General features: G+C 37.8%; 11 protein-coding genes and 1 long non-coding RNA gene across 13 annotated transcripts; 10 read left to right on the top strand and 2 right to left on the bottom strand.

The window, feature by feature from the left end:
• Positions 1-1,896: 1,896 nt before the first annotated feature.
• Positions 1,897-9,162, top strand: LOC121412136 (glycine-rich cell wall structural protein-like). Its single transcript, XM_041605042.1, has 6 exons — positions 1,897-1,983; positions 3,213-3,701; positions 4,399-4,629; positions 7,635-7,862; positions 8,276-8,415; positions 9,079-9,162. The coding sequence occupies exons 1-6, from the start codon at positions 1,902-1,904 to the stop codon at positions 9,160-9,162; spliced, it is 1,254 nt and encodes a 417-aa protein (XP_041460976.1). The 5' UTR covers positions 1,897-1,901.
• A 3,005-nt stretch (positions 9,163-12,167) lies between these two features.
• On the top strand, positions 12,168-16,210 carry LOC121412280 (translation initiation factor IF-2-like). Its single transcript, XM_041605177.1, has 5 exons — positions 12,168-12,234; positions 12,668-12,748; positions 13,278-14,387; positions 15,672-15,740; positions 16,185-16,210. The coding sequence occupies exons 2-4, from the start codon at positions 12,679-12,681 to the stop codon at positions 15,677-15,679; spliced, it is 1,188 nt and encodes a 395-aa protein (XP_041461111.1). The 5' UTR covers positions 12,168-12,234; positions 12,668-12,678; the 3' UTR covers positions 15,680-15,740; positions 16,185-16,210.
• Positions 16,211-20,621: 4,411 nt separating this feature from the next.
• On the top strand, positions 20,622-23,588 carry LOC121412279 (collagen alpha-1(I) chain-like). The gene is made up of 4 exons (XM_041605176.1): positions 20,622-20,763; positions 21,138-22,595; positions 22,897-22,924; positions 23,343-23,588. The coding sequence occupies exons 1-3, from the start codon at positions 20,688-20,690 to the stop codon at positions 22,902-22,904; spliced, it is 1,542 nt and encodes a 513-aa protein (XP_041461110.1). The 5' UTR covers positions 20,622-20,687; the 3' UTR covers positions 22,905-22,924; positions 23,343-23,588.
• A 4,641-nt stretch (positions 23,589-28,229) lies between these two features.
• Positions 28,230-30,675, top strand: LOC121412135 (collagen alpha-1(I) chain-like). Its single transcript, XM_041605041.1, has 2 exons — positions 28,230-28,377; positions 29,097-30,675. Exons 1-2 carry the CDS (start codon positions 28,230-28,232, stop codon positions 30,542-30,544), a joined length of 1,596 nt encoding a protein of 531 aa, XP_041460975.1. The 3' UTR covers positions 30,545-30,675.
• A 4,451-nt stretch (positions 30,676-35,126) lies between these two features.
• LOC121411749 (protein app1-like) lies at positions 35,127-40,255 on the top strand. The gene is made up of 3 exons (XM_041604593.1): positions 35,127-35,206; positions 35,927-37,681; positions 39,888-40,255. Exons 1-3 carry the CDS (start codon positions 35,140-35,142, stop codon positions 39,914-39,916), a joined length of 1,851 nt encoding a protein of 616 aa, XP_041460527.1. The 5' UTR covers positions 35,127-35,139; the 3' UTR covers positions 39,917-40,255.
• Positions 40,256-44,245: 3,990 nt separating this feature from the next.
• On the top strand, positions 44,246-54,859 carry LOC121411750. The gene is made up of 2 exons (XR_005969536.1): positions 44,246-44,659; positions 54,689-54,859. It is a non-coding gene; the product is annotated as an uncharacterized LOC121411750 (long non-coding RNA).
• Positions 54,860-60,638: 5,779 nt separating this feature from the next.
• Positions 60,639-63,048, bottom strand: LOC121412134. Its single transcript, XM_041605039.1, has 2 exons — positions 61,549-63,048; positions 60,639-60,656 (listed from the first exon to the last, which is right to left on the bottom strand). The coding sequence occupies exons 1-2, from the start codon at positions 63,046-63,048 to the stop codon at positions 60,639-60,641; spliced, it is 1,518 nt and encodes a 505-aa protein (XP_041460973.1).
• A 6,211-nt stretch (positions 63,049-69,259) lies between these two features.
• LOC121412133 (plasminogen-like) lies at positions 69,260-73,934 on the top strand. The gene is made up of 4 exons (XM_041605038.1): positions 69,260-69,272; positions 70,064-70,165; positions 70,857-70,955; positions 73,299-73,934. The coding sequence occupies exons 1-4, from the start codon at positions 69,260-69,262 to the stop codon at positions 73,586-73,588; spliced, it is 504 nt and encodes a 167-aa protein (XP_041460972.1). The 3' UTR covers positions 73,589-73,934.
• A 4,147-nt stretch (positions 73,935-78,081) lies between these two features.
• LOC121412277 (skin secretory protein xP2-like) lies at positions 78,082-82,492 on the top strand. 2 transcript variants are annotated; one of them, XM_041605175.1, is made up of 5 exons: positions 78,082-78,274; positions 79,264-79,345; positions 79,693-80,292; positions 80,704-81,600; positions 81,997-82,492. In XM_041605175.1, exons 2-5 carry the CDS (start codon positions 79,273-79,275, stop codon positions 82,026-82,028), a joined length of 1,602 nt encoding a protein of 533 aa, XP_041461109.1. In that variant the 5' UTR covers positions 78,082-78,274; positions 79,264-79,272; the 3' UTR covers positions 82,029-82,492. The 2 variants fall into 2 exon arrangements, with proteins under 2 accessions (XP_041461109.1, XP_041461108.1); XM_041605174.1 differs by having other exon boundaries at positions 81,991-82,492.
• Positions 82,493-91,259: 8,767 nt separating this feature from the next.
• Positions 91,260-104,356, top strand: LOC121412132 (basic proline-rich protein-like). The gene is made up of 9 exons (XM_041605037.1): positions 91,260-91,332; positions 91,704-92,309; positions 92,722-93,486; positions 94,023-94,051; positions 99,997-100,078; positions 100,391-101,125; positions 101,398-102,102; positions 102,578-102,754; positions 104,041-104,356. The coding sequence occupies exons 1-9, from the start codon at positions 91,260-91,262 to the stop codon at positions 104,079-104,081; spliced, it is 3,213 nt and encodes a 1,070-aa protein (XP_041460971.1). The 3' UTR covers positions 104,082-104,356.
• A 1,385-nt stretch (positions 104,357-105,741) lies between these two features.
• On the bottom strand, positions 105,742-108,523 carry LOC121412276 (follistatin-related protein 3-like). Its single transcript, XM_041605173.1, has 3 exons — positions 108,397-108,523; positions 107,203-107,370; positions 105,742-106,198 (listed from the first exon to the last, which is right to left on the bottom strand). The coding sequence occupies exons 1-3, from the start codon at positions 108,422-108,424 to the stop codon at positions 106,170-106,172; spliced, it is 225 nt and encodes a 74-aa protein (XP_041461107.1). The 5' UTR covers positions 108,425-108,523; the 3' UTR covers positions 105,742-106,169.
• A 133-nt stretch (positions 108,524-108,656) lies between these two features.
• On the top strand, positions 108,657-109,196 carry LOC121412130 (vegetative cell wall protein gp1-like; the record flags this gene model as incomplete). The annotated part of the gene is made up of 1 exon (XM_041605036.1): positions 108,657-109,196. A coding segment is annotated over one exon (540 nt), but the record flags the coding sequence as incomplete, so codon positions are not given.
• Between the last annotated feature and the right edge of the window lie 3,245 nt (positions 109,197-112,441).

Here is a 112,441-nt window from a genome sequence, read left to right as displayed (position 1 = left end):
AATGGCTCATCCTACTAAACCTTTGACACATAAACATTCCAACACCACTGAATGCTAATGAAAATTAAAAGCATTAATGTCATTGTTACAATGATATTCAGAAACCAACTAATTTATGCACAGGGAATATCGATGCAGTTCCAGACAGAAACAAAAAAAGATAAAAAAATGAAGGCCTAAAGTAGAAAGAAGCCTTGTAGATTATAACATCATGTTATTGATTGGGCTAAGTATAATTATCTTATTACAATGCAATAATCCATTTGGTTGCGATGAAAGTAATGCCTAACATTTAATGCCTCGGAGACTTACAAATGGTGGGAGGGGACAGAAAATTTCAACCACCAAGTTAAATAATATAAAAAGAAGGAGTGAAAAACGAAAGGAAAAGGTTGAAATATGATAAGATTTTCATGTAATATCAAAATCTATTCCAAAATAAGATTTGCAGGATGAAAAATAACACGTTTTTCTCGGCCGTTTTTTGATTTTATATAAAATGTTCCCACGCGCCACGTCTGGAGTCATTAAACCTTTGGCTCGTTTCGCAACTCACATTGAATTCAAGTTTCAGACTTTAGGTGTGGTAGCATATGGGTCCCACAATTCATTTATTAGACAAACAACTACGATGTTTCATATATCATGAACATGTTCTAGACGTGTCCTGTAGGTATATTGATATAATTATTTACTTTATACACAATTGAATCCATGCACTGCTAATCCGCTAATTACAACTCATTAAGGAGAAGGAACATTAACAGACAATCCTTTTGAATCGTCATACAAGTTTGAACTTTCTAATAAACTAACAATAATACATTTGAAAAAAAAATCACTAAAAATTTATTGTAAGAAACCATTTATCAATATGTGTCATTCATGAATTCTCGGAAACAATGATATTGAAAAAAGATAACATTTTAGCTCTGACGTAAATCTCCGTATTCGGCCTATTATCTTCCCACATGTTGCAGTTTAAAAACTGTCTAACAGATGTTTCAGTTAAGAGAGGGTGCGGTCTCGTACAAGAAGTGATATCACACGACGCCAATCCCTTTTCTTGACCGGCACTTACATGTTAAATCACGGCCATTGTCAAAGCAACGATTGATCATAACGATGATGTTTTAATATTTGTTATACCTATATGCAGTTAGACAAATATATATATCGTCAGGACCCATGGACGTCGTAATTATTCATTTCCTATTCTTACAGATTATCCCAAGATACTCGGAGCATCTCGTGCCCGCCCTATTTCGTGTGAAGATGGCCCACCCAATGGCTCCATCGGTCATGGAGTTTGATATAAAGTATAAATAGGAAGGAGAATTTTTCGAAATCACCATTCACTCTCCAAGCAGAGTAATCAAAGGAACATTTACAAATTTGCTTTCCTGGCTACAAGATTCTAAGATGTGAGTATTATACTTGCTTAAATTTGGTATTGAATTCCTACTACATAAAAATATTGTAATTTAAAGTGACTCATGTTGAAGAAAAGAGTTACTTGATTAAAAAAAAAAACTAACAAGATTTCCTGTTAATTTTCGCAGAAGAAAATATGAAAACCATGATTTACATAAATCATTTTTTTTATATTAAGAGTTACTGCAATTCATCGCATATCATAAAACGTCAGTTTTACAATTTTTAACCATTGATAACTATAATTTCTCCACACTAGTAATTTGTGAAAATTTTTAGTACAATGTCAGGTTTTTAGCATTGCCTTTATTTTCATGTTAGTCAAATTTTTGTTTACATTTTTCTTTTACTATTTATCACATATTATCAATTTCGAATTAGTTTGCGTTGTACGTCTGTTATATTTTGATGGAATTTAAAAATATAAGGTGAATGAAATGAATATTCTTTTTTCAGAAGCCATCATAATGAAGACTGTCACCGGATTGGGTCTGCTTGCCTGTTTCTTCCTCTTGTGTAGAGTAACTGAAGGAGCTCCAAGAGAAAAGCGTAAGATTTATATTTTGTGTAAATATATTCCAGCTACCACTCATCATCTTTGATGTCAAAATGCTGAATTATTTTCTTTGAAATGAAAACACAATCATTTTCTGTTTCTTTCCACCCTGTTCACTTTTGCCTTACTATGGAATATCTTGTAGATTCGGAAATTGTAAAATGCAAAGAATATTTGACAGATTATTTTGGATCTACATGTATAAAGAAGCCGATAGTCAATGTTTGTTTGTTTTTATTTTTTTCCGAGATCCTCTTTCTAACGGTTAAATATTTGAATGGGCATAATCCTCCAGACTTTCAAAATTAATGATTAGTGATAAAAGAAAAACAATATTTCGGGTTTTGTAAGTTTTTCATAATGTACCTCATGTTGAGAATATAGTTATGTGAGAAAGTTGTTAAGAAACTGTATGCTTATTGATATTAAATACATTTTGAACGACTATTAAATGCCCGACAGTTTGTTCCATCAGATGACACGAAAAATACAAATTAATATTCACGCAGGCGTGGATCCAGAGGGGGCACAGGAGGCACGTGCCCCCCCCCCCCAGAGAAGAGAAACTCAAATTTGTATTGTAAAAATAACATTGAAACCGAGATGTGCCCCTCCCCCCACCACTTTGAAATTGAAGACCTTTTTTTTCATCGTGGCTTAGCCGTGAACCAGAATAGCCTGGTGGTTGAGTCGCTGCCCGGAAAGCAGTAGATGGCAGGTTCGAATCCCACTGGTTCCAATTTTTTCTGACTTATGATTTATGATTTTCATACAGATATAGCATACTGATCTTATGATTTTCATTACAGATCGAGCATACTGATCTTAAACAAATAGGAGTAATCCCGGAAATTTGTTAAACAATATTTTTCTTGTCAACTTTTTTCTTGCACGAAATGTCCTTAATCATTGGTTGAAAACCCTTTTTTTTTGGCTTGTCAAAATTTCTCCGAAAAAATTGCCCCGCCCCCCTTTTGGAAAATACCGGATCCGCCCCTGTATTCACGCACAGCATTATGCTTACGAATGGCTCTTAATAGCTAATAAAGCAAAACAAAGAACCGCTACCATTTCACGTAAATTTGTGAAATTTCTAAATTCATAAAAATTATATAATCATTCAAACATTTGAAAAAGGACGCACGAATTGGAAATGACCATTTCGATATCAAGCCCCCCTCCCCGTTATTGTTATTTATTACGTTGGTTATTATTCCATCAGGAGGGGGAGGTGGAGGAGGAGATGGAGGCACTTGCGATGCAGGAGCCGATGGTTGCGGTGATGGAGGCGGTGACGGTGGCGGATGCGGAAAAGGCGGCTGCGGTGGAGGCGATGGTGGCGGAGACGGCGGCGGAGATGGAGGATGCGGAGCCGGCGGCTGCGGTGGCGGAGACGGCGGCGGTGACGGAGGCGGTGACGGAGGGTGTGAGGGTGGAGACGCCAGTGGTGGTGGTGGTTGTGATGCTGAAGAGGGTGCCAGTGGTGGTGCCGATGGTGGTGCCAGTGGTGGTGACGGTAGCAGCAGCAGCTCCAGCAGTGAAGAGAGCACAGAGGGCGAATCCGGTGGCGGGGAGGGATGCGAGGGAGGTGAAGGAGGTGAAGGAGAAGGAGGGAAGGATGCGGTGGTGAAGGGGGTGACGGTGGTTGTGGTGAAGGTGGTTGCGAAGGTGGTGATGGTGGCGGAGATGCTGGGGGTACGTCAGGTGCGCGGTAATCTACATTCCTTATGATCATCATTGCTAGCTAGATTTTTATTGCATTGATATTGGTGGCCCAAATGGTTCAGCGATGAGTATATTTCATTGATCTTTTGTCTGTTACTTTGATTGTATGTTTGAGTGGGCTAGGGATTTTTGTTTGTTCTCTTTCTCCTTCTTAGAAATTGAAACATAGCGGTAGTCCTATTATAGGTTTTCGACAAAACTATTGCTAAAAGCCATTCTCGGGTCCAGTTATTATGTCAATCAAGAACAAACATGATATTTTAAATGTTTTTCCCACTTTATACCGTATTAATATTGTTACTTTATGTTCCTCTTGAACCGTTACTCACATTCCTTCTAGCAATAGAATCCATTGACGTAGGTGATATAAATAGCTTGGAGATTGATATTTATTAAGTTCATTCCACTTGATCTGCATCTTGTACTTTCGTTTACTATCTACTTTGTTTTTGTATTTGTGTACTTATTTATTATTGATTTTTTTTATTGATTTTTGTTTTGTTTTGAAATTTATTTGTGAATAATGAAAAATATAACACCAATGACTTAAACTCGATTCCGTATCCTGCCTCGGTTGTCCAAACAAAATGTTTGTTGTTGTTGTTGTTTGTATGTGTTTTTGGATGGTGCTGCCTCCTGTGAATAAAACGCCCATATCACGAACTTGTACTCCCTGTATGCAGGTGAGAATGCGGGTGATTCAGGAGGCAGTATTCGAAAAGAAGGAGGCGATGAGAAAGTGACATCGGATTTCCATCAAGCCATTGTTGACCTCATCCCTAAGTTGATTACAGATGTCGTCTTCTCTTCCAAAACTCCTACTGGAAGTTCCATAGAACAAAGTGGTGGTGGTGATTGTGGTGGCGGGAAGGGTGTGGCTAGGGGTAATGGTGGTGGTGGTGGCGGCGGGAATGGTTATGGCTAGGGGTAATGGCGGTGGTGGTGAAGGTGATGGTGACGATGATGGTAGTTATGGTGGTGGTGACGGGAATGGTGGAAACCCCACTGATGGTGAACATGGTGAAGGAGTGTGTGAGGAAGGGCGCGATACGACGGATGCTGACATCTGTATTCAGTGTCCGGTTCAGGGGCCCGTTGCAGAAAGAGTTGCAATCGATTGCAACTCTAAAAATCACGCGCAACTTCATTTTCAACCAATCAACAGCGCGCATTTGGGACTTGCGATTGATTCTGGGGCTTGCGTTTAAACGCAACTCTTTCTGCAACGGGCCCCAGATCTCACGGGGTAGTGAAGTTTGTGGGTCAGATGGAAGAACTTGTATACATGTACATGTACCATTCTATGTGATCTCCAGTATACATGTACATCCTTTATCTGTTTATTGAAGGAGGCTACGATCTCAACGTTATGAAATCAGGAAAATGTTAAAGTACTCATTCAATTGCACTGATAAAGATATTTGACAAAAGAATGTCAACGCCTAATTATGCAAGCCTGGGAATATTATAAAACAGGTTAGTATCGTATCAAACCCAAAACACTAACGTTGTTGCAAGAGTCATCGACAATACTTGTGATAAAAACTTGTATAAAAACTATCAGAAAAAATTGTAAGGCCTATTATGGATTGACGTTATTTTGAGATATCATACTTCTATCTCTGTCTCTCTACATAATTTTCTATTTTCCATTTGCATGTAACCTTTATATTAAACCTTGAATTATAACGATGATTTTTAGTTGGTGCATTACATTTTGAAGTGTTTTTGCTCTCGTAAAGTTTAGCTTGAGGCTGATAGAAAATTCGATGATTTGAGATACAGTCGGGTAGAGAGAAGTGCGTACTTGTATTTTGATGAGAAAATGAGCAATAGGAAAGTAATTTGATCGAATCGTATAAAGGCAATTACGTCTGCAGAAAAAAAAGAAATACAGGTGAAGAAAAAGGTAAAACTAACAACAGAAAAGAGACAAAAAAGCGGGGGAAATCTAGTCATAAGTCACCCGTACTACAGTTGCATCAGAACGCGATGAAACCTAAAAAGTTGTCCCACAAATGATCGAAAATCCCAATCCTCCAAATTTACCAGCACAACTAAGTTACTTGAAGATATGGCAACTAGCGACTGTAATTGACATCATAAATTTCGGTTTTATATATATATATTGAAAAAAAATCCAAGGCCTCGAATTTATCAGCCTTTCTGTAGGCCTAATCTTTAGCGAATAATGAAATTGAGAACAAATGGTTAAAAGAAAGACATCGCAAGATTCTGCAAAATTTTAGCCCACCTGCCCAAATTATGTTGATGAATAAAGGCCTCATCATTGACATTTTTCATATCACCAATGCGTCATTTCTCAGCTAAGATTGACATCGAAAAAGATGCATTTATTCTTTTTCTTGACTTCCTGTATCAAAGCGATAACAAACCTGCATCTGTCATGATAGAAACGGGATAAAGGGCGTGACATTTAAAACGGTATATACTCATCCGTGCAATAAAGATATATGCATAGTTAAATCTATTTTCCAGATGCAACTTTGTGTATTTTTTAATATACCAGTTTATACAATAATCAAGCTAAGTCGATTTAGCCTTCAAGGGTTGAAATGTGATATTTAAAAGAACGCAGTAAGAAATGATTCTGATATGATGATAACAATAGAGACGAATAAAAATCAAATGGCCTCATTTAATGATGAATTAAATCATAAGTATGAAACAGAGTTAGTACCCAAAATGAAATAAAGCAAAATGATAAAATTGAACAAGAATATGCTTTCCGAGATTTGTATATAAAGGCACTTCATCTTCTATGAGTAGGATTCACCATTTGACTGGCAAAAGTCATGCTTTAATTCGGATATTTCATACAAAAGTAGAAGACAGGTTTGAACGTTAAGACAGGGAATAGTACCACTATTGTTTCCTTTTTTGATCGAAGAGGTAAGAGCGAGAAATCTGAACTGTATTTCGTAATGATAAATGGCCATATGGCAAAAGTTAAGAGATTTATATGGTATAGATGGACAGCTATTGTTATTATTGTTATTATTATTATTATTATTTTTTTTTTGGGGGGGGGTCATTTATATAATGTCAATTATTGATAAATGTAGTCCATGACTTATCATGCATCTTACAATGATCGTGGTTATTGCTATTGTTATTAACATCATCATTATTAGTTTCATAATTAACAATTTTCGTCAAAATTGTTATCTTATATGTTCATGATATAGGCAATATGAATTTCATCATATTCATTGCAATAATGATTCCTCACCATCCTGATGTTACCTTTTTTCTTTGTATTGCCAGCATTGACAGAAGATGGGTATCTATAACATGTGGACTATTCTTACTGTAATCATGCTCACATCGACGATATCGGCTGAAACAAAAGGTATTGTAACCAATTAATTACAGTCATCTTAGTGCTTAGTTTTCTTGCAGCGTTTAGTAGCTAGTAAAAAGGAATTCCACTGTAAGTTGCGCATTAACTGATGGAATGGGTTTTACATGCCTTTCACATAATCTGTGATTGTATTCTCCAATTTAACCAGTCTAAAATGCCAACTCTTATAAAAAAAATTTAACAAAAAAAGGAGGGGGGGGGTAACGATGTCCCTCTATGCACATGCAAATGTTGCTAGAAGAATAAAGTGTTAATTTTAACAGTAGAAAACGATGGACCATTACCAATAATATATAGATTTTGTTATGGAGCTAGAAGATGATTATAACGGAATTATACATTTGAATTTTCTTCCAGATTTATGATTGCTTCTTGGACCGAAATCGATTTACCATTGATTACAAAATTTGTGAATCGCTCACATCGCCCTGGTTTTATAGCAATTTTATTCTCTAGAGTTCAGAGAAGTCATGCTTTACTTGATATTACAAACGAAACGATCGACAGTGTCATTATTTTATTCTTTGTAAACAGCTAAACGAGACGACAATGGAGGATCGTGTGGTTCCAATGGGCAATGCGGAGGAGACCCTGCTCCCTGTTCTCCTGCAGCTCCTGCGCATGGTACTCCGCCTCGAGCTCCTCCTCCCCCGCCGATCCCAGCCCCACGAGCACCTGTGCCATACCCTAGAACGCCACTTGCACCAGCACCTCCTTCGCCGCGTGCTCCAAGACCCCGATCCCCGGCCAGGGCATCCAAAGGTTTGTCATTCCAAATTTTCGATATTCATGATAATCATCAGACATGTCAGAAGACATTTAGTAGCTGTGAATATTTTCTCGAGTCATGAGCATCATGATATATGAACTTTAATAGCGAAATACTTTGTTTCCAATAACCATCTCCACTTTAAAACCAAACTTGGCCCCCAAAATACTGTTAATTCTACACAATTGTCAATTTCTGCATCGTAATAAAAGTATTGACATAAATAAATTACCCCCACCATCCGAAACACGGATCGACGTCCCTTTTTGCACATGAACATGTGAATCCCTTGCAAAAAAATGCAGATTGATAAAAACCTGATATAATTTTCATATCTCCGCATTTCGATAATCACAAAAATGTTCTTCGTATTCATTTTGCCGAATCTACATTTTATTTACAAAAGCACCTGTCATGGGCGCTCCTGCCTGGGCTCCTCCAGTTAGAGACCAACCGGCCACCGTCCCATCAGCTGGAGCTCATGATGCTGTAGATGGGGTAGATGGCACTACTGACGCAACTGACGGAGGATTTGGCGGAGGAAGCGTAGGAGGAGCAGGTTAGTTGAAGTTGTACGACATGAGGGATGTTATTCTATTATTATCCCCTCGTGCGACAATAACTCCTTAACACAACATTATGACAAAAAATATAAAAATACAATTATATTCTGCCGTCTAAAGTTTGCACTAGTCGTATAGAATTATTGTGGTTTTCCAAACGTTACTCCAGTTCACTAATACTATTTGAAAAGGGTTGTTGTTGCTGTAAAGAACTAAATTTAGACAGGTATAAGTTCTTTTTATTTGCATAAATGTAAGAGGCTCTCGACAGACTTAATATAATTGGATAGACAGTTAAAGAATTAATATCAAGTGTGGTGGTTTCACTGTACATCATGTATTTTTTCGTGGGCATTTGCTGCTCCTAAAAAAGACCACCCAAACTGGTCAAGTCGGCAAGAGTGTTCCTGTCGTCTTCACAAGAATGAAATAGTATCATTATACAATAGATGTTAAGAATAAGTCGGATTATAGATGTTAAGAATAAGTCGGATTATGATTGTAATTATGATGACTATATGGTGCGTCATGCCCTGAAGATTGTAATTCTATAATTACCAACCTCTTAGTGGAATTTTAGGGGATTAAGAAATAATTTGTGGAATACCAGAAATTTCTAAACGATATAAATTTTACCATTTTGTAGGTTGTGGAAGCGACAGCAGCGAGGAGTGTGACTCTTCGCCAGGAGATGTCGAACCATCAGAGGGAGGACACGGCGGAGAGGTAACCGAAGGAGAGGTAGACATCCATCTATCCTCTGGGAGAAATACACCTGCTGCAGCTCCATTTAGACCCCCTGTCGCAGCTCCATCTCCTCGTCATCGAACCTCCAACGCTGTTCCTAAAGCTCCTCCCCCAGCTCCCCGCCCTCCCGCTCGCCGTCCAGCGGCTCCATCTGCTCCTCCACGAAGGCCGGCCCCTCCACCTGTCGTCCCCAAAGCGCCCAAACCGAAAACACCGATCCCACCTCCTCCTCCTCCACCACCACCTCCTGCTCCGAAGCCATCACCGAAAGTGCCAGCTCCAGAACCTGAGACACCCAGTGGAGACAAGGAATGCGGGGGGAAAATGGAGAAAATGGAGGAAGTAGTAACGGATGCGACGCTCCAACTAATGATAATGGTAAATCAGCTTAGGTAATTATGCATTATTCTTTTCGAAAACACCCCTACATGCCTAGTTTTCATTAGTCAAAATGGTGTTAATTTGACTCTCTCGTGTTGCCTCTTTCGCATCGCTCAATATCTGTAAAAAGGTGAATTCATTAGGGAATTGTGAATATGTTTATAAATTATTTAATCGTTGTCTAGAACAAAATATATAACTTATACGTTTCTTTTAACCACTCTGTATTTCTAAGAATCTAAGATCGTCAATCGCTGTATTCAGAAACACATATCTCATTACACAAAACCTTGAATTCTTAAACTATAAACAGGTAATTACGCACCGCGACGCGTGACGCTTTCACGAACATAGAAATATATTTTCTTATGTCTTTCATTACAATGAGCAACCGTGAAGTCTTTGTCGAAAGTTTGTGAATCCCAAAATGTTGCCCTTTACTCTGAACAAACGACGAACAATATCTTCGCAATTTTCGGTCAGCTCCAAAACTAAGGACGAGCTTCGGTTCCGGCTCAACAAAAAATGACCCTTCAACTGTTCATTGTCATTTGACGGGCATTTTCAATAGTTTTATTGTGTTATTGAATCAGACGTGCGTCGTGGAGCGAAAATCCATAATATGCTACCTAAATAGATGACTGATTTTCTTTTCATTTGCAGGATTTGCTGACGAGCCTTGTGAGATTTGTCCTCGTCTTTTTATTGCTCAACCGATGCAAGTGTGTGGGACTGACGGACAAACTTACAGAAGTTCATGTGATCTACGATATTCGGCGTGTGTAAGGAAAGATCATCGTCTTAAAGAGATTAGAGACGGACCCTGTTAGATAGATATACATGTATATAATATTATTTATTTTATTTATTCTTTTGATAGTTGTATAGCAAATTAAAATATTTGCAGTCCAATATTATCTCGCCCTTTCTAGTTAAGACGGGAAGATAAGATCCAGGTCATCACTCAGTATTTTAGTGTGAGGTTTTGTTGTATCCAATGCCTATATATATTAGACAGTTTTATCATGGTATGTATACGTTTATATATATGTTTAAACTTACGCGGTATTCGCATTCCAATTCTGTGAGATACATCTTGCTTTACTCGTTTTGTTTTTATTTTCTTGATTGTTGTTGATGTACATTTCTCAGGATAATTTTCTAAAGCTACCTCGTAGCTTGCAGAAAGTGTGATATCTTGTGCTCGTTGCTTTTCTATGATGAATTTCATCCGCTAACGTTTATGCCTCATGTATATTTTTTGATGATTAAAATGAATCGAATTGCAATCAAATGTCAGAAAGTGTGTAATTTTTCAGGGTAGACCAAGTGTATTAATAAAGCTCATCAAAGTTCAATATATAAGCAAAGTGAAAAATGACTAATAATTAAGAATACAGAAATATACATAGCGAATAAATATATGAACTTATCAATACTGAATGAACAAAAAATAGAAAATCTTTTTCGAGCAAATCTGATAAGGTCAATGACGTACAAAGAAAAGTGAGACAAAGAAAGAGAGAGGGGGGAGATGAGAGAGGGAGAGAGAATGAAATGAATAGAGAGAGAAGAGAAAGAGAGAAATGGAACGATAAACACATGAAAATTAAAGAAAAAAGATCAAAAAGGGAAACGGATAAGAGATGATAAAAATACTAAAAACTAAATGCCGAATAGAAATGTTTAAAATACATTTAAAACCCAGTTAATTGCCGACATTTATTATGATGAATTTGCATGTTGATACAAAATGAGGAGCAGGTGTGACTTTATTATTGTTGATGGACACAGGAGCAAGAGACTTGCCGAGTACTTCTGCATATATTGTTTATAAGGGAGATGTCTATAAACAGGAGAACTTGTTACGAATCAGAATGATTTTCAAGAAGAGTTTTACAAGCACAATAAACATTATCATTATGTAACTAAATAATTATTTGCCAATTTGGCTTTCCACCGGCTCGTAATGACATCAATCAAGTGCAAAGTGCGTGCGATTTTCTAACACACTGGTTCAAATAGTTCAAATCAACTATAGTAAACGTCATTTCAAAACGGACCAATTGAAACGATTGATTGTAGAGAAATAGGTCATGGGCCTTCCCTACTCCCATCAACGATTTAAATCATCTAGATTTATATCGTATGAGCCTTTCGAAAATTGTTTTTCTTTCCCTTCATCGTGCTAATCCCTGACTCATAGCCTGACTCCAGTTTTCCGTTCGCAGTTCTCACCCTTGTGTTTTATCGGCAAAGATAAAGATGCAATCAAAAGAGGGAAAATATAGAATTAGACCAGAGACATGATATATTTGTTATATGATTACATTCAAATCATATATATCTTTCTCTGTGACATTCAGCTAGTATCCTGGATGAGTGTTGTTATCGTTTAAGCTTTGATACGACCGTGGATTATGGCTTCTAAGCGGATATTGCTACTGTCCGATCTAGAAAAAAATAATCCCGTACACTTTCCGAAGCTTTTCTTTTTTTTCTTTTTTTTATCCTGCAAAAGTTTAATAGGTTTATTTCTCCGTGTCATAATTAACCGATATGAACAAAAAACTGTATAAATAGACACTGCGCAGAGCGATTAAACATTAATTTCATCTTCTGACTCCCCAGAAGACGCAGAAGTATTTTGGAAATTTCGAGTTCTGTTTATAAAGTGAGTATTCCAACATTTTTTTTCTTATAAGGTTTGAGGTTCACGTATAAGTGAGGCATCTTTGGTTATTTTTTGTGAACTAAAAAATAATGACAGTCGCTTGTTCATTGCTAGCTACTGGTTGTTACTGTTAACAACTCCTCTGGTAGATTTTTACGAGATTTGAATTGTATATCGCTGTGTACCAAGAGAAAGTAAAACAAAAATATGGTTTCATTGTACCATGGACCTACTACAATGTCCTGTAGTTAAATCATGGACCTACTATCAAAGTCCATGGAATAGATCGGCTTTTGTGGGGGGGGGGGGTTGTGAAATAAATAATGAACCAAAATAATAAGGATTCTGTCAATACATGTAAATATACTGGTAACAATTTTATGATGATTGTGATTGTTTAATATGTTTATTATTTGTTATCATTAATCTCTAGACGCAAAAACAATGATGGACGTGTTGAGGAGTGTGGCCATATTGATGTTGATGATATCTGCGTCATTGGCGGCACCAAGATGTAAGTATATATATCAATGTGTTTTTATACGTTTTGATGTCTTTGTTTGGGGGATAGGAATTGTAAGGCGATGAATTGCAGTCTCTCTATTGCTTCTACTCATCATCTCTACTCGTCGACTCAAGCCAGCATCTCCTCATCCATCCTACTACTCAAATAAAGCTGTTTTTAAACTCATCAATCTCTTCTGGTTTACAGTCCTTTTAAGGACTACATTCAAGAAAAGAATACTCTACTCTCAAATTTCCACTTTCTCGCCTGTCCATTTCTTTTCTTCTTCTATCCACTGTTTCTATAACACTCCACATGGTGTACCGTAGACCACATCAGCGAATTGCATTACTTTCACGAAAATGAAATTTTATTGTTGAATGGATGTGCATCTCCTTATAAGTTTTCTGACTGTTCTTTTGCATATTTTACTTCCTTTCGTCATGTTCGAGAAACGAATGATTTGTTTGGCAGTTATCTTAATTTTTGTTGTACTTTGTTATATTATATTTTTTTACGTTGTCTCTTTCCACCTCAGCACCGAGAGACTCATGTGACAGGGGTGTCTCGGGACCGGTCTGCGGCACAAACGGCAAGATTTATAACGACCTTTGTGACTTGGAGGAAGAAGATGCTATTACTCGGCAGAATATACAGGTAACCAACTACGAATACTGCCGCTCGTCTGGGCGAGCCGCTCCTCGTGCACCAAGTCGCCCGGGATACCAACCCGGAGCCAGAGCACCTGTGCCTCGTCCTCCAGCAAGAGCTCCAGCTCCACATGCTCCTAGAGCACCAGTTCCACCTCACAGGGCGCCAGCTCCTCATGCTCCCACATCATTCAACCCGGATCAAGGATACGCAGGAGGAACGTCGGGATATGAGCATGATACCCAAGGGTATGCACCCTCTCCAGGAGCACCTGGTTATGCTCCCTTACCACCAGCACCAAGGGCACCGGGATTCGCCCCCTTACCACCAAGACCTGCTGCTCCAGGATTTGTGCCACAATCTCCTCGACAATTCGCCCCCTCTCGACCAGGAGTCGGATACGCTCCAGTCGGACCAGGAGCTGGGTATGCTCCAAACGCACCAGGGGTTGGATACGCTCCAAGCGCTCCAGGAACTGGAGCATTCGGCAATTACGCAGATGGCGTAGACGGTGCTGGAGCTGAAGTTGGAGAAGCTAGTACTGATGGAGATGACAGCGACAGCAGTGAGGAGAGCTACGACTATGACGGTAATGATGGAACAGATGTAGAGGAGGGAACAGAAGCTCCCGCTGGTGCTGATGCAGGGACTGACACTGCAGGTGGAGTATCTGGTGCTGCAAGTGGACCTGGTTTTGCCGGTGCTCCTACCGGACCTGGGGTTTCCAATTTACCGCCTGTTCCTGGTAGACCTGGTATTCCTCCTCCAGGGCTTCCACCTCGACCAGGAACACCTCCACGAGCTCCTCGCCCCTTCATCCCCAATACTCCACGTCGACCGTATGCCCCTTCATTTGGGCGTGCAGCTCCGGCTCTACCACGAGCACCGGGAGTAGCTCAGGCAGCTCCAGGCGCTCCAGGTTTTAGATATGACACTGCTAGCTGTACTCAAAACGCACCTGGCAACAGTTGCACATCCAACAATGCTTATGACAATGGTAAGTTGTCTAGCCTTTACATCCCTTTTGATAACATTTTTTTTTCATTGATGACCAACTTCATTTGAAGGGGTTAATGATTCAATATACAGTGCGTATCAATAAAAAGTTTACACTTTGAAAAAGCCCTGGGAATTAAAAAATATACAACATGTGGGTAATTTTTTCACATGTAATCTTGGGTTTGGGTCTTATCTATCTACTGAAAGTAAAAGTTTTGACAGAATGTTACACTTGAGTGAGCACTGTCCATTTTTGTAAAGCTCGCAGAAATCTGTTTGCGCAGAAATGCTCGTTATCACGCTGTGTCAAGGGGAAAGGGCGAAATCAAACTTACCCTGCGAAACATTTCTCATACATTTCCCTTGCACTTTTAGTCGATTGAAATAAAACGGATACATTCCAGCATTTTGTAACAATTTTGCCACCCAAATTGAAATTTCAGCACTTAATAATAAGCACAACCTTTACCCTTTTGTGTGCCAGCTGGATCTGTGGACATAACTGAATCTGAACAAAAGTTTATATCAGACATCTCCAGCATTTTTCATTAAGTTTGTGTCATTAAAGTGGGTTTACATTTCATTTTTACTTTGATACTTGTTTCCTCCACACTTTTCGCAAGCTTGACAATGATCAATAAAATGAAAATGATGCATTAGGCATTTAATGTAAATCACAGCTCAGAGTAAAGCAAATATTGTCAAGATGGCCTCGGTGTGTGGGGACTGGGGTGGGACGCAATGCGCTCTTCGAAGTGATTTGGGCAAGGAAACAAGTTAAAAATGTAAAAGATATCATCAAATCAATTTACTAGCTAAATTCCACGTGTTCTTCATGATTAAGGTCTACTTTTATTCGCATAGCTATTTCCAAGTTCAGCGCAAATCATTTTTCACTAACTTTTCAAAAGTAAGTGGTGCTCACTCAAGCGGAAATATTTTTCGACAGTTATATCGTCATTTGCTTAAATGGATCTTTACCAATGTTAAAATGTGGAAATATCTTTAGGATATTTCAAATATATAATTTTACAGGATTTTTTCTAAGTGTAAACTTTTTGATACGCACTGTAGATTCGAATGATTTATGTTCCTATATTTATTTTCTTATTTACAGTAAATTGCATCGATATAAAACTATCATAAAATAATTATAATCATTAATCCCAAATAGTTTAATAACAATTTTGATTTCCTCTCTCTGCACGTGACTTTCTTGAAATAGTAAAATAATATTATCGTAAAAAGGATTTTTCTTTTGTATTCATTCAATATCATACAGATGACTAGCACTGTCAATTGCCTGTTACTGGAGCGACATATCTCGGCAACAACAAAACTTTATTTATTTGTAAGTACACGTAGCTCCATAACTTATGAAATCACTTTAAGTTTCTTCTTTTCATTATGCCACGTGAATATTGTGTCCGATACTGTAATAGCAACGCTGACAGAATCGGTCTTATTGCAAGTAGGAAAAAATGTATAATTAAATATAAATATACCAGTGAGGTAAAGTGGAAGTGATTTCTCTTTAAAAATACGTGAAATAAAACGTATTTGAAAAGAATTCATAAGAATAGTTTATAGCTAGCTCATCATAGAAGCCATACTTTAATGTAAACTCCAAAGTCTTACATCCCGTCGTCAGTAGTTAGAATACGTTTTTTAAAATATAATAATTTTAAAAATCATAACAAATGTATCAATACAAGTGTTGCTTTTTAATTAAAAACAATTTCGAAAGAGAACCTTTGACTTACAATTAAAAACCACTACTGTCTTTTCCCCCAAGATTGTGCTCCGAAAGAAGGGATTCTAATACACGGTGATTTTTTGTATGATTTAGGAATTATTTTTGTTTTCGTTTGTAGAATATATTGTTTATCTCAGGTAGTTTGAAAATACATGTAGTATATCGCCTTAACTGTCTGAGAAACCGACTTTCACTGCTTGTAATGGACAGGGAATGTGATTTAATATGGTTGTTATTGCCTAAAATAATTTGTCGAAATTATTATTATTCCAATTGATGAGCAAGGATGAAATACTTCTGTATAAGTCACTATAAAAATTCTTATACTGCAGTTAAGACTGATACCTCTATCACGTCAATGCATATTGCACTGGCCCCCACTTACCTAATATGATATCGAAATCATATACGCACCGGAAGTAAGAAGTGGCGCCTGTCTCATGAAAAAGTTACAAACTATGGTAAGTTTGGTATTGTGACAGCTTCCTTTGTAAAACGGGCTCAGCAGCCAATCGTTTCCATGGAACTTATATTAATGGCAAAAGCTAGGTCTTTATGAATCGGGCCTCATCTTGCAAAGGATCTGTGTTATAAAAAATTCATTTGCAAAGAGATCAATGTGGGAACATCGACAAGAGTCCATATTTCTCCTGTCTGCCATTAAACTTCGTTTTCCAATGACGCTCACAATCTTATTCTTTCACTGTGTTTGATATTATTCATTCTTTATTGGTACTTTTGTTCGTATTTATATATTTATTTTGATTGGAGTGTATGTTTCATCCCAATTAAATAGTTATTGATTTCTCTTGAATTTCTTTGTCTCTGTATTCATATTCAATTAGTCATTGTCTTTTCTGGTTGGGGTGGTGGAGGGGCGGGGTTTGGATTCCACATGTATATTATAATACTGATTAAAAGTATTAAGTAACGTATGGTGTTATATCATCCTTTGCGAGGATTCTCATTGACTTCGTTATCTAATAATAATAATAATATAGGGTATTTATATGCGCACATATCCACCTTGTTAGGTGCTCAAGCGCTCCTATATTACTCCTTTAAAATCTAAAGTCCCTAACACGATATAACAATAAGACACTATGTAACAATAAGACAATAAGGGAAATTTTGTGGAGAGGGGGAGAAAGAGAGAGAGTGAAAGAGAGGGGGCGACTTGGATGTGTTATGCTGAAAGAATAGTTGATGTTTCTTTCTACTTCCTTCTTGCTTGGTTTCCACCTACTAAAGACACAGTCTTCACTGCCCCCTCCCCATATTCACCCCTTCCCGGTTTTAATTCGCAATGAAGCGGTTGTTGAAGGAGGTAGAGATAAAATAATATTGAAAAAAAATGAAGGACGGAACGAGGGAGCAAAATAGGAAATGTGGATAGACATGAGAGTAAAAGATACAGTGTGAGTGTATGCATCTGTGCGAGAGTAAAGAGGTGAAGTTGTGAGTGGGGGTGTGTGTGTGGGAGAGAGGGAGAGGAGTGTGACCATGGTGAGTACGTCTGAGTGGTACCTGCGAGAGGTTCGAATCCTACTCCAAGCGAGTGTTAATTTCCTTCTGCAAGAATTATCCACATTATACTGCACTTGACCCAGGTGCGGTACAATGTAAATGGGTATCCGATAGATAATATGATATCAAGTATTAATCTTTATCTACTTTTTAATGTAATTACAGAAGGTTACATGTTACATCATGATTTTATAAGAAAATTCTATCAGCTTTAATCGATGTAATTTTAGTTCAGATAAGGGATAGAAAGAGAGAGGGGGAAATTGGGAAGAGGAGGGACTTGGGATGGGAAGGTAAAAGGAAAAGTGTGAACCAAAAACCTTGTTAAATGATATAGCAAGCAATTTCTACAAGAACCCGCATGTGCAGGTGTGTGTTTTTATTTCAAATAATGCGGCAAATTCGTGTATTCTCCATGTTCCACCCTGCGTCTACTCTTAAAAAGAGTATTCGGAATTTATTAATAATTCACACTCATTCTATATTATTTTAGGAAACTTAGCTTGTGAGACCACCTCGCTTGAGATGGAAACGAGCCAACGTCAAACAACCAAGGCAGGATTTTGCGAGTTAAATGCTCGTCTGGTGAACTGACTATGTTTGCTTTCTCTGTCCTGTGAAATTCTTCGAAGGGATTTGATAATTTTGGATTTAAAACGGCTTTCGCATCCGTGCTCTCAAGTTGTGAAATGGATCGATTGTGTAAAGACGAATCGCTGAATATTTACTTCGAAAGTTTCAGGATGGATTTTTCACATAGAATGCAGCTTATTAGTACGAAATGTAACACTATTTGCTTTGAAAATTCACTATTTCAGTGGCAAATCTAAATCAAGATTATTTTTGCAGTCTAAAACCCAGACCTACGTTTTTTGACGTTGGCCTGTATATATAACCTTCATTCTTAGCTACATGGATAAGTTATACACTAATCTGTGCGGAGGTTCGAGGTTCAATCCAAGTTCACGTCTTTCGGATGGTGACGTTAAACGCTAGTAGGTCCCAGCAGTAAATAATCCTTTTTTTTTTTTTTTTTTTTAAACAAGTGCACACCTAGTTACCAAAATGCATATAGCATTTCCATTTATTTGAAAGCAGGATAAAAGAGCATTGAAGATTAAATGCCTTGCTCACGGTCATAGGTGCCGCGGCCGGGATCGAACCCCGGACTTTCCACGTATAGCCAGGCGCCTTAGACCACTCGGCCACGGCATCTCCTATGTAATCAATAAACGTCTGTACACACACACACACACACACACAACCTCCTTAGAAGTATTGATACCTAAAGGAGTCAATTTGCATTTACTTGATATTTGATTCATGCTACCTTTTTCAAAGAATTGTACTGTCTTATTGAATAAAAAGTGTTTTTTGAAAAAAAATATGTATGTATCTATAAAGGAATGTTGCCTACATTCAAGAAAATGAATTTTGTTGTCTGCACTATAACCCAACCTATTACCCTTGCATTCATAACCAGTTATCCTATATATTTCTGACCCCCCAAAAAAAAAAATAATAATAATAATAATAATGATAGTAATAGTGACATAAATAAGTAATTGTATAAATAGATGAATAGATTAATAATTAGATAAATAAAATTGAAATAAAATAAAATGATACAAAATAAAATATATATTCATACTAAAACAAATGAGAAAAAAAAATCATTGTTCATCATAAATTCGCAAACACTTAAAATGATTTCACGAAGCCTTGTACAAATCCATCTCTAAATAGGCATTCCGATTATGATATTCATAATTTTCATAATTATTTGACATATTTTCTCTTCATGCCATTTTTTGACATTGATAATGCATTTAATCGTATGCAGATTATGACAGATTTGGAGACCTCGATTTAACATTGCTACTGTATTAAGAAGATCAAGTAGTGAACGAGGGTGACGAAGGAAGGAAGGGGAGGATAAGGGGTAACTTTTCCACTAAACTTATTCAACCTTTTTTTTAAGATAAACAATGTTAAAAAATAACTTTAGAGGAGAAATAATTTATTCAATTCCTACAAATTAAGGTCATATGGTGGACAATTGATATGAAAATGATCGCGATACATCAATATGAAAACACAACAAAACATTTTCCATGATCCTGCATTAGAGTAATTAACGAATAATCCAGATACCTTGACGGTTGTTGATAATAAAAAGATGCACTTTCCCCTCTCACAAGAAGATCATTATGAATAAATGGTAGGCATACGCACTCATTATTATAGTTGTCAATATAAAAAAGCAATGATATTGAAAAATTACATCAAATTTTGTTGTTTAGCAACTACACTATTTTGTCGAATGTTGAAAGCAAACTGTAATGAGTTAAGTTTACCCCGACCCTAAATCCAAATCCTAACGAGATATGCCGCTGTCTTATCCTGAGCTGGATGATTGATAATCGTAAGAGTTCTTGCAGAATTTTAAGATTCCACAGATATCGCGAGAGGAATCCCGTCTCTCAAAATATGACAAAGTATGAATCATGGTGGTGAGGCACTTTTACTTGCACAATACAGCTGCCGGCATTGAGCTTCCCGAACCCCCCCCCCCCCCGTCCACAAAAAGAAACATTTCTAAGAATGAAACTAAGTGTTAATCTCACTCTTTTCTTAATGCCGAAGAAACTATTTCCTTATCTATAATGTATAAGTCGAGGATAATCTGGGAAAATCGAAGAATGTGCTCAAAAATCTTTATATTAGTCATTGTCTATGTTTTAAGGTTGCTACTGTGTTGATATCAACCAAGACCGATTAACATTATGATTATCTCAAGTTCAGTCATTGTTGGTTTGATGTAGTTGAGGGTTTCATGTAAAAAATAATAATAATGTTGCATCATTAGTTAATGAATAATGGCAGAGATGCTGATTCTATAAATATTAGGGGAGATAGTTCTTCTTCACCATTTCGCTTTCAGCAAACTCCACAAGTAGTGAAAGCTTGAGCATCGAATTCTAACATTTTGTAAAGCTGCATAACCGTGCCAACATGGAAATTATAAAACATCAAGCTATCCTGGCCCTCCTATTCTCTCTTATTGCCGTCTCAATTGGTGCACCCAGAAGTGAGTATATATCATACATCGCCTTTGATTTAAATTTACATTTATGATAAAGATATAAATGCATTTTAGTGAATAGCCAGGCCGACAAAATTATTGCAAACGTCCCATGAAATCTTATTTTTTTCATAAGCTGCTATTTTCTGTAATCAGTGTTACTATACTGTTTTAAAATCATAAATGTTGGATTACAGCATTATGTGCGATTCGCTTGTCAAGTGCGGCATAAATGTAAAGTGGGTTCCAAAAGAGATGTTTTAAGGAAGGCGTTATTTTGAAAGTTCATCATATACTTCTTGTGTATGACTTAGGAAAATGGCTGTTACTTTATATAATTTCTAAGATGCCGTATTTTTTATGTCTTGTGTTTTTTACAGTTCCAAGGGATTCTTGTGATGAGAGTGACACAAGAAACGTCTGTGGCTCTAATGGAAAATCATACAATAACGAATGTGAGCTGGAAGAAGAAGCATCTAGGACTGGACAAGACGTTTCGGTTTCTCACTACGGATCTTGCCGATCTTCATCAGGGGGGACACAATCAGCCCCCTATGCTCCAGGTGGATCTGGGGGAGCAGGCGGAGTTGGAGGTCATGGTCAAGCTGCAGCTCCAAATGCGCCTGTTTATCCACATCCAAGGGCTCCAGCTCCTGCTCCACGTCCAGCTGCCCCTGTTCCACGCCCTGCTGCTCCAGTCCCACGCCCTGCAGCCCCAGCCCCTGCCCCACCTGCAAATGCCCCTGTGGCACCCGGATATCAACCTGGATATGCAGCCCCATCTGGTCCGCAATATGAACAAGGTGGAGGAACTTCGGGATCACGTGATTCAACATCTCAGTATGCACCTGCACCTGCAGCTCCTTCAGCTCCCGGATATGCTCCATCGCCTGCTGCCCCACCGGCGCGTGCACCTCCAGCCCGTGCTCCCCCTGCCCGTGCTCCTACACCTTCGGCACCAAGACCCGCTGCACCAAGACCCGCTGCACCGAGACCCGCTGCACCGAGGCCCGCCGCACCAGGACCTGCTGCTGCACCCGCTCCTTCTGGCCCTGCATTTGCACCTAATGCTCCAATCCCAGGAGTTGGTTATGCTCCGGGAGTAATGGGTAGTGGTGGCTTCGCCGCAGATGCTGGTGGTGATTTTGATGGAGATTTTGGAGCAGGAGGAGCCGGCGCAGGTGACGGTGCAGGTGCTGGTGCAGGAAGCGGAAGTGGCGGCGGAGATGGCAGTGGCAGTAGTGAAGAGGCTTACGATTACGAAGGATTTGATGGTGCAGAGGGTGCTGATGGTATAGAAGGAGTTGACGGCGCCGATGGTTTTGATGGCGCTGACGGCGCAGGTGGGAATGCTGGGGCCGGAACTGCGACAGTTGCTGGTGTTCCTGGTACGGCATCTGGTGTTCCATCTTCACGTGGAAGTGTAGGAGTTGCACGTGCTCCAGGCAGACCACGTGCACCTCCCCGTGCCCCATCCCTACCTCGTGCTTCAAACCCTGCAGCTGCTCCTTCCTCTGGATCATTCGCCCCTAGTCCTGGATATTCTGCCCCTGGTGGTCGCCGCCGTGCCAATGCTCCAAGTCGACCATATGCCCCTAGTGTGGGTAGTGCTTTGCCAAGAGCACCTGGCGGAGCACCTGGTGGAGCACCTGGAGGAACATCTGGAGTAGTTCCTGGATTTGCACCTGCTGGAACTCCCGGTTTCGTCCCCGCTGGAGCCGCTGGTGGTGCCGCAAATGCCCCAGGTGGAGATGCTGGCACTGGCACTTGTAGTGATGGTGTTTCTGATTCCATTTGCACCGAAGGTGGTACGAACGATCCTAACAACTCAAGTGAAGGTGATTTTTCTTAGCCTATTAAAAACACTATTGTAAACAAACACAACACTTTGAATCCATACAATCATGATAATATATGGGCATCTATCAAACATAATCTACAAATCTCACCTTGGCCTCCCAATGTCAGACAATGGAGTGTCCTGTAAAGATATAGATATGAAGAACGAAATAACGAAAACAATATTAACACTGTAGGACGAAAATCTTTCTCATCAATTCTTATTTCATCTGTTATGCTTGATGTACACTCGTTCTTGATTTCTGATTTATTTTCTTTTCTTTCCCCCTTTATTTTCAGATGACTAGACATGCAGAAAATAATCGAGGTGAGTTATCAACAGTAGCAAGATGCGGTGTGCTATTTTCTTTTTACATTAAGCTAAAATTAAAAATTAGTGACTGATGCGTTTACAGTTTACCCTACTCCTACTAATGGGAATTGTCCTTCCTGCAAAATTAAATTTTCAAATATAAACCCTTGAAATTCGAAAGGTTCAGATGCAATAAAATGTATGTTTCATCAATCATGTCATTCAAATAATCATGATTTTTTGCAAGTACGTAATGGAGTATCTTCATTGTCATTTTATAGATTGAAGCAAATAATTATTTTCTTTCCCTAAATATACTGCAGTTGCCCTGTATTTTAAGATGAAAGAAAAAGCCTGAATGCATGTCTTCGTCTTTACGAACGTTGAATTTTCTCTAATACTTTTAATCAAATTTGTTATTCTTTTGTATCAGGTTCGAAGTGCAATCACCAACAAACTTTTGACTCCTTGGAGAATATGGCTTTGTCTTAATATTGATCTGCAGGATATAACGTACAACAGTTTTGTATAAGTCATAATTTTTTTGTGATGACCCCTTTTTATTTTTCCATTTGTAGGAACACGGTAAAATGCATAAATTATTCAATTAGAATTGAATGTTTTTCTCATTTCCCAAAAAGTTGATTTCAGCTAATGGGTTTTATTAAATTTACATTGCTGAAAGATACACGCACTACGATACGGCTGTCTATCATTATTAGAAGTATACATATGTCTATCTTTTAGGTCACTTAAGTTCTTGGAATTAAGTGACCTAAGTAATATTTTTTTTCGAACCCGCATTGATCGGATCATGTTAATACACTGTTTATATGTATTCTAAAGATCGTTCAAGTTCTGTCATGCTCTGAACTGTATATAATTGAGGCGTATAATCTATATATACATGCATTAAAATAGGCATTTGTGATTCATTGATAATAACTTATTTTTTCTGTTTTTATCTTTATTTATTGCAAATTTTCATCATGATTTTCTTGTTTTGTTTATCGAGTGACTCCCATTTTGTTTTGTTAATATTTATTTTCCGCATTGATCGTGTATAAAAACGTATTGTGTTTCTGTTTAAGTACTTTTATTTATTTCAATTGCTTTCTTTAAAATATTTTTGTTGATTGTGTGGAAATATATATTTAATTTATATTCGAACTAATCTGTTACGATGACTTTAATTTCTTTGAATGTAAAGATTTCTTGAATGAGAGAGGCAAGTAAAAGAGAACCAAGAGAACAAATGAGTCAAAAATATTGTACCAAAGTGCATCAGAGAGATTACAAAACGGGAAAAGATAGCCCAAGATATTCCTTGTAAACCAAAAACAGACAAACATCAAAAGCGAATAGATGTGAGAATGGAGACAGAAAAAGTGGTGACATCAACTGAGATTGAAAAACAGAGATAAATTAACTGAAATGAAAGGGAGGAGAGAGAGAGAGAGGTGGGGAGGGGATAAAGGGACTGATACCCAGATATCAATTTTTTAAAAAAAGTTAGTGCTTGTTTTGGTGAGTGTGAGGGCGTTTCTGTGCTTGACATTGGAGAAGTAGACAGAAGCGCTTAAGTGCAATCGACTTGTAGAGATGGCGAGTTAAAAAAATCTCGCGAAGTCGTCATACAATTTTTTTGTATATTAACTTGGCAACAATGTTATATCGTGAAGTCAAGTGAACATAAAAGGTGTCGATGGCACTTAAACGCATCCGTAGAAAATAGAGGGGATCACAGGAAGGAAAATAATCAATAAACGAGTGTGACGAGATGGTTATGGCAAAACTTTGAGGGGTGGGGGAGTAGGTAGAGCCCGACATTATTCAAGGCGGGTTGTTTCGAAGATCTACGAGTGCGGACCTATGAACTGTGTTCATGGTGTTAGTGGACTGGTGTTTGTCTTTGAGTTCGCGGTGCGCGTGTGGATATTGATGCACGTAACTAGAACTGTAGAATGGCCACAGAATGGCAAAAAGGTCGCGAAAGATTGAATATGTGACGATTGACAACATAACCATTTTAAAACTAAATCAATGTCAGAGTTACTTCAGAAGAAAATCGCACTCGCTAACTTATCAGTCATGCTCTAGGCAAGTGTGGTTCACGGTTCTCCGACATGTCTAAATCGAAAGTACATGTAGTTACCAGGTGTGCGTTTCATAAAACTGTAATTATAAAGTAACTCTCGACTACACTTACGATTGGAACATCTTCTTAGTCAGCTACATAGGGGTTAATCAATTAGCACAACACGGTGTCACGCAAGAACTTTTTTTAAGTCATTCATACATCAAACAGTTCATATTACGAACATCTTTATGAAATGGTCCAGAACAATTTGGTGATTCACCATGACACTTTGTCACTGAAACTAATTTACAAGAAATGCATGCTGACGATAGACGATCGAACTATTTTAAGGCAAATCAAAACAGATATATGATCGTGTGTGTATTATTTTTTAATTTTTTTTCAGACGTGTTTCAATCACATATGATTATTTACGTCTGTGACCGACCTTTAACGTCACCATCCGAAAGACGTGACCAGGGCTCGAACCTCTGCATCAATTTGTAACTTCCCCACAACTTGGATTACAGGCGCACGCCACAACGCCCAGTTAATGTTCGATCTCAATTTTTAGCCACAGCATCCAGTGCATGCGTGTATTCCATATTACACGAAGCAACATTGCACTTGTAATTGATACGGAATTGATATCCATTAAGTTAAACGCCAACGAGAGTAAAACGAATATTTAGCTATGGCGCACGGAGTGAAATGGAGGGCGGGAAGGAACGATATTAACGCGAAACACAATGGTCCGAATAATCACGTGACTTTCAGTCAGCCAATCAGAATGCACTTAAGTCGCTTCCATGTAATTATAATTGCTACTCTATGATGTCTGAAGGGTTTGCACACAATGAACTTACTTTTCGTTCCTGTATTTGTCAATTTGTCAAGTGCGGAGAAGTTCTATCCTTCACAAAAGCTCAAAATAACGATAATAACCACTCTTCTCAAATTTCAACAACGAGAATTTAGTGATCAGCTGTTGAAGAATTTCTAAAAGTTCTTTCTGCAGGAGGATTTTGAAATTGAAGGAAACTTGTGTTTGCTCTTATCTTTGTTGTTGTCCAAGTTCTCCAAATGAGTACTGTTTTTAATTTACATAAGGAGAGATAATATCAAATAATCAGTAAAAGGTTTTGAGATAAATAAGAAGTTGTCTTTGACATCAAAAGTAAATAGTGATCGACCCAGATATGCGTGTCATCATTTATTTATAAATTTAATGAAAATGTGTATTGGTTATGAAATTCAATATACGCCATTTGCATTATTATGAATTTGTAACATGTAAAATCAAACTCTTTCATAAAATTAAAAAAAAATAATGAAACCTACTATTGCAATAAAGAAAATCAAGAAGAAAAATAATGATCGGAAAGTAAACCGTTACTTTGGGCCCAATTCATGTACCCACGTGTTGATGCGATTTTTTTAAATTAGTGAAAAAGGGGTGATAAAAGAGGAAAAAGAGGCAACGCGACGGGAGACAAATAAAGAGTGACATAAAATAGTAATCTAAGCTGTGCAACTTTTGTATTTACCCCTATTTTTACGTCATTTTTATATAGTTCATCTTGCATCCCTCCTTTCAAATACCATTGTGCCTCAATCTTTTTGCTTCACAGTGGTCTTGACTGTGCTTTGCTCTTTATAAGACTAAACAAGTGAGTGGGACTCCACAGTTTTTAACGTAGTTGTTGAATTCTCGTTGCAACTGAGAGAAAAGACACCTCAATCATGTCAATGATTTTATATAGTGGCAAAGTATAAATTGTCATCAAACTGCAAAGAAACAAAGAAGATGACGATAAACAAAATAAACGTTTAGACAAACAAAACAGCTCAAGAAGTGAATAATGGGCATCTTTCAACACATTGTTATTCAATGTTTGTAATGTATAAAATATATTTTCATAGATCTATAAAGATAATGATTTTTCTCAATAAAGATTGGCAATGAAGGATAAATAAATGTTTTGAAAGTATGATTTTCAACATACATTGTCATTCACATCAAGTTGAATCTCGAGTTGAAGAGTTTGATTGGTCAAATGATGAATTAATATTAATTCTCTCAGGCGCATATGGTTTTGAAGAAGAATGTTAGCAACAGGCCGATTCTGACATTGCTCCTCATCGCGTAGCATCTGTCTTAGTTTCGATGATGATCTATGAGGGAACAATTTAGATATCATTAACTCCTTACATTGTCCTATAAGGCTGGGATATATCAAGCTACTTTCCTGATTTTTTCACGCCATTGAAGAGATAAAGACATTACAAATAAACCAACTGGATGTTAAAAATAATAAGTTGTAAGAAGCAGTTGCGGTATTGACCATGAAGCTGCCATCGAGGTTGCTACTGTTCACAGTGCAAAGTAGATTGTCATAACAATAACCGTGAACAACAGGCAGCTTCCGCTGCAAACACGTGGGTCCCCTTCCTTGGCATTTCTTTGTTTCTCTCTCGCTCTCAAACTTATTACAATTTATCTATTATTCCTTGTGGATGAGCAATTGATAATTACTTAAATACACATCTCAGAGGGTATATATACATTCTGGGCTCAGATAGAGAAGACAACATTTTCAATTTCGGGAGGAAGAAGCGTCGGCGAAATATACCAGAGAAGAACTGTATTCTGAACACTGTACAACACGTGTAAGTCTATTGGATTTATGTTCCTTGCACTCGTGTTACATTATAGTTTTTCGGGTTTTTTTTTACACATCTTGCATTAAAATATTATTTATTGAATTTTTATAATAAAATAATTCATTTTGTTTGAAGACCGTCTTTCTTAAAGGGTTTCAAATTTCGCCATGAATTTATCTTTTTAGTTGTGCAGCATACTGGCTGCCATAAATTGATACTGCAATACATACTTCAAAATATATTGATTGACTTGACAGTAATTTCACATTTGTTCGTATTTCTTATACAGGCATTGGTTCATCATGAGGACGCAGAGGGCGACTGTCACTATATTGTCATGTATTTTATCGCTGAGTGTTTCCTCTTTGGCGTCTCCCAGATGTGAGTTTCATTGCTTTATTCATATGATTTACGCTTTTATGATAGTTCTTTGACATTTTTATTTAAGTTAGTAATTCATTTTAGTTATTTGCTACAAAGTGCTTCCATAACGAATTGATATAATCATTGTTCTATTATTAATATATTAAGCAATATCAATAATTGATATAGACCAAATACTTCAACCTATTGGAAATGGTTCAACGTCGTGCAGCCAGGTTTGTCTGCAACGATTATGGCCAACACTCAAGCGTTTCTGACATGGTGAGAGATCTTGACTGGGACCTGCTTGAACACAGGCGCGAGGCTGCGAGACTCGTCCTCATGAAGCAGATACAGTGTGGTCAATCGGCCATCCCAAAGTCCCTAGCACCCCCTGCTATAACCAATGAGCAATAGCCAACAGCTCAAACAGAACTATTGCAGGACTGACTTCTTCAAATTCTCCTATTTCCCTCGTACGTGCAAAGACTGGAATAAACTGCCTGATGATATCATCAAGTTGGGATCAATAGACACTTTCAGATCCCATACTTTGAAACACCTAAAACAACGTACGCTCTAGACCATGACCACGTATTTTAGTTCCGTGTCTTTATATGGACTAGCAAGTCTGTCGGCACGTATCGAAGAAGAAGAAGATTTTCTTTAAATTGTGGTATACGGTATATATCAACTATTCATTTTTCAATATGGTGGTGTGAGAGCGAAATGGTCTAGTGGTTTTGACTCTCACACTTCACTCACAGGGTTATTGATTCTTATCCAAAACATGAAATTAATCCCTTTAACAAAAAAATATCCACATAGTCATGATAGTCATGATAGTGCTGCACCTAAACTAGTTCCAGTCCCTGCTGTGTACAAGCTATGTATTTTTATCTGCTAGTGAACTTATTTGTGTTAGTCGATGTGAATATAATTTTACATGTTCGAATGAATGCAAATAAAGAGCATAAAACAAATTGATTTCTCGTTGTGCCATAAAAAAGCTTACGTGTCTGGAATGTAGCCTAACGCATCTATTTTACTATCTTCATTTGATTGCCCGTTTTCTTCCAGTTCCAAGAGATTCGTGCGACCTAGGGAAACCCGGAGCCGCTTGTGGTGCTGACAGACAATCATGGGGAGGAGGGGCTCCTGCTAGGGCTCCAGCTCCGGGACACGCACCAGGCTATCCTCCAGCTAGAGCTCCTGCACCAGGCTATCCAGGAAATCAACCACCTAGAGCTCCCACTCCAGGACACCCAGGTTATCAACCGCCGAGAGCTCCTGCTCCAGGCCCTTATCCGTCAGCTCCTAACGCTCCACCACCCCAACAACCTCATGCACCATCTGCCCCAGCACATGCACCAGGTGTGCCATATGCTCCAGGATACCAGCCAAATTCCCCGCAATACTATCCAAATGCTCCATCTCCTCCAAACCATGGCCCACATGCTCCAGGTATGCCTGGATTCGCACCGGGAGCCCCTGGAGGTAGTGGCCCATTTACTCAAGACGGAAACGGTGCTGGTGGAAGTTCAGATCAGCAGTCAGATGCACAAGCTCCTCGGGCTCCTGCTCCACCGATGCCCCGTGCTCCAACATACGTACCCGCTGCACCAAGACCACAGCCTCCGAGAGCTCCTGCATATGCCCCAGTTGCACCAAGACCGGCTGCACCTGTCCCCGCTGCACCAGCCGCACCAGTAGTTCCCGAAACCAGATTTGCACCCGTTTCCCCAAGTGACGGTGGGGATGGTGGAGATGGAGGAGACGTTGGTGATTATGATGGTGAAGTTGATGCTGACTACGGAGATTACGAAGGTGAAGGTTCAAGCGGCAGTGACGAAAGTAGTGGTAGTGGTGAAGATTACTACAACTACGGTTCTGGTGATATTGATGGCGCAGATGGTGTTGATGGTGCTGATGCTGGAGACGGTACTGGTGGAGCTGATGGGGCTGGTGGAGATGGCGGGACTGATGGGGCTGTCGGAGCTGATGGGATTGGTGGTAGCCGTGGAGGTGCACGTGCTCCTCGCCCTGGCTCGCCTCGTGCTCCAGGTAATCCACGTGCCCCAGGAAGTCCACGTGCTCCAGGCAGTCCAAGAGCTCCGGGCAGGCCCCGTGCACCAACCGGACCGCATGTATCCGGCCGTCCATATGCCCCGGGCCCGCGACCATCCGCTCCACGGGCACCTGTAGGACCATTTGCACCTGCACCTGGACCCCATGCTCCTGTACCCAGGTCCGGTGTACCCGTTGGAGGACCGCGTGCTCCATCAACTCGGCCCCGAGCACCTGCAGGAGGGCCACGCGCTCCCCTACCTGGACCAAGAGCACATAGACCTAATGCACCTGGGCAAAGGATTCCAGTACCACACGCTCCAACTCGCCCTTATGCCCCAGGAGGACCAGCAGGACCAGGAGCACCAGGAGGAGGTCCTGGATATGCCCCCAGTGGAGGAAGTTGCAACCATGATCCATCTGGTCAAGCATGTTCCGGAGGAGTGTCTGGAAAACGATAGAACTTTTATAAATACTGGCCTCAAAAAGTCCTTGGTGTTGCAGTTGTTTATTTTAAGTTTATCTTAAGTTATGTGTGGATTACTTCCTACTAATTAGTTTAATATCATCATGCATAAGGTAATGGGATTGAGAAATAGTTACAAAAGTTTATTTGGAGGCTTTTTGGTCAATTCACCAAACACACACAAAAAAAGGGAAAACACAATGTCTAAAATCAAATGTTTGATTCTAAAGGGCTTTAATAAACTAAAATTATCTTCATTAATTTTGAATTCAAGCTGGGCAGTATATCTTTATTCGCCATACACATACAGTATTTGTTTTGTGTGTCAGATAGCTCTGTTGCATTATGAATAATATTGACACTGACTAAGAAATGTGTTCAAATATGAAATAACATTAGTTCAACCTAGCATTTCCTTCTATCCTTCGAAAATTCCTGTCCATTTTTTTCATGTTTTGTTTGTTTGTATGATTTTAGTTAACGTTAATTTCTGTTTTTACCTCATCTTTTATTTATTTTCTTTGATTTGAAATAAATGTGTTCAAACTTGATTTTCATCGACCTGTATATCATTTCTTCTTGAATGCAATCGTCCTTATCACTTTCAATTGAACCATGGTGCTATGAGTCATGCTTATCTTGCACAGTAAAATAGAAAATTGACAATGTTTAAGCTTGTCACTGTAAAACAAGTTGTTTCCATTTTCAATCAATTATTTTTTTTTATATTGTTTAAACAACCTGTTCAAATGTTTAAATAGCTTGTTTAAAACTTTAAATAACGATTGTTTGAGTGACGGGCTCAAAAAAGCGCTTAAACGTTTAAACAACGTTTTTTACAACGTGTTTTAAGGCTAGACCTCTTTTTCATATAAGGGATAAATCAATGTCGAAAAGTAACAGGCGCGATTTTGGACAATTCATTAATCATGTTCATACTGACTTTATCCATTCAGAAGTCTCAATTGTCGTCAATATTGGACCATTATATTGTGCGCTACTTAAAATGTCGTTTTTAAATGTTTAAGGGAAAGTCCAGAACAAAATTGTTACCCGGATGCTACAAAGGAACTAAAGAAACAAGAATCAAAATATACGTCAAAATGGAAATACGTTTTTTAAATGATCCCATATTTAGTTATCAGCCATTTTACATTTGTTTATTGGCCTTTATCATGTTTATCGTCACTTCGATTAAAACAAAGCTTTAGTGAAAGAGGTTAAGAGCTCGAAGAAATAATGAGGTTACGAAATCAAAATGAATTGTATAAAGTTGGATCACAAGCATCTTGGAGTGGAAATGTAATTGGTAGAAAAAATAAAAACCAAATTATGGGCAGAGAGAGAGGAAAGTGCGATGACAGAGCGATGCATGAGAGGGTGCAAGCAAAATTAAGAAGTGAGTTGGACCTATTTGTATAAAACCTTCGCGATTATTAGTAGGTTTGCTCCCAATGTTAACTTCTTTGGTAATAATGCCAGCCTATCAGATTCATATTTCTCACGACAACGTTATAACACAATGGTAGAACAACAGGGTACATGTAAACATAATGATCGTTAAGGCCAAGTATTAGGCAAAATGGAATAAAAGAACATAAAACGCCGGAAATAAATGGGGACAACATAAAAAGAAAAAAAATCAAATTTTCAATTCTTTCTTTAAAATGAATCAGATTTTACAGAATGAAAATAGCTTAATGGTAATCCTGATGATTAACACTTTTCTCATTTATCTATCTCTTCTATCTATCTATTTATCTATCCATCCATCCATCTATCTATCTATCCATATTTAGTTATCAGCCTTTTTATATTTTTTATTAGTTTTTATAATGTTTATTGTCACTTCAAAACATACGTCACTGAAAGAGGTTAAGAGCTCGAAGGAATGAGGTTACGAAACCAAAATGAATATTTTGTGTTAAGTTGGATCAAAAGCATTCTGGAGTGGAAATGTAATCGGTAGAAAAAATAAAAAGGAAATTATGGGCAGAGAGAGAGGGGGGATTAAGAGGTGAGTTGGACCTATTTGTATAAAACCTTCGCGATTATTGGTATGTTTGCTCCTAATGTTAACTTCTTTGGTAATTGTACCAGCCTATCAGATTCATATTTCTCATCAAATTACTATAATTTGAGTTAATGACAACGTTATAACACAATGGTAGAGCAACAGGGCACACGTAAACATAATGATCGTTAAGGCCAAGTATTACGCACAATGGAATGAAAAAAGCCGCAAATAAAAAGGGGACAACATGAAAAGGACAAAATTTAAACTTTTCAGTTTTTTCTTTAAAATAAATTAGATTTTACAGAATGAAAATGGCTTAATGATAATCCTGATGATTAACACTTTTCTCTATCTATCTATCTCTTCTATCTATCTATCTATCTATCTATCTCTTCTATCTATCTATATATCTATCTATATATATATATATCTTTCTTTCTCTTTCTTTCTCATTTGCCATTTTTTATAATTCATAACTTTTGAAGATGTCATTTTATCGCCCTTTCTCCTTCTCTCTCTCTTCCTCTCTGATGTGACTATTCCTCATTCTCTCTCCTTTCCATAATCTCTTTGTTTTCTCTCATTTCTTTCATTGAGGCGTTAAAAGTAATAGACAATTTTATTGATCAATGCTTTGCATATTCAATAATTCGTATTTTATACTATATTTCGTTGAGAATTCCCACTGGATATTTTGTACGTGCATATCATTCTTATCAATCAGCGCCCCTGAATCTCTAGCATTAATGCCCAATCCTTGAAGCATGATATTTATCCCAGTAAATCCGAAAGGCTTAAACCAACGAATAGACTGTAAGGATAACATCAAAAGAGGGCCTCGCTACTGTTCATACAAATCAGATAACGGGAAAGCTTTGTTGCCATTTTATGTTTTAAACATATCAACTCCCTCCCCGAATACACACACACACAAACACCGCCGTTTACACATATTCATTTTCATGCAATTAACAAAATATTATAATATATATATATATACCTACCTATATATTAATAATAGGATCATAATAGGATCATGTGTTAGAGTTATTTATTCTTTCTTATAAACTGCAAATTGGCAACAACAAAAAAAGTATCATGCAAGCAAAATATTCGACCGTGTTTTATAAACTGCAAATTGGCAACAACAAAAAAAGTATCATGCAAGCAAAAGATCCGAGCGTCGTGTTTTGAAATTGGATTAGCTCCGCATTCTATCAGACAAGACTTGTTCAACCATGGACCCTACTCCTACTGATTGAAGTCAATAAACTTCCATCCCTACACAGTTCTGAGACAACAACAATTTTAAGAAATGAAAGGAACTTCTAAATTGCGAGTCTTCGCTGATATTATCCTACTCATAGTAGACAGTATTCCGCCTAACAATCTTGAAAGATAACCATTGTTTGTTTGAACCCCTGTTCAATGGGATTTATGCATCCGTCCGTTCTGCAGGCTCGTTCAATATGACGATGCCTATCAACATGATCAATTGGGGCCAATGACAACCTGTATAAGCCAGTCGGGTGAGGGGGTAAAAATTATGAAATTTACATTAAAAAAACGAATCATATATATTAAACTGACCATGATTTACAGGAAATAGTTTAGCAATTTAGGAGAGGGTGTCTCTATCTAGTAGAGATAAACCAAACAAAGTTAATCACAGCATCAGAAATGTTGGCGCTGGTAAAGCCCTTCAGGGTTGTCCTATCGTCGAATCACGAGTGTTTTTGTTCTTGAATTATATTGAGATAGATGCGAGGTTCATACTGACTTTGCATATTTTTTAAAAAGATTTATTATTGTGTGTGTGTGTAACTATAAATGATGTGCCTTCTCGAAGGAAAGCACCATTCGTGATCTTTCGCATTTCAGGAATTTAGGGTTCTACATTTTCAGGACACTGGGTGAACATTTTCTGCGAAGTTTGGAACTGTGTGTAGTGCCCCGTTTCTATTGGACTTCAAAGAAAGGTATGTCTTAATATTTTGATGGTTCAGCTCCATCGAATTTAACTGCCAGTCTAGCCTGTAATCTTTCAATCCTGAAAATCGAAATGGTCAATACCTTTCAAAAATTTGAGTTTCATCTGTTCATCTAAAATATTAATTAAAAAAGTCACGTCAGATACTATTCATGCATTATTTTCAATCATGAGGCTTTAATTACCGTATCGTTATCTGTTGTAGATTTATATCCAGTTATATCTCCATGTTCTTGCAATTTCCTTATCTCTTGCTGTTTTTTTTTCAACATTAGTCTAATTATTGTATTCATTTTCATTTCTCTCTACTTCCCCCCCCCCCCCTTCATCCATGTCTTCTCCAATTTATTAATTTTTCTTGAAGATGAAAAACAGAATATTCGATTGTCTGATGTCTAATTTCATTAAGCTTTTATTTTTTTAATATTTCTCTATCGTGTATTACGATACACTCATACGAGCCTTTGATATGTTTGAACGTGAAGCCGTAGTATTTATTGATGCCAAATAATATTTCGAAATTTTATTATGTGACTTCATTATATTTTACATTAACTTTTATTCGACAGATTCTTGGATCGACATGAAGCTGATAAAGTCAGCGATATGTCTCCTGTCACTGGCTCTCCTAACCCAGGCAATGCCAAGAAGTAAGTTGATTTAAATTTAAAATATTACTGTATACTTCAGACGCCTTTAGAAGTATGCCTATTCAGAACTGGGGTGGTTATAAACAATACGTATGCACGAACTGGATAAAAGGATTTCTAATATATGAAATAAAGAATGTAGTTATTGTTTATCAGAGACCTTAAAGAAGAAAAACTAATATATAGGTCAATTTCCTAGCCTGGAAGGTGTTTATATTGGATTTTAATTTAACGGAAAAAACACCACCAAATAAGCATAAAGGTTTAAGACCCTACTTGATGTAAATTGTTTTTATATTACAATCAATTATTATTTAATTTGTTTTCATCAATCTATTAATCTATTTACTTCATGCGTGATTCATCAGTTTACAAATTGTAAACATCAGATAACATTTACGATCAAATTGCACGTTTAAATCTTCAGCACACCTTCATACCCGAAGGATATTATCTTAATACAAAGTATAGAACGAGCTGTACGGAATAGGAGCAAGGAAATGATAATCAACTACAATATTTATACAATATTACGAAATAAGATTACGTTTAAATGATAACTTTTAAAAGGTTATTGAAATGAATTATATGAAACTATTTTCAATAGTAGGAGAAAGCAAAGGACAGCAGTATGCGGCATGCTATATTTGTTTTAATATATTGTTACCGCATACAAATACCCCATATGCAAATAAAATATTGTCTTGATTTTCTGCATAGCTCGAAGGGACTCGTGTGACAGCAGATCTGGAGCGGTCTGCGGTTCAAACGGACACACGTATCACAATGAATGTGATCTCGAAGACGATTCCATAAGATCGGGCGTTTCAGTCTCAGTACAACACAAAGGATCATGCGATAAAACGTTCCGCCACGTACCTCGTGCTCCGAGTCCTCCTGTACCAAGAGCGCCATATTATCCAAGTGCCCCCGCAGTACCAAGGGCACCAGTTCCAAATGTACCACCTTCGCCAAGACAGCCATACGCTCCAAGCCCTCCTGTGGTACCACGTGCACCTTTTCCACAGGCTCCACTACCCCCGGCAAGAGCTCCCATTGTGCCACCACGAGCTCCTCTCCCAGGAGGACCTGCATTTGCCCCTGTACATGGTGTCAACGCAGATGTTGAGGTAACATTTACTGAATACGATCTGAGTAACTCTGCAAATGGTGGTGACAGCGATAGTGGCAGCAGCGAAGAGTACGAATATGAGGGTACCGGCGTTGATACGACCGATGGGACTGATGGAACGGATGGAGTTTCTGGTGTTCAGCCTGTTGCCCCCGCCAATGCACCTGTCTCGGATGTAGATGTTACCACTACGGAATATGAAAACGCAGCAGATGGAGAATACGAATACGGTAGTGATGAAGACAGCAGTGAGGAAGAATATGGTACAGAAGTAGATGTTGATGCTACTGGCGGAACAGATGGGAGCACAGGGAGTGGTACGTCAACTGGTGTCGTAATACCAGGGACTTCTGCGGGTGTCCCAGTCTTTCCGGGAGCAGCAATTCCATCACGCCCACGTGCACCTGCCCCAAGAACCCCCGTTTTAGCTCCTCCCCTAATTCCTCGAGCACCAGCTCCACCAGCTCCAAGTTCACCACGTGCCCCACCACCCCAACTGCCACCATACACACCATCTGGCCCAAGTGTCCCACGGGTCCCCCAAATGCCAAATGCACCACGGGTCCCCCAAATTCCAAATGCACCACAGGCCCCGAGTTTGCCACGCACTCCGCATGCGCCACAACTGCCACAGACCCCATATGCCCCGGAAGCTCCTCATGCTCCACAAATGCCGCATGCCCCACATACTCCACATGTTCCAAATGCCCCTCAGGCACCTCACGTACCAAATACCCCACACGCTCCTCATGCCCCACAGTCTCCATATGCTCCACCGACTGGACCTTATGCTCCATCTTATCCAGGTTACGGAGATGATTCTTATCATCAAGGCTCTCCGTATGCACCCGCAGCTCCTACATATCCGCGTGCCCCAGGCGTGTTCCCGACCGATGGGGGAACGTGCCCTAGACGTGATGCTAGTGGCCGTTGTGTCCAACATGCCCCAACTGGTGGTTGCACCCAACGCGATGCCAGTGGACGTTGTGTCCAGCATACACCAACTGGTGGTTGCACCCAACGCGATGCCAGTGGACGTTGTGTTCAACATGCTCCAACAAGTGGATGTACCCAACGCGATGCCAGTGGACGTTGTGTCCAGCATACACCAACTGGTGGTTGCACCCAACGCGATGCCAACGGACGTTGTGTTCAACAGGCTCCGGCTGTCGGATGTACCACCCGGGATGCCAGTGGACGTTGTATCCAATATGCCCCAACAGGTGGTTGTACCCAGCTAGATGCTACTGGACGTTGCATTCACCATGGTACTAGCGGTGTGCAAAGGGCTTCTGGGTGCATACATCGTGACGCCGCCGGACGATGCACCCAGTACGACAATGGTGAGTAGTACACTCAAACGTAGGCTATGTTTCATAAGAGCATCGCGTGAGGAAATGCTTAAGTAGTCTGACGTGCTATTCTGAAAGGAACACACAATAATTAACAAAACTACGGGGGTATAGGCCTCCATCACACAAAAGAAAACGGGCCACTCTACATTCTGTCGGTATTCATTGCATGTACAAGCTGTATGTACGTCCATTAAGAGGACTCTTGTCTTTCAATCAGATGGACGTGGGTTCGATTCCTAGCCATGGCATGCTTTCCATGGGGTGCGTGGGAAGGCCTTGGAGTGGTTCAGGAGTTACTTATCCAATAGACGTCAGTACGTAACATTAAATGGCTATACATCCAATATGCAAAATATAAATTGCGGAGTCCCACAGGGCAGTCTGTTAGGTCCTTTATTATTTATCATTTATATTAATGATTTTTGTAATTCATCCGATATTCTTTCGTTCATATTTTTTGCCGACGATTCAAATCTTTTTTATTCTCATAAAAATCCAAAAACACTACTAGATATAGTAAATTCTGAGCTAGAAAAAGTTACTCAGTGGATAAGAGCTAACAAACTATCCCTTAATCTAAAAAAACCAAATACATGTTATTTAGTAATACTATAGACACACTGCCGGCAAACATTATGTTTGATGATACCCCTTTAGAAGTTGTTTCGTTCATAAAGTTCTTAGGCATAACTGTCGATAATAAACTTTCGTGGAAATATCACATTGAAAATATTTGCAAAGCGATTTCACGCAACATCGGCATAATAAATAAACTGAAATTTCATTTTCCTCCACAAACCTTATTAATGCTTTATTCTTCTTTAATCTTACCGTATTTGAACTACGGCATTCTTGTTTGGGGCAATACCCACCAAGTTTTATTAAACAGACTTCTTTTATTACAAAAGAAGTCTCTCCGTATAATTAACCATTCTTCATTTCTTTCACATACAGATCCATTGTTTGCCGAAAACAAGCTGCTAAAAATAAATGATCTATATCTGTTTCACTTAGGCCAATTTATGTATAAATAAATAACAATTCACTTCCTCACCTATTTGATTCAATGTTCCCTCAAAATCGTTCAATTCATCATTACCCTACAAGACAGTCTAATGAGTTTCATTTACCTCTTTTAAGAACATTATTAGCTAAAAAAAACATTTATATACGATGGCCCGAGATTCTGGAACTCCCTTAGTGAAGATATAATTAGAAGCCCATCCCTTTGTTCTTTTAAAATGAAACTTAAAAATAATTTTCTGAAATCATACAGGTCATCATTTACTCAGTTTTAAATAATTTTATCATTAAATTCACCATTTCATGCCTCCTTAACTTATTTTTTTTTGGTATAATTATCCGCGCGTTGAAGTCCTGCTGTATTATCTCTGTTATCTTTCTTTATCTCTTTTTTATTTTCATATCCTTTGTGTGTGTTTCAATTGTTTGATTGTTTCTTGTTCTTTGTTCTGCTGTTCTCTGTTTTGTAAACTTGTCTGTCTTCGTAGGCAATTCTAAAATAATTATTTAGAGGGGTCCACACAATACAAGCACTGCTTTTTAGTGGATCCCTCCATTTTCACAGAATCTTTATTTTAAAATGGTTATGATATTTGCTTATATATATTCTGTTTTGCTTTACTTCGTTTTATAGATAAATATCAAATACTGTACATGCCTGAATTTATTTTATCTGTATAAGTTCATTGTAACTATTTTGATCACATTACTTTGTTCTTCTGTTGAAAATGAAAAAATAATAAATTGAAAAAAAAAAATTGAATTTCCTTCAGCATTCAACCTGGCAGGATTTATTCCTTGAATGCACCAAGCGCCTGGAGCAGCTGGAGCTACATGTATAGCCGGAGTAATATCTAGTGTGCTCTTGAATAGGCAACTAGAATCAGCGCCTCATGAATGCTATATATTATTATTATGTATATCATGTGACTTCAATCATGCAAGAATGCGTAAAGCATTTCTTAAGAGAGTTTTGAACCAAGCTGAACAGTAAAGTCATGTGCATTTGAATACGTTTAAATAGGAAATTATATTTGATGCTCTAGTTTTCCGTGGTGATTTTACCAAATTAACCATAACCTTTCAACGAAGTAGCTTGTGGAATTGGTATGATAACGTATCGAATTAATCACTTCTGTATTTCTTTTACTTCGCTTATTTTTTTCTACAGATGATCTGACACTGGGCGCTCTCGCTTGATTCGACTTATACCCATAATCATGGCCAAGTTGCCTACTTAAAATCATTCATGGACCCATCCATATTGTGTTTGTTTTTGCTTAATCGTTTGTTTGTTATTTTAGTTTGTAAATAATATATTTATTTCTGTCTCTATTTAAACCGTAGGGGAAGATAATGTTCATTGGAAAAAAAGACTCTTCTAATTTTGAGGTCTAACGTATGAATTGAGGTACAGGTTGTTAGTTTTCTTTTCCTTTTGTTCTCTGATGAGAGATCCAAGAGTAATTTCTATAAAATAACATATCCACCTTTAATGATAAATTTTATTGAACGAATTTCCAAATACATATATATATATATTATATATATATATAATATATATATATATATATAAATATATATATTTATATTTATATGTATATATATATTATTGCATTATTTTATATTTTATATATTGGTTTAGATCTTGATGAAGGGCATGTGCCCGAAAGATTGACGAACACGGGTATTGACCTTGCTACGCCCCTCTCCATACTACTGATCTCAAATATAATTATGAAGGAGACCCGTACAGGTACATCGCCAATGCTTATATTTTTCAATTAATATAAACATTCATTAAAAAAAATGTTACAGAAGAAGGCCTTATTCCCCAAAAGCAAATGTTGTGGCGGGATACGCCTGTAAAACAAATACAATACAAAATTAATATGCGTAGTAATTAAAGCATGTGTGTTATACATGCATAATATAGTGAAAGGCGAAATTATCTGTGGGTCAAGTAATTTAATTTAATTTCAGAATGTGTTTTGGGGTGCAAATTAATCAAATATACAATGAATGTAGATAGACTATATGTTATTATATAGATTGGTTGGGCATTTGTAAGAGAATTTTGTTTAGATCAAGGTGCTTAAATAAATAAATGGTTTGCTTAATATACGATGCATAGAGATCTTAATCTAATTTTATTTAATTATCTAGATTGGCTGGACAGCTTTAATAACACTTCGTTTCAAAAATTCTTTAGGGTGCTAATTGATAAAAAAACACAAATAAAGCATTTCCATTATATATATATATAGTCCATGGAAGATGTGCCAATTAATTAAATGAATAAAGTATCTTGCATTATATACATGTACAATTACTAAGGGATGATTTCGGATTTTAGTGGATGAACAGTCTCAATTCTACTTAGGAGTGCTTTGGGGTGCCAGTTGAATATATAAATAAATTATTTTCATTGTATACAATGAATTGAAAGCTTACATTTTCTAGTGTATTTTAAGTCAGTTTATTTTGGTTGTGTTTTGGATGTGATAAAACAGGGCCCCGTCTTACAAAGTTATGATTGATCAGATCAACCTCTATAATATGGAAATCCATTAATGGCATAATTTTTATTCTACACGAAGTTTGCACAATGTCCTTTGTAAGCAAAGAGAAGTACACCGAATTTTCAAGAAAACAATTAATGTATGAATACCCATCATATCGTCCACATATGTTGAGCAGACGTGCATCTTACATGTTAATGTTGCTGGCTTTCCATAGTTGTGGTTGATCGGATTAATCGCATCTCTTTGTTAGACTGCAACCTAGGGGCGTTTCATCAATATTTTCGTCCGACAAGTTGTCAGATCTGACAACTTTCCTGGATTCTGATTGGTTGAGAAGCACTGTTACTATAGTAACTGTCGGATAAAACAGGACTTGTCGGATAAAACGTCCGACAAGTCCTTTCATGAAACGCTCCCCTGAATGAAATGCCTTGTGATATTTTGGTAAGAATGAGACCCTTTTTTGCATAGAAATATGATTACATTATCAATGGCCCGAAAGATAAACTTACATATTTGTTATAGCATGTATAGTTAAGGAAACGTGTCATTGCTACTACCTCGCAGAAGTAATAATCAGAGTTTTCGTACACCCTTACAAATTTTGACAAACACACTGTTATGTTTTTCTTGTTTTCCAAAATATGCCATGCGTGAATGGTATGTTTAATGAATGAATGAATGAATGAACAAAAGAATGAATGAACGAATGAATGAATGAAGAGCTAAGTAGATGATTCGTTTTTAAGTAATAAAATAATGATAATAATTTATCACTATGCTCACTTCTTTAAAGAGATGCTCCGGGCTGAAAATATTTAAGTCGGATAAAAATAACGAAGTTATTGAATCTTAAAGTTTAGCACCAGGAACCATTAAAAACGTGAAATTCATGCATTTTATATTGCAGAACATATGGGGCAGCTGTTCGTTTATTACGTCACACACAAAAAAAAATCAAATTTCAAATAACTTTCTTAATCTTTAACGGATTTTCCTCAAACCTTCGCCAATACTTTTTTTTCAAAATTTTTTTTATTCAGGGTGAGATTCCCGTTTAAAGGTGTACCCCAGACTGAAAATTATGTCATTTTAACATATCAAATCAGACAAACAAAAACATGAAAGTTTCAAAACTCCTTCATACAGACTCGAGAAAATAATAATGAGACTTGTAAGGCGCCAAATCCACTCTGTAGAGTGCTCAAGGCGCATAAAGAGCTAAGAGTTAAATAGGTAAGACACGAATATGTGCAAAGTACTTGACATGTATATTAGCTGCAGCCAGCTGTGTCCGGGATGTGACGTCATTAATGTTTTAACTTGACGGAGGACAGATGAAGGCAGAAATATGGATTGCAAATATATTAAGCCTCATTCAATATTTTGAATAAGGAAGTTATTCATCTGACGATTAATACTTCCCCTTTAAAATGTGTGGGGGGAATCTATCATTATAAAATACGTTTTATTCTTTGGTTGTCTACTTTAAAGATAAATTCCAGTATTGGTAACGATCTCAAAATGACTTTTTACAGAATCTAATATAATGACCACGCAAGTGTCTGTTTGTATGAATAAAAAATATGTGCCAAAGGATACTGGAAGAAATTGTGTAATTGCTGAGAAATAAGCAAAATAAGCGCGGATTCTGTCATTTCCGTCGGGTCTTTATTCCAGCAATATACGCTGTTCCACGTGTGCCTATCTGTGTTGGTGATCTTCAGTGTGAACACTTTTCAGCGTAGATTTCAAGATTTCACAAAGTTCAGTTTATGTAACTGTACCAGATCTACATCCTCGATGATATACTGACAATTAAGCCTGGTTTTACAGACTTTCTCATGAAATCAGTGTTTACTGCAACTAGCATTTCTCTTTAATATTACAGAGGCGACATTGAAGCAGACAATCACAATGAATTTATGAAACGGAACGAAGAATACCCGTCAACAATAGGACCCTGTTTTGATCAACCGAACAGAGGTTCTGCTGTAATTAACCTTCTAATTATTAACGTCGATGCTGATTAGTTTATTGTACATAAGACGGCATGGAATATTATATTGCTGGCATCCATGACAAAAGTTGTGCGCCCCCACCCATCCGGATTACTTCCGCTGCAAATTCATGCAATCATTCCAAAAATGAAAAAAGGGGCAATACAGGGACAGGGACGCCCAATTCCTTCATGATTTTTCAAGAAAGGAAAAGCAGAATAGGGGAAAAAGTAAGACGAAGTTAGTTTTTTTTAAAGGAAGATAATATAGTATCGAAAAGAGAATACTGGGACATGCACCTCTGTTATTCAACTGACAAAAGAAAAGAAAGACGTCACCTTAATAGGCCTTCTTGCCCTTTTCCTTTATTATGTCGCCGCCCCTGGAGATTATGTCGCCTGGATTATGTCGCCGCCCCTGAAGTGTTATTTGAAATAAAGCGAGAGTCAATTAAATCCTGGATGTGAGGAGAATCGGATATAACGATATCAAAAGCAATATTAATAGCGTAAGTTATATTACTGTCTGTGCACAACACCTGCAAAGGGTAACAGTGGCTTTAGCTCAAGCGCTCTGGAAAGTTAAAGGGGAAGTGAACTGTGTGTGGTATATCATTGACTGTGTGTTATAAATACAGTCTTAAAATATACGTTTTCAGATATTTACTAACACTACAGAGAAAATATCGACCTATAATTGTATTTGTATAGAGAAACTGAAATGTTTTTGGAGGAAAAGTAATTGTTCGACTACTTGGTAACATAATTATTGTGGTATAAATGTATTGAGTAGTTAATTAACATGTAATTATTCAAGTGGGTCTTTTTGTTTTACTAGACTACACTAGCATTATGGGTCAGGAAATTGGCCAGGTATGAGTAAATGAGGACTCGAGATGGCGCTATTGGTTCATATCTGCTTTGATGAATTCAATTCATCTTACAAGTCAGGTACCAATTTCCCCAACCTGGGCTAAGGGCAGTACATGCAGTACGGATATATTTGGGTGAATGAACGCACGCTTTGCCTGGGATGCTAACCCAGAAACTTCCATTTGAAAGATTTGAGTCAGATTCGCCAGACCACGGAGTGACTGATAATACGTGTCCAATATGATATTGCATTGGTTGAATATCATTGTTACGTCAGGTGTTTTGGTATCGTTATATAGAGAGGCGTAGCATTCACGCCAGTCAGAAAGGAACGCTGTGCAGCGAAAGAATGCAACATTATAATAAATGACCGAACTAGACATAGCAACTTCACCTCAGTGTATCTTAGTGATTTTAACCACTGTCATTTCGAAGCTGCCGGCTGTGAACACATATGCCCCATTATGATGTCAATATTTTAATATCGAAAACGGGGGATGGCACCAAGGACCATTATTTGCAGACTCTTACCATTTCTGTTGGTTGGTAAGTATTTCCCAATTCCTTTTTAGTTATTATATTGGTTTTAAAAAGATGGTAATGACGACGATGGTGAAAATAATAGTAATACAAATAATGATGATGATCATGATAATAATAACAATAGTAATAATGATTACAATAATTGTGATAATAGTAGTAACAATAATATTAATAATAATGATAACCATAACAACAATGTATATTATCATAACTATAAGCATAACGATTATAGGTTTGTCTTTGAATCTAAAGTTAAGTGAAAAATTATTGAACATTTAATTTTCGCATTCCAATATATGATTTGTACAATTCAAAGGGACTATATCCACTTTTGACAAATCTGATTGTTGTAATGGATACGTAAGTGAATCCTATACATGTGAATCAAATGCACCTATCGCATCAAAAATATTTTGGAAAGTTGGCAAAAACATAACTTAGCTTTTTTTCCAAAAGGAGCTTAATCAGAAACAATGTTATTCTAAAAAAAGGAGCTTAATCCAATATGGTCGTTAAGGATTTGTTAATTAAATACAATTATAAATAAACAGTAAAATATTTGTTAACAAAATCGGTGATTTTATAAACAGATTTGTGGATTACCATGTATTTTTCCCTCAGTAATCCAATATTGCACACGCACCCAAACTGCAAATCAAACTGTAAAAGTCAATGGCAGCCTATAACCCGGGCCTGTAAATGCACTATTGCTTATTGATTTATTAGAAAAATCAGGGTTTTTTAATACACGCAGGTAAGAGAAAGCTCTAACGTGCTTGAAAGCAAATACAATAAATTAATATCGTTACTCGGTCTAAATATAAAGTTGTGTGTGAATGGACACCGCGTTGATGATTATCAAATTACTGCATGCAGACTCTTTTAGTCACTGGCGGATCCAGGGGGTGGGGGCACAGCCGGCTTGTGCCCCCCCCCCCCTTTGAGAGGCACAATTGCAGTTAAAACACAGGTGTGCCCCTTCCCCTTTTATTAGTGAAGACTTTTAATTTATTTCTTTGCTTTAAATTTTTTCTCTAAAAAATGTCCCCAACCCCTTTTGGAAAATCCTATATCCGCCCTTGCATTTAGTAATCATTTTTACTTGTAAGATTATGTGAATTCATGTTAGTGTGTTGATTTTATAACAGCTCTTTATATTAAAATTATCAATCATTATTAATCGCTAGATCCAAAAACTTTTATATCGATTTTGAGGTGCATTGTAATCGAAAATCCAATTAGATACAGTTTCTTTGATTTACCTCACCTGGGTCGTGTACAAAGGCAGTGATGTGGCTAAACCTTTGCTGAAGGAAATTCGAGCCCACGAGTCTATGATTGAAAGAGCACTTAGATCACGATGTAATTTCAAAAGATAAATCTGAAATAAAATGAAATTTAATCAAAATATTGCCAAAACCACTCCGTGCATGAATAGAAGTGCCAGTTTCCTCATTAAATCCACGCGGGCTAGCAACAAGCTTTTGAAGGAAATTTTGATATGTAGTTGAAAAAAATTCTACAAAAAACGTAGAATAATTTTCACTTTTGACTAATATACAGCATCAATGTGTTACTCGTTAAAGTTTTTGCAAATTTTTTCTGGACCTAATTTTAAGAAATATTTTAAGGAAATTTTTCATTAATCAGTTGCACGGTCGTGCTGAAAATTGCAAGCCCATTTGCTTTGCGGTTTTTTATGTAGGGCATTTTTTGGAATTTGCCGGAACTTTTTTAGGGGTCATTTTAACGTAAAATATCATTGATGTATTTTTCAGTAAACGTTGCAATATTGAAACGCTCTTTGATTGCAAAATTTCATTTTGGACATTTTGCGGAATTTCCCGGATTTTTTCTATTCGGTCATTTTTTAAAAAATTGGTAAATTACTAATTTTTCCGAAATTCTAAAGGAGAATCGACGGTATTTGAATCTTTTACATGACTTTTTTCATTAAAAATCGTCAACATAGAATACACAACAAAAGGATCGTGAAAATTCTTGATGGAAATTGTATGTAAAATATTTAAAAATTTGCGGAAATTTTGCTAACTTTTACAAAGAAACTTTCTATACAATGTTTTTTATCAAAAACATCACCGATATGTTTTGAAGAGAATGCTGTGACAGCATTGTGAAACTTCTCAATAAAAAAATATTGAAATTTAGCATAAATTTTGAATAAAAATATTAAAGATATTTTATTCAAAAAATATCACCTATGAATTTTCTGGTCAAAACCTGTGAAATTAATACTCACTGGCATCGTGAATATTCTTGCTTGAAATTTTAATTAAAATCTAGAAAAACATTGCGGACAGTACAAAAAATTTATAAAAAAGATTTTGCATAAAAACATCAATAATGAGCAACTATCAAGTATAAATTAGCTGCTGTGAAAATAAAGGCGCCTTTCATTGTGCAATTTTGGAAAGCCAATTTTGGTACAAATCTTCTAAAATTTTTGAGGAGTTTTCCAAGCTCGTTTCCAATTTCGTATTTACCGTCTTGCATTATCACCATCATCATTATAATCATCACGATTGTCATCACCACATTAATAATCACTTTAGTCATGGTCAAAATTTATTCACAGGATGTCTATGATCAATATTATCAAATAGATCATATCTAAATGAATCATTTTATACAACATGAGCCGACACCGAATGGAAAATCACGACAGACCACCTAATTCGTCCTCATGACGAATTAAAATCTATTTTCCCCATATTTTTCTTGGCATTTGAACCCATCCTTTTGTCCTGACCCGAATCACTTTTATTTTGGAGTGAAAACTCTTTTGTTGTTTGTTGTTTTCTGCAAGTCAAATTTCTCCTATTGATTGATTGATTGATTTTATTTGTCAGGTAACATGAACAAGTACAAGAAAATATGAACAAGTGTATACCTTGACAGGAATACCCATGGAAGCCGAAATGGCTTATTTCCAATGGGGTCTTTGCATCAGTAATTGAAGACAATGTACATCTAAAACATACCATCACCCCTAAGTAAAACAAAATCTTTCCCAGTGCGATATCAGCTTTATCATGTTTACAGACAGCTGCCGTGTTCAGCGCTCAATACACATCAAGGGATAAATGAAAGCAGATATAAGAGTGAAAGTAATCATTAATCATTCATGTGTATCGATTCTGTTTTTAAGCGCTAAATAGATGGGAATTTTTTATTCTCATCAACCGTAGCGCTACGTGCATTACTATAGTTACAGTATTTTGCTGTCAGAAATATCTGTCGCCACTATTTATTGCATATCTTGTACTTCAAATTTCATTTTATGATTGAAAAATGACGTACTAAAATTGAATAAGCAAAATTCAAAAGCAAGTGGAACGCTTCTGGCAGTTTCGCCTGCATTACGCGATTAGATATAGCAGCAATGCCGACTTTGAAAACACAAATTGAATAATTATCCACAAAAAAAACATTTATATGATAATAAAAGACGATGTCCATTGACCCAACATGAACTTTGGCAATGATCATGTGACCTAAGACATATGCAAAACAATTATTCATACTTGATTACCCTTATGTCTATGTTTTATGAACTAAATCCAAAAATTGTCCAAGTTATGATGCCAATTCTACAATTACCCTTAATATGGTCAATAATCATTGCCCTTAAATGACCTTTGATATTAGTCATGTGACTTGAAACGCGCACAGGATATTCGGTAATACATGATTGCTTTCATGTCCATGTTTCATGAACAAGATCAATAAGCTGTTAAAGTTATGATGACAATTCCACAAATACCCCCTACTTGGCCAAAGTTTGTTGACCGTAAGTGATCTTTGACCTTGGTCATGTGACATGAAACTCGGGTAGTATATGCAATGATACACCATTATGAACTAGGTCCATATACCTTCTAAGTTACGAGGACTTTTCAAAAACTTGCTTAAGACTTCGATACTGATCCCCCAACATGGTCTTAGTTCATTGACCCATATGACATTTGACCTTAGTCATGTGATCTAAACATCAGGCAGGATGTTTGGTAATACTTGACGCAAAGTTCCCGGAACGCCGAAGGCGCCTGCACTCGTCGAAAACTCTATCGGAACACTCCGAAAAGCTTTCAGAAGGAAATATCAGGTTGCGATTTGGCTTGATTTGGCGTGATTTGATGACGTCAGTGGTTTGTATAAGCGACTTATAAGCCTTTGACTTTTTATAAACCATTATTCTTTTTGCGATTTGGTCTAGTCCATAGTCGGATGGGACAAGGGCAGGTTTAGAGACAGGGCCATCTTTCATTGCTAGGTTGAATACTAGTGCCGACGGGGACTAGTGCCAAAAACCGTTGCCGTATAATTCGATCGCCCGCGCACACAGTCAACTGATTGAAGAAAAAAATAATGGAAAAATAATAACCAGCATTTGCTCTTGGAAATAAGACGGGTCTGAAATTCAGGTAAATTCTACATTTCTATATATTTGAGGAAACTCTCCAAACGGGTTGAATACTAGTGCCCTTGCGGTACTGGGCAAATAACTGTGCAGTCCCTCACGCATGCATGCATGCAAACTAGTTTTGGGTTTTCGCAACCATCAAAGAGAAGTGAGAAATGAAAGTAATCTCGTGTGTTTGTAAGTAAAATGATTTCTTTTTTATTATTACAAATTTTTAAATATAATCATGGTCACGCTGTCGCACAAACATTACAAAATCAACGGCGATTTCGTGGTTTAGGTCCCCACTCGCTGGCACCTGTACATCTCTATGCTACTAGCAAATAAATATTCGCGGAAAAAGCAACCATGGCATCGGGACACTGACTTCAACCATGCCCGGTGATCCGGCAGGGAAGTACAGCTGTATGCCGTTAGAGGAAAAATTGGCATGCAGATTTTTTTTTTAATATTACAAATAAAATTGAAATTAAAGAAGATAATCGGAACACTCCAAAAGCTTTCATAAGGAAATTACTAGTTGCGAATTGGGCTTGTTAATGACGTACATTTGTCGGCAATTATAAGCGGTGTAGTGTGATTTTTTGGCGATTTATAATTAAATTAGCCCAAATAATATTTCTTTAAAGCATTATATTAGGCGTGATTTGATGATGTCAGTGACTATTTATAAGCCACTTTGTTCATAAACCATTATTCTTTGTGTGATTTTTTGGGGATAAATAACGGCTTGTCTTTGACTTTTTGCGTTTTGGGGAGATTTTTACCACAAACGAACAACTTGGTCTTGAAAACCATCGACAGAGTTCGGTTGTGTTACATTCAACAGTACAGACAGGCATCAAAGAGAAGTGAGAAATGAAAGTAATCTGGTGTATTTGTAAGTAAACTGATTTTTTTTAATTATAAATTTGTAAATAAATGTAAACGCTGTCGCACAAACATTACAAAATCAACGGCGATTTCGTACTCGCTGGCACCTGTACATCTCTATGCTAGCAAAGAAATATTCGGGGAAAAAGCAACCATGGCATCGGGACACTGACTTCAACCATGCCCGGTGATCCAACAGGGAAGTACACCTGTATGCCGCGCCGTTACAGGAAAAATTGGCATGCAGATTTTTTTTTAATATTACAAATAAAATTTGAATAAAATAAGAATAATGTAAAAACTTATCACTTAGACATACCCCAAATAGTTGCGAAGTTATGTCAATAATATATTCAGAATTTATTGAAGAAATTTTTATACGTCCTTAACGCTTTAAAATGCTTTATAAAAATAATATTCATTGATGTAAAGTAACTATTGGCATGAATGACACTCCGAAATTTCCAACATTTCAAATCATGCACATGAATGTTCGGATCTCCTTGTCTTTAGTCATGTTAGTGCTTAGTGTCTGTGCCATCGATAGACCATCTCCATCGGCAAACACCGATGCTTTTTTCTTTAAATGGCATTCCAGGGCAAGCAAATAATTTTTGTTCTTGAATTTGCACATTGAAGTCAATAGGTGAGAGGGTGCATTCCCCTTAGGTAATGCATCCTCTCACCTCCAAACAACCAGGAACATAGTCATCCCCTGATATTGCTAGAAAGTGAAAGGTCATAATATATCTCTTGTGGAGATAAGTTTAATATAATCACATTTTTGATGTTCGAATGTCTCTGTAAAATGGAGTTCTTAATTTTGTGGGTTACAAATTTATCTCCATTTACTCATTATTGGTGTACACTGATCTTCAGAATTTGAATTAATAAGCTTTCATATTTTTTTACGCTACACTCACTTTTATGCTAACACCTTTCTGCCGGGAACATTTACCTATAAAGTTAAAGCCTCTCTGCAGGGCAATTGACGAACTGTACACGTGTCATGTAAAGTGCTAATTCAGTTTTCTTACACAACATAAAAAATGACACCATCTACGAACAAGACAAAACAACAGATTTCTCATTGGCATTTGATTATATTAAACTTATCTCCACAAGAGATATATTATGACCTTTCACTTTCTAGCAATATCAGGATGGAACTTCACTAATGCAATTCAACTGTCTATACCTTTGGCCCAATAATCATTCTCAGGAAATTTCAGTCATTTCAATGCCCATTCATCTCAAAATTATTGTGTCACAATTGAGCAAGAACCAAGACACAAACTAATGTGGTGGACTCAAAGCACTATATCGAAAACTTCAAAGCATTTATTCTTATCAGTCCACCAATCTACTCTCTGCTATGAATACCCAACCCTGGTTCCGACACCTCTGGATTATTCACATGTCCAAATTTGTGAAATATGCCCATTTAAATTCTAAATTAATAAGTTATGATGACATTTCACAAACTTGTACTTGGTTAAGATGTCAATTTTGACGACGCCGCCGTCGGAAAAGCGGCGCCTATACATGTAGTCTTGCTCAGGCAAGAAAACGAGCAAAAAACATCAAGGTTCTTAGAAGTACTCAGAGAAAGTACGAGTTAACTTGCAAATAATTAAGTTTGAAGTTGGGCAACTATATAATGGTTTCACTCACAGATGGTTCCAATTGGTGAAGTTCTGAGAAATCGGCATGCAGAGGGATGGAAATTTGTGAATCACAATTTAGTGTATGAGAAATACTAGATATTTAATTCCTTGAAATATGTAATGAAATTTCTATCCCGATAATCATATCAATTGACGACGCCGCCCGCCACCGTCAGAAAAGCGGCACTCTGCTATGCAGTCGAGACAGAAACTGGTAAGAAACAGTATAGGGCCCGGCGTGAGCCAAATTTAAAGGATGGACACCAGGCTGACAATAATATAAACGTATTAAGAAAAAAACCTCACCACTAAAAAATTGATCAAAATCGGACAAGACATATCAAGGTTATGACATTTAAATATTTGCATTATACGGTAAAACAGTTCCATGCATCAAATCTTCTTCATTTTGCCCAGTGAGTTTTACTCTAGAAATAAAATCGTTTTCAGCCATTCCATGCACAAGTTTTAACAAGTGTTTTGAGAAACGTAATTTTTGGCGTAGTGTTGCGTATATGGCAAGCCGTTTGTACCATAAAGGCGATAAACCGAGTTTATCGCAACTATAAACTCATTTTTTCACCGATAAACTCAGTTTTTCAAGTGATAAACTGAGTTTATCGCGAGAAACTCTGTTTATCGTCGAAAAACTTAGTTTATCGCCGATAAACAGAGTTTTTCTTGATAAACTAAGTTTATCGAGTGATAAACAGAGTTTATCGAGATAAACTCTGTTTATCGGCGAAAAACTAAGTTTATCGCCCACTACATGGCCGATAAACAGAGTTTTTCGCGATAAACTAAGTTTTTCACTTGATAAACAGAGTTTATCACTCGATAAACTTAGTTTTTCGATAAACTCTGTTTATCGAGCGATAACTCAGAAGATTGAAATAGCTGTGTTTTAGCGCAATTTATAAAATATGCTGTTTTGCACACAAACGTATGGAAAATGCAGGTTTTTGTCAAATTTAGTCTGACATGCGCCTATGAAATGTCACGTGACCGTGACCGGTGGTCAAATTTTCGCAAAATTTGTTTCAAAAGATGCGGGATACTTCCCCAGAAGAAGTCACTGAAAATTGCCACGCAATCAGCGGCGGTTGGGGGAAAGCGGAAAATTTTGTACAGGGGGGGGGGGGTCAATTGGAGATAAGGTAAAAGAAAAATAGTTTCATAATTTGATTGATTTTCATTAAGGTATAAAACGAAATAAGCTCAATTTAGCTTTAACTGACAGTTACTGACAGTTAAATTGTCAAAAACGTTATGTTACCTTGTTCCTAGAAAAATTGTGATTTTCATCTAAAATAGTCTGGAGGACTAATTAATGGGGAAAAAGAAATTATATACAAATAACCACTACTTGTTCGATCCTCATTTTCAAACTGTTTTAAGAATTGAAACTTTCCAAGTATTTTCTGATTTCAGACACCATTTGCAAAGGAAATTTCATTGAGATATGGAGCACTTGCAAATGAGGGGTACTGCATTTAAAGAATTCTTTTGTAATGGATATCTCCAAATTCATATTCTTTTTCAGGGACGAAAGCAATAGCCCCCATTCGATAAACTGAGGTTTTCGCTCGATAAACCGAGTTTATCGAAAAACTAAGTTTATCGAGTGATAAACTGAGTTTATCGAAATAACTCTGTTTATCGCTGAAAAACTCGGTTTATCGCCGATAAACAGAGTTTATCTCGATAAACTATGTTTATCACTCGATAAACTTAGTTTATCGAGAAAAACTCTGTTTATCGGCGATAAACTAAGTTTTTCGACGATAAACAGAGTTTCTCGCGATCGCCGAAAAACTGAGTTTATCGGCGATAAACTCGGTTTATCGCCTTTATGGTACAAACGGCTTGCCATATGCGTAGGCATGGTAGGAGCGGCGTGCCGTTGCGTAGAAGTGGCGTCCAGTTGGGTAGTGTTGCGTAAGTTTGCGTAGACTTTCGTAGATGGCTTTACGCCAAACAGCCATCCCGAGTACCCATTTTGCGTAGAGTTTCGTAGACTTGCGTAGGCAAAACAAATAGCGGCGTAGTGTTGCACGCAACTCTACGCAGATCTCTGTGTGAACCACCTCCTCTGCGTCGCGCTGTCGAACATCACAAATCAGTGGCTTACAGATAAGGGCTGACTTAATTTTTGCGCGAGAAGTAAAATCGGAGAGAAAATGTTACAAAACATCACCATAGAGTATAAGGATTAAATCATTTCAAGAATCAGGTAGGGCAAATATCATTGCTTATTAGAATGTATAAAGCTCTATTTTTTCTATGTACCTATCTTCACTGTAAAATTTCATTTTACAGTGATGTTTCATCCTGTTCGTCCGCTTGATATCGCCAACACTAACACTTGCACCGAACTTGAAATCACGATTGTCCCAATCCCTGAGGGTTAGTGTATATGTGAAACTGGGAAATTATAAGATTATCAACACCAACCATTGCCAACACGATCGTTCGGTTCAGCAGCAGACGACATTCATCACCAGTGCTTAACACGAACTGCTGTAAATGCCATATTTCCCGAGGTCATTCAAAACACCAGCTTCATTTCAAGTCCAGTGGTGTAGTTGGTGTTGTCACATCACAAGCAATATTTTAAGGGGGATAGGAGTTCCGCTAAATATATTTATCATGCTTAGCTGTAATCAGCCAATTTTCATGCTCTTGCTACTTAACATGTACATTTTGTTTTAATACTGACAATCTTAACATAACATCTGAGTTCTTCTATTTCTAGTAATGGTATTGTAACAGGTGCTGATGTTGTGTATTCCTTGAAGACTGTTTTATAACAGTGTTTGGTTTATGAAAGTAAATTCTGGATATTCATATACGTGATATATTCAGGAAGTGGGCGACGTAGCTAGTGTACCAGATCGACCCTATTAGAATAATACTCTTATAAATTAACTTTATTTAGAATTGAAAAAGATGCAAGAAATAAAAAAAAAAGTCATAAGCCCGGTAATCAGTACATCTACCATTTCGATTTGTTTTGTTTTTCTATTGTTTTTCAATGATCATAATTAGCCCTCTTCGTCTCGCCAGAAGAGAATAATGCGGTGGAGATATCATGTAGTGACGGCCTAGGACTAAACTACACTCTTCCAATGTTTGCTGAGTGCAAAGAGAAACAACATCCCAGCGGAAGAAATGTTCAAACCATCCCAAAGCTTATCCCAGTATCACTTGAAGATGAAGGTACCGCAAGAAATGACACCAACCTTGGAATTCGGCGAGGACATCGAATCTGTAAATTCCCAGGTAAGTTGATACACCATGATCATTTTGCCGTTATATCTTAAATGTGTTGAATATATTTTTAGTAGGTTAATTGAGGTTTTTAGAAATATCATTTTCTGTGTGTGCATGGGTTAATTGGGGAAATGATCAAGGGCGCCGGAAGCGGGGGGGGGGCACTTGCCCCCCCTTTTTTTTGGGGGGGGGGGCAAAACGAGATTTTGCCCCCCCCCATGTGCCCCCCTGAAAGTAGAAAAATGATAAATTATTATAAAGGACAAAAGTAAACGAAGGCACTTTTCTGCCTGAAAATTGTCATTTCCATTGTCAAAAACATGAAAGATTTCTGCCTAAATGAGACAGAAAATCGTGTACAACTCTTGAACGCACACACAGGTCACGGAGTGACCCTGAGTGCAAACAGCTGACTGTGTTACAACGTAGGGGTGATACATTTTTACAATAGGGGTGATCAAACTCACTGGAGGGACTTTAATTCACTTATAACAAAGAAATGTGTACTACAGTACACCTGTTGAATGCTCTGATGAAAATTATATGAGTTTCACATTCATTTGAACGGGAGGACAAGATTATTGTATATATCGAGTGCATTATGCATAAATCATACTACCATCGCGACCCCTGCCCGGCCGATGGTTCAGGCATGACGATCCTGAGTGACGTCACCGATAGAGACCTCAAATGCCAGGAGAGCCTATTCGACAACTAACTTCATCTAAAAAACACGTATTGAAGATAACATCCAATGGGAAAATGGCTTTCATTTTCATGAAATATACATTCCGTTCCTTAATAAATCTTTAACCCCGTCGTTAACTGCCCATTCATTCTCGAGCAATGGGGGAATGAATACAGAGTGTCTCAAAGTTTGTGTGAAAAAAGGTGCATTTTCCATAGAACGTCTGCCAAAAAGCAATGCGTAAGGGAAAGATTAGCCCCAAAACACGAATAGATGAGTTAATCAAATGGAATGAATCATGAAAATCAGTGAAATATAGTTTCTCCTGTACTCATTACTGAATACCCCGACTTGATACGATTAATTTTTCTCCCTCTCCATCAACTTTTAAGAAAAAGGGTGCATATTTTCATAAAATTTCATGTGTTATATCGACGGACGCCCGTGCGTACGAGCAGGAGGAAGCCAAATGTCTCGTATTTTTCATAATGGAATAAAAAAATTCCTCTGTGAAACATACCTAAAGCCCCTTTTCCATCTTATTACAGTGTGATAACGTTTAACCTTTTAATGAATACATTTCAGACTAAAAGCGAATGGCAAATTGATAGTGGTCCACCAATGATTAGGTTTATAACTCTATGATGCTGGATGTGTCGTCTAACATACGCGCGGCCGCCCAAACGCTCAGACCGGACCCGATAACGCGCGTGAACACTGGTTACTCGAGCAACATATGAAATCTATGTCGGGGGGGGGGGGGGTCACTTACATTGACAAGTGGATACCATGCGCGACCAAAAAAAACACGTAAAAAGGATGTCTTTTTCACGATAGGGCACGTTACGTACGTAACGTGATAAGTGTGTCAAATACTCAAAAGTAATGAAAAAAAGGTATCTATTTCGCTAGGAAAATTACGTCTTTAGAGTCGAATTTGTGGGGATGATAAAACAAAATTGATTTTTTTTATAAAGGATATCCTTTTTGCCCCAACACTTCGTGTTTAGAGTCTGATTCGCGCAAGGTGTAGAAGATGGGGGTCGTACTAAACCAAATAAGGTAAAGCAGACGACCGAAGGCCCCGGTAACAATAAAACATTCCTGTACTTGTTTAGGGGTTCATTTCAGGGAATATTTGCTAAGAGTATCGTTTTGTTTCCAATACTTGTTAACTCTTAACATGCCACGCACACTACTAACCCAATGCCACAGTACTAATCCGATGCTAATCCCCTGTGCCAGCCACAAAACCTCCTGTGCCACATTGATTTTGGGATCGCAAGTTGTATTCACTCCTTTCAATAGTCATGATTACAATTGCTTGTAACTCTCTAACGATTAGTTTACCCACAAAATATTGTGTAGTAAAGTAGGATTTCACACGCCAATACTTGTTAAGGGGTGCATTTTCGGAATATGGAAATTACGTGTTTAGGGTGCTTTTCGAGACCCCATGGTCGCGCAAGGTATCCACTCGTGAATGGAAGTACCTCCCCCGAGATCTATGTCATATAGCTGTCAAGTCCAGAAACCATAACATCTCGAGAAACTTGTTTCAATATTTTAATTTCAACTAAATATAAATTGAGTTAATACAGTGATAACAAGTCAGTGCCCTAAAGAAAATACCAAGGTCATTTCAACTCAATATAGACATCAGAAAATTACACACAGAATAATCATGTGTAGAGGATTATAATTTATAATCATTTTTGAAAATGGTTAATCCCACTCGAAAGCAACTAAGTTAGTCTTACAGATAATGTTTAGACATGAAAAACAAATAAAATTATCTGTGAAAGTGTCTTCTTGACCGGACTCATATTATCCGAGATATGAATAAAAATGTAAATAATAAAAGACTAAAATAAGCGCTACAGTACTGCTCTACTATAAAAAAAAAACACTTAAGATATTTTCACAGCCCCGTATTTTCCTCTATTCCTTTTCATTGGCATGATTGGAAGGCGTTTTGTCTGATACTATTTCAGCTCATATGATATAGCACTTATGTATTTTAGATTCCAAAACTTCTTCCCATTACCTGTTACTAATCAGATCGAGATGGCAGCTATATATGTTCTCTGGTTCATCCCAGCTTTTGTTATTCATGGACGTTTGCAAAAAAAAAAAAAATCCGGGAGTGGGTGGGGCTGCAAGACCTAAATTTTCGAAGAAACTTAAGAGCGAGGGGGTTTGTGATGGGGGAGCTTTTGCATTTTCTACAATAAAATTGAAGGATTTCGTGCACACTTTTGATGAATTTTGTGAATTTTGCCCTCACGATCGGCGGCCCCCGGCTGCGTACGGTCATGTTTGTCATCTTAAAGTCTTTAAAAGGGCTATATTACATTGGTTTGAAACAATTTCGTTTGCAATATAAGGCTCGTAATTTGCTGGAACTGCGACCCTGATCATGAAGAAACACCAGTCTGGGTCAGACTGGAGGAAACAGAAGGAGCAAAAAGAACTCCAAGACTGTTTAATTCTCAAGAAATTTATTTTTGAATGCTCTTAGAAACGCAACTTTTATACTCCATTTTTACACAAAGTCCTTACCGGGGGGGGGGGGTCCCACAGCCTCTCCCGCTCGATCGCTTCGGTATCTCACGCTGTCAAAAATATTGTGCCCCCTTCGGGATTTTGCCCCCCCAAAAAACTGAAAGTGTTCCGGCGCGCCTGGAAATGATGTTGCTCATAATGGTGGTATGTTGAAGGTATTATTGAGCGTATTTGAAAAGCTGAAAATTAAATCAATTTAGGCAGCTTATTTATGGTTTTAAGAAAGAGGTCTCACTCTAATTTTGAACCTTCATGACAGCATTAAAAATTGCCAGAAGCTCGTAATAGTCCAGGATAGGCCCCTTGGAATTTGACGAAACCTTTTTTTCATATGTAAAATATTTTTTTATGATGTCTTGTCAATTCAAGGGTGCTAATTACGATTCAGAATGATGCCAAAGTAACCTCGAGCATTTTCCGCAAACGGGCAAAATCCAATATAGCCGCCAAAATATGCCGAATTACCCATGAAAATCATATAATTGCCAGCAGATTGGCCATAAATTGTATCCAATTGTGTTGCAGGAGTGAAATACTCTCTGTAAAAACGATTTTTGAAAAAAAACACATTAATTTTCTTGATATTTAAAATGACCGCCATAGACCGCTGTATTCAACATTTTACGCAATGTGAATGGGGAAAATATTTTTCACAAAAGTGAGCACTAAATGCAAGTAATTGTGATTTTTTAAAGAACTAATGGATGAAAACAGGGCATAAAAGGCAAAACAGGGCATAACAGTGGCGTAACAGGGGTCGATGGCCAGGGGGGGGGGCAAGAGCCAAAAATATCCCGGTCATATCATGGAACAGGCATCATGAGGCAAAAAAATTGAGGGGCCTGGAGTATCGGGCAAAAAATATATTTATATAAATGCTAGCGAGCAAAAATTTGACATTTTTATTGCAAAAATCAAATTTTGTGATATTTTTGACATAATGTTGAAAAGATAATATAATATTTTTGTACGCCACGGTGAACAGGATTTTTATTATGATTGTGCACAACAGGGGGCCCAGTATGGCGCTTGTGGCAAGAAGTAGTTTAATATAAGTCCCGAGGGAGCGAAGCGAGCGAGATAAAAAAAAAACTTTTCTAACAGATTTTGACGTGATATTAAGAAAAATATTATACACTTTTTCTTTGCTTTTCCTTTCTTTCTTTCCTCCTTTTTTTTGTTTCGTTGTAAAACTTTTGGGGGCCATGGTCCAAACTCATCCATACCACAGTGCTTTATGAGTGGAGTCCGCGGTGGAGCCCCGGAACCTCAATTCAAAATGGTTTTTTAGATAAAAAACTTTCATCACAGCACAGAGCCGAATTACAAAAAGTTTTTACAATATAAAAGATTGAAATCATAAGGAATAAACAGAGTGTGGCATACAACAAAAAAAAAGTAATACAATAAAAAACAAATATGGTACACAAAGAGAAACTTATAAGAAAAAATGTGTCCAATATGACGTTAGCATCAATTACAAAAATCACAGAACTAAAACAAAAAATACAAATTCATAGATGAGACATACAAATTATGCAAACAAAGTACCAGATCATATACAAATAAGGTATAAATTAAATACATGAGTACACAGGAGATGACGGATAAGGAGAAAAAATAGGCAGAATAACAAGAGTGAGGAGAAAAGGGACAGAAGATAAAAAAACGAAGCAGCAATTAAATAAGGCGGATAAAAAAAAAAAAAAAAAAAAAAAAAAAACAAACAAGAACAATAGCATAGTAAACGAGATGGAGTAATTGGTCAATAGTGAAAACAACTTAATTTGGAATACAGCGTAAATATATAACGAAACAAAAGAATAACAAGAGAGAACGGTAGTGAGGCTACTATAAAAAACTGTTTAAGTTATAGATAATTCGATTTCAACATAGTCATGATAGTAAACTGTGAAGATAAAAACAGTGAAATTTGTCTGTATTGTACCGGATTACATTGTTAAACAAAAAAAAAAAAATAAAATGGAGTGCATAACGTTTGTGTTGAAAAAAAAGAGAATGGAGAAAAGCGAAAAAGGAGAAAGCATTGAGAAAAAAACTGAAACGTGAAGAGAAGGACTGTGATAATGAGAAGGAAAAGGAATAAACAGGCAGAGACCAAAGGTGAAAAGAATGAAGCAAGGGTAAAAGAAAAGGGAAGGAGATACTGAAAAGAATCAAATGATGAAGAAGGGGGAAAATGGATGAGGAAAGAAAGGGAAGAAGTAGTAGAAACAGAATGAGGGGAAGGATGGAGAAATAGAAAAGGTAATAAAGAGTCAAAGGGAAAAGTGAGACACGAAACCACAAGCATTTGAGGGATTGACAAGTCCAAAGAGCAGGTAGGAACAAGTAGCATACTTACTATTCACTTATTCTGGTTATTGTTAAGTATACGAATGAGATACGGTATTGCACTATTTTGCATTCGTTTAGTTTTGCATTTTGGCTCAGGGATTAGGGGTTTGCGTCTCAAGAATCTTGGATTATCTGGAGGGAAAAACGATTCAAATTGGTCTGTATTGAGTAGGGTTTTCTTAAAGAAATTCAAACTTGAATCTTCCCTTCTATCAGAGAGTGATTGAAGCTTCAATTCCACCAAGACATTATCGTAAGTAGAGTAGCGTGTGCCCATAACTACCCTTAAAGCCCTTTTCTGAACTCTTTCTAACCTTGTGATCTGCTCTTTGGTGAGTCCCCCGTTCCATACAGGAGCTGCATATTCCAACACGGGTCTAATATAGCACCTATATATTGTCAACAAATCATCTTGGGGAAGACCATGGCGTTTCAATAATCTAAGCATGTGAATTTTGCTGTTTGATCTCTTTATGATATCATTTGTGTTTTGGTCCCATTTTAAGTTGTTTTGAATAATGACTCCTAGAATTTTGGTTGATTGAACAGTTGCCAGTTCATGGGTACCAATATAAACTGATGGGTGCACTTGGAAAGACCTTTGAAAGCAAACATTCATTTGCGCACATTTTAGGGGGTTCATTTTCATATGATTGCGTTCACACCATGTTAGAATATAGTCCATAGATTTCTGCAATTCAGATAATTGGTTGTTGTTCCTACATTCTACAACAGAGAGATCATCTACGTATTTGAAGGTAGATGAGTTTTGAGAGGATGGCTTAATATCATTGACCATCGCTAAGAATATAATTGGCCCCAATTTAGTTCCCTGAGGGACACCTGCATGTAAGGTTACCCAATCAGAATGCGTTGAACGATATCTTACGCATTGCTGACGTGAACATAAAAAATCAGCAATCCATGGAATAATGGCAGATCTGGTACCAAGATCAATCAATTTCCTTATTGCTATCGTGTGGTCCACCCTATCGAATGCCTTACTAAAATCAGTTACAATTACCGAGGATGTAGCTTTAGGTTTGTCAGCATTATCGTACATCAAATGAAGCATGTTGATCAGATAGTGATTAGTTGAGAGGAATTTTCTGTTACCAAATTGGTTAGGGTCGAGTTTGGGTCTAATATCCTGTAGAATCCAGTTTGCCATGAATCCTTCAGCTATCTTGGCAAAGCGGCTGGTTAGAGAGATTGGACGAAGTTTATCTATCGTTGGGGGTTGTGTCTTTGGAACTGGAATAACGATGGCTCGTTTCCAGTTAGTGGGAACTTTGCTTTGGCAGAAAGAGGTATTGATTATGTCTGCCAAGGGGGTCGCAAGTTCAAGACAGAATTCCCTGATGATCCTAGCTGATATACCATCAGGGCCGCCAGCCTTAGACTGTTGCACTTTTGATAGTTCTTTATAAACTTCCCAAGAAGAAACAGTCGGGCAAGGGCTCTTAGATGGTAGGTATGATGGGAGCTCAGCTAAGTCGAGTTGATGGATATCGGATGCTACAGAGGCAAAGGACTGGTTGATGGCAGCAGCTATTGCAGCTTCATCGCTTGAAGGTATATCCGGAATTTGAATAGGCTTAGGATCCTTTGTATTTCCGGTCATCACTCGAATTTGACGAAACCAAGCTGAAGGGTTGTTTTTCTTCAAGCGTTGAACCCGTGAAGCATAGTATTCCTTCTTAGCATGTTCTATGCTCACTTTCAAGGTTGCCTTTAATCTCTTCCAAACTGCAATGTCATTTCGATGGAAAGCTCGTTGTCGTTCATTGATGAGATGCTTTATCCGTGGGGTCATCCATGGTTTGTCACACTTGTGAAGTTTCACCCTACGAATCGGAAAGAAATGATCTATTGCAGATTGGAGCGTTTGAATGAATAACTCATATTTTTCATTGATATCCACCTTGTTGGTAACGTCAGTCCAATCGACACTATTCAACCACATACCGAAGGACCGTATTGCACTGTCAGGCATAGGACGAGTTGTACGATAATGGCTAGCATTGCTTGGAGCTACATGGTCTCGTGGAAGCCAAAGTACTGAATTATGATCCGACTGACCTATAGGAGAACAGATGATAACTTCTTTATATCTTTCGCTGATGTTGCAAATAATCTTATCTAAGATCCTATCACCTCTAGTCGCTTGTCTTACAACTTGTTGAAAACGAGGATCGGCGATTAAGGCGGAAATGTCCAATCGGTTGAAGTCACCCGTTAGGAAGATTGCAGCTTCCGGATGGCGGGTCATGATATCGTCGATAGCTGCAAGGAGATGTTCAACCAATTGTGCTTCAACTGAATTGTCAGGCTGAGGGAAGTAGACAGCAGCACAAAAAATGCACGATATAGATCTAGGCAGTCGGTGAGGGCGCAATTTGGCCCAAACTAATTCCAAGTTGTCAGGTACCTTGATATTACTGGGTGACGTTGCATTTAAGTGGTGCTTGGCATACAGGGCTACTCCTCCTCCACTCCGATGCTCTCTAGACTTGACAAACATTGAATAACCTGGAATGGAAACCAGTCCAAGTGGAAGATCATGTTTGTACCAGGTTTCCGTGATGGCGCATAGGTCAACATCATGAACTTGAATAATTGCACTGAGTTCATCAAACTTATTGACAGCAGATCTTGCATTGCAAAGGAAGAGTGAAGGGAGTTCTGACCTATTTTTATCATTATTATTATCATTATCGATCCTTTGTATTGGAACAGTTACAAGGTTCGACGGATCACGTGATCTGAGTTCGGGAGATTTCACAGGGAATTGGTTCACTATTACTTGTATCGGGTGGTTCCTAGCTTTTCGTCGTCCTGCTCTTGTACCCCTGTGTCGATGCCTAAACAGTTTTCTCTCAATTTCTAATTCTTTGATCGTGTCCTTTACGGTTTCAGTTAGGCCTATATCAATTTTTCCTTTGTTACACTTGGCCCCAATGGTATATAACTCATTAATGCTATAATGGTAGTTGGTTGAAGAAAGTTCAGTACGATTATGAACATCCGTTGGATGGTTAGAGGGTCCGGGATTAATCTCTATATCCCCACAGCATATTATGGAGAGTTGAAAAGTTACACAAGCATTCGCATAGTAGGGAACACGGGCTTTGTGGTACCCCTTGGTAAGAATATTTTGACACCTGCATGCTCGTTCAGGGTGGTCGTGAAGATAGCCGTGTTCTATTACAGGCGTTTTCTTGGGACAGGTACATAAGAGTAAAAAGAGTAGGACGATTAGCTTATATATCTCCATCGAAGCGTTTAAGACTTTGCCTGCGACTTTGTCCCTTGCCTTAGAATGATGTTACCTTCTATTGTCAGAAGGGATTCTGTGCTATTGTTATATAAAAGCAATTTTAAACCTTACACATTAAACCTTACATTAAACCTTAATGAAATTGCGTGTATATTTATATAGCTTTCACACACAACACATAAATTCAATGTAGTTGCGTACCGTATCATCCAAATATTTAGAGGGGGCACACAATAATAAATGTGGGAAAATTGTTAAAAGTCGCCAGCGAGCGAAGCGACCCAGAAAGAAAAAACATTTTGGCCTTTTGAAATGAAATTCTAATTATGTGATAGATTTTTACATCATAGCAAATATCATGTCATACATTTTTTCCCATTCATCTCATTTCGCTGCCTCTTTCATTTTGTTTTATTTCCCCTTGGCTGTGGAACCACCCCTCCCCCGTACGCCAGTGCTTCAACGCAATGCTTAATGCAGGAAGGGTCCATATAGGGGGCCGTTACAGAGCCCTTTAAAGGTTACAGATGAAGAGCCCCAACTGCACGAGGTCTTGACTCTTGGACAGAGCCCCGGTAGCCAAAGAGATTTAGCAAGTTTATGATAGACTTTCGTACGAAATTATGCTTTATACCATCCACCTTTCTTCCCACTCTTTATCTTCAATCTTCAGCAGCCTGGTAGTAATATCTTGTCCCTTTTATTTTCCAATTTAGATTTTGCATCATTCAATTCTACCTTCATTTCCCGCTTTTGTATGTCTTTTTGTCATCTTTAATTTATTTCCCTGTCTTACTAATCATGCTGATGTATTTGTATATCGGGGAATATTGTTCTTTCTCACGTGTTCTTCTTTCCTTCCTTTTCCCGAGTTCTTTCCGTTTTCCCTGTTTATGTTTTTTTTCTTAGTTCTCCTTTCCCTATCCCCCTTTCCTCTTATTTCCCTTTCCTTTCCCTAATTTCCATTTCTTGCTTTCCCCTTTCCCTTTCTTTCTCCCCTTATTTATATTTTTTTTTTACTTTATCCCGTTTTTGTCTCACCTGCACAGCAGAGTGAGAATAAAGGCGCCGCTTTTCCGACGGCGGCGGCGGCGGCGTCAACACCAAATCTTAACCTAAGTATATCGACCTAGTTCATGAAACTTGGCCATAGGGTTAAGCAAGTATTACTGAACATCCTATTAGAGTTCATGTCACATGATCAAGGTCAAAGGTCATTTGGGGCCAATGAACTTAGACCATGTTGGGGGAATCAACATCAAAATCTTAATCTGAGGTTAAGTTTTTGAAATGTCATCATAACTTAGAAAATATATGAACCTAGTTCATTAAACTTGGACATAAGGTTAATCAAGTGTCACCTAACATACTGCATGAGTTTCACGTCACATGATCAAGGTCAAAGGTCATTTAGGGTCAATGAACTTAGACCATGTTGGGGGAATCAACATCAAAATCTTAATCTGAGGTTAAGTTTTTGAAATGTCATCATAACTTAGAAAATATATGAACCTAGTTCATTAGGGTCAATGAACTTTGGCCGATTTGGGGGTATCTGTTGAATTACAATCAAAACTTTAAAAGTTTTTGGATCTGATTCATGAAACTTGGACATAATAGTAATCAAGTATCACTAAACATCTTGTGCAAGTTTCAGGTCACATGATCAAGGTCAAAGGTCATTTAGGGTCAATGAACTTTGGCCGCATTGGGGGTATTTGTTGAATTACCATCATAACTTTGGAAGTATGTTGGTCTAGTTCATAAAACTTGGACATAAGAGTAATCAAGTATCACTGAACATCCTGTGCGCATTTTAGGTCACATGACCAAGGTCAAAGGTCAATGAACTGTGGCCATAATGGGGGTATCTGTTGAATTACCATCATAACTTTGCAAGTTTATTGATCTGACTTTTGAAACTTGGACATAAGAGTAATCAAGTATCACAGAATACCATGTGCAAGTTTCAGGTCTCATGATCAAGGTCAAAGGTCATGTGAGATCAATGAACTTTTGCCGCATTGGGGTATTTGTTGAATTACCATCCTATCTCTGTAAGTGTATTGGTCTAATTCATAAAACGTGAAAATAAGAGTAACCAAGTATCACTGAACATCTTGTGTGAGTTATAGTAGTTTTCATGGTGACAGCCCGCTAGACCGAAGGTCCGCTAGACCGAGGGTCCGCGAGACCGAAGGCCCGCGAGGCCGAAGGTCCGCGAGACCGACTTTTTTCCCTTCATCGGTTGCCGGTTGAAAGCTTGATATTCCAAGCATTTTGGTAACAATGATTAAGATGGGTAACTAATTAAAAGAACAATTGACGCAAGCGCGCGAGCTGAAAATTTTGATATTTCGATCTAAAAAAAAAAATTCAGTTTAATGGACGTTTTTAATAAAGAACAAGATGTATATCCAACCAAATGTTATTGCAAATCAAAGCGGGAGGTTTTTTAGGTTTACCTGAAAACGGGACATTCTATTCACCTATTTAATCATGAAAAGTATGGGTTTATGGCTAAAGAAGTGATGCGAGCGCGAAACGCGAGCTGAAAATTTTTATATTCCACTCTGAAAAACGGATATTTTGAGCACGATTTTGAATAAGAAACGAGTTGTGCATCTCAATTTCGCTTGCCGATTTCTGTCTAACATTACAATCTTATTTTATTTTTACACATCCGGAATTATTGGGGGGGGGGGGGGGGGTAAACGATATGTTCCCCCCTATCCCCCCAGGATCGACGCCTCTGATCGTAAGTTTATACTGTAAGTAGCAGAAACACCCCCTCCCTGCACCACACCCCCCTAGAGAGACGTTTCGTGCGCGCAGTACGTGTTTCGCACCACCGCTAGGGCGGTGGTGAGCAGGCGTGCTCGCATTATAATTTGTTGGTGAGATATGTGTCTCTTTCTCACGAGGCATGAAATCCTAGCAACGCCACTGATTCCATATAGTTACCGGGAATTATTTGGCACCCCCTCCCGTTAACAGGCACCTGTTACGCCACTGCAACGAGGCGTCTTAAACCACTCGACCGCGGCAACCGATGAAGGGAAAAAAGTCGGTCTCGCGGGCCTTCGGTCTCGCGGACCCTCGGTCTCGCGGTCCCTCGGTCTCGCGGACCCTCGGCCTCGCGGACCTTCGGTCAAGTGGTCGGACCCGTTTTCAAAGTCAGCACTGCTGCTATGTTGAATCGCGTGATGCAGGTGAGACGGCCGGAGGCATTCCACTTGTTTTATAATTATTTTCCAGGTGAACTCCACCAGGGGGTGGGGCAGCTTGCCCCCCTGCCCCCCCCCCCGCCCGCCTGTTACGCCACTGAACGAAATGTATCACTTGTTATGTCACGTATGTAATAAATAAATGAAGCATTTTAGTATTCAATAAATCATCAAACGCCCTGACAGTATTGACATGTATAACGTTAGTGGGGACAAAAAAATCAGAAGAGTGAGTACTAAAATGCATATTATTAAGATAAGCTAGTAGAAACCACAATATTAACGAAATATGATATTTAAGATGCAGTTTATGTGATAAATGCTGTATTTGAAATTCAAAATGGCCACCATAGATACATTATACCTTATGTGCAATGTGAATAGACAGAGAAACAAGAATAAGAACATATGCATGTAATTGTGATATACGAGTATTGTCTAAAAACATGTTTTCTAGCGAAACATATCATTTCTTTTGTCATGCATGAAATAAATGTTGTATTGTTAAATTCAAAATGGCCTCTATAGGCCCTAACAGTATTATATACAATGTAAATAGGGACATGTAATTTTGTAAGAATTTTGATGTCCTTGACTATGAAATCCATGTAATCCTTTCGTATAAGAACAATACTTGGATTTTGTTTGAAGGTTTGCAAGGTGGCATGTAGAAAGTGGAAATTGGAGAGTAGGGTAATCTTTCTAGAATGTAGTCCTGAAAAGGACTGTAAACCAGAAGAGATTGATGAGTTTAAAAAACAGCTTGGGTAGTAGGATGGATTAGGAGATGCTGGCTTAAGTCGGCGAGTAGAGATGATGAGGTAGAAGCAGTAGAGAGACTCGACGTTTCGGGCAGGTTGACTGTCCTGGCAGTCAAACTCATTATCCATGAGGATAATGAGGTCGAAGGTCGTCTAGGGGTCAAAGGTCAAATGATATGCGGTCATGTCCATCATTTATTGAAGTTTTGTTCAACTTGCTCTGATTTCTTTATTTCTGCATCAATCATGTTCATACTTGGCACATGATTCTTGGGTATAATACTACATGTGTATTCATGAGGATGATAGGATCAAATATTATATTGCATTATCGCAAAATCAGGCGAGGACATTAATTCTAACAGACGGATTCATGTCTTTCAAAGGCATCAAAACCTATGCAGCCCACAATAAAAGGATTTGATAAAATTACTAGCTATCCTATTAATAATACGAATCCCCGTACTTGTTTTTTTTTTTGCTTTTGCTCAAGAAAAAAATTCAATGCTAAAAGATACCATATTTAAAAAAAAACACCAACAAAACAATTTAAGTTAATGAATAGATTTGTAAATGGATTTGACAGCATAATTCGAAAATTATGGCTGAGATAATGAAAAGATTTATAAAAGAAAGTTTGCTGATTAGCAAAAAGTCTGATGATCAGTATTTTCTAATTTTCTACTGTTTGGCGCAACCTTTCTTTTGAACCCCTCACAAAAGTATCCCGTGTTCGCTCACGCATGAACGAAACTGATATTTTTCAATGGCATTTGAAAGATATAACTTGAGATCATCTACAACCAACAAAATATAGACATCATAATTTGAAACAAAATTTTGATAGACTTTTCAAAACTGTCCCGTTTTTTGATACGCACTGTAGTACATAATACTATTTGGGCCAGTGGCGGCTCGTTTTAAAATAAAATAAAACAATTTCCCTTACATGACATAATAAATGATATATCTTGTTAGCATTGTTGATTTTCATTCATTACTTCGTCCATAGATCACAATTTCTTGCAGTTTAGGGATATTTTTTTTAATTAGCTTTCCCTATTCTTATTGTACATAATAGGGTATGCAGAGGTTTATGGCGGCCAGTTTGAATATTAAGAAAATAAATATTTTGTTTAAAAAGCAATATTTCACAGAGTATTTCACTCCTGCAACACAATTACAAACGTTTTATACCCAGTCTGCTGGCAATTTTATGATTTTCATATGTTGGCGACCACATTGGATTTTGCCAATTTGCGGAAAATGCTTCAAGATTACACGAGTTGCAGCATTCAGATTCGTAATCAGCACACTGAAACCATAAAAAATATTGTATGTATGAAAAAACAAGGTTACGTCTCTTCTATCCTGGACTATAAAACCTTAACCTATATGCACAAATTGGATCATAGGTATTATGCGCGTTATCAAATATTCATATACAATCAGACTGGAAAAGGCACCATGACAATAAGTTGTAAATCGGGTTTAGTATGATGTTCGGTGGAAATGTCATTGGCAATTAATTGACAGAGTTGTGTGATATCGGATGGTCTATTGTTTGTTTGCATTATGTTTTTTTTAGGTAGACGTTCATCAAGTTGAGGATAACTTAATTATGCTTTTAGAACGCATTTTGACGGTTTCACTGCGGGGAAGGAATATTTGGGTAACCATGTACGTGAAAATGAAATATAAATGACAAAATCAAAGAAATTTATCAACATGACCATGACGGTATAGTGAATCGAATCGAAGAGGGTAAATATGTAAATCTTGGTAGAAGGTAGAAGGATGAAGATCAGTCTTTGAGGACTCGTTGGATTTTTATGTTTATGTGCTCAATCATTTTGGCAGAACAATTGCATTGTTTATTTAACCATTCAAAAACGTGGCTCGTTTCTAATGAAGATCACATAATTTTTATCCCTTATAAGAGCGGGGATTTACATATCACTGTTAAAAATCCCGTGAGTTTACAGAAAAAAGGAAGAGAAGATTTTGCAGAAAGCAATAACAGAATCATTCTGTAAGTTTATAAAACAGGAATTTTTCTGCAATTTAACAGAACAGGTCTGTTTAAAAAGGGGAAAAGGGTGTTTTATTTAAGAAAATTTGTAAGATTCCATAAACCAAATACCAATTTCCTGTAAGATTACACAATCTGGTAAGATTACAGGTGTTCTCGAGACTCTGCTGCAGGAACTTATTTTATTTTAAGGATATTTTTTAACAGTGTAGCATATTTCTTGTGTTCTATTTCCCAAGATTGCATGAGAGAACCTTGTCAATATGGCTGGTGTGAGGAGACTTTACTCGGCTACTACTGTCATTGTCCTCCAGGATTTGGAGGAATCAGTTGTAGTAAAGGTGTGTAAGATTAAATTAAATATATATTTTTTTAATTTGCCCGCCATTGCACATTTTAATTCGAAAGCAAAGATTTCATTTAAGGGGCTACTTCATTTCAATTTTTATCCATTCCTACTTTTTGTATTCGAACCGATGGTTGCTAGGCAATTTATTCACGACAGCTAAAGGAAAAGTGCCTTATTCAGCACAAGTTATTTATCCTAGTACATGTATATGTAAATTAGATTATATCCTACATAAATCAAATCCTGTATAGTGATTGGTCCAAATATCACGTAACCAAAGATATTCTAGCTATGCTGTTGAAACAAAACGCCCACTAATTTAAAGAAAAAAATTTATTCCGTGGTGTCAATAATGGAATAGTGCACTATTCCATCATTGACTATGTTGACGTCACAGATCATGCAATCTCTTGGAATCGCCTGTCAGCGCAGTGTCCCTATATACCGGGCAAAACAGACATGCTTAAAGGAAGAAGAAAAATCAAGATTATGATGAGCACAAATGAGTAGTATTTGGAAACATCGCTGTTTTACTTGTAAGAAGTAGTAGCAACAGCAGTAGTAGAAATTGTAGAAGTAGTAGTAAAAGTAATAGGAAGAGGAATTAGCAGTAATCGCATACGTGTTCTTTATTAGTGAATGTCTTTGCAATTCATGTTGATTATCCACTAATTCCCTAACAGGAATGCACACAGTTAGCTCTATGGTGACCGCAATGACTACCACGACTACGCCATCACCACCACCGACACCTATCCTCTCTACTAGCAACTTCCAAAATAGTAAGCAATTGATTGTATTTATAATGTTCAACCAAACGTGCCTATATAAGAAGGCCCCTTTAAACCTAGCTCACGGTTGAATAGCACAGACGGTCACTGCCAAATTTTTGTTTCAACAAAATATATTGACAATCCAGTTTTCGTAATAAAATGAATAGATCATCACCTGGCATTCATATTTGGAGCGTGCAAATTAATATCATACATGTTTAATGGAAGAAAATGATAAAAGATGATCATGACCACAAATAAGTAATATAAAACAAAACATTGTTTTATTTGTGAGAAAAGTAGCAGCAGCAACAGCAATATAAGAAATATAAAGTAGTTATAGTAAAAGAAGTCATATTAGTAGTAATAATAGAAGCAGTAGTAGTAGTAGTAGTAGTAACAGTAGTAGTAGTAGTTGTATATAGTAGAAATAGTAGTAGTAGTAGTAGTAGTAGTAGTAGTAGCAGCAGCAGTAGCAGTAGCAGTTGTAGTAGTAGTAATAGTAGTAGTAGATGCAGTAGTAAAGCAGCAGTATAAGAAGAAGACGTAATCAGGGTGACCAGACGTCCCGTATTTCCCGGGATTGTCCCGTATTTTGCTCCTTCGTCCCGGCGTCCCGACAAACCCTTCCCGGGACGCCTATTTGTCCCGTATTTCAGAATATTGAACAAATGTAGTTAATACATTTAAAAGTGAAGAATTTTCATTAAATAACCAACAGATGACGGAGCAGAAACAACAATTAAATGGATAACTGTAAAGTTTTGCAAGTTCTGCGGTGATTTTCTAAAACAATTTACTTTTTAAAATTTTTTAAATACATTAAAAAATAACACCAAATAACATAGTGATTTTGTTAGATGATTGGATTTTTTTTGTTTGCTTGAAGTTTGAACTTTTGTCCTCTTTCTTTCTTTTCTACCCTATCCTTCCTGCTTGTCCTTTTTTGTTCCATCTATCTTTATTTCCTATCTTTCTTTCCTGAACATTTTTTTCTCTCTTTCCTTCTTTCTCTGACTTTCCTTCTTTATCAAAATTCCTTTTTTATTTCCTTCATTCTTTCTTTCCTTGAAATTTCATTGGCTTCCTTCTCTCTTCCTCTCCTGTTTCTTTTCGTTCTTTCTCTCCTTCCATTATTTTCTCTTCCATTATTTTAAGTTTTCGTTCTCTCCTCCCTTCATTCTCCCCTCCCTCTCTTTCTTCCTTTCTTTATTTCATTTTTCCCTTTAATTCTTTTCCCTCTTTCTTTCTTTCTTTCATTCTTTCATTCTTTCTTTCCTTCCTTCCTTCTTTCTTTCCTTCCTTCCTTCCTCCCTCTCTCCCTGTTTTTCTTTCTCTCAAAGAATGAAGGATACATATTTCTTTCCTTCATTCTTTCCTCCTCATTTTTCTTACTTTCAAATTTTCCCTTTGATTCTCTTTATTTTTTTTCACATATTTATTCATCTTCCATTCCTTTCTTTTTCTTTCTTTCTATATTCATTTCAAAGAATGACGGAAACTTTTTTTATCTCTATTCTTTCTTTCATCTTTCTTTTATTCTAACTTTCTGTTATTTTTTTAAAAATAATTTCTTCATTTTCTGTCCTTCTCAATTCATCTCTTTTCTTTCTCTCCTTCATTCTTTTATTCACCCTCCCTTCCAATTCTTTATATTTTTCACAAGTCTAACACTGTGTGTGGGCAACTTCGAGGCGGTCTGAAACCACCTATTTTGATCTTTGTATATTGTCCCGTATTTCATTTTGTGAAATCTGGTCACCCTGGACGTATAGTAGTAGTAGTAGCAGCAGTAGTAGTACATAATAATAGTAGTAGTAGTAGTTGTTGTTGTAGTAGTAGTAAAAATAATAGAGGAATTAGTAATGTTCTACGTGTATTTTATTACTGTATGCCTTTGTAATTCTGGTTTATTATCCACTAATTTTAGAAGGCCCTTTTAAACTTTGACTCTACGGTTGAATTATAGATTAGAAGGCTACTGCAAAACCCTTTTTCAACTAAATATAATTTACAATCCAGTTTTCTTAAACAAAATTTCTTTCATTATTTATTTTCTATTATATATATTTTTTATAAGTAAGGTTTGTCTTTAATTTGTTATAGAGAAGAATACAGCGCAAGAAGTTCATCGTATTATATTTTTGCAATCATGATATAACTACATTGCCAATTTTCGCTCTTGATTTCAGTAAGATTTCTACAGTTTAGTAGTTTTCGTGTTTAAATGTTTTTATCAGCGGTAGCTATAACTAATTCTATTTTTTAAAGAAAATTTTCATACTTTGATAATCCATCCTGAAAGAGCTTCATTCTCCCAAAATGTATGTTGTGTTTTTGTTTTCTACCAAGGTCTCATGGATTTTAATGAATGCTATACAATGGTGGATGGAAACGATTACAGAGGTGAGGTATCCATCACTCATAGCAATAAGACGTGTCAAAATTGGACATCACAGCAACCTCATTCTCACACCCGGAACCCGGTGAATTACCCAGACGCTGGGCTTGGAGACCATAACTTTTGCCGCAACCCCGACGGGGAAGAGTATGCCTGGTGTTATACCATGTCACCGTCGAGCCGCTGGGAATATTGCGACATTGGAACCCCCAAAGATGAATGCACACCAGATTCAATGTGAAGCCCCCATCACATCCGAATCAAGCAGAATTGGCCGGAATGCGAGGACTATTGTTCGACCACCAGTTGGTCATTTAATTCTACTTCGAACACCGTTCGAAAATACCCCTCGAATGTTTTGAACATGACAAAAATCTTCGGGACGGCCAAAAAAAATGACAAAAATATTTCGAATGCACTCAGAATGCAGTCATAATATTTAGAATGTCCAAAAATGTAGCACGAATTATCAACCTGACTCCATTGCGGTTCATTTTGACTAGTGTATGATGATTCACCTGGTCAATTTACTGAATTTCAACTCCAGTTTGGTGAATTCATAAGTTCCTCCCAAAAAATTCTAGATTTTTTGAATATTTTTTTCGTTCCAGCTTCTGCTTGATTCCTGCTGATTCCGAATAAGTGTAAAGGCCATGTCCTTTCCCAACAACAATCTGAATTGAAAAAAAAAATACAGAGGCGTTATGAACCAAAACATTTTGGGGTAGCGAGATGTGTATTAATAGGCTGAATTTATTTTAAAGAGTAGCAAGTGAGCGAAGAGAACGAGCAAAATTTTCGACGTTTTCATTACAAACATTCCAGTTTGTAATACAATTTGACATAGTATTCAGAATTTGTTATCAAATTTCGCCCACCTCTCTTAATTTTATTTTCTTTTCTCTTTTTTCTTGGTCGTGATTTTTTTTTTTGGGGGGGCAAGCGCCCACCAAGCCCTCCCCCTCATCGTATGCCGCTGAAAAAAAATTAACTTAGGAATAACGACCATTGAGAATAATATCACACAAATATATATCAGAATTTGAGAAAGTATAGTGGAATTATTTATCCGAGATTGGTCTTGCAATTACAATTTTTTCCAGATGGGCGAAGAAAACACCTGATATATTTGTTTTATATCCTAATTGCAATTACATGTATTTAGAAACGAAATCTATAAGCTGAGCTTGCAGAGTCTCGTTACTTGAGTTGAATTACCTATTGTTCACCAGCCCACCGCGCTCATCTGTAAGCGGATAAGTGCCTACGCCGATGCATCACGGGACTTTCAGTATCCTGAAATAATGACATCGTATATTGGTATAGCGAAAATAATATCGAGGTCTGACGTCACGCAATATAATGGTTGAAATATATTTGGTCACATGATGCTATTTGAACCAATCATTATACAGGATTTAATCAATGTAGGATATATCACCTATATAGAGCGTTTTAGCGATGCATTAAAAACGCGTATTTTGGTGTGCATCACAATTGCCCGTGCAGTATCAGAGCATATCCCTAAAAGTACCAAAATCCGACGAATATCCCATTTGCTCTTGTAAAAAAAATTGCTGTTAAATAGGCATGAGTGCGATGGTGCGAGATTTCGCATGAGGTGAAAGAAAGATGCTCTATTCAACGAGACGTTAGCCGAGTTGAATTGAGCGTTTCTTTCTTTCACCGAATGCGAAATCTCGCACCATTGAACGAATAAGAATATTCGCTATTTGTGTTGTACACCGCCTCGGAATCTAGCGAAAATATGAAGAAAAAAAGGGTTTTTCCCTCCAGTAATCTATGAAAAGGGAGCACAAATATTGAAAAGCGAAAAGCAAAATCCCACAAGCCGGGCCCGCAAGCGCACATGATCTTGGACAGCATTGCGCATTTAGCCAGCGGGCTGTACGCGCATTGTCACCTTATTCAATAAAATGGCATTGTGACGTCACCTCCTAAAGCCGTGCAATGGTACAATTTGGACGGTACATTTTGGATGGTACGTCTTGTGTGCAACGGTACGAATGTGTGGCATTCAGCCTCCCATTTGATCGCGTACAACAAGCTAAGTAGGCGTTGTACAATATACAAATAGCGAATAGGCATGAGTGCGATGGTGCGAGATTTCGCATGAGGTGAAAGAAAGATGCTCTATTCAACGAGGCGTTAGCCGAGTTGAATAGAGCGTTTCTTTCTTTCACCGAATGCGAAATCTCGCACCATTGCACGAATAAGAATATTCGCTATTTGTGTTGTACAACGCCTCGGAATCTAGCGAAAATTTGAAAAAAACAAGAGTTTTTCCCTCCAGTAATCTATGAAAAGGGAGCAAAAATATTGAAAGCGAAAAGCAAAATCCCACAAGCCGGGCCCACAAGCGCACATGATCTTGGACAGCATTGCGCATTTACCCAGCGGGCTGTACGCGCATTGTCACCTTATTCAATGAAATCGCATTGTGACGTCACCTCCTAAAGCCGTGCAATGGTACATTTTGGATGGTACGTCTTGTGTGCAACGGTACGAATGTGTGGCATTCAGCCTCCCATTTGATCGCGTACAACAAGCTAAGTAGGCGTTGTACAATAACGCCTACTTAATTTACCAGTAAATCAACTCGTTCAATGTGCAATGCGATCAATAAAAAAATTATTTTATTAATTATCATAATCATTAAATACATTGGTAATCATTCAAAAAAAAAACCTGACCATCAGACACCGGTCACTATATAGGCAATTAAATTTTGAATAAGCTACAATCCAGGAAGTGAGACAGAGAGAGGGGGGGGGGGGAAATGGAGGTGGAGAGGGAAGGGTACTTATGATATTTAATCTGTAAAAGAACAAAAAGAAGAGGAATGCCCTTTTAATCAAGTCTTGCATATCTCTTGCTTGTAACAGGTACCATTACATTTATACTCTGACTCTCACGAACACACTTATGAGGTCCACAAGATGAATATGCTTCACTAAAACTACAATTCCTGTTCACTCATGCATTGAATTTCAATTTAGTAACTCATGATATTAACTTATCTCACTCATTAATTTAGCTTAGCAAGTTTCAAAGGACTAACCTCTCAAAAAAAATAAGGCTAATCCCTGCACAGCCTCGCCGAGCTTAGTCTCTCAGGAGGAGAGAAGCGGGGAGGGGGGAGTGAGTTGGAGAGAGGGGTTGCTAAACGTTCTGTTGACCTTTATCCCATCAACGTACTTCATCTACCTAAGTCAATTACCCCCCCCCCCCCTTCTCCTGACTGTCATGATGAACACATCGTTGAGATCCACATCATAAAGACAAAATGCTGCACTAAAAATTGCAGTTCATGATCGCTCATGCATCAAATTTCAATGCAATAAAGCATTCCATTTTCACAAACAACAAACTGATCACAACTGATATTTAATTCACCAAGTAACATTCAACTTTGCAAGTACCTAACAAAAACCTGAAAGAAATTGGAAGGATAATTCTGGCCTACCCTAATTTTCATACCCTTTGTTTCAGTTGGCAGTGCTCACTCAAGCATGAATAGTTTTCCAACTTGTTGTGTCATTTAAAAGTTGACCTTATTGGCTTTCCATATCTATACGTCTTTTTCCCCAAAGTGAGTGCTACATTTTTATTTGGCAGCCATTTCAAAAGCGTATAGTGTTTTGGGACGTACTGTATAGGTAATAATGTACCTAATGAATAGCAAGCCTTTTGAATATTGTCAAAGAAACGTACCAACCATTACATCCATCAACTGGATAAATTTAATTTAATATATTTCCGTCGACGTTTAATCTGAGCTAAGAATATATTTTTGACACAGACCATTAAAGCCTCGTGATTAAAGAGAAATGCCAGTAGTTGCAGTAAACACTGATTTCATGAGAAAGTCTGTAAAACCAGGCTTAAATGTCAGTATATCATCGGGGATCTAGATCTGGTACAGTTACATAAATGTTCACACTGAAGATCACCAACACAGATAGGCACACGTGGGACAGTATTATTATTGCTGGAATAAAGACCCGACGGAAGTCGGGAAGTCCAGAATCCTTTGGCACATATTTATTATTCATACAAACAGACACTTGGGTGGTCATTATTAGATTCTGTAAAAAGTCATTTTGAGATCGTTACCAAAACTGGAATTTATCTTTAAGATGTTACTGTGTTTAAACCGATTGACAAGAATATTATCAAATTAAATGGCGTAATGAATACATACGGGTTTCCATCGTCTTGCCTTTGTCTCTTTGCGTCCTGTGATTAAGATTTTGTCGTGTCTTACCTGAAGAACATTGCGAATACCATCAATGTACGCTTACTTTTAAGCATCTTCTTCATCCCCGTTATCCCCTTTCAATCCTGTTCGGATTATAGATCAAGAGCGATATCTAAGTTTGTATTAAAATACGACTTCCTCATTTAAAGAAATAGAAGCTGTGCAGCTTTAGATCAATTATGATATTCGAATTGAAACGCCGATGCAGGAAGTTGATGAAAATGGTAGCTTCTGATGCGAAGTCTGATGATGCAAGGTATTGATTACTATCGATAATTCCATTTCTTTCGTCTGTAGAAAGAGAGCAAGTACATAGTTTGTGTGCGTCATATACACACATCTTCTTAATGAGTTTCTATTCCACGCTCGCCGGAAAGCTTTAACATGTTTAATGTAAAGAACTTTATTGATAATAATCGGAAATATTATAATAAAGAAGAGTCTCAATTTCAATCATAATTTGCATACTGGATATAATCTTAATGTGTGGCTATCAAAAGAGAACATATTCAACATCTTATAAATAGGGAGAGACAGGTCGAGCAGTCATCAGTCGCATCTCTGAGCTTCCAGAAGAAGGAAAATACGAGGACAATCGGAGCTATATAGTTTCTAACTACATTCACATAGCTTTAGAAGTTTGAGGTGAGTATTTAATTTTAGGTTTTCTCCTCCCGCCATGAACAATCTGCCTGCTTCCTTATTATCGTCTGATTCCGGAAATCAGAACGTTTATCGACCAGTCTGCCTGTCACAATGCTTTTCGTTCGATAGTTCTGCCTCGTATCGATTATTGCAATGGTCTTCCTTCTACAATCACCTCTAATCAATTAATTCGTGTTCAACCACTACGATAGAATTTTTTACTGTGTCAGCTTCAAAATCCTAGAATGATTTGCCTCTAATAACAAGACAGTCTCCATCAATAGAAATTTCCCCCCCCCCAAAAAAAAGCGCCAACATCCCATCTCTTTCGCAGTTTGTAGTTTCATTGTTTTAGCATTATTATTTAAACAATTCACACTTTTTTATCATCCATCAGCACTACAGTAAAATAAAAGATAGTAATTTCGAAATATGGCACGGGGTATTCATCAAATAATATAGTTTTTTCCAGGCCGTTAAGTTGATGTTGATAAAGGCAGAAACAAGTGACAAAAACAAGTGAAAGAATGGCGAAAATCCGCCAAGGAATAGGAGAGTTGTTGATAAACTCTTATTCGTCATTTTTGTTACGTTAAATGCATACAGGTTCCCTAAATAGTGTATTCCATATTTTAATTCCATGCTTAAACACTTTCAAATGGCTCATGACGAATTAGATTTTTTTTTTCATGATAGGAGCATGTATAAAATAATGTGGCTGATGATAAATGCACATTGAAATATCGTTTTCTTAATCTGAAAAAATAGCAATTTGGAATGTATATTACGTGACTTATGCGTGTTCTGCTCAGTTGTAACAACGCAGAATTATAAGTGTTCATAAATCTGCTGTGTTTTAGTATTGTAAAGCCCAAGCCTCATTCATAACTTTCCATCATTTCTATTTCGCTTTTTACTGAACCCAAATGGATGACACGATGGACGTCCCTTTTAAAGTACTTATTTCTTCTTTTACCATGTTTACACAGCTTTCAAATATGGACCGGGCAAATGTACTGGCAGCACTTGGATTAGTGCTTCTCTTTGCGGTGACGTCAAATGGTGCTCCATGTAAGTTTCATGTGTTTTTCTCTTGCTCGGCATAAATGGCACCTTCAGATCTGTATAATACTTAACTTTAATTGCATTCGCATGATTAATGAACTGATAATTACGAATTCGAGTATTATCTTGGCCATTCTCTGAAGGTTTTTCATGATAAATGTATACTGAGCGTTGAAATATTTTTTAATGAAATCTCATTCGCATTTATTATTTAGTTGATGCATGGATATTGCTGTGACATTTTAAACCATCCTGTGTATCGTTTAGAATTGTTTTTAAGAATCAAACAGATGGATCAGAATTGAGCCTAAAATGCAATCTAAGATGGTTACATTTCCTTCCCTGTTCTTCAGATTCTAACAAATGCACGAGAGGAGTAAGCGGTACGGTGTGTGGCGATAACGGTGTTACCTATGACGACGCGTGCGATGTCGACGACGATGACGACGACACGAACGGAAATGGAGGAGTACAGGTTGCCCACTCCGGTCCATGTAATGGAGGAGGAGGGGGAGGTCACGCTCCGGCAGCGGCTCCTCGTGCCCCTGCACCCCATGCTCCAGTTGTACCACATGCTCCAGCACCTCAGGCTCCAGTTGCACCACAAGCTCCAGCGCCCCATGCTCCTGCACATGCTCCAGGGGGCGGTGTTAATGGTGACACAAGTGGAGAAACTGGTTACGGACATGCACCTTCTGTCGGCTACGCACCCGCCCCTGCAGCACCTGCTGCTCCAGCTGTTGGATATGCTCCAGCCGCTCCTGCTGTTGGCTACGCTCCCGCTGCACCAGCTGTTGGTTATGCTCCTGCAGTTGGTTATGCTCCCGCTGTAGGTTACGCTCCAGCTGGTACGGATGTATATTATGCTCCTGCTTCTGGTGATTCTGGCTATGATTATGCGTACGAAGATGACAGCGACAGCAGCGAAGAAGGATACGGCTATGAGTATTATGGTATGCCCTGTAATTATAATGTTTGATATTCTATCTTCATATATTCATATATTTCAATTTGTTTTCATTTTAAGAAATGTGTCAGTATTCATATATTTTTGTATAAACTAAAATCTTTGAAAGAGTATCACCAAGATTCCATTTTAAAATATAGATAGGAAGGGAGAACATACATGTATAAAGCACGAAGACAAAGATCATACCAATGCAGGACCATCATGGCTATTAAATACCATTGAACTTACTGTATCAAAAACAACTTGTTTTCCTGCAATTTAGATTCAATATCTCAATCCTCACAAAGAAAGAAGCTAAAGCTGGTGATTTTGGGTTATCATTATCACGACTTTTTCCCCTCGCATTGCTAATTTACTGATATGACAACATACGACTAATCCTTATTCCATGCAGGTTACGAAGCCATCCCCGTTGGCCCTGTTGGATTTGCCCCAGCTCCAGCAGCCCCAGCTTTCGCTCCAGCTGGGCCTGCATATGCTCCAGCTGGACCAGCATACGCCCCAGTAGGAGGTGGATTCGGAGGATGTGATGGGGGAGATGGAAGTGGAGAAGGATGTGGCGGCGGATATGGTACAGGTGCCGGAGGTCCCGCTGGTTTTGCCCCAGCTCCAGGTGCCCCATCCTTTGCCCCATCTGGTCCAGGATATGCACCAGCTGGACCAGCATACGCACCGGCTGGACCATCATACGCACCGGCTGGACCATCATACGCACCAGCTGGACCCGCATACGCCCCAGTCGGTGAGGGTGGCTCTGTTGGATGTGGCGATTCTGGAAGTGGAGAAGGGTGTGAAGGCGATGAATCAGATGGTGACGATAGCGGAAGTGATGAAGGAAATGACTCTGGTGCCTCAGGTGTAGCCGCCGCTCCTGGAGGTGCTGCTGCCCCTGTCCCTGCCCCAGGGCTCCCGCGTGCACCTCCTGCCCGTGCACCACCAGCACGTGCACCACTTCCGGCACCAGCTGCTCCAAGTGCCCCATTGAGGCCCCAGGCACCAGCTCCACATGCTCCATCTGGACCCAGTGGTAAAGACGATTCTTCAGAGAAACACTCTCCATCAGCTCCAGCAGCCCCAAGTGCTCCGGTACCGTCAGCACCAAGGGCACCAGCCGCTCCCGCTCCACCAGCTGCACCTGCAGCACCTGCTGCTCCAGCTGCCCCAGCACCTAAAGCTCCATCTGGAGGTTGTGCAGCTGGTGATGCTGGATGCAATGGCGGTAGTGGTGGTGATAACGGAGGAAATGACTGTAATGACTCTGGCTGTAAGGATGATGATGACGATAACAACGGTAAGACACTTGATTTACCCTAATGACATGTTACCTATTAAGAATTGTATTGTATTATGTAAGGTTCCTTAGACCCTATTTATGTTAAATTTAATTTCATGACTATGTTGGACTCAAATACCAAACTCAGTACAATTTCCGTTTATCAAAGTTTATTTTTTATTCATGTTATGATAATGATAATAAAAGTAATAGTAATGATAATAATAATAATAATAAAAATAATAATAACAATAATATGATAATTATAATTTTTAATAACAAAAGAGTCTTATTAATATTTCATGAATATTGTTAGATTCATTATGTTACCAGCGGTGACTGATATGTGAATGAATAGATCCATATTTAGCTATTATATATTGCACATTTTTTCCTTTCATTTCCCAGTTGCAGCTCTCCACGAGGTGGTAATTGGGTCCCCTTAAATCAAGTGATCTTGGAACCCATTTCATTTTACCTGTGGTAGCCTACCGCTGATACAGTCGGACCCGTTTTGAAACTCCATCCTCATGGTCGGAATGGGACACCGTAAATTCTTCATTTGTGACGACGCGTGTTGAGTTAATGAAACTCGGGTTTCCAAACTTTATTTGGAATGACTATGGTAATTTAAGTAGATATAGTAATGTCGTATTTATTACTTATTTAATAATTTATTCACAAAAGTTATTACATAATCATATTTATCTTTGAAACTCAAATGACTGTGAGGTCTCAGTTCGATATGTCATGCTTAATCATGACATATTTATATCGGAGTGATAAAAAGATAACTTGTACGTGATCTGAAATTATCTTTGATTTATCTTAAAACTGGTCAATAAAGCAATGAAAAGACCTATGTGTTCATTTTTTATTAATTGTTGTTGTGTCTATGTTGATATTATTGTTTAATTTATTAATATCAATTAAAAATTGTTATATTTCACGGATATCTTGCGCTGTATTAGGTGTCGTGTCTTCTTTTGTTTATTTGATTATAGAATATTGAGATATAGATTGATGGAATTTCGATAGGAATCGACATGGGTAAAAGGGAGGGAGGGCGGGTGGTCGGAGTACGGATACTGGTGAGAGGGACACGTATATGTATTTGAAAGAAAACAAAGATGATCGTAGAGAGGGAGAGTATGAGAGAGATATTGAGAGATATTCTTAGAAAAAGGGTGAATTTTACAACAAATGTAAAAAAATATATATATATAAACATATGAATGTGTGTATATATATATATATATATATATATATACATATATATATACATATATATATATATATATATATATATATATATATATTATATATGTATGTATGTATGTATGTATATAAAGTTTCATCTAATGTTCAGAAAGTGACAAGAACAAATTCAAAAATTGAGCTTTGGCGCCATATACGCTATATTAAACTGGATGCGTTGCGTAGTAACTGCATCATTATGTTAACACAATGATGTTATAATTAAGACATTTCATTGTAGTTATTCTTCTGTCATAATAATTAAACTTATTTGAATAATGACAGACCCATTTTCAAATCGAATTCGGAGAAATACTAACAATTTTTTGCTATTCTTCCATCATTTTGTAGATTATTTCTATCCTTGACGGAGAATGCATACATACTCATAGTGATAGAAAGGAAAATACATCTTTTCAAATTTGACATTCTTTTGCTTAGTCAAAATTCAAAGTTTAACTTGTGAAAAAAAGATGATTGTATAGCGCATATAAAATGTATAAAAAACACATATGACAATTTCAAACTCTACATCATCACCAAGCATTCACCCTTTAACAGATGGCTTACTGATTCATGCAATAATGTTGCATGAGTCAGTAAGCAGCAGCCTAACCGACACGTCGTCCTTTCTCGATCATCCACCTCATTCAGAACAATCTCACTGCTTTCCTACTCTCCACTCAATCTCATCTCTTTATAAATTATCATTGCATTAGTATTCATAAAATAGGCATCACACCACACTTTCATACTAGAGGACTACTAATCAATTCCCTCATTCTAAACAAGATGTTTAATGTATATAATAAAACATTATACACTTCCGTAGGAACATTAAGACAGCATTTATTCAAAACGAGATAAAAAAATATATAATCATTTTTTTACTGGAAAATAATTAACATTTTTCAAATGACACCCGGCGGGTTTTACTAAGTGTTTATCACAGTAGTTATGAAATCACCTTTCCCGGTTCTAAATATACAGCATTGCGTTTAGACATATAAGACAATGTCCTTTTTTGCCATAATACTCACTTAACAACAGTTTTTTTTAATGGCCTATTGGGTCTTTTTGCATCATTTTTGTTATCCTCCATATCCCATGATATTTCAATTACTCATCGATGTGAATATCTCGTCTCGTGGTACCTCTTCAAGACTAACTACAGAATTATATTGAAACAATGGCTCTGCTTACTAAAAATGTACATTAATGCGAATGATACATGGACCTTAATGTTCATAATAGCGAATGCTACTGAATGGCAAATTGACAATGATAAACAAAAGGTTAATGAAAAGAACGACCGGTGATCCCGTCTTGTGGTAAATGATATGTTCATTATTTTATGATAAAATGTTAGCGCGTAATGTTCACCAGTCGTTCTTAAAGTCGCTCTTAACTTACGAAAAGATTGATGAAACACCCACCAGATGTGCCAACGCAGAACTACTGATTCTTCCTGTATGAACAGCACAGTCGAAGATTGGAAGTCTGTGGGCATTCATTCCTACTTGTCACCATTGGCACAATGTCATGCAGGATCCGCTGGCTGTTTCCTCTGGGAAATCTGACGTTAAAGTTTGACCTATCATTTGAAGAGAAAAAAAACACACAGAAGCATGAGATGTCCAAATCTTGAAACATGACAAGTCATACTGGGCACCGATCCCCAACCGGAATGAATCTGAACCCTATATGCTGTTATAAGAAGCGAAATGCATGAATTAAAAATACTCAAACATATGAAATAATTCCGTGTTTAATGTTTTGTTTCAAACAACTACTGATGAGATGTATAGTGAGTTTTTTTATTGTGTGTGTGTGGGGGGAGGGGGGAAGGGGATGCACCTCCTTCATTCACCCAGTTGTAAAATTGATTCCATTGTTTCAGCACCAGCAGCAATGTATATCGATATGTATTTCCATCATTAAAGATAGGATAAACAATTAGATAAATTCCCGTTTCAGCAAACCTCATAGGGAGCAAAAAAGAACTTTAAAAAGGTCAAGTTAACCCTAACTAGGCCGGCCTTTTTCGCTATTACATGGCCGGAGGTGTTGAGTGTTTGCTGACTAAAACTCCCAAAGCTTTATAAACATTTTCGTGAAATAAAAAAATTTTAGTGTAAATATATACATGTTTTCACATTCCTGATATATTGTATTTGATATTTAACCTATGGAAAATAATATCCAAAGAGTGTGGCAGTTCGGATACTATTACGTGCTCACACATTTTGGATAGTATTATTCGAAGAGTCATAATCTTAGCACACATCCGAGGGAACAAACTATTTGGATTTAAGAGTATTTACCTTTCAGATGACATTATAACAAGACTTTGTTACTTCGGATATTATCATCCGAAGATACAGTTTCTTTTGAAAATACTATTAAAAGCGTGACTCTCCGGATATTTATCCATAGAATGTGACTCAATGGATACTAATAATCACTCGGTCAATTTGAAGAGTGTATTCCTTCGGATTATAGCATCCGATCACTCATTTTGGATTATATTATCCTGACGGTCACACTCTCCGAGAAATACTATGGGAAGTGTAACATTCTTTGGATAATATCACTAGAAAATACACACACATCCTTCAGAAAAAAAATCCGAGAGATAACTCTTATAGAAAGCCGATTAATATAAAGGTATAGTCTGATAACTAGTACAAAGTAAAATAATCATTTATTATCATCATAAAAAGTACAATCCTTTAAATAATGTTATCCGCATTATCAGAGTATTTGGATATTTTCCGAAAGATATCTCTTCGGATAGTATCTGAAATATCACACCCTTCGGATAATATTATCCGAAGAGTGTAACCTTTCAGATTGTATTATCCGAGGAGTGATAATCAGCACATGATGATGTATTCATTTAATATATCAGGGTATATACCTTAAGTGGTTAAAGTGGCAATGAAACCTTAAAAGTGCGTGTGATGGACAACGTAAAATGGACTAAGTACACGAAAGCCTGAGGATTAAGTTGTATTTATTTATTCATATTTCCCCAGGGTAGAACATTCAGTAAAAGTTGATGTTCCATGAGGCCCTGGATAAAAAAGGATACAAATATAATCAAATACAATGAATGAGGATAATTCATAAACATTGATATAAAAATAAAATGACAATAAAAGATACATATTAGTGTTACATAAATTGATACATCAACAGTGATTACGAATGTATTTTGTTCGGTACTATTTCTTTTCTTTATTAGTTTCTTGTTTGTTCTCTGAATAAGAAATTGTACCGTTTACTGAATCATGAGCAGTACTTTGTCGAGGATTGATTTTATGAGCTTTATTGAACAATTTTTTACAAACATTTTTTTAAATAGTTTGATTACGTCTTTCCTCCAGGCTGGACACACTGCTGTCGGGGAGGGGGGGGGGGCGAGGTCAAAATTGGTTACAAATATCAGTTGGCATTCACTTTAAAAAAAATGTCTTTCATGACTTTGTCTTTGATATGTACCAAAGCGTTCAAATCATTATAAGTACAATATGTAGCTTAATCTAACTGGTTACAGAGGGAAGAAATAAACAAGTCAGTTATAAAACTCCTTTTAAAAAAGTCAAAGATCACTGCAAATTTGGAAGCATCTACTCAAGAAAATGCTGACAAGCCAGACAAAAAGGGTGATCAAAACTCTGTCAGAGGAGTGTTCGAGCCCCCCTCCCCCACCCGGCGCATAAGACGCGCAGTTATATGGCAATTACCTCAACAAAACAAATCCTTTTTAATCGCTCTAGAATTCATCAAAAGGTGCAAGCCACTATCAAACAACAATGAAGGCGCCATTCACGACAACAGAACGCAATGTTACAAACAGTTACAATGGACGCATCTGATCATTCACTCGGCGCCATACGAGAACACATTGAATGACACTACGTAATACATTAAAACTACGTTACACTCTCCCACTTTACATAACATCTTCTCTGCCCTGAATTACACTTTCTCCAATGAAATATTTTGTTCTATTATATGGACTCAAACTCCTTATAATCCTACGGACTATGTACCCCATATGGTATAAATAGAACAAACTGAATATTTGATTTAAAAGGCAACTTTAACATAGAAATGAAAATGGTTCAAGCTTACCTGTAGTGCCAAGTGGAAGTGGTATGAAGGTCAAGGCTAGCTTGGTGAAGCCTGCCACCAACGACCTACAGGAGGACATAATGGTATCACGGTCTCACAGGCCTAATTCATTCCCCATAGACTCATGTGTTAAATTGGCACTTTAAAAAATTCATAAAAAATAAGGATGAAATTCGGGGGTCGAATGTTTACTACCAGTGGATAGGATTTATATCTGGCAATCCATATCTGACCAGAAAAGGGTCGCTCGACCGGCTCATTTTAAAAATAAATCGGCAGTCGTGAAGACATCTCCTTAGGGATCAAATTCATCACCCGAAAAAGTTAAGTAGCCCTAATCCTTCCGCCAGTCAAGATATAGTTCCAAAGTTTTTGACATTTCTTCCTAATTTGGGAAAAGCAAGGTCAGAAGTTACCTTGAATGATTGATTGAATGATTGATTGAATGAATGAATGAATGGATTATTCAATGCAATGACAATAACAATTTTACAAATTCACAGCCAATCAGTTAGGATACATAAAAGGCAATAATAAGAATAATAAGAACGTGAAAATAGCATGAATGCTAGTCAAGTCTGGCCCCTTGTAGTTTTAGGCATATAAAAACATCTGTAGCTTGTTAGTTAAGAAAGAGAAATCGTGAGTCTACTAAATATACTCTATAATATATAAACCAGGGATTCTCACTTATGGCGCACCGAGCCTTGCCGAGTGGCACTTAGGAGCCGGTATCAGAAAAAGGAAAAATTGGGGAGAAAAAATGTTTCTATTAGTAACCTGGTAATAAGGATTTGGTGATAATTTTAATACAAAGAGAAAAACAAAAACTATCTACTTGACACTTAACTGCTAATTGTTTCCTCAAATTTTGTCTAATGTAGCACTCGATAACCCCTATTATGGAAGATCGATGGTGTTCTCATTTTTGTTTATTCTATGCTGTACAAAGTTTATATGCCACACAAGTGATTTGAAAACACCGTTTGTAGGATTTCTATTTCAATGGCGAGAAATTTTGCATTCCAGAGTATACGTTTTGGTTAAGAGTTAAACATCAAATAATATGATATTCAAAGAACATCCTTATCATGAATTTGGGACATAACAAGCAGAAACTTTGTTTCCGGAGCCAATTAAAATTCAGAGTATGTATGCTCAGATGCATTGCCTGCCTTGATTGCCTGCATGCACTCTTGCTTAACACGAACTGAATGAATGATACTACACGTGAGAGAAAGGGGGCCCCCAAGTGTCTCACGGCCAAGAAAAAAATAGAAAGGGTAAGGGAAAGAGTGGAATATTGTATTATTTTCTTAATATTATGTCAAAATATAATTTTTTGTATTGAAAAGTTCAATATTTTTGCTTCAGCTGCCATATCTAGCCCCCTCTTTTTTTACTCATTAAGCCACTTGCTTCAGCCAAAAGATCTGGTGCAGAACAGTCTGAAGCAGTGGTATCATTGGTATGTTGTGAAAAAGTTACTGGTCAGTTTTCTTTTAGTATTGATATTGTGTAGTTTGTTGGCATTTGTATTTCTTCTGTTGATATTAATTAGAGCCCCTTCTGGGCAATTTAAAAGGCCTCATATTCCAAAACTTCTGGGGGCTCTGCCCCTCGACCCCCCCAGGTTGGTTTGCGTAATGTATAGTGGAGCATTACATATTCTCAACAAGAAATGTGGCGCTTCAAAAAAGTAATTGAGAATGGCTGACATACATGTAAACAATGCCTACATAACAATTTAACTAAAACTAACAGTATTTACACATGTGAAAGATATAAATGATAACAAAATCCCATATGTAGAATGATGACAAAACTTCAGCTTTCCACTAGATGTTCAACAAGAGCTTTACGAAAACTTGACCTTGATGGTTTCTATAAGGACAATAATACACTTAGTCAATCAGCTATATATTATATTTAAAAAATGAGAATGGGTTGGTTTTGCCTTCCTATTGTTAATAGACCTCCGTGCGACCGTATGTGTGAGTGTGCTCGAATTTTCCAGACGTATAATAATTTGATATGGAAATTTCCGACTGGAAGGACCTCCACGTCACCATCCGAAGGACGTGATCAGGACTCGAACCTCAAACCTCTGTTTTTTTTTCTTACTTTGTAAAGTCAATCACCATGACCACAGAGCTTAGATGACAAGCGCACGCCACAACACCCCGGTGTCAAAGAGATATCCGCCAGTAGTGTTTAGGTTTGGATGGAAGGCAATAAAACAATCTACGTATGGAGAAAATAGCAAACCTTGCTGTATAAGCAATGAAATAATTGCTTTTATCGCTGAAATGATGAAAGTCAGTCATGTTAGTGCGCTTGCATATGTTTTAAAATGTCTGAATATTGCGTCAGTGTTTTTTTTTTATTTTATCATCTATCCAAATCAGATATTACTCATTCATATCATATATCAATTGTAAATGATTCCGAGATTTTTCCTTTGACAGTTCAATAAGCAACAATAAATTTGTATGTAACTCCAGATGAGTTATGCAGACTTTAGATCCATGTTCTGATATTTTCGATCAATTTCGCACTCGCTTATATCCTTCTTTCTCTTCTTTCTTCTCTCTGTGTGTGAGGTTGTGTGGGGGTGTGGGTATGTGCGGTGTGTGTGTGATTTTCCATAATCTGATATTTCGACAATATTGAACAAAATGTTGAATATTGAAGATAATCTGTATATAGGCCCTAATGTTTTTTTACGTATTAATCTGATTTTTTCCATTGAATCACTGCATTTCAAACCTATTGCAAAGGTGGGAACCCCTGCCTTCACTTCCCTCCCTTACACAACTATTCCGATCACTGCCAATACTTTTCGTCTGACATCGTCTGGAAGAGCCGTGGTGTAGTGGTTCTGACTCTCGCCTTGTAAACAGAGGGTCGTGTGTTCGAATCCCACTGCGGTCTAGCGTCCTTTGGCAAGGCGTTAATCCACAATTTGCCACTCTCGACCCAGGTGCTAAATGGGTACCCGGTAGGATGCGAAAGATATTGTATGTTTGATTTTGCCAGCGCCATAATGAGGCTGCGATGAATGCAAGGAATGCTCCCCAGGGAGTGGAAATTGTGCACTTTTCGTGCGGGATTGAAATGAATCCAATGACCGGGGTAATAATATGCTGTAACGCGCTTTGGGCCATTCTGGGAAAAGCGCTTTATAAAAATTGGGTATTATTATTTATTATTATCTACACCCAAGGCTGGCGTGTTCCACCTATTTTCTGTTTGTATCCCGTCGTGCTTAACAAATGTGTCGGGAATGTGTGTTCGTAATAAAATGCCTGACCAGGGAATTATCTATGTACGTGGTCTCATGTTGTCAGTATGAATTTGTGTATATGTTGATGAGGTTCTTGAAAATGTAAAATGAAATATGCCTGAATTTTATACCCAAATGGGTTAAAACAGATGTCCACCTTTTCATCTGGACTTCTCAATCGCCCAAGCCTGGATATGCTGCGATACGGATATTGGTGTCCACACAAAGTATGTTGCAACATCCCTCTCGGATCAAATTGTTTTGGTTGAGCGTAGTGTACCAGCTCGTCGGAAGCTCATGGCTTTAGATCAATTATGATATCAATAGCAGCGGCAAAGCTGAGCATTAAATGAAATAGCTCGAACTTCTCGAAGTAATGAGTGTAGGTATCGATTGCAATCGATAAGTCCAACTTACAAACATTGCAGTTTCCCCGCATCTCAAAATCCCATCAAAGAGCTACACATCTTTAAGATGAGCTAGTGTTACATAAAAACAGGAAGACTCTTTATATACTCAAACAAAAATGTTCAAATGATTTTTGGATAAGCATCGCATGTCTTAGTTACATGTTTTGTTTTTTTCGTTCGCATCTCAAAGCTGACGTCTATGACCAAACGCACGGAAGGAATTTTTGAGAATAGTATAAATAGGGAAAAGTTTGCTGGTAGCTGCATCAGAAACTTCTTTATAGAGCAACAAACCGAATCTTGAAGAGCAACAGAGCGGACCTAGTGCTAGTCTCTCGACGGTGAAAAAATAACTGGTAAGGAGGCGAATATATATTTTTTTCTTCTGCGATGTAGCATTAATTTTATGGTTGTTTCTGTTTATGGCTTGCGTACATTTTATTTGCACTTACATACCAAAATGCCGAATTCGTTAATGAACGAAATTACTGTTTGCATGGCAATAAACACGATTTCTTTGAATTGTATTTTCTTCTCCTTATCAATTAATATCATTTTTATCGTTTCTCTACAGGTTTCCAAAGATGAATTACACCAATGTAATAGCCGCGTTGGCTCTGGTTTTATTCCTTGCTGTTATTTCGAATGGAGCACCTCGTAAGTTTAACTTCCAACATTGATATACAAACCTGCGCTCATAGTATGGGCATATCGTAATGACTTATTCAGATAAGAAAAGTATTTTCTTAAATGTAAGCTTACAATAATGTGGCTTGAATATTATATTGCAGTTGTTACGAACGAATGTAAAGTCACAAATGTCAGAGTAATTTATGTAAGGACTACATTTTCCAGTTGTTATTATTTTGAAATTGCAGGAAAAATAAAGTCTGAGCACATGAATTCTAATCGGCTGCTGTGATCAGATATATCCCTTTTCTTTATATTTTTTTTGGTGATAATATCGTAAGGTTAGTAATAATGAAGAATGATGCAACGAAAATGATTTTCTCGGTGACTTATTGCAGATTCGAACAAATGTACAAGAGGAGTAAGCGGTACCGTGTGCGGCGATAACGGTGTTACCTACGATGATGCGTGCGACGTCGATGACGACGACGATGACACGAACGGAAATGGAGGAGTTCAGGTTGCCCACTCAGGGCCGTGCAATCGAGGAGGAGGTCAAGCTCCTCCGGCAGCCCCTCGTGCCCCTGCACCACCCGCTCGTGCTCCCGCACCACAAGCTCCAATAGGACCATACTCTCCCGCCATTCCTCATGCTCCTCCAGCACGTGCCCCAAGTTATGCTCCTGTTGCTCCAGGTGGAGGTGTCAATGGTGATACAAGTGGAGAGACTGGGTATGAACAGTCACCTTCTGTTGGATATGCTCCAGCCGCTCCCGCTGTTGGCTTCGCTCCCGCTGCACCAGCAGTTGGTTATGCTCCTGCTGCACCAGCAGTTGGTTATGCTCCTGCTGCACCAGCAGTTGGTAATGCTCCCGCCGTAGGTTACGCTCCAGCTGGTACGGATGTCGGCTACGCTCCTGCTTCTGGTGATTCTGGCTATGATTACGCGTACGAAGATAACAGCGACAGCAGTGAAGAAGGATACGACTATTATGAGTATTATAGTGAGTCTTCTAAACCAGTGAAATAATCCATTAATCCAGCAAGATACTTAATTACAACGAAAAAAAATAGAATCTTAACATTATAGGCATACGATTACAGAGTTTACTCTGACGAGTTAAAGAAGGGTCCATGAACGGACGTGAAACCATTTTCCATTTATCCTAAGTTCAGGTGGCATGATTAATGTTCTACCTTTTAATTGGTAATTTGCGCATTGAATGACAATCACCGATGCTCATCCAACGTATGTTAAAATATCATGAGTAATGGCATGTTCTTTGATAATAATGTATGCTGGTCCTGATCTCATTACATGCTCGAAAAGCTCTGTACCCTTACAAAATTGCTTGAACATCGTCTTCTTTTGGAGTGAAACAAAACTAACAAAGTGTTGTTGTTTTTTTCATGCAGTTTACGTAGCTCCTGCCGCAGGTCCTGTCGGTTTTGCACCAGCTCCAGCAGCCCCCGCTGCCCCAGGTGGGCCTGCATACGCTCCAGGTGCAGGAGGAGCCGATGGTTGTGGTGCACACGATAGCGGAGAAGGATGCAGCGGTGGTGCAGGTGCAGTTGGGTTTGCGCCAGCTCCAGGAGGCCAAGCTTTTGCTCCATCTGTTCCAGGATATGCACCAGCTGGACCTGCTTTCGCACCGGTCGGTGGTGATGGTGGTTGTGGAGATTCGGGTAGCGGGGAAGGATGTGAAGGTGATGAATCTGATGGTGAGGATAGTGGAAGTGACGAAGGGGATTACTCCGGTACTACAGGCGGTGTTGCCGCTCCAGGAGGTGCTGCTGCTCCTGCACCTGGCGCCCCACGTGCTCCCGCTCCAGGACTCCCACAGGCACCTCCAGCACGTGCACCTGTTCCCCCACCACGTGCTCCGAGTCCTCCACTGAGACCGCATGCTCCCATTCCTGCTCCTCCTGCTCCTTCGGCACCTGCTGGTAAAGATGATTCTAAAGAGAAAACAGCTGATGCTCCGGAGCCTCCAAGAGCTCCTTCCCCTGCTGCTCCATCTGCACCGAAAGCACCCGCTCCACCTGCTCCTCCTGCTGCTCCAGCACCAAAAGCTCCTTCTGGTGGTTGTGCACCGGGCGATGCCGGATGCACTGATGCTGGTGATAATGGAGGAGATGAGTGCACGGACTCTGGCTGTAAAGATGATGACGATAACAATGGTACGGCTCTTCAAAAACTTCCCATCGCAATTAAAATTTATTGACAATAGAATTATTTTTTTAAAAGCCATTGTACAGGTTGAGATGAGTATAATTGGCTTTTTTTTAATTCCCTTATTTACATGTACTTACAGCCACTATATGAATTCTTTCGCCATGTTATTATCAATGTTTTCTCCATTACGTCATTATTTTTACATTAAAATTGAAACATGCCAAGATTTTCCTAATCCGATCATGAAAGTTCATCTGTGTTGGCAGGAGATAATGATGTTTAAAAAAAACAACACTGATTTTTCTTTCTTCGGAAGCTAGATCGCGTCACAGCAATGAAAAGCCTTCTGAATATCCTAATGTCTCGAGAACAAATGATATGCGTGATAACATTATAAAACGTCGTGTTTACATTGATGTTATCTTATTCAATTCAATTTAATTGTTTAGTTCAGTTTCATTCACACAATATACATATATGCGATATAAATCAGATGCAAATTAACGGATCAACATTTTTTTTTATTCAATTTGCTTCACAGTTGCAGCTCTTCATGAAAGGATTGGATCCCTATGAATGGAAACATGAAAGGCTATATGGACATGCTTTATCATCAACTTGTAGATTGCAGGACTCGACCAGAAATGCTCATGCAGAAAAAAAAGGCTTTGAGACTACATAATACATATATTTACGCGTGATGAGTTAATGAAGTTCGGGGATCGAGCAGTATTGAAGGATTATTATTTTGCTTCACGTGATAATTTATTTATCAATCAGATAATTAATTTAGATGCTAACATGAGTACATCGCAATACTTATTATTTGCAAAGCGAAACAAATATCATTTACTGGTTTATTTATAGTATTTATGATTTATTTATTTTTCCATATTTAAATTGATTTTTTCACTATTCTAATATCGTTTTATCATTATCATTATTATGATGATGATTATTATTATTGTTACATATTATATATACATAATATGAATATCTGGATAATTTTGTTGGTCTCAGTTGCAAAACGATATTACCTGATTGAATAATTATTCATCGATCTTTTCATTACATTTTACAGTGATTTGTATCTGTCATTGTTATTATGCAAACGAAATAAAAAGTTTTCGAATATTGAATTGATGTTCCCGATTTGTAATAAATTTTGTTCTGATGTACATGACTGTACATAATGCAAATAATATCTTGATAAATTATAAAATTACCTTGAATATAGTGAAGTTACAGAAAGGAAATAAGTTAGATAAAAATTGCCGGTGGAAATGTTTTTTTTTTACAAGACTGAGAAAGAGGGGGAGGGAGAGATAGAGAGAAAAAGGTAGGGAGAGAAGTGGAAGAAGAAGAAAAATAAATAGAAGAAGAATAAAAAGAAGAAGATGATGAAGAAGACATAATGTAAAAGGTGGGGGAAAAATGAAAAAATAAATAAATGAAACTGAGATGGGAGATGGAGATTAAGATGAATGGAGTTGCACAATAACAACAAAGTACCTTGAAATGCTTAAGATATATAATTTAAGAGGGTGATTTGAAGTGAGAACTTAAACACAATACTAACAATATTGTATCCAGTGATGAAAGAGAACCAAATATTAGTCAATATTGTCGTGAAAATAATAATGAAAAAAATAAAGATAGAGAGAGAGAAAAGGGGAATGAGAGAGGTAAAGAAATGATGGGGAGTGAGCAGTCATGGTAAATATAAATATGTATATAGATATAAATGAATGTATATATATATATATATATATGTATAAAGATATATACATATAACTTAATCGGTCAACTGATTGGCAAAACTAGCACTCAAATTCCACTGCCATTACGTTTTCACTCAAGCAAGCCATATAAATTTAAATTCTTATTTTCATTGTAATGCCATCCTACTGATGATAATAGAGTCTAAAAATTATCATTTTGATTTACCAACAATATCAGATATATGTAAATTGTTTTGAATGAAGGCAATAAAAGGGCCATACTTATTTTATCTCCGATTCGACAGACCTCCTAAATTTTCGCTCAATCAATCAAGTCATTTATTCAAACCAAGCTGTTGGCAAATTGCCGTTGTTTTCTTAAGACTAAGTCCACTCCAAAAGTAGGTTAATTTGAATATTAACGGAGCAATTGCCCCTTGGTAGAGCAGTTTTGTAACTGAAAGGCTACCCTGCTGAAATAAAACCGAAATAAATAAATAAATAAAATAAAAATTGCTTAAATCTGAAATCAACGGATGTCTTTGAGTTAAGGGCCTACTTTCTTTATGTTCTTAAAATTTCTTCTCACTTTATTCGACATTCAAACTCACCGAAAGACCATAATGTATACATAAAAAGGAAATAAGCCCAGGTCACGAACTGATAAATTACATAAATGATATGAACATGCATCACATAAGAATGTCTAAGGATTTTGATAGCAAATCACAAAATCGTAACCCTGAAATTCTCATCCAAGTAAGATATATGGGGAATGTGTGTTATATCGTACTCAATCAGTCTATACGGGGATATACTCTCAGGAAAACTTTGGTCTAATATTTTTTTAATTATTTCTTTAAAATTTCGATTTAAAAATTACAAAGTTATAATGGGTAATGTAAAACTAGCAGGAGAAAAATATAATATAGAGGACCCTCGTATTCGATTAATCCTAAGCACAATCTTGCTCGATTGTGAGCCACTGATTATGACTAGCGATTCTTTTCTTTGATTATGAATGACAACCCTACAATACGATTTTCTTACTTGATAATGACTAAAGACCTTTTTTTTATTTGTTATGATTAGTGACCCTCTTACTTCTAATTATTACTATATAGCAGCCGTCTATCCTACAATGGCGAGCGACTATTTGATTTTGATGAGCGACCTTCCTCTGGTATTAATAGAAACAATTCGTTGACTATGACTAACGAGCCTAATGAGTATTTACCCTAACATGAGTACCAACTCTTTCTCCAGTTAAGGACCGGCGGTCCTTATAGGGCTAGCGGGTATCAAGACTAATGCTACTTCTTAGCGGACAGGCCCTGAGAGGAATGTGTTAAAATGGTTCACATGGTTCACAGTTTTCGACCCATTTGTACACAAGCGAGGAAGTTAAGTGTTTTTACTACTGGTATTTTTTAGCCCTTCCATTTGTTAAACATTTTTATTCTTTTATATTTCTTAATTATTTTTGCCAGTTTTAGTTTTGCCATGTCAATTTGACCTGAGAAATCTTTTCAAAACTTTCAATGTTTACCTTTTGTATTTTTTTTTCCTATGGCGCTTAAAAGGATTGTCCGGGCTGAAAGTATTTATAGCTTAACAAATAGAGGAGAAGTCAATGAGCAAAATGCCGAAAACTTCATCAAAATTGGATAACAAATAGCAAAATTATTGAATTTCGAAGTTTAGCAATATTTTGTGAAAACAGTCTCATGGATATTCATTAGGTGGACTGATGATGTCACATCCCCAATTTTTCTTTCGTATTTTATTATATGAAATTATAGGTTTATTTTAACAAAATATTTCCTCCAAGAACTCGAAAAATTGGATTGACAACCGATTTAGTGCATTAGATATTTATTGCTGCAACTTATTTCATTATAAGGGAGACATATTATTCACACAAGTATGACATGATGAAAAAAATTGTGATTTTATGTAATAACATAAGAACACGGAAAGTGGAGATGTGACATCACAAGCCCACCTAATGAATATTCATGACGATTGTTTTCACAAGATATTGCTTAAAGTTTAAACTTCAATAATTTTATTATTTGTAATCCGATTTTGATGAAATTTTCGGCATTTTGCTTAGTGAATTCTACTCTATGTATTAAGATATAAATATTTTCAGCCCGGACAATCCCTTAAAAAAAGCTAACATTTTTTTCAGAAAGTGATGAAGATCCCATCTCCAAAAAATCAAATCAAACTAAGAAGCAATGGCGTACATAGGATTTTCCTAAGGGGGGGGGGCAAATTCGTCCGCCAAAAAAAGTGACAAGCAAAAAAAAAAAAGGTCTTCAACCGCAAATAAAGGACATTTCCACTTGTGGTTCGTCAGGAATCAGTTGTGACTCGTCAGGGGGCGGGGGAGGGGGCAGGGGAACGTCCCTTGCATGAGTTGTGACTCGTCGGGGGGATAGTCCCCCCCTTAGGTACGCTAGTGTAAAGAAGTAAATTAATGGAAAAGTGAAAATGCAATAGCCCCCGACACACAAACACACACACCCGCACCTCCACATACACCTCGAACCTCTCCTGTATACCGCCTTGGTTTGCATCTGTTTATAAATCGACAGTATATAGTGTTCTTCATACAGTATATGAGATGATTGAAATATGACAAACATTTTAATTGTTAGGAAATGATATTTTATCCAAAACACTCCAGCTATATAGGATGCAAGAAATAATGCACATGCAAAGGCCAGCTCGCCTGAGCGAGGTCGATTAAGTATGAATATCTTTGTAGAATTGATATATATCAAGCCTGTATAAAGACTTTGTAAAGGGTCAGAAATGTGAACTACAATGTATACCCAAGTATCATCGAATATTAGAATTACATTACAAAAGCGTAGCATTCGTTGAATGCATTTTGTATTTATTACAATTTGAATATGTCATTTTTCGGTCGTTATGATCTAACTTTGAATCTAGCGCCCCCTCTCGGTAAAAGATTTTCTATTATTATCAACAAAAAAAAAACGTTTGAGAACTCACTTCAGATTAAAAGAAAAACTATGACAATGATTCTCTTGAAATTTGTATCCCATTTCATGCTTGTAAAACTGTTTTCTATGAACAAGACCCCCCCCCCCAAAAAAAAGGTATTCTATTCTATTATTCAATATAATCGGTTAATTTTTCCTTTCAAATAAGTTTTAGCTTTGAGACCACAACCGTTTTAGGGCACATGCATTAATGAAATGGAATAGTAACATGCTCCTTTGGAGAGATCTATCAAAACTAACGATAGTTTATAGAAGTGGATAAAAACGTTTTTTTTAATATCAACGAGAAATAGTCAAAATATAATAAAAAACGAACAACAGTGTAAACATTGTAAAGACATCGATTCTTTCATTGACAGACTCTAACTTGTTCCAATTAAAATAAAATGTTTTAAACACCAAAACATCACCGATATCCTATCCAATACATTTAAGTGTTTGGGGTAAGATCCAACTGTGTCCGTATTTTTTTTATTACGTTCCTTTTTCACTCTTTATTCGTTAGACATCGGTAGCCGTTGTCCTTTTCTGTACTTTCGCAATTGACTCTGGCTAGTTTAGTTTATCATTTCCATATACGTCTTTAAAAACAGTTTCTTCTAGAAGAAGGGATACCCAGATCTTGATAACAAAGTCGTTCATTAAAAGTAAACAGATAAACAGAAATCAAATGACCGGATTAAGATTAATCCAATATAATAGTGTTTAGTTCAAATGGTGAGTGTTTAAATGAAGGGGCGCAGTCAGAGCATGGTTTCTACTCGACAGTTCTAAACGATGAATTGATAATAATAGAAATATTGATTACAACCGATAATTAACCGAACACAAAGATAAACAATCCTACTTAATAGCCGTATTGCTTCCTGTTGTCCGGTTACTGTTACACTAAATAACAGGAGAACGTGAGGTTCCGCTAATTGCTGGCTGCGATGGGCATCGCCACATCGCCATATATTTTATCCTTAATATGTTGAAGATTGATTGTAAAGGATTACTGAGGGATTAGGGCATATTTCTTCAAGTATCCCTTCTTCTGTTTAGGAAAGGGTGGACAAAAAGACGTGTATAAATATGAACGAATTCGGACCAGTTTCATCACTTGCAATAAGAGCTTACCACAGGACCACCATAGATAGCACTAGAATAGGGTTGCAGACGTAGCATAAAGGTAAATATGTATTTGTTTTTTTTCTGCTAGTTTGCATTTCCATTGTTGTCAGATGAATTGCAAGGGAGTACTGCAATTGGATGTTTGCGGATTAGTCATTAAAATGGTATGAGGAAACAAAGTAATATTTCTGAATATTATCGACAATCAATCATCACTGTATATCCGTCAATGCATCAAGCCACGGGATTTCATCCGTTTTTGTTTGATTTCGTTCAAATATTGTTTGATTATGAATAAACCATTATAACTGATCAGTTATCAGTTTGTAATACATTCATCATTATCACTCACAAAACGCTATGTACTGTCTTGTCACAAAATGATAATTTCATTCTGTGTTGCTAATATGCCATCATTCACGCATAAAATGTGTTTGGAAAGTAATACATGTATACCACAAAAAATAGAATTATAGCAGTTGCTTTATAAATATCATAAAGCAACTGTTATGTATTTTTTGTGTAAGTGAGTAATGTTTAGTAATTTATCTCATCTATAAAGTGGATGATTCCTAGAGATGTGTTCGAATGTGTTATATTGTGTTATTTTCTTCATCATATTCTTATTTCATGTATTTTCTAGATCTCTAAAATGGAATCCGCCAGGTTTCTTATCGTTCTTCTTGCTGCCTTGTGTCTCACAGGTCTTACACATGCAGCGCCACGTAAGTGAATATTCCATTTTCACAATATTCTTCATGATATTATATGATTCATTAAGACAACCAAACAATTACATGTGATTTTTGTCCCCCAAAATATAGATACAGTACATTATGCAATATCACAGCTTAGATACACACTAAAGTTAATTGTGGAATGAGTTATTATAAAGTCTATACTTTCATTCAACTGAATAAATAGCTTGAAAAATTAATTGGCCTTCATATCTCTTCAACTTTCCAGCCATATAAAATAATCATTTCATCTTTGCTTCGATATTTAAATAATAAGTCGTATCTCTTACGCCACGACAGATTCCAACAAATGCACAAGAGGAGTAAGTGGTACCGTATGCGGCAATAACGGTGTTACCTATGATGACGCGTGCGATGTCGATGATGATGACGATGACACAAATGGAAATGGAGGAGTCCAAGTAGCACATTCAGGGCCATGCCATGGAGGAGGAGGTTACGCACCTCCAGCTGCCCCTCGTGCTCCGGCTGTACCATTTGCTCCGCCTGTTCCCGCCGCTCCACATGCACCCGCCGTCCCTCGTGCTCCAGTTGTACCTTACGCGCCCCATGCTCCAACGGAGGGTGTCGCAAGCGGAGAAACTGGATATGGACATGCTCCATCCCCTGGAATAGGATATGCCCCGGCATCTGGAGGATATGCTCCCGCACCCCATGCTCCATCAGCTCCTGCATATGCTCCTCATCCTCCAGCGGGAGGAGTTCATGGTGGCACAAGTGGAGAGACAGCTTACGCCCCAGGTGTAGGATATGCTCCCGCACCCCACGCTCCAGTGGCTCCTGCATATGCTCCTCATCCTCCAGCGGGAGGAGTTCATGGTGACACAAGTGGAGAGACAGGTTATACCCCAGATTTAGGGTATGCACCTGCGCCCCATGCTCCAGTGGGTCCTGGATATGCCCCAGGTGTAGGTTTCGCTCCAGCTGCTCCAGGAATCGGTTATGCACCTGTAGGGGGTGCAGTAGGCTACGGCGTTGACCAAGACGACAGTGACAGCGGGGAGGATTATCATGGTAATCTACATTTTGATATTTCATGCCATTATTATCATTTTGTCTATGTCGTATCACCCACTCATATTTTATTCAGTCATGAAATTCAACGTTTTGTAAGCCTCCCACATAAGACCCATACACACAAATCCACATACTCTTACATTTTTGTGGTTAGTGCTTATGAGCATAATATACGAGCATAATACACCTTCACACTCAAACACGTTCCCAACCCCAACAATATAAAACAGAACATAGCAAAACTCTTTCTTGAAACTTTCATTATTCAGGACAAGAGGCTGGCATCGATGGTCACGCAGGTTACGCTCCAGCAGCTCCAGTCGGTTATGCTCCAGCTGCCCCTGGTGGATATGCTCCAGCCGCACCTGTCGGATATGCTCCAGCAGCACCCGGTGCATATGCTCCTGCAGGTTATGCTCCCACTGGCGAATCCGACTCCGGCTGTGGTGGATCTGACAGCAGCGACGAAGACGACTGTGGCTTTGCTGCCCCATCAGGTCCTGGAGTTCCAGGAGCTGCTGCTCCTGCACCCGGTTTTCCTAACGCACCTCTTGCACCCCATGTACCATACGCCCCGCACGCTCCTGTCCCGGGTGTTCCGTACGCCCCCGCGGCCCCTTTTGCTCCTCATGCTCCAGGTCCCCACGACGCGTCCTCAGCGGCAGACGAAGAAGATGGGGAGGATCAGGAGGATGAAGAGGACAATGATGAAGAAGATCAAGATGAAGAAGATAAAGACAAAGAAGACAAGGATGAAGAAGACAAGGATAATGATGCGGACGAGGAAGACAAAGACAACGCAGACGAGGAGGAAGATGCGGACAATGACGAGGAGGATAAGGAAGATGGGGATAAGAAAGACGAGGACAATGGCGATGAGGAGGACAACGGAGACGAAGAAGACAAAGATAATGAGGAGGACTGCAGTGGAAATGACTGTCCAAAGGAACAAGGGAATGCACCGCCCGGAAATGGTAAATAGTCATAAAAGCTATATATGTTTTAAGTGCAACGGAGTAGAACGAATAAGGTCGATATTCTTGATCGTACCTACGACCAAGATATCTTGAAGCAGGAGCTTTAACTTGTTGACAGCTTGATACGTTCAGAAATGACGTCATCTGGCCGTAGTAATACTTCGTTTAGCTATCACTCCCATCCTATGAAAAAATTTCCTGAATAATCGAATTGGTTTAGAAGCTGAGCGCTCGTGAAACGACAACAAAACAACAACATTTCTTTGGCAATTCGATGAAGTATGTAGGTCCAACTATCTATGCGGGACCTTTTTTGACATGCTTTGTGTCTTCTTTTTTCCATTTGATATCTGTAATGCTCTCGAATAAGCATAGCTTGAGCAGTTCTTGAATTTCAAGTAAAAAGAAAAAAATATGTTCGGACATACAAAATATTTTATGGAATTGCCCTTTTTATTCTGGTATTTTCCAGCAGGCACTGACAGATTAGCGAGTCCCATCTGCGCCGATTGCCCATTCCACACCCCTCGAGCGCAGCGTGTGTGCGGCACTAACAATCGAACCTACAAAAGCCTATGTCACCTTAAGTTGGCTGCATGCAGAACGAATGACCCAAGTCTTAAGCGAGCGAAGATGGGCAGTTGCAATCGTAAGTTATTAGGGAATTCAGAACAATGATATGCAACTGATGTAAATTTTATACCAAGTCCTACAGTAAAATAAATAGGTTCACAATTGTATTTATTGTCATGTCACCTGTGAATAAAAAAAATTATTTTTTTTTTTCATATTATCTGTGAATAACAAAAAAAATGATGTTTTTGGCACATAGATTGTATTTAAATTAAAAAAAAATCAAAATAGATTAATCGTTAAAAATCAAAATCTTTACATAGATCAAAGCCATTCCTACTAAAAAGAAAACAAGTGTGTGATCACTATGTGTTCATATAATTGACTATTATTAAAGTAATTATTCAATTTCAATTCAATTTCAACAGAGTGAATATACTTTCACGCTGTGGACACCTCGACAGTGTGACTTTTAACAACGTGTTCAAATGATCGACTATGTGAATTATGTAATTCATACTCTTTAAGTGCTCAAATTGATAGTGTAAAGGAGATTGTACATTGTGTACTAAACTATGAATACCCTGTGGCAAGCACTGTGTGCACTGTGGGGCTTTTTTTTGTTGGGGGGTTCAAGGTAAGATGTCCTCAATGGTAAGGATTTGTTGCATACCGATAATGCCATGTGTGTGTTTCTCTGTATTTCTTTTCTTAGAAATATTACTTCTCTCACTCTCATATGTTTTCTAAATTTTCACCTGATGTGGAGGGAATTATACCAGCGCTAAGTCAAACTACATAATTGTAGGAACAAGAAATACATTTATATTTAGTACACGGCAGCTGAAAGCGGCCTCAAATTTTACCCTTATTTTGCCTCTCCGCATCAAATCCATTTCACCTCTTTCGTCCGCTCTAGCGGGATGTCATTTGAGAATTTTCAGGGATTATTTTCGAGGAAGTTTGTATTTATGAGTTGATGCTATCGGGAATCACATCCACGGACGATTAACCGATGACAGATACTGGGTGATCCTCTACGTGTGGATCATATACAACGAATTTTGTAATCATATTTTGTGCCAACCAATGTTTTAACAGCGCCATCTGTAGTCGTATCCGCAGTACGCTTTTTCAAAAAAAATCATCACCCATGCCCCCCGAAACAAAGATGGTTAGGTCATTAACAATTTTCACCATTTTTATTGAGATAATTGATACAAAATTCTTTATTCACTATAAGAACATTTAACCCACAACTTACTCAGTGTAAAACGAATATCAATGATTTAAACTTTGTAGATAATTCAATGGAATATAATTTTCCTCCCTCTCTTGTTTTATTTTGTTTCCCCCAAACAGTATCGCTGAAGACAATCAACCTGGCAAATCAGTTTCAGTAACGGAGCCGTGCTTGAAGTTCGATTGATGATTGGTAGCGTTGTTACGACGGACGCCTTGTTCTGTGTCTTCAGACACCATCGCATTATGCTCAATACGTGAATTGGAGGATGGCTACTTCCTCATATTTGTTTTTAGGTGTAGTGTTGGCACGAAAAAAAAGAAGCCCTAACTTATGTTATTTATTACCCTATTTAACATTTCACTTATTTATTCTTATTTCAAGTAAGACGATATTTCTAGGAAAAAGATGAAGTTCAAAATTGATCCTCTTCCACGCAAAGAGATAAACATGTATTATTGCATTTTGTTTTTATTATTATTCAATTTCAAATTTATTTATTTCACTTCCATCAAACAAAAACAAATTGTACACCATATATAAACATAAATATTTGTATCCGTTGCAAAAAAAAAATTATGATACATATGTTGTGAAAAACAATTAGACAATTTGGGCAACACATTTTATAGGTTTTAAATATGTATACTATTTTTCAATAGAAACTAAATTAAGATGGAAATGGAGGGACCGACTAAATTGCTTGTACAATGTGAGCCCCTCAAAAAAAAATTGTTGAGAGCATAATGCAGAGCTACAATTTATCATCATTTTGTCAGAGTAATATCTCAATGTTTAAGATCTATTTTTTCAATGCAATATCATATTTATATAGATTTCTTTCAGAGACAAGGAATAGTATTATCATGAGAAATCTTTGTTTGGTAATATAAAGTTCATAATCATTTATGGTGTTTGTAGTGCTACAATGAACTTTGGAATTCTACAAATTTATGGATGCAGTGATGTCATCATTTAATTTTCTTGCCAAATCCCCAGCCAGAGTTCTTGTTAGTTAGAATTATATCGTGGCATTATTAATGTTGGTGAAGTACTGAACAATAGGTACAAACATTTACGGAGGGTTTTGTTTCTTCAAAAATTTATTATTTATAATATTTTCTACCAATCAGGAATACTTGAATGTCATTTTATTTGATTATTATTTTTTTTATTTCGAAAAAGTCATGACAAAATAAATTTGTTTAAAAAAATCAAATCAAGATTGAGTTTAAAATGTATTTTACTTTAGAAAGAGAGATACAGGAAGAGAGAATGAATTTGCTGATGACCTGCCTTAATTGTCGAAGAATGCGGGAAATTATATTGTTTCTAAAATATATTTTACATAACATATAGATTCATGATTTTGATGATTTTTTTCTATAAGACGTGGATATATTTCACAAATTCAATTTATAATTTATTGCTTATAGACAAATTTCAATTTGGAGGGCTAGTTTCACTAGCTCGCCTTTTTTTCAAAAGCTCCTCGAAACTCCTGAAAATCAAAGCAACTACTCTTCAATCATGTCAATGATGATGTTGGTGATTACATTGATAACGGTTCTGTTGATGGTGGTAGCGGTACTGATTGTGATTGTGATGATTATGATGATAATGGTCCCAATGATGGCATACTATACCTGCCTCTCTCCCCTTCCCTCCCTTTTCTCCCTCTCTCCCTCTCTATTCCCCATTATACTCTCTCGCAATTTTTTGTTCTCTCTTTTTAGCTACCACATATAATCTATGTTAAACATCGTTCTATGCCAAAAACCTGCTCAGGCAACAGAAAAGTAGCGAGACAAAAGTTAGGTTATTTAAAAGCACATGTATTTTGATTATTGTACATGTATTTCACATGAAATGTCACACAGAAGAACGCTTTACAAAACAGCAAATAGTATGCAATGTATTTGTAAAATGAGTATCGCATCACAAGACGTGATAGCTGAAAAGTACTCTTGACATCCGAATTTGCATTAATGAACTTAAATTAGAATACTATAAAATATGACATTAGATGATATACACAAAGGAGGTATAGTTTACCATAAATAACAATAAAACATGATTAAATACTATAACATTAAGAAATACACAGCTTCGGTTTCCTTCAAACGTCATCAGCCAATGTTTTCACGCCAACATTACAGATCCAACTTCAAGGAATTTCAAGTACCTCCAGTTTTGTGTCCTCAGATTGGATCGTCAATCACAAACATGTTCATCAGAGATGATTGGATTAAGGAGCAACAGCTTGAACAAGACTCGCTGAAAAAAAAGAGAATTGTACATTAATTAGCAATCATCTACTTCTAAGATTGCAATTTAAAGTTTTTAAACTGCCCCCGGTGCATCTGCGATTACCGACCATGTCCGGCCGATGACAGTCGCATTGACCATACATCAATGCATACCAATCGGACATCGGTCGGTTAGTGGCCAATGTCCAGACAGACATCGGTCGATAATTGGCCGATCTCTGTCGGATGTCTGCTCGCAATGACTTAACCTCCGATGCTAGAGAATCGATTCCCGGTTGGACATCGGACGATATACTTAAACGATGTGTCAAGGATGGATGGGGGATTAGAAAGCCGGTCGGTGGATTAGAAAGACCATAACTCCCAGTTATCTTTGAACCATTAGCCTTCCGATGCTACCTGACAGCCCCGGCCATCGTACGATGACTACGGATGTCCGGCCCGCAACCAGTTCAAAATTACCCCCGCCCCACAAAAATTACAAATTACAAATACATCATAAACCTAATCGGGCTTCAGTGTGACTGAGGTATTGGGGAAACGGTAACAGATCTATCATTAAAATTGAAATTTGAATTTAATATTGAATATGGCAATGATAATGATCATCAGTAAGAGCTCTATCGCTTCGGATATTACCTTCTGAACTGGAATGAGAAATGACAATGATGTATTATAATAATAATAATAACAACCGGGGATTTTGTTATCACTGACTTCAATAGGCCTATTCAGTTTTGTGGGTTGTCATGGCACGGTGCCATTTGAAATGCCCCTCTCTGTTGTGTAGAATAATCGATCTCTGAATAGATGGCAGTGAATATTAGACCATTTTCAGGTCAGAATTTTCCTTTTACCCGCGGTTCTAATGCTGCAGTCACATTTCAATTACGATGTCCACAAGGGGATTCGAAAACAGCTGTTCTAAAAATTAAAAACGGCTGTTTTGACCCACTGGAAGGCCATCATAGGCGAAATGTGACTGCATCACAAACCTTGCTAAGTTCGTACCTGCACAAATGCCTTCACTGGCGACTCGAATTGATTGGTCTCCCAGTTGGCACGCAGCATGACGTAATTCGCATAGGTTATCGTATGTGACTCCGTCCGATCCGCAAACGGCATCAGTACGAGAGATGAAGAGAGGACATTCAGAACAGGGTGAGCTCATTACAGCATCTATAGAAGAAAGTTAATTCATCAATGTACAGATCTGGACCACAATAAGTCGATCAGATATTGAAATAATGCTTGTCTTTTTAGTATATCCGATTGAGAATAAAAGTTTGTCATGTCACGGTCCCGTGGAAAAGGCATGACATTGTGGAGGAAATTATATTTGATATGTGATACGATACGAAAACGATCAGTGGAGTTCAAACTACATAAACCTGATTTATCTGATAGTAATTGTGTGCCTCATTATGCATTTGCAATCTTAGATCAGGAAATGATATCAATAAAAGAAAATGATCCATTATCAATAAATTTAAGATTACTTGTTTAATGAAATATCATGAATTTTCAATCATACCGAATGAGAAATTAAAGGTCAAGTCCACCTCAGAAAAATGTTGATTTGAATCAATAGAGAAAATCAGACAAGCACAATGCTGAAAATTTCATCAAAATCGGATGTAAAATAAGAAAGTTATGACATTTCAAAGTTTCGCTTATTTAAAAAAAAATAGTTATATGAACGAGCCAGTTACATCCAAATGAGAGAGACGATGATGTCACTCACTCACTATTTCTGTTGTTTTTTATTGTTTGAACTATACAATATTTCATTTTTTATGAATTTGATGATTAGGACCTCCTTGCCTGAAGCACAAAATGTGAAAATAATGGAATTCCACGTGTTCAGGGGGGAATGAAACTTCATTTCACATGACAATGACAAGAAAATCAAAACATTTCATATTTCAAACAATAAAAAACAAAAGAAATAGTGAGTGACATCATCAACTCTCTCATTTGGATGTAACTGGCTCGGTCATATAAATGTTTTGTGAAATGAAGTGAAACTTTAAAAATGTCATAACTTTCTTATTTTACATCCGATTTTGATGAAATTTTCAGTGTTATGCTCGTTGAATTTTTCTCTTTCTAATCAAATCAAGTTTTTGTTGGGGTGGACTTGTCCTTTAATATTTAGTAGTAAGAAAATCATTCACGATTACATTCAGAGACTTATATTCTTACCTGGGGAGTTAACATCACCAGCTTGCATTGCACCACATCCAGGACCACCTCCCAATGCAATACAATCACCTCCATCATCATCGTCATCACCGCCATAATCATCATCTCCACCATCATCATCTCCACCAACATCATCTCCACCATCATCGTCTCCACCATCATCTCCACCATCATCATCTCCACCATCATCTCCAGCACCGTAATAGTCACCACCATCATCACCACCATCGTCATCCCCTCCATAGTCATCACCGCCATAATCGCCGCCATCATCACCACCGTCATCACCGCCAACATCTCCTCCGTCATCGTCTCCTCCGTCATCATCTCCTCCATCATCGTCGCCGTCATCACCACCACCGGGAACCGGTACTGGGATGTACACTGGTTTTTCCACTTCCACTACCTGTACGTCTGGAGCTGCGGCTGCGACGGATATCGCGTTGGTACCACCACAGTCACCTCCGCCACCATTTCCACCACCATCTCCACCACCATTTCCACCACCACCACCACCGCATCCTCCTTCTTCGCTGCTGTCCGAGCCGGAATCAGAATCAGAGTCGGAATCAGAGTCGGAATCGGAGTCTGAACTGTCGCACCCTCCGGAGCTACTGTCGCAGCTGTCACTTCCACTGTCGCTATCGCTGTCACTATCACTGCTGTCACATCCTCCTCCTCCATCACATCCACCGCCATCACAGTCGCCACCATCACAGCCACCATCACCACCACTGCCATCACCATCACCACCATCACAGTCACCGCCATCACAGCCACCATCACCCCCATCGCCATCACCATCCCCACCACCACAATCGCCGCCGTCACCACCACAATCACCGTCACCACCATCACCATCTCCATCACCGTCACCATCACAGCCACCATCGCCGCAATCCCCATCGCCGCCGCCATCACCATCACCACTACCACCATCACCATCTCCACCATCACCCCCACCGTCACCCCCATCGCCCCCACAGTCTCCTCCACAATCGCCATCACCACCATCACCATCTCCACCGCAATCACCGCCACAGTCGCCGCCACCATCCCCATCACAACCCCCATCACAATCGCACCCGTCACAGTCCTCGCTGCTGCTGCTACTGCTGCTACTTCTTCGAATTCTTTCCGCTGATTTAAAAGAGAAGTGGGAAATAATTTTTTTTTTTATTTGCGAGTAAAATTCTAGTTCGCATTTCACTTTAATCATGTCCATGAATATTTTGTACGAAAAAGTGTTGAAATTAATTTGTAGATAATTATTAAAGAAATCTTAATTGTACTTAAGAGTTCAATTGGTTTGAATTTCAGAAGCTGAACAAACAGCTATGACTACCTTACTTCTAAATAATATCAGTCAACGTTATCAACGGCCAGAAGGTCATGTTGGGAAAGAAAAATTATAAAACCCGCGTCATCTACATAGTGGGTCCGAACTTTTTATAACAATTTCCTCAGACTAATACGGAAAGTTATGGTCCGTCATGCAGTGCCAGTTCAATGTTTAATGGAAGGTCTACAGTGAAGATGTGCATCATTTTGGGGACAATACCCTCTTGAATAACCCTACCCCTTCTATTCGGCCCAATTGATTTATTTATTATGCGTCATATACATGATATAGGCCCTACCTGGTGCAGCGTTTGACAGTGCCAACAGCGTGAGAAGAAGAGCCAGCGACATCCACAGACGGTTCATGATGCTACTTTTTTTTCCTGATGAGAAGAAGGATTGAAAATAGAATATCAAGCATTCCGCTCGTATGAATAACTTTAAACAGTATTTTTTTTTCCTACGGGGTTGACAGATATCTATGAGATACGCATAGAGTTTTAGCTTTGCCTGTAATTAGAAAAATTACTCTACTAGTATTTGACCAAAAAATGTATGTATATATATTCTACCTGCTGGAAAATATCATCTGTATCTTAAAAGATCTATGAATTGTACGTGATCATGATGTAAGCCTAAAACTATCATTATCATGATAGGCTACTAGTAAATGAATATTGATTAAATTCTATTATCTGACCCCTTCATTTAAACAGAAAAATCAGTTTTATTTGTTTCCCCAGGACCAGTGGAGTTTCCTTTTCAACATTCCAGTTTTGTGTTAGACCTAACAAACACTGCTCTAGAATGATAGGACGTTTTTGTTAATTTCCTAGAAAAGGACCTACGGCCTGAGCGTTATTCGATTTTGCGAGCTCAGTTTTCATATTCGAACCCAGCCCCTCTACCTGCTGCTTTCCCCGCTGATGTACCGTCATGACCGTAGAGCAATAGACCCTATTTCATCAAAATTATGAAATGTCCCGTACATTTAGGCAATATTGACTGACAGCGTCACGAGAAGTAAATAGAATATGAAGATTTCAACTAACCCTATGAACAAATATAAGTTGACTTTGCGCAACCTTGTTAAAAGTCGCTGAAGCAGCAATTCTTGAGTCAGTTGTCTAGTTGCTTTTTTCTGATGCTTCTCTTGCTTGTGATCAGCTCTGGAGAGAGAGTTTGACTGATGGCCTCGTCAAGAGAAGTTCCCATATTTATACTAGTCAGTATTTTAATGTTTTAAACAGACGTCTGGAAAGTTAACCCATTCATTCCCTTGTCTTTTCCCCCATTGTGGGCATTCACAAAATTTAACACGTGCCAACGCCCTTCTAAATAAAATCGCAATGCGTATTCTCAGTGGTTTGTAAGGAAGAAAATGTACGTGTCATAAGACGTTCTCTGATCCCAAAGACATTTTAATTTGGATTAACTAAATCGCATTTTAATGATATCTCACAAGGATCAGGTAATGTTCAAGACACTTCAGCTCCATCTTAAAGTAACTATTTGATTGCAAAATCAGATGGACACTTTCTATATCCGTAATAAAGACGAAAGGATAATCTGTACGGATTTGGGCTGACCCATCGTCACACTTCGGCCAAAATACTAACTTCACTCTGAACATGAATTTGGATTTAATACACGATTAACGCGCTTAGTATATCAGTGAAATAAAGTTCATGAGAGAGTGGCAAGATTAAGAGGGCTTGAGCAATGAGACGAGGCTTTCATGATTATATCACACTTCATTTTCAGTGGAGTTGGCCTCAGTATTTGAAAGCTCCGTTGATAACTTATACATACTGTGCTAAATAAAATACATTCGTAAATCTATTTTATCATCAATACTATTCATTTACTTTTACTAAAAATTATGTGCAATTTTTATATATGGCTTCCATGATGATGTGTCATATGATCTATGCCTATCGTACACATTCCTATATTAGTAAGGTGGTTTTGAGTCTCGCCTTGTAATCACAGAATTATTGTTCGAATCACATCGCAGCCTAGCTTTCTTTGGTAAGGCGTCAATCCATAACAATAATAATAACGGTATATTTACCCAGGGTAGCCACTTCAGTTCCGAAAACTGTACTTCCTGGCGGTACCCATTTACCTCACCTGCGTCGAGTGCAGCACACTGTGGATGAATTCCTTGCTGAAGGACTTGAACCCACGACCCTCTGTTTCAAAGTCCAGAGGCTAATCCACTGGGCCACGACGCTCCATAAATGGGTACCAGGTATAATGAGAAGTCAGTGTAGTAAGCAATTGAGTTTGCTGGAATGTCACTCGGCGAGTGGGCCGATCCAATGCATTAAGCCGATATAAATAAGCGGAATATCTTAATTTTAAAGTCGGTGGTCCCAAGGAGCTCTGCTCACCTTCTCAGAACTTTACCTGAATAACGGCGTGTACATAAACATGACTTGGATTCGATAACCTTAATCTTAATATTCACAAAGCATCTTGCTGCTTGTACAGATTGTTTCACACGTAAAGGTAGTAAAAATAAAGCATTTGCTTTGATAAGCTATCATCTAAATGTCCACCCTGCATCTCTGCATCTATCATTCATCAATCTAACTCGCCATGACATAATGCTTAGTATGGGTAGGCTTATACTCGTCAGGAATACTGATAATTGGCCAGAAATCTGCCATAGATTTAGAGTCTATGAAAGGGCATTAAG

This window comes from Lytechinus variegatus, chromosome 3 (assembly GCF_018143015.1).
Source record: "Lytechinus variegatus isolate NC3 chromosome 3, Lvar_3.0, whole genome shotgun sequence".
Taxonomy (NCBI): domain Eukaryota; kingdom Metazoa; phylum Echinodermata; class Echinoidea; order Temnopleuroida; family Toxopneustidae; genus Lytechinus; species Lytechinus variegatus.
The sequence above is the reverse complement of the archived record's forward strand: the minus strand, read 5'-3'. Positions and strand labels throughout refer to the sequence as shown.

What these genes read in the sequence shown, in the direction of transcription:
- LOC121412277 (XM_041605174.1), top strand. Translation starts at nt 79,273, where the DNA reads ATGGACCGGGCAAATGTACTGGCAGCACTTGGATTAGTGCTTCTCTTT. An exon ending in GACGTCAAATGGTGCTCCAT is followed by an intron (nt 79,346 to 79,692) that starts GTAAGTTTCATG and finishes CCTGTTCTTCAG; the next exon opens with ATTCTAACAAATGCACGAGA. An exon ending in ATACGGCTATGAGTATTATG is followed by an intron (nt 80,293 to 80,703) that starts GTATGCCCTGTA and finishes TATTCCATGCAG; the next exon opens with GTTACGAAGCCATCCCCGTT.
- LOC121412136 (XM_041605042.1), top strand. Translation starts at nt 1,902, where the DNA reads ATGAAGACTGTCACCGGATTGGGTCTGCTTGCCTGTTTCTTCCTCTTG. An exon ending in GGGGGTACGTCAGGTGCGCG is followed by an intron (nt 3,702 to 4,398) that starts GTAATCTACATT and finishes CCCTGTATGCAG; the next exon opens with GTGAGAATGCGGGTGATTCA. An exon ending in CCCGGCCAGGGCATCCAAAG is followed by an intron (nt 7,863 to 8,275) that starts GTTTGTCATTCC and finishes TATTTACAAAAG; the next exon opens with CACCTGTCATGGGCGCTCCT.
- LOC121412279 (XM_041605176.1), top strand. Translation starts at nt 20,688, where the DNA reads ATGGAAATTATAAAACATCAAGCTATCCTGGCCCTCCTATTCTCTCTT. An exon ending in CTCAATTGGTGCACCCAGAA is followed by an intron (nt 20,764 to 21,137) that starts GTGAGTATATAT and finishes TGTTTTTTACAG; the next exon opens with TTCCAAGGGATTCTTGTGAT.
- LOC121412135 (XM_041605041.1), top strand. Translation starts at nt 28,230, where the DNA reads ATGGTTCAACGTCGTGCAGCCAGGTTTGTCTGCAACGATTATGGCCAA. An exon ending in CATGAAGCAGATACAGTGTG is followed by an intron (nt 28,378 to 29,096) that starts GTCAATCGGCCA and finishes GTTTTCTTCCAG; the next exon opens with TTCCAAGAGATTCGTGCGAC.
- LOC121412280 (XM_041605177.1), top strand. Translation starts at nt 12,679, where the DNA reads ATGATGGACGTGTTGAGGAGTGTGGCCATATTGATGTTGATGATATCT. An exon ending in GTCATTGGCGGCACCAAGAT is followed by an intron (nt 12,749 to 13,277) that starts GTAAGTATATAT and finishes TTTCCACCTCAG; the next exon opens with CACCGAGAGACTCATGTGAC.
- LOC121412134 (XM_041605039.1), bottom strand. Translation starts at nt 63,048, where the DNA reads ATGTTTGTCAAGTCTAGAGAGCATCGGAGTGGAGGAGGAGTAGCCCTG.
- LOC121412276 (XM_041605173.1), bottom strand. Translation starts at nt 108,424, where the DNA reads ATGCAAGCTGGTGATGTTAACTCCCCAG. An exon ending in TGGTGATGTTAACTCCCCAG is followed by an intron (nt 107,371 to 108,396) that starts GTAAGAATATAA and finishes TTTCTTCTATAG; the next exon opens with ATGCTGTAATGAGCTCACCC. An exon ending in CAGTGAAGGCATTTGTGCAG is followed by an intron (nt 106,199 to 107,202) that starts GTACGAACTTAG and finishes CTTTTTTTTCAG; the next exon opens with CGAGTCTTGTTCAAGCTGTT.
- LOC121412132 (XM_041605037.1), top strand. Translation starts at nt 91,260, where the DNA reads ATGAATTACACCAATGTAATAGCCGCGTTGGCTCTGGTTTTATTCCTT. An exon ending in TATTTCGAATGGAGCACCTC is followed by an intron (nt 91,333 to 91,703) that starts GTAAGTTTAACT and finishes GACTTATTGCAG; the next exon opens with ATTCGAACAAATGTACAAGA. An exon ending in AGATGATGACGATAACAATG is followed by an intron (nt 93,487 to 94,022) that starts GTACGGCTCTTC and finishes TTTGCTTCACAG; the next exon opens with TTGCAGCTCTTCATGAAAGG.
- LOC121412133 (XM_041605038.1), top strand. An exon ending in AGGAATCAGTTGTAGTAAAG is followed by an intron (nt 70,166 to 70,856) that starts GTGTGTAAGATT and finishes ATTCCCTAACAG; the next exon opens with GAATGCACACAGTTAGCTCT. An exon ending in TACTAGCAACTTCCAAAATA is followed by an intron (nt 70,956 to 73,298) that starts GTAAGCAATTGA and finishes TTTTCTACCAAG; the next exon opens with GTCTCATGGATTTTAATGAA.
- LOC121411749 (XM_041604593.1), top strand. Translation starts at nt 35,140, where the DNA reads ATGAAGCTGATAAAGTCAGCGATATGTCTCCTGTCACTGGCTCTCCTA. An exon ending in AACCCAGGCAATGCCAAGAA is followed by an intron (nt 35,207 to 35,926) that starts GTAAGTTGATTT and finishes TTTTCTGCATAG; the next exon opens with CTCGAAGGGACTCGTGTGAC. An exon ending in ATGCACCCAGTACGACAATG is followed by an intron (nt 37,682 to 39,887) that starts GTGAGTAGTACA and finishes TTTTTTCTACAG; the next exon opens with ATGATCTGACACTGGGCGCT.